Raw genomic sequence first — 118431 nt, 5'->3', positions numbered from 1 at the left:
CAGTACATACTAGCAGTTTACTTCTGATGCTCTTGCCACCTGGGCATGTGTCCCCAGTGGCCACTTTGAATATGTAAGTGTTTTAAGTGCCCTCCTAATGTATTTGTAATGATGTAATCTCAGACACAATATTACTATAATAATTCTCTCACCTCACATTTCTATTTTAGAAAATAGCATGAGAAATGCAACTTTTACTAGCTCAGTTTTAATAATGAGGTCCAGTACGCAGCCGTGGATCCCTCGTTGATAACTTTTATTCACTTTTCTTTAAAATACTTTTTTGCTTTTATGCTAAATAAGGACTGAAACAGCACCTCTTTTGCGCAAAAACAGTTTATTTTGGATCATGTACATGTAAGTTTGTAATTTCCATATATATATTTGATGTATCACTCGAGATCATGTCCAGATCTAACAGTGTGAGCCCACCCGGCGCTAGCGCTCCTGGACTTAGGGGAGGGACGGAACTCCGATCTGCTTGGGGTGAGTCTGAGCCCGTGGCAAACGGATGTCCATACTCGTCCAGATCCTCCAGCAAAAAGCTCATACGGTCCAACAGTCGCTGGATTGAGGAGGATGACTTCGAGCGACCACCGGGCCGAACCACGACAACCGTTAGCCGGGTTAGTTTCAGATCCAAGTCTGCGTGGCAAGAACATGGGAAGGAGAGTTGCAACAATAACCAATCGTCCCCGAGGTACCGAGATGGAGACGTGAGACCCAAGTCGGTGGAGTTAGGTTTGAAGGACAAGAGAAGCAACTTTAAGCCCGAGGAGGAGCTCATGCCTGAAGTGGTGAACTTTTCAATGGTCGCGTGCTGCCACGGCGTGATGCAGATCTTCAAATCCAAGAAATTCCAGTCGGAGAAGTTGGAGAGGCTTTACCAGCGATACTTCTTCCGGCTCAATCAGAGCAGCCTGACGATGCTCATGGCCGTTCTAGTGCTGGTGTGCGCCGTGATGCTGGGCTTTCACCTCGCCGGAGGAGAGTATCAGCTCACTTACGTGGTTGTTTTCTCCACGGCGATATTGCTCATCCTCACGCTTATTCTCGTGTGCAACAGGAACGGCTTCCATCAGGATCACATGTGGATAATTTGCTATGTGGTTATTTTGGTGGTGCTGCTCGTGCAGGTGATCGGCGTGCGGTTCGTGAAGCCGCGGAGCGCGTCTGAAGGTATCTGGTGGACCGTGTTCTTCATCCATGTGATTTACACTCTTCTACCGGTGCGGATGAGAGCAGCGGTCATCTCTGGAATTATACTGTCTGCTGTACACGTGCTGATCTCATGGAAGTTAAACGAAACGGACGTCTTTTTATGGAAACAGGTGAGTCTTCTTTAAAAAAAAAAAAAAAAAAAATTTTGTAACGTTCTAAAATTATAATAATTTTTAATCTATAAACGGCAGTGGGAAAGATGCCAATAAGATGCGATTGATCACAATTTTACCTACAAAAGGAAAGTTTACCCTTAAAAAAAAAAAATACTAACATTGTTGTTCGGAGAAGTTTTGGAGAGTTTTTAGGGGCTGTTCACTCCGAATGTGTACTTGCGCGAACAGGCCGAATCATGGGGTACAACGGGGCTAAAGGCCCCGTGTGGTGAAAGGATCCGTTGATTTTATTTTCTCCCAAAAGACTAAATACTACTACACTTTCCTAAACACCTGATTATCACTATGCACTGCAAAAGTTTCCTGATCCAGGAGATCTTTGCATGTTGTGTCAAAGTCGATTTTGAGGCGATTTTAACTAATTTGTAATATATATTTTTATGTTTTCAAATTTATGTAGCTAAATAAAGTCCTTGAAATTAACACATTTATTTTGAGACAGAATACTTATTTATCATTTTCAGTTTTGTTCAAGGTCATTAAATCAAAAGTTTTTAAAAATTGTCCAATAAGTGAAATTATAGTATTTGGGGTAAAAATTCCCCCTGTTGCTGGGGCTTAAGGCCCCTATAAAAACATTTTTGTTTTTTTAAGTGGGGTGAAAAAGATTTGTTCTGAAATTTTTCAAAGGGGCTCACTTTAACTCGTAGTAATTTGTTTATAGAAAACTTGAGATGTTATAAAATGCCAAATGTGATTGAAATTAACAGGTAATTGTGCACCCTTTTCTGAAGTAGTTTTGAGTAAGCATTATCAATACTTGCTGTCTCAAAATGATTTGCATTAGTTGACAAATTTCGCACTATAACTATTGCCCCTATATAAACGATATCCCATTAAACACCCTAGTGCCCTTTTACTCTAAGTGTGGGGTATAAGGCTTCCTCACCACCTTTTTTAAAATTTTAATATTAATCAAAACAACCTTCTGTTATTCTTTCTTTTCTCACAAATGATATTGCTCCATCAATATTCAATAAAAAGAAATCAATCATTTAAATCTTGATTCGTTTTTGACGTTTTCCTTAATGGTGCACTTGGTAACGTTTTTGTAATGTTGGACTTACAGTGACACCTAGCGGTGTGGATGCAGCATCATTCAAAATCAAATGTAAAAATTCACTGTAAGCCATAATTCATTTAATCTATGAGTGAAAGCACAGGATGGTTACTGAAATTAAGCCTGTAGTATTTGACTGGTCTTGTGATTTTAAACCTTGCAGCCCCCATGAACGGGACTCTCTCAATATAGAATAAAACAGCTTTCATAAGGTTACTGATATGACTTGAGTCTTCATCTCAAGTGAGCTGTCATCATTTAATACATATGTTTCAAAATAACAATTCATTTCTTAGGGAGTAAAGTGATTTTAATTAGGAAACATTTCTGAGTGCACATTTAAGGTGTGCCTTTAGCCCCATTATACCCTACAATACCAAAGGATGTGAAAGCAGATGCGAGTGCTTGGCCACCACGTTGCTTACGCGCGGCCCTGTTGAACATGCTTAATTTGCATTCTTGCGTACCATGGTGGGAACAAATCTTAGTACTTAAGCGGGTGATAGAGTTTCCTTCAAATGTCTGTGCCATTTTACTGGATGTGTTGTTATTCAGGTAAGATGCTGTCAATATATTGACTAAATTACTTTCTAAACAATATTCTCTTCAAACTGCTGTTCCGCCATGACAGTAGTTGAGTTGAAAGAGAAAACTCACCGTAGAAGTGGACAGCTCACTCTAATCTCGCTATAGTGCCCTATTGAGAATGTAAAATTTAGTTGCGGAGTGCGGTCTGACACATTTCAAAATGTAACACCATGTGAAATCGAGCTTTCGTTGCAATATGTGTCTGTGTTCATGTAAATGTGCAAAGTATATTTTGCCCTTAAAGTCCGCAGCGCGAAGAACGCAGGTGTCTCACGACAAGTTTTTAACAGTTTTAAGTTCTTTTGAACTTGACACGCAGTGCTGGGTAGATTACTTCTGAATTGTAATCTGGTACTGATTACATTTTTTAAAGCAATATAATCTGATTACTTTTGGATTACTTGTGACATAATTCTTGTTTATTTTATGTTTCATGCATTTGAGTAGGAAAAGCTTATACAATTTTGACAAAGTTGCTTAAATGCATTAAAGAAAACTTAATAAACTGATAAAAATATGAGAATTTATATTATTTTATTTATCTGCTATTTGTTTGTTTATGAGTGAAATTAAAAAAGGCACTTAAAATGTTCTTAATCTAGCAATTTTGTCATTACAAACACCATCCATGTTTGGCAACTGATCAGACCAGTTCTTTTTTTTGAATCAATATAAAAGAAAAGTCTCAAAAGTTGTCTCCAAAGCAAAACTGCATACATGTAAATTTTGAAACCAAGTACAAAAGCAATTTGCAAAACTGAAACTAACTTCACAGCACTAATGCAATTGGTTTGGCTTTTATGTGTGGATTACTGCTTCATCTTCAGTGTTATTATGGCTGGTGTCTATAGTGTCAGGTCTTTGTATTCAGTTGCACCCCCCATTCGAAAACACTGAAAGATTTACCAAATTGATGTCAATTGTAGGCTGATGCCACAGAATAGCTTTAGATTACTTAAAATGGTCCCGGCTGTTTCTAATAAGATACAGAGTTTGTGTGTTTCATTGACATTTTTATTTCCCTGATGGATATAATGGTCTGTTTTGGCAAAAAAGGCATTTCTAAGGTTTCACAATTACTCTGTTTTTCATTTACATTTGTGTGCAAGCACATGTCTGAGGATGAATCGTTGGGCACTTATATTTTGTGTCAATTTATGACTCGCATTTGAAAGTGTTATTAAACTGCGCTGACAGCATATGGAAATGATTCACACTTTTGTTTCATCAGCAAAGCCTCTGGATTTAGTTGAGCACAATTTTAAACTCTGTTTTTCAAACATTTCTGTGTGTGGGTTTCGTATTGTGTTCTTTATTTTGTGTTCCTTTTTGAGTGTCTTAGTCTTTCCTTAAATATTGATGATGGAGATACTGAAACATGTGTTTCAGTGGGTGAATGGAATGGTGGAGTCATTTTATACTAGTGATGTGTGTTTGGATAAACCTCACATGTGGAAAACACTGGCCTTCTCAAATGTAGCAAATAAAATGCATGTTACAGTAGAAGTTATAATGGGTCTATACATTTTGAGAAACTTAGAACTGGAGACTAGTAACTTCTTCAGAGCTTTTACCAACAAATGAGCTCTATGTGCAAATATTGTGCAATCTTGAGTAATCAAAGTACTTCTAATGATGATTATTATGTATTATGAAACATTTAGGCTAAGCCAAATCTACGAGTGAAAAAAATGCGCTGAAAATTTGTGCGCAAAATCAACATGTTGACATGGGCCAGTGAAAGTCGGGACTTGACTCACCTGAGGTGGATATCCTGCGCTTTATAAAGCCTGCACAGTGTAAAAATAACGTACAAGCATGCACCGATAAAGAAGACTCAAATGCGAAAACATCTATAGGGGCTTTCAAATGTTTATAAATCTGATTGCCGCACCACCACCAAAGTGATTTCATAACTACTTTGCTGAGTTTGCCTGTCTAGCGAGAGGAAATTTTCCTGCACGTGCCGCAAGTGAGAGAGGGAAGCAGCATGCGCAGCCTGAGGCGAAATTAAGATTTGTATCTGCTCCAGATATACTGTTTTTAAAATAATATTTGTATTATTAATTCTATTTAAAATATGTAACATTAATATGACAGTAATTTAAGCATAGCCTCCGTAAAAATATAAAGCCAAACATATATGTGTACAAATGATGATCAGTTTAATGGGGGAAATATTTAGTAATTCCAGTGTTGACTAGTAGCATCAGAACCATTTAGTCCTAATATATGTGCTGATTGCTGCTACTGTAAGCCCCAAATAGCTTGAAACTTTTATCTGCTCTTACCTTAGGCAGTTTTTACTTGTCTGTGAGCTTACTTGTGTCAATAATCCAACGTTATATTTTAGATGTACAGAATATGTCCAGCAGGAAAAGCATGCTAAACAAATCATCAGAAATATGTTACCAACTATTGATGATATAATGTTTTACATCAACGCAAAGGGGATTTCAGCTTTCTAATGACACCTTTATTGAGCTTCTAGTCCACTCAGAGGCCGAGATATTCTATGAAACAATCGGGGTGGTGCATGAACTGAAAATTAGACTGAATGTCTATGGATGAGCACATCTGTGAGGGCTAAAATGTGTTAGAGTGCCACCTACATTTCAGATTGTCATTTTGTGATGGAAGGTGATAGTGATCTAGTACTTGCTCCCTACTGGAATAAAATAAGACTTTTTGGAGGGAGATAGAGTGAACAGAACAAGTATTACATGCTTACAAAGTTATATTGCACATCTCAAGATTGTAAACGAATACAATATTATTTATGAGTAATTGGAATCTTTTTAGATTTTATTTGGGGGTTTTCTGAAAAAAGAGATTGTTTTGGCAAATAGTCCACAGTATGTGTAAAAGGTGAGCTTTTAAATTTCAGTGTGAAAAGCTGCAGGCTGCAGCCCCAAGATGCCCCAGAAACCAAGAGGTTAATGAGTAAATGCAAATTAGGTAATCTTTAAACATAATTAGCCTAAATTTGAAATTTCATAGTCAACTGCTGTGCACCCACTGTAAATTTCTCAATAGGATATTGTAGACTTCACAGCTCTCAAAATAGATTATGCAAAATCACCTAGGTCATTTTCCTAATTTTGTATATTCAACCACTGTGGTCTGTTGAATTTCACAATTGTTCAACTCTTACATCTAGTAGAAAATGTGTTTTAAACTGTGGCTTGCCTTCAAATGTAATTATGTTGTCATTGCAAACACAGACATTTTGAATTATGTATATGGGAAAGGACTGCTGTGTTTGTTGCTCTTTCAACACAACGCTGTTGTCTTTAGCATATCAGATTTCTCTCTGTTTTCAAGAGACCAAGCAAGCCTCTCCGATAGTGCATTGTTGTTTTAACAAGATCCTATAAATGCATTAGGATTGCTCTCATATAATCCTCTTTCCCACCTTGAGTTTTGGTACTTCCCAACTGGAAGGATAACTTTTTAGAGGAACTACATTCTGGAAGAGGCTTTTCCCTCTTGCATGCACATCTACAAAATAAATGCGATGGAGAATGACAGGATCGGAGATAGGCTTTCGTTAGGGCTGTTTTACACACGACTGTGCGCGACTGCGCGTGAACCACTCGGTGCTGCATCACAGAAGTCGCAGTGATATGAGAGATGTTGCGTTTAGGCTATTTCAACCATGCAGCACCCGTTGAACACATGGAAAACCTTAATTAAATGCACTATAAACCTATTTATCAACACTATCTTTACAAATAAATGCATGTGACTTGATTCATGACTCCGCATTAAATACTGTACAGAACTAATCATGATTGACTGAAAAAAGTAAGTTAAGATTTTTTAGATTAGATTAGATTCAACTTTATTGTCATTGTGCAAAATACAAGTACAGAGCCAATGAAATGCAGTTAGCATCTAACCAGAAGTGCAAATAGCAATATGTGTATATATAGTGTGTGTGTGTATATGTGTGTGTATATATATATATATATATATATATATACATATATACACACACACACACACACACACACACACATACATACACACAATATATTGTTCTTTAACAATCAAATTTAACAGATAATTTTTTTTTTTACCAATTATCCAATAAATGTAACGTTATAGAAAAGGCTAATGATATGCAAAACAGCATTCAAGTAATGAAATTAGCAGCTCTAGGCTAGCATCTTGAAAATAAAAAAGTTTAAATATGCTACACAGGCATTTTAATGATAAAAAAAGGCAGAACACAGAATGGCAGAGGGCCTCGATTCTGTTTCTGTAAACTTATTTATACTTTTATATACTAAAATTATTGTGCAAAACAACAGTGTAAAACAGCAGTAATTGAACTAAAACCAAACTCAGCTGTAAGTGACAGATGTAGCCTCAAGTGAAGAACCAAGTTTTGCAGGGCTAAACAAATTTTAATGTAATTGCTATACACATAGCAAATTGGACCGCTTTCTATTCAAGTAAAAGTGGCAGGTTTCTCTTCAAGTACAAAAGTTGCTCAGCTTTCTGAAACTCAAGAACATGAGATGCTGCACTGAATAGTCTCTCTCTCTGTGCTGCTGCTTGGGCAGATAAATGCCTGCGTGCAATCAGTCCAAGCAATGGAAAGTTATCTTTGTTCATGCGCCAGTAGTCAAGATGATTGTCGCGTTCGCGATATGAGCGTGAAGCGATCGACTGTGTTCCGTAACTGCTTTCGGGTCCTTAAATAACGTATAACGTGTGAGGAAGGGCACCCGGTGGACTTTCTGGTGCCCTCCTAGGAGTTGGTGCCCTACGCAGAATGCTTAGTATTATATAGTATTTCCACACTGCTGACATCGGCCTTTGCTTGGCAGCACCGTGACTATTAGATCGATTGAGAGTGAAACCTGAGCACTGGGGGGTTGGTAGGCATATATTGTCTCATATTTTCTGCCTTTTTTCCCTCTTTCGGCAAAAACAAAAAAATGCCATTTTCGGCCGAACATTTTTGGTGGCTGAAATTTCAGTGCATCCCTACTCTAAACAGCAATGCTAAATCAAGTAGCCTGTAGTTCCTCAAAGATGACCCAAAACAGGCTTTAGTTCCTGCACTAGGAAAGGGCCTGTAGATGGAGATGGGTAGTATTCATCAGGCTGTGATGAAGTCAAGAGTTTAGGGGGCAGGAGTGACAGCTAAGGTGAAATGGGTCTTTTGTAGCATTTCCCAGATGCAGCTAACCGTAATGGATTTACAGTTTAATCCTGCATTTAAAAAAGATTGATGATGGTATAGTGAGATTTTAATGAAACTGAGAGAATCGAAAGATATATTGAATATATGAAGGTTGCTGTTATAGTCATCATGGGTCAACTTGTCACAAGTAAGTTATGAGTGCCCAGTTTTGCTTCACAGTTTTGTCATAGAGATAATCAACAAAGTTCACAAACCTCAGCTTCATTTCCTTTGTGTGCTTCATTAAAGCTGGAAGTTGGCTGTGGGACCCAGTTAGAGGAGCTAACATGGGTGCTTCCGCTAGGAGCATACAGAGGAGGTAGACTGAGGCCTGCCTGGCACATGTCCAACTGTAATGTGGTTTGTGTCTGCTTTAATTTGATTGCCCAGCTCTGTAACAAGGAGACCCTCTGGAATTCAAAACAGATGTCCTCCTTGCTCCTCTTGAAAGATCTTCTATTAATTTTCCTTTTGAGAGTCAACCCCAATGGAGTCATTAACTTTCTCCCAGGCCAGGCTGACTACGTGCTCTGCAGAGCAGCATGCTAAAGAAAGCACCACCTCTTGGGACTAATGCAGAAAATTAAACGCATGATCTTTTGATGTTCATTTGGCTTTTGCTGCTGCAGCTTCATGGCAATGCCAAGGTCATTGGTTCGATTCCCAGTGAATACTGATGTTCTGATAAAATGTATGCCTTTTTAAATCAAGTTGCTTTAGATAAAAATATCAGTTGGATAAGAGTTTCTTCAACATAGTACTTTTGACCAGTAACAATAATGATCCAGTAATGATACTGTCATTTATCAAATCTTAATGCAGGTATCTATTTGTATCGTATTGTAAGGTATTTAGTGACCAGCCCTTTTACCAACCTAGTCTCATAGAATGAACATTACTATAACAAATCTTTTGCAAACTGATATTTACATGCCACGTTCTACATTTTGCTGCAGTTTCCTGGCGAAATTAACACTATGGGTGCTACAACAACTGTGCGTTTTATTCACTTTCACACAAATCCCGGGTACTATGGCTGTTTAGGACTTTATAAACAGTTTCGCTCTATTACTTACACGATGCTATGTTATTACATCAAAACACTTTCACTCTAACGCATCATTTGAAAAACCATACATTTTAGTACTGGTACTACAGACCCACCTACATTTACACACTTATTCCAATATGATTCGCTTCTGCGGTAGCTCACCAGATAGTGTTGGTCTTTAGACTTGGCGACAGAGCCTCGAGCCCAGCCAATGATGCTCAGAGTAAAAGTGAAGCGAACGTTCCATAGAAGCGACACGAAATGATGAGGTTACTTCACAATGTATGCTTTTCATTTTAAATTTATCATTTAGGTTAGGCATTGGTTAAGGGTAGGATGTCGGTTTGGTTTACCTCTCATTTATCTTTTAGGACTCTAGTGGTTAGGTTTAGGTTGAAGTTTTAGGTTACGGTGGTACATCGTACTCAAAACATTTAATATTCACCATAACCTGATATTTACCTAATATTTCACTGGGAAACTACAGCCAAACGCACAGAAGCACGTAATTTTGTTTTGCAAAAATGTTGATATGTCACGTAAATTTCACAAGATCAAGTGCAAATCTAACTTGGTTACCTGCAGTCAGGACATCACAAGTTTAATAACCTGTTCAGGTTATTTAATAATCCACATGCGTGGATGCTCAGTAAGTTTGGAGTTCTTTTTTATTATTTAATTATACAGCTGTAGTGGGGTTGTTACCTCTCAAGATCCGACTCAAACATGTCCCTTATTATCGCAAACCCTCCGTCATGCTTCCTGTATCTTAGCAACCAAGACCTGTTCTCACAAACACCATCCAAAAGCACTCAGGGCCTCCATGTGAGAGGACCCCTGCTTTTCATCTCTTAACAATCTCTTAACCACCTTTTAGTGAATGTGCCATCTTACCATTAGAGGTTCAAATTGAGATGATTGAGGCACAACTGCCCCTGGTGCTGTGAGATTTCACTCTCTCCATCTCTTCCCCCATACATTGTTTTTTGTTGTTGTCATGGTAGACCTGTGGTAATCAAGCTCTGATGTGTGTGGGTGGCCGCCAGCTCCTCTTTTAAATGATTGCTGCAGTCTGTATCTTGTATTAGATGTTTTATTAGGAGTTGTGTCTTGTGACGGCACATAAAAAAGCAAATCTATCTTTATTCAATTTGACCTTCCCTTTGAAATTAGATGTGGCTGAATTTTGGTGATTGATATTTCTTTGTAAATACCTATTCCTGCTATCTCTGTAAGCAAGTGCTGACTTGCTTTACAGCAAGAAATTTTTTCAGATGACATGAAAGAAAGGTCAGCCTAATAATTTCAGATCTAAATTTGTGACAGTGCTGTTCCAAAGTGTGTAATTTCTTTGATGTAAATATAAAATGGGGACAGTAGTGAAAATGCATCTATTTCCATTTTTCTAATGTAATTAATTCTTTCATTACAAATAATATTATCAGCATAACAATTTGAGTGAAAATGTGAATTGAAAATATACATGAATTTCACAATTTCATAGTATTTGGAATGCCACAGATTTGGTTTAATGACAGCATGCACTCCGATGGCATGGACTCCAAGTTTGTGCAAAACCCGATGATCCATGTTATCTAATAATGATCTGGGAATGTTTCAAAGAGCATTTTGTGTGCTTCAATGGGAGCAAAAAAAACCATGACCTTTTGTTCCAAGGACTTAATGCAGTGTCACAAATTTGCCTATTATTGAGTCCCGATACAAATTTTTCTAATGTTGCAGTTTTCAAAAACAGTACTGTGAGACATATTTAAATGTATATTAAATATGTATTTAAAAATAGTAAGTAATTATAGCTTTAACATTGTCAAAAATGGTAAAAAAATTAAATCTAAAATTCCACAGAAAAAAGTATTGAAATAACCAATATGTAAAGGCTTTCTATCAAGAAAGGTTCTTATTCATGAACAGAAGCATCTCTGAATCTTAACATGTAAGGGCCTAACATTTTTCACAAATAATGTGAAATAATTAATTTGAATAATTTTTTTTCTGAATTCTAAATAAATAAATCATTAGAACTTTAATCAAATTAAAATATAACAATTCATAATTATTATATATATATTAATATAACATTATTTTTATTGATTTATTATCATATAAAATAGTATTAAACAGATCCCCACAACACAATCCAAAATACAACATTGGAGTTACTTTTGTCAAATAAAGTTCTGCACAACAGAGCATCACTGATGTGAGATATCACTTAAATATAATACAATTATTATTGATTTTATTATTATCGACAGCTTCACACCTCTAGAAAAGCAGTTTGCTGCATGACTTATGTGATTAATAAACTGCAAAAGGCTGTGATCTAATTAAATAAATATGTAGTCTGTATGTGCTGCACGCTTCAATGTGAACGCCTGATCTGCTCTTGGTCATCTACTACACAAAAATGATCCCTAATAGTGCAGATTTTTCAATATTTTTTTAACCTCTTAGAATATCCAGCATGACTGGATTTCAGTGGAACTTTGTGTAAACATTAGATAAATATAAAAAGTCTGGAGTGTGCCTTCAGGGAATAAGCCATCTCAGTCATCCCATGTACTTTCACATCTATTTTCCTTGTTGATCAATTTCTTGCCAATTTGACCAGACGATTGTAATGGCAGGGGTGTGTACTCCTCAACATTGACATTTCCAGTACTCAAAATTGTGTCCATTGATTTTATTAAGAGTGACATTCTGGGAAAGTTCTTTTTTTGGTTCTTAGAATGTTCCCAAAACAGAGCTTAAATGTTTTTATTTCAGTTAGCAAGGAAATTTTATGGAAATAGAATGTTCACAATGTTCGTTGCACAACAACGGTTCCCATAACATTCTCTTTACCTCTAAATTCTGAGACATTTCTGCCTCCATGCTGCAACGTCACATCAATAATTATTACTTTTAATATTGACACACCGAGCTGGTCGTTCTCATGCTTTCTATTCTTAATGTTTTGTCAATATTTAGCTACCACTTGTCTCTCTCTTCACCTCTGTAATGGGCTCAGTCTGTCTCTCACACGATATAAATGCATGATGTGTTGCTCATGGAGGCGATTATTTCTGTACAAACTCTGGAATGCGTCCTGAATCAAACCAAATACAGCTTGCTATTTTTATTGCAGAACCACCCTCTGTCTCTCCATATACCCATTTGTCATCCATCTTTTTCTGTATTGCACTTAGAAGTGGGCCTTGCAAACATTATATGTATTGTAGACCTGCATAGTGAATTTGTCAAATCATGTATCCATAAAAGTTCCCTCTTTAAATTTAAAAAAAAATAATAATTTAAGGAAGGTTACTGCGAGGAAATGTATAGCTTCTCATTTTTATCAGCTGTGCACAATGACAGCCAATACTTCACTGTGTTTTGCCAGATGTTGTAAGCTCTCAGTAAATGATACATTAATCATTTTTATTGTATATACATTAGGGATAAATAAATATAGTAAAGTGCTCTCCAAAAAGTACTTGAACTCTTTAAGATACACTTAATATATGAGTGTCATTGTATGCGATAACAAAACCAAGTGCCATTTATTTTATTTTAAGTTCATTTAGCACAAGCGCACTTTTCAATTGCTAAACTTAACCACTTTTCAAAAATATAAAAAAGTACCTGGCAGATTAATGTACAGTGAAAATAAGTTTTGTTAAAATATACTAATTGAAGCTGCGTTCACACTACCAGCAACACGCTGCAACAAAACGACCTCATCTCATTAATCTCATTCATTTTCAATGAAAGCTGGCGACTTCCGGCAACACGAGCGACGGCGACCGGAAGTGGGCGTGTCCAGCAATGCGACAAAGTTGTGAAATTTGTAACTTTATGCAAATGAAGAGCGACTTTCGGGAGCGACAGCCAATACGAGAGAAGATGGTAGAGCTCATGTGATCGTAATGTTTAAATAATAATATTAATTGTAAAGAAACATATATACTCACCTAAAGGATTATTAGGAACACCATACTAATACTGTGTTTGACCCCCTTTCGCCTTCAAAACTGCCTTAATTCTACGTGGCATTGATTCAACAAGGTGCTGAAAGCATTCTTTAGAAATGTTGGCCCATATTGATAGGATAACATCTTGCAGTTGATGGAGATTTGTGGGATGCACATCCAGGGCACGAAGCTCCCATTACACCACATCCCAAAGATGCTGTATTGGGTTGAGATCTGGTGACTGTGGGGGCCATTTTAGTACAGTGAACTCATTGTCATGTTCAAGAAACCAATTTGAAATGATTCGAGCTTTGTGACATGGTGCATTATCCTGCTGGAAGTAGCCATCAGAGGATGGGTACATGGTGGCCATAAAGGGATGGACATGGTCAGAAACAATGCTCAGGTAGGCCGTGGCATTTAAACGATGCCCAATTGGCACTAAGGGGCCTAAAGTGTGCCAAGAAAACATCCCCCACACCATTACACCACCACCACCAGCCTGCACAGTGGTAACAAGGCATGATGGATCCATGTTCTCATTCTGTTTACACCAAATTCTGACTCTACCATCTGAATGTCTCAACAGAAATCGAGACTCATCAGACCAGGCAACATTTTTTCAGTCATCAACTGTCCAATTTTGGTGAGCTCTTGCAAATTGTAGCCTCTTTTTCCTATTTGTAGTGGAGATGAGTGGTACCCGGTGGGGTCTTCTGCTGTTGTAGCCCATCCGCCTCAAGGTTGTGCGTGTTGTGGCTTCACAAATGCTTTGCTGCATACCTCGGTTGTAACGAGTGGTTATTTCAGGCAAAGTTGCTCTTTTATCAGCTTGAATCATTCGGCCCATTCTCCTCTGACCTCTAGCATCAACAAGGCATTTTCGCCCACAGGACTGCCGCATACTGGATGTTTTTCCCTTTTCACACCATTCTTTGTAAACCCTAAAAATGGTTGTGCGTGAAAATCCCAGTAACTGAGCAGATTGTGAAAAACTCAGACCGGCCCGTCTGGCACCAACAACCATGCCACGCTCAAAATTGCTTAAATCACCTTTCTTTCCCATTCTGACATTCAGTTTGGAGTTCAGGAGATTGTCTTGACCAGGACCACACCCCTAAATGCATTGAAGCAACTGCCATGTGATTTGGTTGATTAGATAATTGCATTAATGAGAAATTGAACAGGTGTTCCTAATAATCCTTTAGGTGAGTGTATTTTAGAGCCACTAATCTAATACCTACCCTAAAACCTTACCCTAACTAATTGTTTATCCTATACAAAATGTAACGAGCAAATCACAATAATTTATTCCGAAAATTTGCAAAAAGCAGTAGAAAACTCATTGGAACGACGATATGCTGCATTCAAAGTGATCTCTGACAGCATACAAAAGCTTTGTGTGCCATAGAGTGGAACTGAAGTTATTAATCACTGAACATTTTCTCCTGATCCACCTTCTGAATGCGCTGTCATATCTCATTCAAACTAATACATGATGGAATATGGCATGCCGCAATCGGCCATGAAACGCATGAGAGCCAATGAGAATTTGACATCACTGCCATAAATCCTGGGTCATAACAATTCATGAGACTGCAATTTTGTTAATTTTGACATCAGCGAGAGTTGACGGTTACAGCTGTTACAGGCATAGCCCCTGGTGGATGGAGATGAAGATTGATTAATAAATGCTTTTAAATGAATTTTAGCACACCAATAAAATGGATTACATTTATGATTGTTTTAAGGTGATTTGTGGCTAATTTTGGGGTATTTTTAAGAGGCGTAATATTGGAAACTTTTATACACAAGCAAAATAAAAATAAAATGCTAATGATTTTTTAAATGATTACAGAATTTGTATTCATTGATTCATTAGATCATCAAGTTTAGTGTTAGTTAAAGGGATATAATACTTTGAAACAAGTTGAAAACAGCAGCAGAAATGGTTAAAATGTCATTAAATGCAAAATCTTTGTTAAATAAATGCGATGACATTGAACATTTAATTATTTTCAATGATTATAAATATAACAAAATCGATTATTATTCAGTATTCATGGATTCAATTAGTATACGTAAACATTGTATACATCTCTAAAGTTGTTCATATGTAAAATTATTACATTTTAGTTGCAGTTACAATGTTTGTTTTTGTTCAAAAATCATCCTTCCGTTTGGTATTTTGTTTTCTAAAGCAGTGGAACATCTGTGCTTCTATGTTCCTAATCGTTCAGTTGAGGTGAGAACTATTCCGTGTTCGTACATGGAATAGTTCAACATTTTCCTTGAAGGCAAAAGTGGTTGGCGAACCTTAACTTTTTAGTATCATGTTAAGTCATTCTGTGTGATCAGAAACAGATGCCCTCTTCTCTCTGGGATGAACTTGTAGGCCTTAGGGCCTGTTCCAATGTTTGCCTTATTGCTCATTTTCACAGTCAAGTTGCTGAACACTCTTCACATGTTATTGAAGGGGTTTCCATAACGCTGTCATTATTGTAAAGTGATACTGGAGAGAAGCCAGTTGGCCATGTCTTAATTTGAATTTCTGGATGGTAATCAGAAATACATATCAGTCTCTCACAAAGTTTTAGGTAAACAGCTAGAGTGTGGAGAGCTTTCAAACTATTGTAGCTACAAAATGAGCAAAAATCCAAAGAAGAGACTGAGTGAGAAAACTATGACTAATCAGTTCAACACTCAAATGTACTGTAAAATTTAGAACTAAGGTTTTTGTTGCAAGACCTTATAAGCTGAATGATGTGACCTCTTTAAAGGGCTCTAATTTGGGAGTGTGATCCTCTTCTTCAGACTTGACAAAGTGCACCAATCATGGTGCTAAAGTAACAATTCATAGCTACTCTCTTCACTTTCCAGGAAGGGAAAGTACATTTTGGTGAAATGCAAATGACTTTTCTGACTTCTATGTGATATTCAAATAATTCCATATAAAATGCACTGTTATCTGTTTAACTTTGTTGTTGCTGCTATTTTTAGTTTCCATTTTATCTCAAAATGTTTTGTTTGTTTGCAAAACTCGCTATGTTGCTCTCCTAAAAGATCAAATCAGATTTGTTCTTGGTCCTTTTAGATTTATAAAAGAAAATAAATAGTTTAGAAGACAAGATGTAATCTAGTTTGCAGTTTAAACATTGAAATCATTACTTGTTTTAAATAAGAAGAATAAAATGGTGGTTGACAGTTGTTGTGTAGGCCTTGGTATTTATAGCAAGCCTTAAAAAATGTAAGTGTGAATAATAATAATAATAATAATAATAATAATAACAATAATACAATTCTAATTAAATCTTGTTGAGACATTTATTCCTGGATCCAAACCAATGAGGCATTATACAATAGTTTCTTATAGTGATTGAATAGTTATTCAATACGACTTTTTTCATCATCTTTAAATGTGAACACAATAATAGTTCATTATTTATGGTGTGCTATTGTATGACCTCAATTTTAGTATATTCAATAATATGTAGTATAAACAACATCATTTAAATGGGTTAAATGTTGAGTTAAGTCTACTTGCATCTAGTTACCTTAACTTAAGTACTGTAGGTTCATTATGATTACCAAGTTTAGTGAACTTAATTACACAAGTTTTGGAGATGCCATTACTTAAATGGGTCATGACATACTCTATTTTAATAATTTTATTAACTTCCCTGAGGTCCACTTATAATATAACTTACAAAAACAGTCATGATATAAGTGTGTATATAATATATATATATATATATATATATAATATAGTAATCTTCCACCCTGTCTCTGGCCCTCTGTCTGAAATGCTTGGTTTTAAGCTGTCTGGCCATTTAAGACTTCAATGTAAATGACCACCGTTGTAATTGGCTAATATCGCACAGCCCTTCCAATACAGGCATATTTGAAACACAACAAATAAACAAACTCCACAAGACCACAACATTTATAAAGAACATTTTAGGATTAACATATAACTCGCATCCAATATATTAAACTGTTCACTCAAGCAGCATCATAAAAATCAAACACTTATTAGATATGAAATATTCATGAATTAAATGGTTTACTTACGGATTTGTGGTCCAATAGTGTTTTAACTGCCCCATCCTTCAATAACAGTTCCTGTTTCTGTTTTATGAACCGAAAACATACAATCCACACTGAAATGTTCTGAAAATGCAAACGTAATACAATACAAAGTATTGTGTGCTTCAACTGGCTTTAGCAGGACAAAGCAGAGATGCTAGCCTTCAGATCTCACATCTTCAATGTCTGTTTACACACAGGACTGCATGTGTTTCTCCCAGTCAGTGGCAGCAGCCGAATGAGACACGTTTGTCAATGTAAAAGATGGCACACATTGCTGGTGTTGTGCGGAAATGCATCAGTATGATTAAAGACGTGCATGTTAATAAAAGACCAACAATAAAAATAGCAGAGATGGTTGCAAAAATGGTCCAGGACGCCTTAAAAACAGCACAACAGCAAGACCGTGCAGCTGAATTAAACGCAAGGGGGTCTCCATTTTAGAGTTATAACTTGACATGAAGTGCAAGATGTATGATAACTGTCAAAGCAGTTATTCTAGTGCACATTTTTGTAGAAAAACGTTTAAATCCAAATAGGCACATTTAGGTGTCCTCTGTAAAATCCACTTTGGATGAATCTCCCATGACAGGCCAGTCTCTCTCCCACCCCCAAAGTGGGTGGGGTCAAGGGTGCAATGATGGAAAAATAGGCATTGATGTCTTGCTGAAGAGGCAGTCATATGCAGATGTATTTGTCCTTGTGAAGTCACAAGTTCCACAAATCCCTATGAGTCATTTTTGCAGCTTGGTTTAAATAAATGTTATTTTTCTATTGAGGGGGAAGTTTTCAGATTTGAAACTTACAGTATGTTTTTATAGTAAAATTACATCTTATATGTCAACAGATCAAGGACCATTTTGTTCTTCATATCATGACCCTGTCAATTGAGGGAACAAGTTTACTCAATTGAGAAAGTTAACTTATTAGGGTTTTCAGGTCCTAGTCCACACTAAAACGTTTTTGTTTAAAAATGCATATTTGTTTCTACGTTTTGGCATTCTTTCCACACTGAGACAAGGCTTTTGTCCATAGAAAACAGAGTTTTTTTGAAAACTCTCTCTCCAATAGATACATTTGAAAACACCATCCCCGTGTTGTAGTCTGAACAGAGCAAACGGATATATCTGTAAACTATGATGCATTTGTTTTCATGTAACGCAGTCATATGATCCATTCAACCCAGAGCCATATAGAGAGAGAGTTGCGACAACGGAAGTTCTAAATGCTTGATCGTCACGTGATTCACGTAGACTTCAGATAGTTCCAGGAAGTGCTTTTGCGGTCATTCCAAACTGTTAGAGTAGAGTGACAGAACTGCGATTTCTGGTAATTAGTAGTCAATAAATGCATTTATTTTATATATCTATGTAACACACCGACATATGTATGTAGCATGAGTATGTTGTTACGGCGATGTTGTTTTTTAAAGATCAAATCAGCTAATATTTGAGGATTAGTGTTCACTTACCGTTATTTGCCTCAACTTATTTCAGGCTAGGGTTTCTGTTGCCTTTTTATGTTACCTCATGTTCATTGTTTTCACTAATCTCATGGTAACTAAAGTCATATTTATGACTTTTCAGATAGTACAGAGACAGGCTGGTGACAGGTGATTTCCAGCTCGCACCGCACAATGGGTCAATGAACTATTAACTATTAGCAGCAGTTACGTAAATGTAAAATTTAGTGAAATGAAGCTTATTGTTTACAATTACAATTCTATATATAGTAATATAATTATTTATGTATTATAAATATTATATATCTAATATATAATTCTTACGATACTTATTCATGTACACAATATATTCAGCTTTAAAACAACTTAAGCATATTCGTATATAAACTGCCGTTCAAAAGTAATGAGGCTGAAAATTCAGCTTGGCATCACAGGAGTAAATTACATTTTAAAATACATTAAAATAGAAAACAGTTATTTTAAATTGTAATAACATATTATGATATTACTTTTTTTTTGTATTTTTATTCAAATAAATGCAATAACTATTTACAGCAATTCATGAATACATTTCTAATAAATTAAATAGCATGCCAAGCATTTTGTATGTGTCCTTTCTTTCATGTTGTTGTTGCATAGTCTTCACCATGGTTTGCTGTGCTGCATGGGGATGCTCCAATCAGCTCAGAGAAAGGTGTGCTGAATGTATGGCTTCCCCACTGACATGGAGAGGAGAAAAAAATGGTTGGCTCAAGTCAGCAGGAGCAATCTAAATATAAATAAAAATTACAACAACAAAACAATGTGTGAGGTATTTGCAAAGATTTTACAATTAATAGGGAGTTTGTTGCTAACTTTATCCAGCTCCAATCCTTGCCTAATCTGTTAGTTATCCGATAACATCCCTTATCTCCTAATTTAATGAGTAATACTCAACTATAAGGTTTTAATTTACAAGTTATTTTTATTTAGATGTACTGATAATATACAGAATAAGATAATATTATTCTTTAAACGTCTCACCTTTTAAAAGTGCGTCGCAAACGATTTGTTCTGCTTCATCTCTACGGCGCGGCATGTGTTTGCTGCTACTTCCGGGAACTATTGAGAGGCTCCACGAGCCGCCATTGCTGTAAAAAAATGTTCCATTGGAGTCAATGGAGTTGTCGCAACTCTCTCTCTATGCAGCTCTGATTCAACCCAAAATAATGTTGTATTAGTGTTATTGTGCCTGCTATTCACTTTGATAACATTGTTAAAGATAAAAGTTACTTTGTGCAACCTTCATATTGCATTCCTTTAAAGGCAATGGGAAGTTTACTAAGCATTGCTGTTTGGAGACGGAACACGAGGACAGTTGCGTTTCAGACAGTTCATGGACACGGCAATTTTGGGCATGTACAGTAAGGGGATTTAAGCATTTTCATTAGATTCAATGTGGATGAGAAACTTTTGGAAAATGCTTGAAAACGGCAGTGTGGACTTTGAGCATTTCAAAAATGAAAACGTTGTTTTCAAACGTACCCGGATTAATGTGGATGTAGCCTCAGTGTGGGTAAAAAAATACAACAAAAATAACAAATTTCATTGCTTTGCAAAATAAAACTGGGTTTAGTGACTATGGAACAGATGCCACACACAATTAAAGTGATTTGCTTCCCAGTCCAACAGTAAAGGGTGACATGTTACTTGTATTGTTTGTACATTATTTGGACATTAAGGTTATTCAGGTGCATAATCCTGCTAAGTGATTATATGCTAACTGTTGCACACCAGCCAAACAAACAAATAAAACCTTTTTCACAGTACTAAATTTAACAGCGTTTCTTTATTATTCTTGTCATTTAAGAGCTTATTGTTTAAAAAAAAAAAAGTTAGAAGTTGTAGGATCACGCCTTTATTTTAAGAATGTGAAGATGCTGACTACCACTCCTGGAGTCGCAAGTTCAAATCCAGGGCGTGCTGAGTCACTCCAGTCAGGGTTCCTAAGCAAACAATTGGCACGGTTACTTGGGTGGGTAGAGTCAAGTTGGGTTAACCTCCTTGGGGTCGCCATAATGTGGTTCTCACTCTCGGTGGGGCACATGGTGAATTGAATGTGGATGCTGCGGAGAACTGTGTGAAGCCTCCATGCGTGCTCCGTCTCCGCGGTAACACGCTCAACAAGCCATGTGATAAAATGCGTGGATTGATGGTCTCACACGCAGGGTTCTACGCCACCACTAGGACCAAGAGTGCATTGGGAATTGGGCATTCCAAATTGGGGAGCAAAAGGAGAAAATGCACACAAAAAAAAGAATGTGAAATGTCAGATTAGTAGTAGAGAGAATGTATTAGTAGTATTTATTTCATCACATTCCCAGTGGGTCAGAAATTTACATACACTTTGTTAGTATTTGTTGGCATTGCCTTTTAAATTGTTTAACATTTTAAATAGTCCCATTAGTTCTGGGATCGATTTGCACTTTTCGCACCAAACTAAATTAATCTCTAGGAGATGCATCTCCTTTCTGAGCAATATGATGGCTGCATGGTCACATGGTGTTTATACTTGCGTACTATTGTTTGTACAGATGAATGTAGTACCTTCAGGCAATTGGTCCCAAGGATGAACCAGACTTGTGGAGGTCCACATGTTTTTCTTTTTCTGATGGCTGATTTCTTTACATTTTTCCATATGCTATTCCCACATTATTGCACTTGTACCATGTGGCAAGAGTTTTGACATGCAATAAAATCCATGTGGAAGAAATACTGTTGGTCAGATGTATAACACTATTCGCAAAATCCCATTCTAGATTTCTAACTGTCCGAAATATATTTATAAGAACAGCATCTGTTCAAGTTTTGTTTGTATTGTCGATTGAAAATAAATGGAAATATTTCTTAAAATAAAATAATTGAAAAATAAAACATTTAGAACAAAATAGTATGAACCTGAAACTCACAAAAACGACTGAATTTGAAAAATAAAAAGTGCATTATCCACTGACTAGGCTGTTGGGGAAGTCTGGAACTGACACAAGATTAAGACCAAATACTTTTTTGCATGAAAAATTTAGACCCAGTGCAAAAAATAGCACAGAAAGCGTGTGTCTCGAGGCGTGTTTTTTTTTATTTTCTTTTTAATTTGACATGCAAGACTCCTGCATAAGACGGCAAAAAAAAAAAAAAAAGAGAGACCGCGCAATGGTCAGAGGGATCCGTTTAGCTAGTATTTAGTAGAAAAACAATTATAAAACGGCACAGTCAGACATAAAAACACATTTGTATGAACGGCCTCTTATACTTGTATTAGTTGGCAAAGCGGTCTGGTTATTGGATAATGCTAATAATAATCTCAAAATAGCAACATATTATCTCTTTCATTATTAATGTTTACTATAGAAGAAATTTCCATGACATTTATTAAAGTACAATCCTTGTTCCTTGCTGTGCTTTTGCTGAATCCTTATTGGATCTGACTCATGTTTTCAGTTGGATATTGGTTTGATGTGAAGAGGTGTGAATGTGAGCTGAAGGGAGTTTTAAGATAATGACAGTGATGTGCAGGGTCGTGTCAGCCACAGGGCAGCAGGTTTTGAGTCTACTTATTTTACTGGGAAATAACAGTAGTAAGCTTTAGTCGCCTTGATTCTCTCTCCCAAAAAGTCCACCGGCTACCCTTCCTCAAATGCTATATGTTATTGAAGGATCCAATAGTAGTTGTGGAACACAATCCCTGTCAGACGATTAGCTTGTGCCTTGCAGTGTTCACATACTTTTTTACTTCATACTTAAGGCATGTTTGGCTATTTTGATAAGGCTTTCAGTAGTAATAAAAGTGTAAATACTTTCAGCTCCATTTAACGTGTTGCTATATTTAAACCCATTGTGCAGAATCCCACAGATCTTCCCACATTTAGAAATCAGCGTAGAAAATGTGAAAAGTGTTTAGATGCCGTGTCGGGCTATGATGACTCACACATACACTACTGTAGTGTTCTGGTAGTTCCCATGGGTTTATTAACACAGCATTTAAAGTCATGGAAAAAAAAGATGGATTAAAACAAAGTGGAAAATTGATGACCTCACCATGTCAGTCCTGGGGATGTGTTTTAGAAGAGAGTTAGCCTGTGACGTATGTGCCCTCACTCCGAGAGGCCTGTCCTTGTATCTGATGGACATCACCATTCATGTTAGGCTGCATTCAGGTCTTTTTTCCAGTTTACCATAAGTAATTGGACTTGACAAAACATAGCAAGGTTCACAGGTCCCTCATATGTATCAGTTACAGCCGTTATTTGGATAAGAGCTCTGAGCTTTATGAATTTCATGACTACAACAGCGAGCATTTGTGGCACATGGAAAAGACCAGAGCAGTTCCATCCAGGAAAACAAAATCCCAGCTGCCAACTGTGGCTTCCCCCCTGTGAGCCCATATGCTTGTTAATATAACTGGATATTTGTGCTAATCATAGGGTGTTCGTAGCAAATCCACCTGGAAACAAGGCCAGGGGTGCTCAGGGAAGCTTAAGCGCAAGCGGCTGGTATCAAGCCTTAATATACAATAGGCTAGAGAATTCAATTTCAGATTGCAGCATGAGTTGGTTTAGTAGCGAGATGGTGCCTGGGAACAGTGTTGAATTCATTTTACAGTAAGATACACAGAGTATGGTTAGATTTTAGAATATGGAAAATCACCACTCCATGTTTGGAGTAGTACTATAGTATATCTATACTGATATATCGGTATTACCGATAGTTGCATTTTGGAACTATCTGTTATGAGCAAAAATCTATGGCGATAGTTACTGATATTTTAATTTAATTTTTTTGTGATTATTTTTATTTCTCTTAAATATGCAAATTCCTTAATCTGTTGAAATAGACTATAAAAAGCTTCATTTGGTTAGTACTTGAAGATCATTGTAACAGAGCAAAGTCTTAGTAATTAAAAAAAAAAGTTTCAGACTTGTTTATGTTTAAAAGTCCCACATTATACACCAAATGTTCATTTTTGTTTTCTTCATTATTATTGGGATTTTGGTGAACAGAATTTAAAAAATGTCATCAAACTATTTTCTTTTTTTTTTTTTTTTTTAAACGTTTTTAGCCTCTGTGTCAGTGCCCATCATAGTAAGGAAAGTCTAAGAAATTTTAACATTCTTTAAATCTATTTTGGAACCTATCGGCAAAATAATCGATAATAGTCCTTTTCCACCATATAAGTTATCAGCAGTGTTGTGCTGATAAATTAAGTAGCTAGCTAAAATTAGCTAGCTACTTAACAGAAATATTTGTTAAGCTAAGCTAAAAGCTACACTTCAGAGAAAGTATCAAGTTGCACTACAAGCTACACACCAAAAGTAGCTTGCTACATTTAAGCTACTTCATTTTTTTTTCAACTAGATGCTTTCAGATGCAGAGTATACTTTCAAAGACAAAGCAACTAAAATACATATTCACATGATGTTTATCAAAGCCATGGTATTGTACCATGTATGGCATAATACATTATTCAAGTAAAGGGTATGGTGCAATATAAAATGTATGTGCATGTAAAAATCATGTTAATTCATATTTATACCTGCAACCTATACAAACCCATGTTTTCAATATGAAAAATAACTTTTTTTAAATTTAGTTTTTCATATTTATACTACTACCTCTACAAGCCATACCTATTCCTTGTGTGTGTGTGTGTGTGTGTGTGTGTGTGTGTGTGTGTGTGTGTGTGTGTGTGTGTGTGTGTGTGTGTGTGTGTGTGCAATAACAATGTGATATCTGAAGGTATCAGATGGTAATACCATGGTACTTTGTTATGCAATTAGGCTATATTTACTATTCTGTATTTACATGGTGCTTCAAATTACTTCAAAGAATACCATAGTACTATCATGGTACTTTGATTTACGGCATGATGTTACATTGTAGCTTTTGTAAAAGCTATGCTACTACCTTACCAACAATATAGCTTTGCTACTGAAAAGCTCTTTGATTTAAAAAAAACTAGCAAATCTACCTCCTCGGTACTGAGAAATGTAGTTAAGCTAATAGCTTTGCAATTGTAGCGACGCTACTGCCCATCACTGGTTATCAGTATCAGCAAAATCCACTATCAGTCGATCTTTAATTTGGAGTACAGGAGAAACCAGCTTCAAGTAGCTTTGAAGCATTTACTAATCAATAATTGCAAAATGTAAGTTTTGGGGGGAATCTGTTTGATGCCTCTAGTGCAGAAATTACATAACACCTATAAATAAAATCCAAATTGACCCAATTTACATTCTTAATGACCATTTTTAGTCTTACTGGACACAATTCAGGATGTTATTCCAAATCAAAACAATTGTTTGTCTTTGTAATAATTTATCCCTCTTACATTCGACCCTTCTCTTCAACCACCTGGCTCAATTCGGATATTTAATGGCCACATTTCACTATCCAATCAATTGTCGATATAAAAAAATCTATCATATATAACATCCTGTTTCACTCGGAATACGACAGTTTTCGAAAGTTAAATGCATCGCAAATAGGGGTGTAAATTGTACGTTTCATCATGATACAATCGATTCTCTTGGCCTGCGATCTGGTATTTGCGAAGTGTGCCGTGATACGATTTTGATTCGATTCAGGGCCTTGTGATCGATATTCCAATATTATGTTCCTATTTTACACAATCAATACACTTTTTTTAATTTTTTTTTATTTATTTTTACCCTCAAATGCAACCAAAATATAATTTGAATATTTTATTGAACTCTGAAAAGTGCAAATTTAGTATCCACATTGGGAGAGCCACAACAAAATGAGGTACTTGAGAGGTTGAAAAATAATTTACAGATAATAATATAAAAAAAAACGTCACACACAAGTGATCATCAATCATTAGTTTACAGATAATTTTTCACTTTAATCCAATTAAAAGTTCTCAGGGGCGTCGGACTGGGGGGGTAAAGGGTACCGAGTACCCAGGGCCCGAGGCAGGGGGGGGCCCCCTTAGAAGTCAGTTTTCTATACATACATATTTGGTACGGGGGCCCAGCAAGATGGTTTGTACCCAGGGCCCAAAATTTGGTGCTACGCCCCTGAAAGTTCTTACATACCCATGACTTGTTTCCAACTATCCATGCTATCTACGGTTTTCTTGGCTACAACTTCCACAGTTGTAATGAAAAATTCTGTTACAGTTAACTGGGATAAATATTATTAAGGGTGTAGATGTGTAAAGTCTTATAACTGATGCTACTGCTGGGCCGCAGGTGATTTCTCTTTCCCTCGGTAGTGCCGTTCAGAATGTCGGTGTTGTCAAGACACGTGTTGTCACGTTTCACATGATTGATGAACTGCTCCATGATGGTTACACTGCCTCATGATACTTTTAAATAGCAATTTCTCATGTAAATTTATAACAGCCCAAATTAATCGTGCACGTGACCCTCTCTGCGTTTGTCATGAGAGCTAGTATTTTAAGGACTGCCCAGTTGACGTGCTCTCACTGGTCTGGAGCTTGTGTTTCGCGGGAAGCTCGGTTGACGTGCGCGCATGGATAGAAGAGCGCAAGTTGGCTCTACAGACCCTTCTCACATACTTGTCCCTCATGAAAAGCGTTTTTAGTGCTCATAAAGTGAAATTAATGTAGTAATGTTGCTACATCACCTGACGGAAATGCGTACAGACGTTGCTGACATGAGCATTAAAATAAAGTTGCATCTTAAAAAAAAGGTCTATATCGATATTTACGCATTGTATCGATAATATTGGATTGTTGGTTACTGCATCGATGGATCGTTACACCCCTAGTTGCAAATGCCATTTCATGTTGCTTTTAAGCATATTCTAGTATGAAATTCATCCAATGGGAACCAGGAAGTGTTTGTTTCCGTAGACATGATTGGCAGCAATCAAGAGTAGCTGGAAGAGTAGCACGTGCACAGATTTCTGACACTTATGGGAGGAGTGAGCAGCAGAAGAGTTGATCTGACATCGTTTAACACCAAAGCTTAGTCACACACACACATACACAAAAGGTAATGTCTTAATGCCATACCTTTTCAGAAAATGTTCTTTATTAATTATGGATGCTTCCTGAAATTCGGTCTAGTGTATTCATCTATTTAAGAAACAGGAAAGAATTAAATTGCTTATTCACGATGTGTGTAATTTTAGATCACAGTTAGGGTAAAATCACTGTAACCTTTTTGTTAGGATATTGGTGGATGCAAACCATTAAAAATGAATAAGTCTCACATTCTAAATGTTTTCATTAGAAAATGGATTTTTCACATTTTAAATTGATTGGTTGAGCCACATTCAAAGCTATTGAGAAATAGCTAATAAACACACACCTGTGACTGCTTATAAGTTTAATTATATATTAATGCAACAAGTTGCAGTATTGCTTGGCATCGGCAAACAACATACTGTAATCTCCGCTTCAGGTTATGCCTAACAATGCTGCTTTGGTGGGTCCTGTAAATGTTATACATAAAACCTTTGGCTAATCAGTATATCAATTAGTGCCTCTAAGGGCCAAAACATTCTCTACTCAAGTACATGAATGCAGTCACATGTTGCAATGCAAGCTGAACTACACATTGCGTTCTAAAATGTGTCAGACAACAATTCATAACAACGCAACTATGTACTATAGCGAGATTAGTGTGAACTGTCCACTTCTATGGGGAGTTTTCTCTATGGAGAGTTCTCGCATAGCAACAGTTTGAATGGAATATTGCTGAGCAAGTTAGTGTTTTCTTACCTGAATAGTAATCCAGTTTAATAGCACAGACGATTGAATGGAACTCTATCGAGTATTGAGATTTGTTACCTCCACGGTAAAGCAAGAAATCACATTAAGCATGTTCAACAAGACTGCGCGTTGGCAATGCAGTGGCTGGGTGCTTGCATCATGCTCGTGTACTTTTGTAAAGTATGTTTCAGCCTCAAATGCATTTGTATTTGTAAAGTGTGTTCAAGTGTTTATACATTGCTGCTTAAAGCTTCTATGCAAGGAAGTTGAACCTGAGTGTCTTCAAGGAGAGATTGCCATGGCAGCTAAATGAAACATTGGTAGCAAGAGCTTCTGCAAATAGTCAATTTCCCCATTGGAGGAAATGGTTGGTTTCACCGACGGTAAGAAACCAAATCTGAGAATTATTTTATGAAGCGTAACCTGAACTCCCATTCCTTTTAACAATCTCAAAAATGGAATAATTTTTTTTTTTTCAACATTCAAATACAGCGTGTAATTGTTTAGGCATTTTGGACTGCTCAAGGACAGCTTAGATTATTCCAGAGACTGCATAATCAACAAAGTGAGTTCTTTGGAAAAATATTTTGCTACTTAACATGCATGTGTTTTAGTTTGTTTTGCTCTGATTCTTTTCTTGGAATAAGTCTAGATTTGGTTTCAAATTGGCACAGAACTTACAGATTGTGCTTTGGCAAGAGAAATATTTTAATATACAATATTCTGTGGTTATCATTATGGTGTGCCAGGATCGTCTCTCTCTGATGCTTCTCCAGCTCACACTCCTAAAGATATACAACAAGATGAAGCCTTATTAAATCATGCCTTTATAATGAGAGCAGCTCTCAGCCACACCATGTATGGACAATTGTGTGGCAATTGAATTTGGAAGTAAACTTTAGAGCAGGGGTAGTCTATTAAAATTCCAAGAGGTTTAGTCTTTAAAATGTCTTTCCAAGCAAGGGTCCGAACAATAATCACTTAAAATTTTTAAGCCAATATGTTGTATGGCTATGGAATTATGTATGAAATGTGCATTTAGGAAGTATTTATTGTAAATTTAGCAGCAATATTTAATGTAAATTAAAGTTAAGTTGGCAACCGCAATAGCCTAATAAAGAAATACTACTTTGTTAATGGATGCTCTATGCAAGACTGCTGCTTTGTCAAGTAGGACTATAATAGCGTGTTATCTATGCAGCATTAATAAAATGTTTTATGGTACATATAATACAAGTCAAATATTTGGACACCAGTTTTTCCCCACAGGATTTTGTGAAACTCTGTACTTTTTATTGGATGGATCTCGGACCCTCATGGGGGGTCTGGGGGCATGCCCCCCTAGAAGAAAATGTTGTACATTGTACAGTTAAATGGATCAATCTGGTGCATTTTTAGAGCAAAATTAAGAGTCTAGATCTATGAAGAACTTTGTGCTCTTGTAAACAATTTTGTGCTGTAGTAGTAATTTAATCATAAACACACTTTATAGGTATGGCAAAAGTCACACCCACAAAGCTTAAACGAGACTGAGTTTAATGCAGTTCACAGATGGTCAAAACACAAAATCGACTAGAGTATACATTTGAGCCAGGGCTCGACATTAAGGATTGTCATGTGCTTGTCCTCCAGACAAATAAATTGGTTACTTGTCCGAGTTAAAAATGTACTTGTCAAACATATCAAAAACATGTTGTATATTTTTCTAAAATTATGACCGATGCTCAATAGTGTACTTATGCAATCAACTTAATCCTCTGCGACAGAAATGTAAACTGCACTGGGTAGGGGAGAAGACTATTGTCATATGAAAATTATCACACTTCTAAGGAATGAGATCTACTTTTTCATTGTTATTGAGATCTACCATGTACAATATAAGCTATAAATTATCACAATACCAAAATTTCAGTAGTCTGTAGTGAAATTTTAGGATTCTCAATACCAGCTTCAAACACACAACAAATAGTAACACTAATATGTTAATAATGGAAGAATCGTTTCAAGTTCTTAAGCACTTATTCAAGACTAGTTAATAGTCAGTAATAACAATAAAAAACAGCAATGAATAGAAAGAGATTAAAAGTAATAGAACAAAAAATACAAATGAAGAAAATTTAAATTATTTAAAAGTTTTTAACAGCATTAGACTATCACTATATGTATTCAAGGAAACATTCAGAATAAATGTAACAAAATTACTACTGGCATTCACTGTAGGATTATAATATATTAATACTTTTTAATGCTACTAAAGTTACCCAGTCAAGGGCAGTGAGTGTTTTCTCATTTTCTCTTTCTGGCTGTTTGATTAATATAATGACACATTAGACAGCAGCAGGTCTATTAGCTTACATTTTAAAGTCCGACATTTTAAAACAAACACATTTTTTACACGAATTAGCGCGAGCATTTTCGTAACACGCGCATGTTCAGCAAACACACATATGTCGCCTGTCAATCAAACAGGTTGCAGCTGTTACTAGATCGCTTGTGAATTATAAAGTTACATGCTCCTCATTACTTTCAACAGAAGAATAAGAATATGAATTATCTAATAAGTGACACGGGCCTAGGCTATCAGCTGATATAGATGGTTATTTTTATGTTATTAACGTTTTAATTAGTCTGATTGTCCGGTCGGGAAAGTAAAATTCTCTTTTGCTTGCCCCTTAAAAAATCCACTTGTCAAGAGGACAAGCGTTAATGTTTAGCCCTGAGCCATCAAAGAAATTAAGCAAAAGTGGTTACCTGTGTTGAACTTGCTCCTCAGATGCTGAAAATAGTTACGTTACCAGAGCCGCCGGTAATAACCTTAACGTTAGATAATTGGTTCCAGTGCGTGTGTGCGTACAGGAGGGACTGACAGAGTGAGAGATGATTTGCCGAAGCAATGGCACAAAACGCAATGTTAGATATCTTTTATGTTATTATGAGAAGTTTAAAAATATGTTTTGGTTTATTATGAAACTGTGGCGGGACAACACAATCTAGGTAATTAATGGGAAACACTGGACACAATTGACTGAATTTGTCTCTCAATAACTTCAAAACCGTTCTATAGACTAAAATATACGTACACAATTTTTATGTGTTCAACATTTTTGGTCACTACTGTACATTATTCCATCCTTCCATTTCTGTTTTATAGTTTTGATGACGTTACTATTCTGAACTTTGGAAAGTACTACTGAATAAATAATGAGTAGGCATGTTCAAAAGTTTGACTGGTAGTGTATGCCATTTCAGATGCAGTATTTATTTTGCGTTTGCAGTAAAAAAAAACAGGTTAAAACCCCACTGTATTTATGAATGTATTGATTTAGGAGAAATTATCGTAACACTTTACAATGAGGTTCCATTTGTTAACGCATTTGTTAATGTTAATGCATTAGGGATGATTAACTAACAATTAACAATATTATCTGCAGCATTTATTAATCTCTGTTAATGTTGGTTAATAAAAATACATTTGTTCATTGTTAGTTCATAGTGCATTAACTAATGTTATCATTTCCAACTTTTGATTTGAAAAATGTACTATACATGTGGAAATTAACATAAAAAATTGTTAGTTCATGTTAACTAATGTTGTTAACTAATGCTATCAAATGGAACCTTTTTGTAAAGTGTTACCTAAATTATTTGTGGTTCAGATGGAACCAATTCTGGGTCTGGATCTGGACCAGGGTCTGTTGCAGTGTTGAGTTTGACTTGGATTGCTTTAAATCCAGTGAATCCTGCTTCTTGATTAGTGTCTGCCTGTATTCTTAGTGTTTTCATGTAGTGTCTCTTCCAATCACTCCTTGCAATGGGCAGATCTGTCAGCAAACAAAGTAGGCATGATGATTATTTGATCACTTTTTATATAAAGTATTAAGTACTTACTTGAATGAAAATTCCTTCTCCGTTAAATGTGAGCGCTTGTACTCTTTCAGTCAGGCATTGCGTCCAGCTGACTGTACAGTTGTCAGGATATATGTGAACTGACATGGAGAATGGTGCCAGGACTTGAACATATGAAGGAAATATTGGCTCAGTTGGACCTATCTGGCAGTGAGTCCCCTTCTGCCCTTTGCTCCCCTATTTGCCGCCAGGCCCTCTGGTCTGCTCTTTCCATTTGTCTTGAAGCTTATAATTAGCATTTTTGAAGAAATCCTAAAATTAAGAAAGCAAGGGGTGCAAAAGATTTTTAATATACATTTATTGTATATATAAGTTGTGTTAGGACAATATTAGAAACTTAAAGATGTTGGCCAACTGGTAAATGTGTTTTTTTGTGTGATTCATATAATGACACATTAGACAGCTGCAGGTCTATTAGCTTACATTTTAAAGTCTGACATTTTAAAACAAAAAATACAATTTCTCCGCTGTTTTCGTTCATATTAGACATCACTTTCTGTGTTTACATGAACACCTCACCAAGACGGGCATTTTGGTGGAATTTGTAAATGTATTTGACCTTTCAGGTGTGCATTTCCGTAACGCGCATGTTCAGCACACACACATACGTTACATGTGGAAATTAACATAAAAAATTGTTAGTTTATGTTAACTAATGTTGTTAACTAATGGTATCAATGGAACCTTTTTGTAAAGTGTTACCTAAATTATTTGTGGTTCAGATGGAACCAATTCTGGGTCTGGATCTGTACCAGGGTCTGTTGCAATGTTGAGTTTGACTTGGATTGCTTTAAATCCAGTGAATCATGCTTCTTGATTAGTGTCTTCCTGTATTCTTAGTGTCTTCCTGTAGTGTCTCTTCAAATCACTCCTTGCAATGGGCAGATCTGTCAGCAAACAAAGTATGCATGATGATTATTTGATCACTTTATATAAAGTATTAAGTCACCTTACTTTCTTGAATGTATCTTTTATCTTTATTGGACTTTTTGCTTTCCACAGCAAGGGCTGAACTTCCCGCTTTACTTCAATGTAGAGCCAATAAAGTAGCATCGAGCCAACATAGTCTAATAAAATTACGTTACCATCCCCACCTTTTTGAAAAATGTTATATATCACAGCACTTTCCTGGTGAAATGAGTCGTACAACAACTTTTTTAGCCCTTCACACAATAACGAGTAAAAGGGCAGATTGTCTTTATATAAACACTAACTTATCTTAAGACATAAACACTTTTACTATAGTGCACAATTTATTCATATTTTAATGTTTGCATTGCATAACCAACTGCATTTATATGCTTGTTCGAGGGTCGTTTTTCACATTTTGAAAGTGGAGATTTATGGTAAAAAAAAAAAAGGACTTAAATATTGATCTTTTTCTCACCCAGACCTATAATAACACTTCTAAAGGTATAGATTAAACCTCTAATGGATTACATTTATGCTGCCTTTATGTGCTTTTTGGAACTTCAAATTGTGGCCACCATTAACTTGCATTGTGAGGGCCTGCAGAGCTGAGATATTCTTATAAAAATCTTTGTTTGTGTTCTGCAGAACAAGAAAGTCGTGTAAATACAAATTATTATTATTTGTTTATTTTATTGTTAATAGTAAAAAAATCCCTCTGCTAATAAGCAACAGAAATCACTGAAGTTCTGATGAGGGTTTCAAAATAGAATTTTGATTTCCAATTATGTGATAATTTGATGATGCATCTCTTCCCTTTAATGTTTCCCAAACAGTTTGTACTCTTAAAAGCACAGAGACTTAAATTCCACAGTTGTGGAATGCCATTAGTGTGTCATCAGTGCAGTTCATCGACTGACTATGTACTCTGTAAGACCCTGGTTATGTAAGGTTGAAATTCTCATGGCAAGGCTTAGCAGTGTGTCTGGTTTGCCGGGCTCCACGTTAGCAGCTTTGCCTGAGCTCAGTAAAGGGGGCTCAAAGGACCTGAACAATACTACCCAGTGTCCAAATACTTGTCCCGCTGCATGTGTAATCCATAGGGGATCAGAAGGTGAAGCACATGAATTAGGACATTAAGCAAATTCATTAAGCATTGAATAAGTCTAAAAATAGTGTATGTATTTTCCACCATCAGCAGCGGTTGCCATGAATACAGCAAATCAAGATTTGTCCTTCGGCTCTCTAATTTGTTTGTTGAATTTATTCTTGTAGTGGGAAATATAGGCTAGCTAATGACATTAACCAGATGATATGGCATATGTAAATTATATGGAAACACTGCTGTAGTAGATAATAGGCAAAATGTCTTAATCTCTTTATTTTCCTTGTATGGGGAAAAAAAAGATGCAACTAAAGTGAATTGTGAATATACGCTTTTGGCTAAGCTATCCCTTTAAAGCTGAAGTATGTATATTTTTCTGTAGTAAAATACTTTCTCCTATCCCATCTTTACATGCAGAGACAGCTATTAGTATGCCATTCATAGGTAAATTGTCTCGAAATCTGTAATTACATTCTTCAGCTTTTAATAATCTAAGTTAGGTTATAATTTTGTCTCTTTTCACATGTAATTTGTCTGTTGTGTGTCCGAGTCTATTTAAGCAATGACATGGGCAGAGAATCTATCTGGTTATGTGTCCAATGGAAAATAAGTGGCTTGCTATGTTTCATGACATTCAAGATTGATTGTGCTCCAAAGCCGTGTTCTTTCACTTCCTGCGTAGTTGGTTGCTGTATTTCACATTATCCAGTTGTATATGTGTGAGAGTGTATCATGGAAGAACTGCATTTGTTTGTTTTCCATATGGCTATTTTCAGCAGCTTCAATTCAAGTGTCTCCTCTTGACCCAGAATTCTGAGATGCTGCAGACTTCACAAACTTGTGTAATATTACATATTAAATATGAGAACATTTTGAGAAGTAGAAGTAGAAACGGCTGTTGAGTGACATGCAATGTTTGACAAATTGTTGCTGGATCAGTTGGAAACGTATTCACTGGGAGATTCACAGAATGCTATATCGATGTATGCTAGCGAATGGCAGCACTGGAATTTATTGCTTCTCGTTCACAGATTTTCTCTCTTGGAGATTCCCACACTCCAGAATGGATGCCATATGCACTTGTGGCCCAAGAAAAAATATCCATCTGTTGTATTTTAGTTTACACATTTAAATACACAGCTGTCTTTTTCTTCCCCCTCCAGAGCAACAATGTCAATTTGGCTACACTTTTGTTACAGCTTATTGTAACAATTAATTCTAAGAATGATCCAAAACAACAGAGAGTGAGAGAGAGCCAAGAAAGAAAGATGGAGAGAGAGTAGGTTGAACAGAGTCTCCACTAGAGGTGTAATGGTTAAAATTTCTCACGGTTCAGTATATATCACTGTTTTAGGGTCAAGTTCCAGTATGGTTCGGTATTTGCTATGTTCAGTAAAAAGATATGTTACTTCCAAATCCAAAGTAAGAATACTGTATAAGGTAACAAACACTTCAACTTGTTTGCCCTTAATAACAGTCATGGTTTTAAAACAGTAACCATATTTTAATAATGTTATTTGTAGTAAAATCATAGTAACCACAAAATAAACATGGTTACTGTCATGGCTACAATACTATATTAAAATCAAGGTTACTATATAGAAACTAGGGTTGCGGTGGTATACCGGTTTCATGGAAATTGACGGTTATCATACCATGTACATTTGCTTATCTACGGTATTGAAAAGCAAAACACAACCGGACAGAGAATCTCACCTGCGTGTGCACATCTCTTTTCCTCATCGTCTGCCTGTCAGACTTGTCAACTGGCACCCCACACACATACACGCAGTGGAGAAAATGTCAGAGAGAAGCGAGGCGAGGGTGTCTGACATAAGTGTGTGTGTGTGTGTGTGTGTGTGTGTGTGTGTGTGTGTGTGTGTGTGTGTGTGTGTGTGTGAGTTAAAGTAGTGTTTCTCAACTGGTGGGTTGCAGGTCCATTCGGATTATGTCGTGGACAGCAGGGAAAGAACAATGCCATGGTTCTCCCATTGAAGATATTTCGGCGGCTACACAAGTGATAGCCTATGTAGTTCTGCCGAGACTGATTTAATGATAATCTCGCAAACAGCTAAAGGCTTCTCATCTGCACTTTCGCACGATGTAACGGAACCAGCTCGCGATCATGATCTGCTCTGGTCTCTCGAGCGCAGACCTCAAATCTGATGTGACCAATTTCAATTCTAGTGAGACTTTTCTAGTTTAAAGTGTTAAGGGGAAGTCAAGTCAAACCAATCAAACAGTAGGCTTCCCTGACATGCCAAACAGCACTGAGGAGGAAAACTGTGCTATGCCCTCATTTATTTTTCATTATGCATCATCACCTTTACAAAATTGTTTCACAATTTTACATGAGTAAAAGTAACCGTTATATTTTGACAATGTTATAGTGTCATATGAATCAATCTAAAGGTAGAATCTATTAGACCTAATTTTATATCAACAGTGGCAGTAAAGTTTCAAGATGTGTTTCAGCTACTATTTATTTTTTCATAAATACTATAATTTGTTATTATTATTACTATATTTAAGACTAGCTACCAGAGGCGGCGGCAGCCGATTTTGCCGGGGCTTCAGCCCCGAATGTTTTGAGTGTAGCCCCGAATGTATTTTGAAAAGTTGACTGACAAATATGAAACCGGACAATAGCCTATGTAAACCCCCAAAATCATAAGTTGCCTTATTTCATTGTGTTTTAGCTTTGCACATACTGCATACAGCCTGTAAAAATAGACATAGGCATAATCTAGCTTATAGAATAAGTTTCTTTGCTGTCTGTAGCCTATGGGCGACTCCGTTTCTTCCTCTCTGTTGAATATGCAGCAGGTAGGGGAGGAGCTGACATCAACTTACGTTACTTAGTGGCGAGTTAACAGCAGTTAACAGGAAAGACAGCAAAAATGAAGCGGCATATGTAACCTTGTGGTTAACGCATTGGCCTCTCACGCTGGAGACCGTGGTTCGAGTCCCGTTCAAAGCATAATTTTCTTTTTTATCAGGTGTTGTTTTCTCTAAGGATAACCAATAAGCATTAGCATAAAATGTATGTGTGACTTGTTTTGTGATATTAGTTTGTAGTAAATATACACTTTGAGGGTAGCAAAGATGTGCCAGAATCAGGCATGGAAACTGGTAACAATTAATCAGTCACTTTACTTTAGAGAAAGTTAAAAGTGAAACATTGTTTATCCCAATGCTCCTAATGAAAGGATTTTGACAGATGAACATGGAGAATTATATACAGTTTGATGCCATGGTGTGTCAATGAACTTAGACTAAAGTCATTCATGTATTGCTTTAACTTAGGATCTTATACATAATTTTGACTATTTATGTCAAAAAATATAAATTATTTATTTTAAAAAAAATTTTTACTTCACTTTACTCACTATAATATAACTCTTTTGTAATGACTTTATGTTAATGTACATGAAAATTCAAGAATCATGATAGATATTCAATTCCAGGGCAATTCCACTGATCTGCTCTTCCCAATACATTTTCTTCAATGGTATTGTCTACAATTTGACATATGTAGCACTTGATGAATTAGTTGTTTGAAGCTGATTTGCATTAAGTTATGTGCTGTATCTGTTCTTTTGCATCACAGATGATTCAGGGAGGACAGAGGATGAGTTAATTGAGGATAGTACTAGAGTGGAAGATTTAGGAACTGTAGAAACAGGCCCAGCCAGAGCAAAACTCAAAGAATACCCCCTCACCAGCTTTGGACTACAGGGAAGTGGTTGCTAGTGTGAAAATAAAATGGTTTGGGCTAAGCCCCGGATGTCCTTCAATGCTGGAAACGCCTCTGCTAGCTACACTGACCTAACCATGGTAATGAGGAGCCTTTAATCCTGTGTAATATGTAGGTTCTGTTTGAAATTAGGAAACAACTGGGATAATAATGGGGGGATAGAAAATCTACTGTCGCTTTTGTTGTTGACATCAACAAAAAAATTTATGTAACTTGATGCATGTCCTTGTACTTGAAAACCATGAACAAAACAATGAAACATAAAAGGAAATGTGACCCAGGATACATTAAATACAGGTTACGTTTTTACTATGGTATGTCGCCACTTGATTTGACAATGTAAAATCTGTCCTGAAGCAAAACCAGTTGAGAACCACTGAGTTAAAGGTACAGACAGAAGCAGTCTACAGTATATGTTAATCGTTAATAATCATAGGATATTAATTTAAAAGCTCACACAGCTGATGTTATTTTTCATTTAGTACTTAATTTAACATGCTTTAGTTATATAACATGTTATAGTTGCATACTATTTTTGTCAGGTTTATAATTCGGTTTTTTAATATAATTTTGTTAGCTTTCTTATTTTTTCTATTTTATTTATTTTCAAAAGGGAGACATTTTTTTTTACACATACTTCAATAAATAAATGGTTTTAAGTTTCAGTTATAATAAAGTGTTTGCTAAAAAATATATAAAACAAAATGTTCACTGATAATAATAATTGTGTGATACTGTGAAACCGTGATATTTTCTGAGATAGTTATCATACCGTGAAAATCTCATAGCCTACCGTTGCAACCCTAGTTGTAATTGATTGCAAAAAGAAAATGTTCCCAGGCAGGAAACTTGAATAACGCAGGGGGCTTCTCTATCAGCATAATCTCCGCTTGGCGCTTGCCATTTTCAACTACACACAATGCGTGCAGAACAGTGATGTCATAAAGTTAACCCACGTGAAACACAGACAGAGTGTATCCATATACAGATCCATTCAGGTGCATTAGCAGTGGTTTGTGCATGTCTATTTGACGCTTTGTTTTCTTCACCAAACCTTGTGCTCCAGGTGCGTTATTAAACTTGATGAGAACCCCGGTGCCAATGCTTAGCGAACCGTGGCTGGTGAACCGTACGTAATTTTTTTTTTTTTTAAACAGAGGACCGTTACAACCCTAGTCTCCACTTGAGAGAGATATACAGTTTAATTGGGTTCATTCCATTTTTCATGAGGGATATCCTCTTGTCAATGTAGGGAACATGAACAATCAAAACCTTATGTCCCACAAGCCTCCCTGATCATATTGCGCCAAACGCATGTGTGACCAACTGACTGATCAGATCACAGACACTGAACAACAATATCCGGACTAAGGTATTATTATTCTTGAGGATTTTAACAAAGCAAATCTCACAATTGAACTGCCCAAATACAAACAGCACATTACATGCCCCACCAGAGACAGGAACATACTGGATCACTGCTACAAAACAATAAAGGATGCTTATCGCTCTGTCACTAGAGCACCTTTGGGACTCACTGATCACTGTCTGGTTCATCTTCTTCCAACCTACTGGCAAAAATGTTAATTAACCAAGCCAGTAGTAAGGACTGTAAAGAGATGGACAAATGAAGCAGAGCGGGAACTACAAGCCTGCTTCAATTGCATGGATTGGAGTGTTTTTGAGGCTGCAGCCACAGACCTGGACGAGCTCACAGATACTGTTACATCATATATCAGTTTCTGTGAGGATATGTGCATTCCTTCTAGGACTTATTTAAAGTTCAACAACAACAAACCGTGGTTCACAGCAGAGCTCAGTCAGCTTTGTCATAGAGCCCTGCATTTCAGCCCGAGCCCAACGGGCCCCGACTTATTTATGCCCATAGGGCCGGGCTTCGGGCCAATTTTCACGTCATAGTTCTCACGCGGGCCGGGCATCGGGCCTGTTTTATGATCCTCAATTTTTATATTTTAGACATTTATTTATTAAAAGAAACTATGAGAAGTTGATGGTAAAACAAACACAGAAAGACGTTTTATAACCTATCACAATGACACAGTCTGCACACACACACACACACACACACACACGTACACAGGTTTCCCACAGACCCACGATTCACCTCACGTGCAATGGAGAACATAAAGAGAAAAATCGCCAATGGCGAACTTAAAACTGCTGTGCCTGCACCTGTTGCTGCGGGCCATGCAGCAAAGAGAGCGCTGGCCGAATTTGAGGAAGAGTGGGAAAACATTGTGGAGCACGAAGAGGATAACGATGAAGTACAACATTACCTGCACCTCAATCCCAACATGGAAGGTGATGGAAGAGATGTGCTGCGCTGGTGGAAACAACACGAGACCATGCTACTGCGACTGTCAAGACTGGCTCGCACTGTGTTTAGTGTCCCCGCCAGCAGCAGTAGCAGCGAGCGTGCCTTCAGCGCAGCTGGAATAGTTGTAGATGAAAGGAGGACTGGATTGAAATGTTCCACTGTGGATGCTGTGCTTTATCTCCACGATGCTCTGTAAGAGACTGTTCTTCTGGCTGTAGCCATGTTAAGACTTGTTTTCCGTTTGATTGGACTTCATTTTCAGTAGTCTAACTACTGGAAATAAGAATGACCATGTTCTGTGGTGAAGCCTTGATTTTTGAGGTACGGTAAAATAACCTGCATATTTTTTATTTGTTTATATTGTATAGCCCGTTTTTTTGTTTTTCCGCACACCGTTGCGAGCAGCAGAGCAGCCTGCCTCAGCTTGTCAAAATGCCTTTTAACAGTGGTGGTGATGATAAACATTTAAAATACATGTGTGATATACTTGTGTGAAGTGTTTTATATCTATGGATTTTATTGTTGTTTGCAAGTCAAGTATTGATTTGAGAGGCTAAATTGATCAAACGTGATCAACTCACTGTCGGCAGCTGGTCGTTACTTAAAAAACAAAAACTTTAATTTAACAAACAAAAAAATACTCCATTTTTTTTTTCTAAATTAACTTAGTAAAGAAATGAAAAGAAATATAACTACTTTGCCATTAAAAACAAAACTGAACAATTTTAATGGCTGCAACAGTAGTATAGGTTGTGTAATGAGAAAAAAAAAACGGGCTCCAGACGGACTCGGGCCGAGAATTCTGATAAGCTGCCGGACAAGGGTCGGGCTAGGGCCTGAGCATCTCGGGCCAGGGCTGGGCTAGGGCCAAGATTTGAGGCCCGTGCAGGGCTCTACTTTGTCAGGCCAAAGAGGCGCTTACAGGGGTGGGGATAAAGTCTTGTACAATCAGGCCTGGAACACACTGAATGGGGAAATCAGAGTGGCTAAAAGAAGATACTCTGAGAAACTGAAAAACAAGCTAGCAACCCTGCATCAGTGTGGAGTGGCATGAAACAACTCACAAATTACAGGACTCCTACCCCCAACCCTGTGGTGGACCAACAACTGGCTGACGATCTGAATGTGTTCTACTGCAGATTTGAAAGGCCAAATCTCACACCCCACACCCACTCTGACCTTCACTTCACACAAACACCAACACCTCCTGCAACCCCCCTCCCCCCCCCTCCTGCCTACCTGCACTTAAGACCTGTGAAGATGATGTGAGCCGGGTCTTTCGGAAACAAAAGACGAGGAAAGCTTCAGGCCCAGATGGCGTCTCACCAGTGTGTCTTTGATCCTGTGTTAATCAGCAGGCCCCCACCTTCACACAGATCTTTAATAGATCACTGGTGCAGTGTGAAGTCCCATGCTGCTTCAAACCCTCAATAATTATTCCTGTCCCAAAGAAACCAAAAATCACAGGACTTAATGACTCTAGACCTGTCGTCCAAAATGGTAGCATTGGAGTCATTCAGGTTACTGGGCACTACAATCTCACAGGACCCGAAGTGGGTGACACACATTGACTCCATTGTGAAAAAGGCCCAGCAGAGGTTGTACTTCCTTTGCCAGCTGAGGAAGTTCAACCTGCCGCAGGCGCTGCTGATTCAGTTCTACTCAGCAGTCATTGAGTCTGTCCTCTGCACTACGAAATCGGATATCAGAAGACTACAAAGGACAGTTCGGACTGCTGAGAGGATTATTGGTTGCCCCCTGCCCCCCCCCCCCTTCAAGAACTATACACTTCCAAAATGAGGAAAAACGCTGGAAAAATTACTCACCCTGCCCATTACCTTTTTGAACTGTTGCCTTCTGGCAGACGCTTCCGAGTTCTGAGCACCAGAACCGTCAAGCACAGGAACAGTTTTTTCCCTCAGGCTATCCATCTCATGAAGAGTTAGAAACTGGCCCATTGATCAATAACTATGTGCAATACACAGTTCAGTCTTTTTTTATATTTATCCAACACATCCAACCTCTTCTGCCATTTAATTCCGTTGGGGGCGGGGTGTAACATAACAGATTTGCACTGTACATAACAGATTAGTATTTTTCACTGTAAATAACAGCTAACAGATTTGTATTGTATGTGTGTATGAATGTATGTTTGTGTCTGTGTGTGTATGAATGTATGTTTGTGTCTGTGTGTGTATGAATGTATGTGTATAAATATAATCTTTTTTATTATTACTATCTATGGCTTGCTGCTGTTTTTGTATTGTTTTTGTATTGTTGTGCACTGGAAGCTCCTGTTACCAAGACATATTCCTTGTATGTGTAAGGATACTTGGCAATAAACTGATTCTGATCTAAGGTCAGTCACCTTCATCAGTTCCCAGCAGTTTAGTGAGCAACTAACTTAAAGTAGCGACAGTATACTTTTACTAACATAACTGCAATTTGCAGTAGTGTGACCAATGTAATCTATTTACAAAGTTATTAATTACTGTAATCTAATTACTTTTTGTACAAAAAGTAGGGTAGCATTTTACATTTTAAAATGATTGTAATCAGTTTACAGTTGCTTACTTTCAATAAAGTTAATTACTTTTACTTTACTGGGTTACACATATTTCTAAAATAATATTATTTATGTAGAGTACATATAAAACTTGAATGCTAGTATGTACATCTGTTTGCGTTTCTGTGACGGCTGAAGGGTGTGTACCCCCTGACAAATCCATGAACAAGGAGGAAAATAGAAAATAGTTAAGCAGAAAAGCTTATGTGTAACCCAGTAAAGCAAAAGCTTTTCTAAGAAAGATTTGTAGAAAGTAAAGTATTTAGTAATTTGATTACTTTTAAGATGAAATCAGTAAAGTCAGTAATCTGATTTAAATTTTAGAATTGTAATTTGTTTTGAACTGCTTTGTTTGGTAATTTACTCATCACTGGAACTGATCGTAGTTTTTTTTTTTTTTTTTTTTAGCAAAAGTGTAACTTTTTTCAAACAGTGTAGTTTTTCCAGTAACAAGCTACATTTTTCCAACGAGTAACAGTGTAGTGTTACTAGGGACCTATGAATTCCGCAATGCAGAATACACAGACGCAATATGCAATACAATATTGCAATATGCAATAGAAATATATTTATTCTGTATAGTAAAATGTAATATTCAACAAATAATTAATAATTACAGTAGTAATAATAATATTAATATATTTATTTTATATTTATGCATTTGGCAGACGCTTTTATCCAAAGCGACTTACAGTGCAATTATTACAGGGACAATCCCCCCGGAGCAACCTGGAGTTAAGTGCCTTGCTCAAGGACACAATGGTGGTGGCCATGGGGGTAGAACCTGTGACCTTCTGATTAACAGCCCTGTGCTTTAGCCACTACACCACCACCATGGGCGTTAATAATAATTTAATTTTCTAAGCAAGAGTTTCATCACTGCTTTCATTGATACTGTGATGCTCTATTTAATTTTGGGTTTTGGATTTTGCTGTGAGAATCAGTATAGAAGCTCTTCATTAAATAAAAATAATGCAATGGTATGTTGAAAAGTAATTGTTCTGTTTTCGTTTGATTAAAATTCCTTGAAATCATTGGATTACAAAGTTACATTTATAACAAATATTGTCCCCTTAAATTGCTTCAATGTAGTTAGGGACTTTTTGTTAGTAGCTTTCTGTGTAGTTAACTACTGGTTGTATAGGTTATCTGTAGTTTAACTGCTTTGTAGTTTAATTATAGTATTTAAATTATGAGTAGCTTGGCAACCTACAGTTTCACTGTTATTGTCAGCCTTTATATCCAGGTCTGTCCTAACATTAGCAGACTGTGAGCGTAATAGATCTCATCATTGTTCCTGCAACCATTGTTTTGTGCTAACAATTCAAATCTAGTTTTGTTGATGAACGTGGGCTGGATTGGACTCTGTTCCGAGTGTTGCCAGGCCTTTGATGTCAAGGAAACAGACAAAGCCTGTTCCGGCTCACTGTGGCAGACTTCTCTCCGGATCCTGCAAGACCAAGTTCATCTACCTGACCTGTCATACAGGGAAAGATGTGAATACGCTCCAATGGGGTTGTCAAAAAAGTCATGATGTGATTTAGAACTGGCCAGCTCACGACCAGGAAACGGTTCATGCCAATATACTTGAAATTTGCAATGATTGTGATCTTGAAAGAAACTTTCCTGGATTATCAACAGACCCAGGCCGAATCTGCAGACGTTTTATGCATTTTCTGTATGGAGTTTTAGAAAAAAAGCTGTGGAATTCTGTGGAAAGATTTAAAAAATGGTAAAATGTGATACTGGAGCTGAGCTTACATTATTACCTAGATCCAAAACAGGCATGACATGAGTTTACAACTTTTACTGGATATTTTTTACTGGATACAACTTTTACTGGATATTGGATATTTTTATGCTGCATGGCTAACAAACACCACTGGAATACACTATCTGGGCCATGTTCAGTTTTAAAATATACTCTTCTTTTTTGAGCATTGCTTATGTCTTCGGTACCATGGCGTCCATATAGTGCGACTATTTACAGTAGCAGTCTAAAAAACACCAGTCTTTTATCCTGCCTGTTGCAGTAGAGCCATTACGGGTATGACTTTATCTACATAAAAGCCTAAATTGCTTTGTAAGCACAAAAACATTGCATTAACATGACCTAAAATAATCTGGCAAATATAGTGTTTTTATGCAGCACTGTTTCTTTTGTTAATAAAGGCATCTTTTTATATGCACCACTCAGCTGTGTATATTTTTTGTGAAGCTCTTTTTAACTCCACTGATGAACGGTACCATTGGAAATACATATGCGGTGCCATGGTGTGCTTGAAGCCTTTGTGTTATTTTCAGTCAACTTGACTGTTGTTTTAGCATTCATTTAATAACGTTTCTGTCTAGAACAAAGTCAGAGTAAAGTGTAAATGTACAGTCAGAAGTTCATTAACTCAAGGACTGTGGAATATATATTGATACAAGGTCTTTTTAAAAACGGTTTTAAAAAAAATCCTCTTGGATATAATTGATGTTGGTGAAGTTTGATGTATGGCATGTTTACTGGACATTAATCATGCAGCCTCACAAGAGGAGACTTTGTGAAAAGTAACAGTAAATCGCTAATGTGCATTGAAGAAAATGATTGCTTGATTTATGTAAAGATAGACAGGCAGACTTGTGTTTATAGTAAACAAAGTTGCACCTATTCAATTAAAAGAGCCAATCGTTTTTGGTATCTTCTGACAGTTTTATTCAAAAACTAAGGAGTCCAGATTGTTTTAAGTCTCAAACCAGGACATACAGTGGGTGGAGGGTGTCTTTGTGAATTATTTGTGTGGGAGGTGCCCAGCCCACCTACCCTTGAAATAGTGATAGAAATAACAGTAGCTCCAAAAGGATGTGGTCTTCTATGTAAATTTTCATTAATTTCTTTGACAGTGTTATTTTTCATAGCATTCCCGTACTATTGTCCTATTTTCAGTTGAATTCGAATGCGTTTCAAGCCTTTTCCTGGGCACCTCCCTACGCACTTTTAGTTTCTCCAAATTTTGAATTATGTGATTTAGTTACTAAGGTTACTAATTTGTTTGTGCAATCTATCAATTGCGTGTGCACATCGTGGCATTTTGCGGGTTATCAGGCTACTTGGAAAAATTGTGGTAATAACTACACAAATTAGAGGCTTTCCTCTTTTATTAAATTTTTGTTGTTTATCATATAAAGCCAGTTTTTACCAGTTGAGAAGTGAATCATGATGACGAACATCTCAGATACGGCCAGATTCACACTAATCCGTTTTCAGTTTCCTAACATCATCATTTTCCAAAGTATGCATTAATGGAGAGTGTATTTGAAACACTTGTTTTCAGTGGTGGAAAACCATTCATGCATTTTTAAATGAAAACTTATTTGTGTGGACGTCGTCTAACTCTGTCACACTTCTCAACCACTGTAGTTGATTTTCATGGTAATGCCAAGACCCAGACTGAATCTATCACATTGTCTGTGCTGATTTTAGCAGAAAATCTGTGGAATTCTGTGGAATCTAGATATATTTGGAGCTAAAAGCATGATCAAATTATCACAAATATTTAAAAAAAGGACCTCACAAGTGGTTTATGAAGGTAAATCAGTAGCAAAACTCGAGAGCTTGCATATTTGGATTTGAGAACTTGTACAATAAATATTTGTACTTGTAAGTTGAAACGTACACGTACGGCACTGATGTGATAACTTGTAAAATAACAATTTGAAGTGGAATGTTGCAGTCTGGACTCACAGACAATAATTCAAAGCTTGTGTTCTGAATCCACAATTGCAGACATGTAGTCACAAATGTGTAAAATGACATTCACATAAATACAACTACAGACATAAATGGTTTTGTGTCGTTTCAGATGCAGAAAACTGTAACTATTACATAACTAAAATAATCCAACTTAATTAAAATGCTGCATTCTTGAATGGTGAACTATAGCCCAAGATTTACATCATTATAGCGGTTTAGCTTACCATTGATTAGTATCCCCAACAGGCCTGCTGATACAGTATGTGTAAATTGACCCTCCAACCATTTAATACATCCACGAGTGAAAAAAACATTATTTCTATTCTTTAGGCAAGGTTTGAAGTGATAAGCTGATAAGTTAGTATGCTTTATCAAGTTTTTACTGTATTTGAGCAAACATTTATGCGCATATTCTGCAATGCATATCTCCTTTAACCTGACTCTTTTGTAATGTAATCTGTTGTTGTGTAAGCTTTGTTGTAATCTGACACCCACTGTCAAAAGATTTGCAGTTGGTCTATTTTTATCTACAGTTGTATTCCAAATTTGTTTGATGTGTCACATCTACTCTTTATGGTATTTATTGGATGGCAAGTCTCCTTTACTGTATTTAAGTGTTTGTCTCTCACTTATGTGCTTGCCCTTGTAGCTTCCTGAATGCTGTGGAGGGAAACTGGATTTAAGTGCTTACTAGTGACTTCAAAGGGCAACCAAAGCCCAGAGCCACATGTGGCTGGTGTTTGCAGTGGCTATATTTGGACTAAATGTATGCTTTATTTGTTTTGATGTGGAGGATGAAGTATTGAAAATGTGTTTATTTATTTTTTTTGGTCAGTGGGCATAGTTGTCTTCAAAGGTGTCACTCAGAATGTGACATTTAGGACCCTTTAGAGTCAAAGCCAACATGGATCACACCAGTGTCACAGTGTCCATGAGAGCACTTTGTAAGTCCAAGTGCTGAGTTCTGAGCAAGAGGTGTTCCTCAAAAAGACATCACAAAGAAGACATGGACATTTCTTAAGTGTATTGTTGTCTTAATCAATTATTCAAATAAACTTCCTGTGCAATCAATATAAGGCCATGTAAGCAGATAATTGCTTTTCAATGCTGACTCTTGGGAGTTCAAAAGTTTGCTTCGTGTAGGCCTATGTTTATTGGAAGTTGAGTTGTGTCAAAATGCTGAGAAACACTGGTTTTGATTAAAAGAGTATTACATTCAGGCATATGTTTACAGTACACTAATATTTACATCATATCAAAATAAATGATTTTATCATATGCTTTTCCAAACATTCTAATGCCGTAAAAACAACCTAAATGCCAAAGTTTTTTTGTTTTGCCTGGTCCCAGGAGGATATTGGGGGTTGGGGGGGCTTTTGTGCAAATATTGTCTTTTGGCACATTTTACTCAGATTTCTATGGTACCTCCAGCAATCATCAATCTCTCTGATATAATGTTTTGCCGTGCGTTGCCTGTTCCCTAGTTCATGTTGTCTGAGACACAGTCAGACAGCTCCTACAGCCATGCATCTCCATGGCTGTGCTGCGGAACTGGGAGGATCGCATTATCCATTCCATTGCTCCCACATGATTGACAAATATATTGCATAGAAAATTAGTTGTTGGCTTTGGTTAATTGTGCAGGTTGTGCTCTTGTCAAATGCAGCTGGTTTATAAGCATACTGCACCCGTTGTTTTTATTATGTCCATATTCATTAAATATGCATGATGACCTTCTCCTGGCACAGCAGTGTATTCACTGTAATATTTGGGCTTTAGAAAACCTGCTGTATTTGGAGCTAGAATCCTCATATTTCTTTCATCTCTAATGCCAGAAACAAACACAGATGTGAGTGCTTGGATGCTGTATTGCAAGTGTGCTGTTCTGTTGCACAGTTAATGTGGGTTCTTGCATTACTGTGGCGGTACTCAAACTTTAGTACTCAAGGGAGTTACCTTCAGATATCTGTCTTTAAAAAGGATGTGTTATTAATCGGGTAGCAAAACATTGACAGTGCATTTGTAGTTTCTAAACTGTTGCTCTACCATGACAGTTAATGACCTGAAGGAAAAAACACAGTTTAAGCTAATGTCTGAAATATCACCCCTTGTGGCATCCCTGAGAATGCAACAAATACTAGCGTTGCATCAAGTATTGCATTCTGCCTCTTTTCAGAACGTGTGAAATAGATTTTTTTGTAGCTAGAGATGATTGTGGTCATTGCATAAGGCATGTTGTAGGCCATAAAGCATTAATGGAATGGTTCATCCAAAAATGAAAATTATGTAACTGTTTACTCACCCTCATGTTGTTACAAACTTCTATGGCACCGGTTTGTTATTGCAACTTTTGGGAACAAGACACTCAAGAACTTGGAGGGTATTTACACTTGGTCACTTCATGCGTTTTTACTGATCGATTGCTATCTGGCCACATCAATGTGTCTCTGCCAAACGGATATAAATCCAGTCTTCATTTCCCACATTGTATGCAAATGAATCGCTGTTTGCTTCTGTGATTATGATCATTTTGGGCAGTGAGTAATAATATGTGATTTATTATTGGATTCCAAGTGACTTTTTCCAGTGCGTGCTGTGTATTTTTCCCCTTGGGGCTTGTCATGTTTGTCAGCTGCACAAATGGTCAGTGTTTAGTTTCAGTTTTTTAAGCAATCTGCATCAAATAAATGATGAAAATGTTCAGTCTCTCCAACAACGTGCATCCGTTTCTTACTTTGTTATTATTTATTGCGCAACGTGAGCCCTGTGCAAATACTCTGTAACAGATGTTATGTTTTGCATTGTCCCTATGCTGACGTAGCACTGTTTGGGCGGAATAAAGTTTACATAAGTGGCTTGAACAGCCAGATGCATTTACACTTGACCAAGTTTTGTCTGGAATGCATCTCAAACCACTTCCAAAGGAATCCATTTTCGAGGGCATTTACACTTGGTCTTTTCATGATCAGATAGCAATCCGATCAGCAAAAACGCTTCAAGTGACCAAGTGTAAATGCCCCCTAATGATGCACTATATTAGCAAAATCCAACCTTCAACATCATATGATTTGGAAAGACCTGAGGGTGCGTAAATAATGACAGAATATACATTTTTGGGTGAACATTTTCTTTAAAGGTTTGTAGGCAAGTGATACCACTAGCTGTCTCTAGATTATTATCTCTTGTTTTTCTTCCGTAATAGAAGCGAGTTTGTCTGTAGCTCAGAACTGTTAGACCTTAAGGTTCAGCTTGAACCTCATACTTTACCATTACTGTTCACCTTAGTGGAGTAATGAATACCAGGAACATCCATTGCAAACACTGTGTTCTTTGAAGGATATGTTTCACTTAACCTTCAGCTGCCCTAATTTGCATAACATACTGATGCTATTTCGATGAGTAATTTGAATACTTAACGTGAGTTTTGTGGTCCAACTGGTGGTAAAGATTCCATATTCGCCTAATCTTGCATGCTATCCTCCATTTGCTTTTAATTGTTTGCTGCTAGTAAAACAGCTGGTATACAGGTGGATTGCTTACAAAGAGGTGGGGAGGTAGGGAAAAATTATGCATTATCACACAAATGTTTTAGATGGCACAATTAGCTTCTCTTTTTATTTGAGAAAGGAGGTGTGAATCTTAATGGCCTAGTAGGCCTAGCTAAAACAACTTTTCTTTCCATTTTCCAGCTCTTGATTTTTTTTAAATACATTTTTTTAATCAATTGGACTAAACCACCATTGTTCTTAAGTACATTAAAATGTTTAATTCAATAACTTCAATACAGTAGAAATCTAGGCACGTTCTCCACTCACTATTTTCACAAAAATGATATTATCTGTTCATACCAATACATAGTTTAAACGGCAATATATACCTGCATTTAGTGGCTACCATTATGCTAGGCTGGTTGCAAGGGCAATGCTGTGCAGTTCTTTTGTATGTGTTATTTTGACGTGAAATTATTTTATTATTATTTTTCTGAAATCGATCTGATACAATACCACAATAATAAACCAGCATGCAACAAAGTGGAAGCCTGTTCAAATAATTGCCTCCGCAATAATCGGCTTCATTATGAGCTGACTGATAAAAATCTGTGCAATCCTGACCCCCAGAAGGTGGTCACTTGACTCATTCGCAGCTGGTTGGCACAAAAACACGTTTGCTGTAAATGTACAGTAGGCGATAGCTTTTATGGACCCGATGTAAGAATCCAGTGTTGTTAGCCATCAGCCTGGCTAAGACACAGGATGGTTAGGAAAGAAAATCTCTCTGTAATTCCATAAACCCGATGCCAGCTGTTGCAACTCGCAGGGTTTACATCTGGCTTCGACGGTTTGCTGCACTGTCTGCCCTTGACAGATAATGAGTGATTGGCTTCACAGAGACCATCCCCCAAACTCAACTCTGCTCATTATGCATATGTCCAACAAATGTGGAAAGTTGATACATCACGACACTCAAGGTGACAGGTTGTATTATTACTCATCTGGAATGAGATGAAAAACAAAAGGCTCATTTGAGAAGCATGATGCATACATTAAACCATTAAAAATAAAAGTGTTCCTAACCTTGTTTTCCCCTCTGATGGCTGTTGGATCACCCCCCAATTCCTGCATCTTAGAAAAGGCACTATTACGTGACCTCTCCCAATCGGTTATGGAAGGATTCCGCAAATGTACTAACAAGGCCATTGCAGAATGAGTAAAGGGACTGTATTAATAGAGGATTATTGCTTGGAAATAATTGCATTGCTGACTGGAAGCTTTATCTGACGCATGTGCGTTTCCATGGCAGTGGTGGGACATGAGTTAATGCACAACTGGGCCAGATATCCTGCACTCAATGCAGCAGACACCCAGCTCTACACTGCAGCTGTTGCCTTAAGATAATGTTATAGTCATATACTGTATCACATATATTTAATCTGCAGAAGTTTATTGAGCTATAATGAAATGGCTTTCAGTGTCAGTCTCTGCATTATATGATACTTTAATGGAGCTGAGGAAAATGGACTTCTAGGTATGTTTATTTCGAAGTGTGTACACAAAGGCTGTCTTTTCTTACTCTGCGTGTAGTTTACACTTTCTCAGCTGACGTCTTTCCTTCAAATAACTGACATCAGGGACAGGAAGGACAGGTAGATGAAGACAGTATCTTGACTATGCAAAAACCCGCTGTAGCTCAATTATAACAGAACATACCCCTAGAGTTGCGAGTTCAAATCCATGGTGTGCTAAGTGACTCCAGCCAGGTCTCCTAAGCAACCAAATTGGCCCAGTTGCTAGGGAGGGTAGAGTCACATGGGGTAACCTCCTCATGGTTGCTAAAATGTGGTTCTCACTCTCGGTGGGGCATGTGGTGAGTTGTGCGTGGATGCCGTGGAGAATAGCTATGCATGCTATGTCTCCGCGGTAACGCACTCAACAAGCCACGTGATAAAATGTGTGGATTGACAGTCACAGACGTGAATGCAACTGAGATTCACCCTCCGCTGCCCAGATTGAGGCGAGCTACAACGCCACCATGATGACTTAGACCGCATTGGGAATTGGGCATTCCAAATTGGGGAGAAAAGAGGAGATTTTTATTTATTTATTTTTTTTTTATTTTTTTTTATATAATATGTAAACATTCAGATTGTGAAAATGTAATCCATTAGGCTAAAGGAACTGAGGTGTTCTGGGCCCTGAGGTTATAGCTGAGGTACAGTACTGTGCAAAAGTCTTAGGAATATAAGATGTTTCTCAAAAGCTTTTGTCTTAAGATGGTTATTTATATCTTCAGCTTAAGTGTGTCACTGGGAAAGATAAATGTTATACTCCCAAACATTACTTTTGCAAATAGAAATTATTAGAATAGAAGATCAGGGAACCCTACAACAGATGTCATGGCCCCCACAGAGCCCCCCACTGAATATTGAGTCAGTCTGAGATTACATAAAGAGACAACAGCCTAAATAGCAGAACTTTGGCAAATTCCCCAAGATGCTTGAAACAGCCTATCTGCCAACAACCAAGAAAAACTGTTCATGTGTTCCTAGAAGAACTGGTGCTGTTTTAAAGAAAAAGGTTGTCACACAAAATATAGATTTTTTTTATGCTTACTGGACTTTGTATGACATTAAGTGATAAATGAAAACTATTTATGGTATTATTTTTGAAGACATCCTCACTATGCAACATTTTTCACAAGTGCCCAAAACATTTGCACAGTACTTTATATCGACTGAATTTCAGTTCAGCTCAGGCAGAGATATGATTGGAAGCGTGCCCACTGCCCATGATATCAGTGATTGGAAGGAGCCAAGATGCCTGTTCCTTACCCCGCTTGTGGAAGAGAGGGAGGAGGATCTTTTTAGCCCAGATAAATTGAAACATGTTTACACTGAACAGCTTCAGGTTGTCTGGCGAGTCTTTATCATACACTCTGTTTTAGGTTTGCAGGCCTTCTAGATTTACTTTTTCTGTTTGAAGCCAAAAACGCTTTGACATAAAAAATTAAAGGTGCAGTTTATATATATATTTTTTTTTATTTATTTGGTTATTGCTAAACTTTTTGTGTTGCATGAATTTGTATATATGGGAGAGTTTCTAGAATTGTTGACCTTTTGGACTAAAGGATGATCAAAACATGGCAAGCCACTGATACACTGAAAGTCTCATAATCACAAACTACATCCATCCTTACAGTGAGAGTTTTAACAGATGACCCTGTAATATTCACAAAGTTTAAAGTTATTACAAATGCAAAACCGCTTTCACATTTATTGTCTATGCAGAGCACAAATGCAAAAGGCTAGGCATTTATTTTTGCATTAAATAACAGATGCTGTAAAGTACATATGAACTGCATGGATTTGTGGATTAAATTGTGATCTTACAAAACAGTACTTCTGGATTGTTTTGAGTGCCATGTGCATTGTGAGAGGATTCGATAATTATAGAAAAAAACTGAAAAAATAGAATTATGGCAAAATAGAAGTCACTGAAGCACCATCCCCATCAGCCCCCAATAAGATTTCCATACCTACTTTTCATCTATTTTTTTAAATAGAGGTGAAATTGGTTGAATTTGGGGTTCCATGACACTTTAAAGACCTTAAAAAATTGGCATAAAAAAACATGCGCACACACACACACACACACACACACACACACACACACACACACACACACACACACACACACACAAAAACATTGTTGTATACCCTTAGCACTACTTTGATTTCTTTAAAATAGATGTTGAGTTGGACACTGATGTTTTTATTTATAGAAGGCTGAAGGCAGTTTGCAGTCAACTACAATATCTTGACCACTTTCCAACAAGCAAAATGCTGCTTTTACCTCCAACCCCTAGATGTGACATTGTAGCTACCAAGCAGTGTGTTTGTAAATGTTCAGAATAGCATTTTAAAAACACTTAACTATTTTTTTTAATCATCTTCATAACACATTATTTGATTGGCATGACAAAGATTAATACATTTTGGATACAAAATGCAAATTACCCATATTTTCGAGATAACTGGATGCCATTTGCAGAAATTAAACATGAAACAGTGAGGTCCTGTGACAACAATGTAAAATATGAATGACTTTAACTAGGCTTGCTTCCATATTTAGGCCTCTTTATTAATTTTATTTTCTAATCTTATTACTGACATCATTTAGGTTCTATTAATTCTTTTACTTCTATTGAAATTAATTGTCAATTTTAGATTTTTTTTTGTGATTCAATTTGTTTGATATGTTAAATAAATGCATTAACACAGCAATTACAATAGCAGGAAACAATGTATCATACGGTCAAATGTAATATTTGTGTAAAAATGTGGTTGTATTGATTCTGGTGCACAGCTGATGGTGCGCTTAAGTCAACAACATTCCGATGCGGTTGCCAGAAATTGAATCCCGGAATCCTTGTACATGACTAAGATGTTGTATTTTAATTATCTAGTGTCTACCATCAAACATTTTGGTGACTGCGGCCCATATTTAAAGTATCCCAAATGCTACAATACCCATGATTCTATCATTAGTGGTGCTTGCAAAGCATCACTATTGTAATCTCACATACTTATTAGTGGTGCTTGCAAAGCATCACTATTGTAATCTCACATACTTATTTTTTATATCTCCATACAAAACTTCGGCACCTAACTCGTCCCGCACGTAGACCCACGAATGAGGTGTCAAATCGAACGACCTATTGAGGACACGTGTGCTATGACTTTTATAAGCGATCAGGTAGACTTAACATTGCATCAAACTTTGACGCGTCACAGCTCCGAGCGAGGATTTCGCAGAAACGTGCGATTAGCCACATTTGAAGAGGCTGGCAGGCTCTGTAAGAGCATACCTCAATATGGGGTAAATGTTGCACCCCTGGGGGGCAGGAGCCGCCCAAAGTAGCCCCCATTGACTTACAATGGTGTAGGACAGCCCATGAAATGAAATGGCATAGGGATTTTGTATTGAACATAGCTCTGGATCACAGTGTCATAGAGACAAGGGGGCAGGCTCATTTTACTCAGACGACCAATCAGTCTCTCAGGATCATTTTTAATCTATCAAGCCATGCCCTAGCAACGATTTAGAGCACCTTAGCAACAAGTCCCATAGACTTCTAATGAAAGACATCAAAGGGATATCTACGGATAGAAGTGTCATAGAAACACAAGGGTGGTCTCGTTTGACTCTGGGCGGCAAACAGCCAATCATGAATCACCTCAACACTTCCTAGCCCCTCCCTAGCAACCATTGTCGAGCACCATAGCAACCAAAATCCATACAGGGATATCTTCCATTCTGAATGTCACAGAGGCATGGGAGTTGGTTTATATCATTCATACTGACAAGCAGCCTTTGCAGTTTCATGATTGGCAGCTGCTAAGCCACTCCCTAGCAACTAAACAGAGTACCCTAGCAACCGAGTAACAAATCACATATTTCTGCACCAGAAAATCGTACAGACTTGTGGGTTGATTTATTTCAACCAGGATGGCAAGAAGACTTCATTAGTATCACTATGGTAACTGCCTAGCAACCAGATAGGGTTACCCTAGCAACCGAGTAACAAATCACATATCTCTGCACCAGAAAACACTACAGACTTCCGGGTTGACTTATTTCACTCAGGATGGAAAGGAGCCATGTATTGTATTACCTTGGTAACTGCATAGCAACCACATGTGCTTACCCTAGCAACCGAGTAACAAATCACATATTTCTGCACCAGAAAATCGTACAGACTTCTGGGTTGATTTATTTATGACCATAATTTTTGTTCTTTTCAAGTTATAACATGCTGTTTGACGAGTTTTGCCACGGCAAGCACCACTCACATTTTCTTCAGGAAATGTACCCATCTAGTTTTAACCCACAATTGTGTTTTTAAATGAGCTCTATTTGGCATGAAACCCATCGCAACACTGCTTATGCGCTGCAGCTGCTCTGGGGAAGAGAGAGCAAGAGAACAGTGCGCATCTGTGCTGTTCAGAAAAAAAAATCTGAAAAACGGTTCAAGTTTCTCACTTGATTGACACGGATTTTGTTCTTTCTGCCTTATTTTGTGGTCATTATGAGAGAAGTATTCGAAAAGTTTTCAAACTTATTTTTACAAAAATTTTAGAAGGTAACTGTATTCTATATACATGTGCTTGAAAGCAGGGGCTGAATACAATGACTTAATTTTTGTATTCTGAATACATAACGCCATTACATTTATTCCCTTACAGTCCAACCCTGCATATACCATGTTGTTTGATGTTGTATTGTGCTATCTTTCACAGCTTGTATCCAACGTCCTGATCTTCTCCTGCACTAATATAGTTGGCGTGTGCACACACTATCCAGCGGAAGGCTCGCAGAGACAAGCTTTTCAGGAGACCAGAGAATGTATTCAAGCTCGACTGCACTCTCAGAGAGAAAACCAGCAACAGGTGAGAGCCCACAGAAGTGGAGAGCCCTGTTTTCTGCGAAATGTGCCATCCTGTCTAAGAGATTTGATGCTCAGAATGAACATTTTGCAAATGCAGATTCAGTGTACCCAAAAAGTATTTTCACACTTTTGCACACTTAAGTCACCCTTAAAATGTCTTAATATTATTGCATCAAACCAAGCGGCATTTGCAAACAAAAGAGTCTTTGCCTTTTCTCACAACTAATTTGACTTTTTTAACCACCAGTAACTCTCAGCAGGGTTGAGTGGATTGAGTAGATAAACAGAGGCATAGAACATTGAACTATCCTTTAAGAAAAACCACTGTCCATAATGGGATGGCATTTATTCTCTTTCTTTTAACCTGTCTGTCCTCTTTCCCCCTTCATTTCATTGTCATCTTTTGCAGGAACGCCTTCTACTCTCTGTGCTTCCTCGACATGTCGCCATGGAGATGAAAGCTGACATAAATGTCAAACAGGAGGATATGATGTTCCACAAGATTTACATTCAGAAGCATGACAATGTGAGGTAAGAGTAATTCCACAAATATCTACAAGGACAGGAATCGGTGTTTGCATCTAAAAGCACTTTTGAAGCACTTTTTTTTTATAGTTTCTTTATGTAAACATGTACTAGACCATCATCTTTGACCATTCTGCCACGTCCTGTTTTTTTCAGCATCTCGAGCAGGAGCACCGCATTTTAAAGACACCATGCCAAGTTAAAAGAACTTAAACTTTTCAGAATAAACACTCAACATTCATTGCATAGCATCCAGCTTTTTTAATGCAAGAACAGGTTCTGTGTGAATGACCTAGCATCCTAACAAATTAAACCACACAAGTGACTGATTTGGAACCCTGAACATGGGTTGCAACTCCACTTACAAAGAGTTTGGCATTAGCATTGTTGCTAAGCTAACAACGCAATATTTTAATGAGCATTTAAATGCATAGCACACAAAACATTTATTAAGTAGTCAATTTCTTATTAGATAAGAAATGAAACCACACAAGTGACTGATTTGGAACCCTCTACATAGGTTGCTACTCAATATACAAAGAGTTTGATGTAAACATGTTGCTAAGCTATCAGCGTAATACTCTAATATGCTCTGAAAGCAGCATAATTATGCATTATAAATACCTACCTTTTAGAACAGGCTTTGCGTCAGGGGCACACCTACTGTCTGATACCTTTTATAATGCTAGGTAGGTAGCTCACTAGGTTTTGAAACGGTTCATATTTGCTCCCAGATCTCAAGCCAAACAAGCATTACATATTACTCCCTCTTGTGGCTTTGAAAGGAAAGCAATTGTCCATCTCTTTCTCCAACTTGACCATCCTGGTGCCAGACATCATTTCTAAGCATTTACAGACTGAATATGTGTTGATTTCCACTGCACCAAACCTGTTCACAATCACAAGAGGCCCCATTGTAGCCTGCTATACATCTCATTAGGCTCAAAAACTGAACAGAAGTTGTAGGCAATTTGTCTTTGATCTGTAATTCAGCTTTTAAAAATACAGCAGAAATAATCTTATAAACTCTTTTAAGAGTTCATTTCTAATGCCTCAATGCTGTCAGAGTTGAAATGGGCATGTGGGTCTCAGGCCGATGGCAAAGAGCAGGACTTGATTGTCCATGTGATGAAGGCTGATTATCCACGGTGAATAGTTCTAAATCTGGAGTAGTAAAGGTTAACCTGAGAAGGAAAAAAAAAAACTGTTTGACAGGGCAGAAGTTGGATTAAGCCCTAGAGCGCAATGGCACAGTTAAAGTGTCCCCCTTGCTTTTCAAAGTTCCCATTGATTGATTGCGTGATGAGCATATTTAGATTTTTTGTGTTGACATATTTCCTACTGAAACGGTAATGTAACAAACAATGCTGTGCCAAACACCAGTCCAAGTTCCAAAAATATTATAATCCATTTTACCGGGTGCGTAGACACAAAAACATTTAGTGAAAAAAATTAGTCCGTGCTCAAAATAGGAAAAAACTTGCATCAATTTATTACTATAAATTGATGCAAGCATCAATTTATAGTAATAAATTGATGCAACCATCAATTTATAGTAATAAATTGATGCAAGCAAATACATTTAAAAAAGCATATACATTTAAAAAAGTGCCAAGTCAGCAGCAAAACATTTTCAGAATCACCCATTACTCTAATAAAGTGCTAAATAAATGGTAAGAAAGACCAATAGGCTTTTGTTTACATCACAGCCAAGAACATGATTTACTACATGATATTGCTAGTCAGAAGCAGGTGGATTTATTTAGCAGGTGGGGTAATTCTCACCTTAGACCGCATTTGATTGGGGAAAAGTTTGTAAAAGGCTCAGAGTGCAAAAGAAGAGTGTACATTTTAGATGTGCATATACACTGATGAGACAACATATAATGATCTCTCACAGGTGACGTGAATAACGTTGATCATCTCCAAACAAGGCCACATGTCAAGGTCTGGGTAGATTACATGGTAAGCGAACAATCAGTTCTCGTATTCAACATGTTGAATGCAAGAGGAATGGGCTTGAGTAAAGACCTGAGCGACATTGATAGGGCCACATTTTTATGGATAGATGACTGGGTCAGAGCATTTCTGAAATGGCAAGGCTTGTGGGGTGCTCCTGGTCAGCAGTGTTGAGTACTTAACGACAATGGTCTGAGGAGGGACAGACCACAAACTGGCGACAGGGTGATGGGCAACCAAGGCTCATTGATTTGCGAGGGCAATGAAAGCTATCCTGTCTGGTCCGAACTGACAGAAGATCTACTGTGGAACAAGTCACAGAAAAGTTTAAGGATGTTACAGGAGGAATGTGTCACGACACATTCCTCCCCTTATGGGGCTGTGTAGCTGCAGATTGGTCAGAGTGCCCTTGATGACCCCTGTACACCATCAAATGCGTCTACAATGGGCACACGAGCGTCAGAACTGGACCTTGGAGCAGTGGAAGAAGGTTGCCTGGTCCGATGAGTCCAGTTTTCTTTTACATCATGTGGATGGCCGAGCACGTGTGCACCATTTACCAGGGGAAGTGATTGCACCAGAATGAACTGTGGGAAGACGACAAGACTGTGGAGGGAGTGTGATGCCCAGTGCAGAGTTCTGCTGGGAAACCGTAGTTCGGCCATTCATGTTTCAATCCGGTTGAGCATCTGTAGGATGTGCTGGACGAACAAGTATGATACACGGTGGCTCCAACTAACAGGACTTGAAGGATCTGCTGCTAATATCTTGATGCCAGACACCACTGGACGTCAGTGGAATTATCTGTGAATTGAAGTGTGCATCCAAGTGATTTGCTTTGCTTTCCATCTTGCTAAGTGGAATATTGATACTGTAGGTCATATACTAGAGGACCCAGTGTTTTAATTGCTGAGGACAGTTATGTAACAGTGTCTGTGTTTAACTCTTTGCTCTTGAAGGAAACCTACCAGTTGTAGGAAGATGAGCAAATCTGGTTTATTCATCTTATACAGTACCTTAAAACATTATTGGCCATTAATTCTATAATAATGTATTTGTACATGCATGCATATTGTTTATAAGAATCATAAGTGTTGGTGGGCCTGGGTATTTCAGCGAGTATTGATGCTAACTACCACCCCTGGAGTTGTAAGTTCGAATCCAGGGCGTGCTGAGTGACTCCAGCCAGGTGTCCTAAGCAACTGAGATTCGTCCTCCGCCACCCGGATTGAGGCGAGTCACTATGCCACCACGAGGACTTAGAGTGCATTGGGAATTGGGCATTCCAAATTGGGGAGAAAAGGGGGAGTAAAAAACAGCTGGAACATATTGCTTTCTGCTCACTGCATACAAATTAAATCAAAATATGCGTGTAAATATGAATTACACAGAATTATAATGCATCTGTGGACATTTAGGTTATTATTAATGTATTAAAGTTAATATTCTCATTATTAGCTCACCCAGATGTGTATGATTTCTTTTCTTCAGCTGAACACAAATGAAGATTTTTAGAAGCTTTGTAGGTCCTCACAATGCAAGGGAATGGTGGCCAGGTATTCTTCTAAAAATCTTCGTTTGTGTTCAGTAGAAGAAAAAGTCATACACATCTCAGATGGCACAAGGGTGAGTAAACGATGAGGACAATTTTTATTTGTGGGTGAACTATACCTTTATACTTAAATAGACCTTAGCTTAGGTAGATGCCATATTGAATTTTGTGTGGATGTAAATTAGGCTGTGAGGGATGTGCTTACAGTCTGTACAAAGGCATGAACTGTATAAAAGTCCTAGATCACATCTAATTTTAGCTAGTTGTGTTCTGACAGGGGAGATTTGTGTGATTTTTCCATTTGGAAAATGATTATGTACTTCCAAACTGTTGCATGCCTTTGTTTTGATTGCAACCATTTTTCTGAAAACCTATAATTTAGTCAGAGAAGCAGAATTTTCTTATTTAAAGGTGTAAAGTCAAATAATTTTTTTTTCACACAGATAGGAAATATTTTGATAGAGACTACGAGTGAAATCAAAGTAATTTCTCCTAAAATAAAATATGCTTAAAGGAATATGAATACATTTATTTAGACTTTCCCCTTCTTTTCTTAAAAAAAGCAGATATCTTGGTTACACATATCTTTCATTATGAGTGCCTCACTGTTACCTTGATTTTTATAGATTAAAAAAAATATATATATATTTTCTACCCAATCTGGAATGCCCAGTTCCCAGTGCGCTCTAAGTCCTCATGGTGGTGTAGTGACTCGCCTCAATCCAGGTGGTGGAGGATGAATCTCACGTCTGAGACCGTCAATCTGCACATCTTATCACGTGGCTTGTTGAGCGCATTACCATGGAGACGTAGCGTGTGTGGAGGCCCACACTATTCTCTGCAGGATCCACGCACATCTCGCCACGCGCCCCACCGAAAGCAAAAACCACATTATAGCCACCACGAGGAGGTTACCCCATGTGACTATACCCTCCCTAGCAACCGGGCCAATTTGACTGCTTAGGAGACCTGGCTGGAGTCACTCAGCACACCCTGGATTCAAACTCACGACTCCAGGGGTGTTAGTCAGTGTCAATATTCGCTGAGCTACCCAGGCCCTATTTTTTCTATTTTTAAGAGAAGAACAATCCATTCACTTCCAGGAAAGAATATTTTCAAATGATGAATATAAAAATATTTGTTACTTGTGATTTATTTTGTATTAAGCTAGAAGCCCTCTAGCGTGATGTGATATATCCTGTCTGTTGCGATGTACGAGTTCATTTTACATGCTCAAAGCCTACTTTGAACATGGTGGGGGTCTTTAAGAAATTTCTAAATGAGCTCTGGGGTACCGTGGTGGGGTTGTGATGCCCAGGTTAGGAGTGAGGAGGTTAGACCACTAAGCAGCTACTTTGATAATGGCTGAGTAGTGACCTGTGATTGATTTAGAGGGTCATATTATATAAGCAGGATGTGTGACTTTTTGGAACATTCCTGGAGCTTTTTGTATTTGGCTGGAACTGTTGTCCTGCTGATGTCCCTCAGCAGACTATTGCTGACCCAGTACACTCTCCGCTTATTGAAATGTTATTCACATCCTGTGATATTTTTTTTATATAATTTTCCTGTCAACACAATGTGATTTATGATACATTGGATTAGGGTGCTACATTTGACCTTAGGGTTGCTGTCACCACAAAGCCATTAACATTGGCTAAGAACTATTGTTTTGTTCCCAGTGAAACAATAAAAAAAACATTTTAACTCAACCATTCGTATCTCACCAGCTTCTATGAGAATAATGCATATACAATATTTAACAATGCATCATAAAATCCTAATTATGACGCACCACAATTTTTAGACGCAAACAAATTTAAAGTCAACTTGAGAAATCAAAATGAAACCTACATTATTTAAACATTTTAAGCAATAATTTGCCCAAAAATGAAAATGATGTCATCCTGTCATTACAATTCTGGACTCTGAACACAAAAGGTGAAATGTTGAACAATGTACTGGTCACTTTCTTCCAGTATAATGAAAATTAATCTGGGCTGTTGAGCTCCAAAAAACAAAATGACAACAACAATAATAATAAAGATAAAACACCATAAAAGTTTCATAGAAGTAACCCATATACATTTTGCACTGTATTCCAAGTAAGTGTTGGAATTCAAAAAGAGAAGGCATACAATTGCTTTGTGTGATGATTAGATTGAAATGTAATGTTACTATGTAATGTTGTTACTGTATATACTGAAAACCTTATCTGCTGCAGAAGTGCAAGTTTTTCAGCAAATAACGACTACAATTTTGGCCTGTCACACAAAGGAATTGTATAGTTTTCATAATCTTTTATAAAAATTAAATAACTTGCTCTGTCTTTGAAGCAGCATTCCTTTTCCACTGATGCCACATAGACTGTGCGGACTATTGGATAATGTTAACCAACGGCCAAAGAGCTATTTATTGTTGTAGCAAACTGCCATTAGAATGGACTTTCTTCACACCCCCATCCATTCCTTATGGATAAAATCAAGTCCTGTACTATTAGTATCTCCTGTTTCATTGTAGAGTTAAAATGGGTTGTAAATGCAGTTTCATGCTGACTTTAAACATTGTAACGTGACACATTTTAATCAGAGCTTTGTTTTTTAAGACTGGTATTACTGGTCTCCAAAGTGCTGACAATGTTGATAGTCTTTCCTTTAGGGCCAAACTGGGTTTCATTTCATACTTTGCCTCATGTTTACATGCTTAAAAGCCCAAGATTACTAGCACCTAATGAAGGACCTAGAGTGTGTTTGTAATTGCCTACGGATAAATCCTACGGAGCTCGTAATGTGTTTGGATACTCTTTAGAGAGCAGCCCTGCCATTGCGCCACACTGCAGTGACATTTTCTGTCTAGGCGGCAGGGAGCCTATGAGTCACCCCATAGCTAACGATTAAATGAGTTTAAAGATCCGCCTGAGATGCCTCCAGCAGCACAACCAGCTTCAGGCCTGCCTGCCTTCAGAGAGCACTGCACTCTCTTGCTCTTTCACAATCAACTAACCTTAATCCACCCACCCAGGGGAGGCCTTTTATTTGAGCTTTTATATAAAGCATCTCTATTAGAATCGTCAGCTATATATAAACCTCTGATCTATGACTGTTATATGGGGTTTTAGTTTAAGGGAGGGTTAGAATTCAGCCTTAGTGGCATTTGTAAAGAGTGAGTTCGCCAATAAATGAAAATTGTAAATCATGTGTATGTATAATGTACATGTATAATGTTTACATATAATTGCTATACCTTTGAGACGGTGTGCATTTTTAATGATGATCTGGCCCCATTAAATTCCATTGTAAGTTGAAATAATTTTTTATGGGAATAAACATTATGCCACGTGCTGTCTATTGAGCTTAACTTGTATTGAACATGGAACATTTATTTAATAATGGATATAATTTTGATCAGTTCCTCACACAAAGCCTATCATATGACTTCAGAAGACTTGGAATAAAGTACAAAGAAGTCATAAGGACTAATTTTGGGGTTTTGTTGTCCTTTTTGGAGCTTGACTGGCCACAATAATTTGTCGCTGTGTGAAGGGTAAAAAAAAATTCTTGTTCCACAGAAATAATAACAGAAAACATATTTAGAATGACATGAGGGTAAATTAATTATAAACTGGTGAACTTTTTATATAATATATATATATTAGGGCTGTCGATTTAACGCGTTAATTCAGTGTGATTAATTGTATAAAACATATTGGATTAAAAAAATGTACGCAATTAATCGCAATGCCCCCGGATTGTAATAAGATTCCTGAGAAATGCATGCTTGTATTACCACCTGTTTACTCCAGAGGGCAGTAATTGAAATTTCAGCTGTATAGGCAACATGCAGTTTATACAGTGAAGAAAACAATCAGACAGCACAAAACAGATATTCATACGTTCTTGCAGTCAAAACATTTGATGGAGTGTAAATTCGAACTAAGGGATCTCAAGATGTGTTCTAATTATTAAACTATATTTAACTTGACACAGTGACTTAACATTTTATGTTTATGACACAACACACCTGAGACACTACACAAGCATGTATGACGTAGTGAAATTGACGGGTCCTTAAACAAGCCTTCATAATAAATCTCGAACTGATTGACAAATTCACTTTTGAACCTTCACCTTTTGAAAATTACAGTGAACCTTTATAGTGTCCAGCTATAGATCTAGATTCACCACAATGTGAATGTAAGGGTTGGGAACATTTCTGCATGTAAGAAATGGCTCGCTTTCAGTTTATAAACTCCGTTAAAAAAAATACAAATTATATATATATATATATATATGGAAGGATTATTGATCTAGCATTATGGTCTAATGTATTAATTTCAGTTATCATGCTTTTTGTCTCTCAAAAAATATTCTGTACACTCTGCTGATAATCTGCATATGTCAAGGTGACCGAGATATGGAGCTTTTTCCAATGATGATGTCCAATAATGCCAAGCCTCCCTACCAAAGACACATATGGTTCTTCATCTAATGACCAATCTGTCCTCATGGCATGTTATCTGAAACGTCTAGGAAATGGATTTCATATGGGAGAATTGATTTTATAGCTAGCTCGTGTCCTAGTCCACAATAAAAAAACGGGTGCATCAATTAGTGTGTTTACATGCACACCAAAAAGCTGATCACAGTCAAAAAATCTGCTTATTTAAAAACGCCAGTGTAAGAAACACACCTTTTATATGAGATTTGAAATCAATGGATTGTTCTCTGCTCTTTATATTAAAATGTAAATGGGCATGCACAAGACTTGCACATATTTGATAAGCCGGTAAAAGTATTTACGTGCAATGCAAAAAACCTCTATGTTTGGAACAGCATGTGTATGAATAAATAATGACAGAATTTTCATTTTTAGGTGAACTAGTTCTTAAAGCAGTGGGATCAAGAACATACGCTTTTCTCCGGCATCAAAGCAGCATCTTAAAAGGGAGTGGCAAACATCACATGAGCTGACTCTTTAGCAGTGCCATTGTGTGAGAAGAGCCTGCCTTCTGGGCCCCTTTTATAAGTTTCTGGAAATCATCTTCTAGACTGAGACATTGAGTCTGAACAGAGAGGTCACGTTGTCCCCAGTTTTCAGTTTCAATCAAACCTTGCCGTCTCCCTGCTGTTGTCATGCTTACTTGAGTGTTAGACCAGCCCTGAGCTGTTTGTAATAAAGCTTGATCAATGGCAACATTTGGTGAATGCTCCACAAATTAACATTGAATAGGAAAAGTCATTACAGATAATGAGGCTTTGTTTTTAATCCGAGGTGCACAACAAAGGAGAGCCATATTTATTACTGTGCTCCGATAGGAGAATATCATGCTTTATTCACTTTATTGTCTCTATAGGCTCAATGTTCTCTTAATATGAATGTCTTCTCTTGCTATAGAAAACAAACACACTCCTGTTTACACTGGATTACTGTGTCATAGGCATGGTAATGGAGCTGTGAAGCTGGTATCACATTAGTTAGCTGATATTGTGTCTATGTAAAGTCTGCCTTTCAAATGGTCAATTGAAATGAATAGCTGTGGGCGATGGTTTCAATCATCAGTCAGGTAACCGTGGTAACCCTGTAATATACAGTACTGTTTGTGAATGTGCACCACACTGATCAGTGGGTATGAGTGCCTGAGCTATGAACCAAACCAACCAGCACTGTGGTGAATCACAAAATTGCAAATTTATTTTGAAACAAATAAGGTTAAAGACTTTTAACAATCTCAGTATGCTTTGTGAATGATGTTATGGAATTAATAACTGTTGAAATATGTAAAAATATTGATTTTAAATATTTGAATCGGGAACAATTTACAATATGGTTCCATTTGTTAACATTAACAACATTAGTTAACGTGAACTTGGTTCATTTCAACATTTAGTTATACATTTTTTAAATCAAATGTTATATGTTTTAATATTAGTTCATGCTCTATGAACTAACATGAACTAACAATGAACACTTGTATTTTTATAAACTAACATTAACTAAGATGGATAAATGCTGTAAATATATATTGTTCATTGTTAGTTCATGATACCTAATGCATTGTGAATGTTATGAATTGAACCTTATTGTAAGTGTAACCATTGTATTTAATTATAGAAATAATATATTTAAAGTTTATTGCAAAATAATTAGATATATACAAATATATAAGTGATTTGAGAGTAACGCAATTGCGTAATTTATAGTGTGTCATGAACTGCAGGACTCTATTGTCACGATTCTCTGATTAGTGGATCTTTTTCTTCTATATTCACTGGTAGTGTAGTTATTCACCAGGAGTTCCTCCATTTAAATTACTTTTTTTATTTTTTATAATGCAGTCTAATGGCTTTAACAGGAGCATATACCATGGATTAATGCTACGATTGATGATGCATAATACACAAACCACATGCATCACTAACTCTTCCTTTGTTTCTGCCTCTCTCCCACAGTATTCTCTTTGCCGACATTGAGGGTTTCACCAGTCTTGCTTCCCAGTGCACTGCCCAGGAGTTAGTGATGACGCTTAACGAACTCTTCGCACGATTCGACAAACTGGCCGCTGTAAGTGTGCACAAAATGGCTTGCATCCTCTGCCAAATGGCTGTTTTTTGGGTGAAATACGGTGTACGACTGAGATGGAATCATATTAATTCTGTATTGCATACCACTCACCGCACAGCTGACAGGAATAGACAAACCCCCCTTCCTGTCGAATGAGTGTTCGCGATCACGCTTTGCACACTGATCTGTTATTCCAGCCCATCTCCTCTTTATCTCCACCAGGAGTGGTGACTCATCGCAAACAAAATCACCATGTGAGTGTGCATATCCTCTGCTATTGCAGAGAGATGCCACTCAAAGAGAAAACCATCTGGTGTCTGTTCAGATGTTTGCACACTTCCCAAAACCTTCGGGCGGGAAGACAAAACATTTTGCATGCGCACTTCCACAGAGTTGATCAACAATAGAGGTTGTTGTATGGGCTGCGAGATAAATCGAGGCATGTGCTTGGGTGACATTCAGGTGGCTGTCATAAGACAGTGAGTCCTGTGCCCAGCCTGAGGGCGGGGTATATTCTTCTGCTCTCCACTGGTTTCTCCTCTATCATTTTCATGATGACTTACTATCTGAGTCACCTATAATACTCTAATAACAACACTTGATATTAAAAGGCTAAAATACTGTCATTATTTAATCACTCATGTTTTTTCCAAACCTGTATACCTTTTTCTTTTGTGAAACTGAGATGTTAGGCAGAATGTTACGGAATGACTATTCACTTAATTTTCATTGTACAGAAAAAAGATGCAATGAAAGTTTATGGTGACTGAGGCTGTCAGTCCATAATGGAAGAAAGAATGTCAAACAGGTTTGGAACAATCTCATGGGGGTGAGTAAATGATGACAGATTTTTTTATTTTGTGAACTGTCCCTTTAAACTGATCCATTAGCCCTGATACAGATCACATCTGATGGACTTTCTGCTTATACAGTGTTACGCATTCTTTAAATCAAAGAGTGATAGCTATCCTTGAGATTAAGTTATCCAAGCAAAATGTTATGACTAATTGGGTTGCATTTTTGATTTCATGAAAATGGGATGCCAAGCGTATTGCATAAATAAATGCAGTGCAGACAGAGATTAAACCTTGACCTTTCTAAACCAGTTGGGAACAATTAGGTTTGGAGTTTTTGTTTTCATAAATAATATAAGTCCCTTTGAAAATCCACACCCTTAAAAGGAAAAAAAAAACTTTTGCGGTATGTTATGTTGATGTAAGGGTTTTTTATTGGATAAAAAGCTAAACTGTATGTGTAAAACTCTCTTCTTATGTGATATCATAATGTTTTGTGCAGTATATAATGTTTTAGGATGACAGGATATATTTATAGGTTATAAATACAAAGAAATTGAAATAAAATATATAATATATACTACAAAATAAATAATTGATTGTTTTGCAAGGTGTTAGGCCCAATTTTGGACTCCTTGCCTGTTTACCTAGTGCCTGACATTATCATCCATTTCTGGTGATCCCTAGAGCAGGTCACTCTTACACTCTCTGGTCTCTCTCTCTGCGCTGTGTGTCTGCAGGAGAATCACTGTCTGCGCATAAAGATCCTGGGTGACTGTTACTACTGTGTGTCTGGCCTGCCAGAGGCCCGAGCTGACCATGCACACTGCTGTGTCGAGATGGGAGTGGACATGATTGAAGCCATCTCGTGAGTATTACAGTACTTCTGATTATCAGAAAGGAAGATTATGGCTTTTGTGCCTTGTTTGAAAAAAAAATATATATATATATATATATATATTTTTTTTTTTTACTGAGTTTATGAACTGAAAGGGAGCCATTTCTTACATGCAGAAATGTTCCCAACCCTTACATTCACATTGTGGTGAATCTAGATCTATAGCTGGACAGTATGAAGGTTCACTGTAAGGCTATTCAGATTTACATGTACTAATATTGACTAGGTTGTGTATCAGCATGGACTTCTAGGGTGAAATGCCCTCTGTGGGTTAATTGGTCAGGTCAGAGAATCATTTATTTGTCTTTCATGTGTGTATCTGCCTGTGGACGTGTCCACAGGACTGACTTCCATAATGTTGAACATCTGTGAGCAGTTGTTTAAGGCAGGAGTGTTGGTTGCTGGTGTTCTTCTCCAGTTAGCATGTGTCTGTTTCTCTGGGCCACAGCCAACCACTCCAGTGTCCCATCAAACAGGAAGAGAGCACTTGCCTGTCACACTTCAGTGTTCAAAGGGATTTTATGGCTTGTTTGCTGTGTATCATCAGGTTCGCAGTGTGCTGACATGTTGAATCTTAACAAAATGGCACAATTGGAGGAATTGGAAATACTATATATAGTCACCGAAAATGTTAACAAATTAAAACTTATATGTAAGCTTCTTCAAAGTAGCCAAACAGCTCTGCACACTCTAAGCATTCTCTCAACCAACTTCATGAGGTATCCACCTGGGATTATTTTCATTCATTTTCTGGTCCAACTAAAGATGTTTGTATAAAGATTAGCCATGAATTACTAAAAGTGTACAGAAGAAGGTAGAGTACCTCAAACTTACAAAGTTTGCATGGGGAAATGGCAAAGAGGGAGCAACATTTCATATTCCCCTGCAACCTTGTCAGTGAAATAATTCATTATAGTTCATTACTAATTTTAATTTTTTTTGTTTACCCATTCTTGTTTATATAATTCATTTAGAAATTTTAACCATTCCCATATTCCCCAATAATTCAGCTTACCCCTAACCTTCAGCTTACCTTATAGACATGTCTTCTAAATTTCATTTGTAAGCAGATTTCATTCAATATAATTAGACATATTGGTTTTACCACTGCTACTGGACTAGACGACCGCTTAAGTAACTCCTCTACATGCTCCCCTATAGTTTGTGTGTTAACATCTTTCAAAGTAATTATGACTAGTAATGCTGTTAAGGGAAATATAATATCATCAATCATGTTGGGAATTTAGCAATTCTTTATTGTTTATGCTTAATATCAAAAAATATTCCCAGAATTAACACTTTGTCTTTGTGTCTGTGCTCCAGGTTGGTGAGGGAAGTCACCGGAGTCAACGTCAACATGCGTGTGGGCATACACAGCGGGCGAGTCCACTGTGGGGTGCTGGGATTAAGGAAGTGGCAGTTTGATGTCTGGTCCAACGATGTCACCTTAGCTAATCATATGGAAGCTGGGGGCAAAGCTGGGTGGGTTCTTGAACTTTGGATTTTTTTTCAATGTTTTATCACGAAGCAAACCCCAGCAAAATATGTCCTGTGTCTCTTCACATTTAAGATCTGAAAATGTGTTCTTTTATAATTAACAAGACATGTTTCGACAATTCCCTAAACAATTCCCAGTGGGTTTCACACCACCAACTTAAGCCAAGCTGTTAACTCTATTTCCAAACTACTCCTAATATTTCTGCACTATGTAGTTTCTGCATGCTTGGTATACCCTAATTACCCTACTGCATGTAACCAACAAGACACTTCTCTTGATCATCCATTTCCAATGTATGTATGTATGTCTAAGATGATAACTGAACACCACTCGTGAAATTTAAACATGCAGCATGATGAGTTCCTGTTCGAAACATTTATCGTTGCGTAATGTGTTCTGTGTCACATACTATTTTGTTGTCAGCATATACTGCACACAGTATTTAGTATGCTAGTATTCCATTCCCATCTGAACAGTTTTTTTTTATTGAGTCCAGGCCAACATCCTGTCTATATCATGCCATATTTAAATGTTTTCATTCAGTAGATGCTTTTATCCAAATGAGCTCACATATTCATATTATAGTTGTTTTTATCATCTCAGGCGTATCCATATCACTAAGGCCACCCTGAACTACCTAAATGGGGATTATGATGTGGAACCTGGATTTGGTGGAGAGAGAAACGTCTATCTCAAGAAGCACAACATTGAAACCTACCTTATAGTTGGCTGCAGCCAGAAACGGGTGAGGACCTCTTTTGTCCTTGCCAGCGAATCATATCAGTTCATTTTTAAAGGGATAGTTCACCCAAAATGGAAAATGATGTATGCTGTTACATTGTTTCCTGGAATTTTTTGAAGAATCTTTAGCTCTTTTCCACAACCATGTCTATTAAGCTTCAACAATGCACACTCCAGAATAATAAAAAAAATACTATGAAGCCATTGGCTCCTCAACTTAAAAATTTAAGAGCCAAATGGCTGTTTTTAGTTGCCAAATTACAGAATTGCTTGATTAAGATGGATGTTCAGAAGCAAGATCGAAAGACAGCTGATAACTGATTAAATGAATATTCCAGGTTAAATACAATTTAGCTCAATAGACAGCATGTGTGGCATAATGTTAAGTACCACAAAAAATTATTTAGACTCATACCTCCTTTTCTAGAAAAAAAAAAAAGAAGCAAAAATCGAGGTAACAGTGAGGCACTTACAATGAAGTGAATGGGGACAATTTTTTGAGGGTTTGAAATCAGAAATGTGAAGCTTATAATTTTATAAAAGCAATTACATTAATTCTTCTGTTAAAACACATGTATTATTTGAGCTGTAAAATGTTTTAACTCATCATTTAAGAGTTTTGGGGTTTGTTGACATTACATTGTCATGGCAACGAAGTTATAAAATTGGCTATTCACAAACTTCACAAAGAAAAGGCATATTGTATATGTCGTGTGGCTATACTTTTGAAACAGTAAGTATTTTAACTAGAGATTGGCTGATAATTGGATTTTCCGATATTTTTTGTGATATTAAAGCATTTTTCTATTATCGGATATAGTTTTTGCGATATCGGATCCACCGATAACTGGCACCATCTAGTGTGAGTTTATGAAATTGTGCACAAGACTACTGTTAAAATAACTTGCTTTTACAATGTACTGCTTGAATTAATGTATTTTATTAAATGTAACAGCCATTCATGCTCTAGTGAGTAGTGTTACATAAATGCTTGATGTGTGTAGTTTAAGCGCTAAGTAACGGAGACGAACTCGCCTAAACACAAATCCTGCGAAGTCCCATAGACATAACATTACTACTTCACATTAATCAACTTGAAGAGCCTTGGATCATGAGTGCATGTTGTAAATATGACAGTTTAATTTAATTTTCTGTTGGCTGTGTTTATTAGTCTTGTGAAGTTGCCGTTCAGGTAGATGCACATGTTCCATATGCCAGAATGGCCACCGTATGCCAGCACAGCTTTTAAAATCGGCATGAAACGGAAGCTGCGACCGAATTTACTTCCATATTGTGACGTGTTTATGAGTGAAACGGCTTATCGAACAAGAGAAAAATGTGGGGCAGGGTTTGAGTTTATCCATTGGTTGTTGATTGGATTGTTAAAATATGGGCATTATGGAGCGGAAAATATAGCGGAATGGAGGCAGATCTGAATGCGAGTTTGCAGTGGACACACACCCCTACAACCGTGCTGCTAGAGTCAAAGCCAGTTATCGGTGAAATTGAGCAGCGATCTCAACACATTTATGTCATTTATGACTGACAACATAAACGCATGGGCACATCACGGTCTTTGCTTAGAAAGAGGCTGTAGAAGTAAAAGAATTAGTGCGTAAAAGAGAACCATATTTTAATGTCTTGAATCACAATACACTAAATATAAAGGAAAAAACACATCCTCGTGCTGTGCATCCCAAGATAACTGCATTAAAAATATAAATAAACTCCAGAGGCACCCGAAGCGTTGTATTCATTAGTGATCACCTCAGCAATTCAGGCATGAAAGGTTTCTAACACATCCGCCAATTTGCCTTTATTCTACTCATTCGATTTGTAAATTCAAGCCAACTGACCTGTAACCAAGGAAGTTTGGATTAAGGAATGATAGTTTTGAAGGAAAACAGACGAAAATACACATTGCCATATTCACCAACATGCGATTGAAGCTTCGTTCAACCAGAGATTATTTAGCAGAGATGGGTCACTTCTATTAAAATGAATGGGAGAAATTGGAACGCCCAATGGCAGCCAACGGTCAGCATATGTAGAAAGGAAGTCACACCTGACAGGTAAAAAAGCCAATCACCTTTTAATTTCAAACATAGTCAATCAACTCGACAATGCGCATGTGCAGAAAGACTTTGTTACAGCTCTCTGAAAATTAATAATCTCTCGACACTGATCGAGTAAAAGTTTTGCGTAAATGCATAGATTTTCACGGGGCAAAATACTCGTGTCAAAATAGCTTTGCCATTCGGGATGAATTCTGTAATAGCAGTGACTTTCCTGTGATTGTATACTTATTCCAGTGAACTATTTGCCTTTAGCCTATCAAACAACACCTAAACCTTTAACTGTAGGTCTAGATTAAAATAGATTTACATTTATGCAATGACTACCTTGTTGGTTATTTATGTTCTCCATTTTAAATCAGAGGTTGTCAAATTATTTTGCCTTGTTGTTGTAATTATTCTATTAAAAAACATGGTATGTGATTATTATTGTAATATACAATTTTTTGTTTAATATTTTCTCTGTAAAATAAAGATGAATTAAAAAAACATTTAATGAATAAATCGGTTCTGCATATCGTTTAATGCATATGTAAACATAAAAATAATCGTTATCAACATCGATCGATCTCTATTTTTAACGTTTATTTCGAGTCTGTCATGCAACTTTGCTCTCTGTTACCTGAGACATGTAGGGTCAGCATGCTATTTATCTCTGTTAATATGCATGTCCTTTTAAAGTGAAAACACTTAGCACTCAGAGATGGCATGACTCACATGGTGCTGGGCAATAGATTGATTAAGATAGATTCGGGGAAACATGACGTCAAAAGACAAGCTAGTTAATGACTGTGACATTAAAACACACAGACCGTAAAACTACCTGTTTTTTTTGTTTCCCTCTACAGAAAGAAGAAAAGGCCATGATTGCTAAGATGAACCGGCAGCGAACCAACTCAGTCACCCATAATAGCACTCACTGGACTGATCGGCCCTTCTACAATCACCTGGGTGCCAATCAGGTTTCTAAGGGGATGAAGAGGATGGTGAGGAATCTGCCCTTTTGAAAAGGCTGCATTAACTACTCTCTAGGATGAGAACATTATCTGAATGCAGAAAAACAGTTGGATGCATTTACTGTAATTGCCATTACTAAAGCCCATTACCTCTTCTGTTGGAGAATAAGGCGCAGGGCAGGGAAGGTTCTTTATACAATGTGTTAATTAACCCAAAGCAATCCCAAGGACATTGCTTTAGGGCCACATGTAAAGGGGCTCCTGATCTTTGTTAAGTTCCTGCTTTTTCAGTCAGTTCACAGCTCATCCCGGGCTCCAGGGCCTGTAGGGAATAGCACTCTAATTAAATAAAACTGGATTGCCTCAAGGCCCTGAGAGATTTAATCAGGCAAAGTGGAACCAGCAATTAGTTCTTGTGCATGTTCTTTGGGAATATCCTTTATCTCTTTGTGTCTAAATCACCTGTTCATTCTCAGCTTGGGTAATGTGAAAAGAAGAAACTCTGAAATCCAGGCTAACTGACACACTTCAGAGTTATCAGCTAGCATTACAAGAACATTGATGTTGAGTAAGCAAAATTCCACCAAATTTCCCCTGTCTTGCTTTGGTTTTTTAAACAGATTGTTCTGCCCCAAATTCTCACCATTCGTAGAGCCAATGTTGCTGTGTGGATGGACCTCTCAAAGAAACAGAGAAATGTTTTGATAGCACCACAGTGTTGGTGAAACCACACTTGGGTGAAATCAATCTACAATGTTTACTAATAGTTGACTCTGTAGCTGCGTCCAAAATCGCATACAGTCACAGTAAAGCATATTAAAGATTGCACGTTCTTTAGGTATGCAGGTGAGTAGTATGAATACATTCTCTGTCATATTTCTTAGGGGAATGCAGGCATTGTCTTTTGAACCACAAGTATGATGTATTAACAAAAACTGGGAAAATAATTAACTCATATAATTATAATATAATATATTTCAGCTTTTATTTCTTTCATCACATTCCCAGTAGGTAAGAAGTTTACTTACACTTTGTCAGTATTTTGTAGCATTGCTTTTAAATGGTTTAACTTTGGTCAAACATTTTGGGTAGCCTTCCACAAGCTTTTCTCTATAAATTGCTGGAATTTTGGCCCATTCCTCCAGACAGAACTGGTGTAACTGAGTCAGGTTTGTAGGCCTCCTTGCTCGCAAATGCTTTTTCAGTTTGGATTGAGGTCCAGGCTTGGTGATAGCCACTCCAATACCTTGACTTTGTTGTCCTTAAGCCATTTTGCCACAACTTTGGAGGCATGCTTGGGGTCATTGTCCATTTGGAAGACCCATTTGTGATGAGCTTTAACATCCTGGGTGATGTCTTGAGGTTTTGCTTCATCTACATAATTTTCCCTCATGATGCCATCTATTTTGTGAAGATCACCAGTCCATCCTGCTGCAAAGCACCCCCACAACATGATGCTGCAATTTCCATGCTTCACAGTTGGGATGGTGTTCTTCGGCTTCCAAGCCTCACATGATGATGGTTATTATGGCCAAACAGTTAAATTTTTTTCACTAGACCAGAGGACATTTCTCCAGAAAGTAAGATCTTTGTCCCCATGTGCACTTGCAAACTGTAGTCTGGCTTTTTTATGATGTTTTGGAGAAGTGGCTTCTTCCTTGCTGTGTAGCCTTTCAAGTTACCTTGATATAGGACTCGTTTTACTGTGGATATAGATACTTGTCTACCTGTTTCCTCCCGCATCTTCACAAGGTCTTTTGCTGTTGTTCTGGGATTGATTTGCACTTTTCGCCCCAAACTATGCTCATCTCTAGGAGACAAAATATGTCTACTTCCTGAGCGGTATAATGGCTGCATGGTCCCATGGTGTTTATACTTGCATACCATTGTCTGTACAGATGAACGTAGTATCTTCAGGCGTTTGGAAATTGCTCCCAATGATGATCCAGACTTGTGGAGGTCCACAATTCTTTTTTTTTCTTTATGAGGTCTTGGCTGATTTCTTTTGATTTTCCCACGATGTCAAGCAAAGAGGCACTGATTTTAAGGTAGGCCTTAAAATACATCCACAGGTACACCTCCAATTGATTCCAGTTAGATAATTGGGCTATCAGAAGCTAATTGGCTAATTGCCTAAAAGCTTGACATAATTGTCTGGAATCAAGCTTGTTAAAGGCACAGTTAACTTGGTGTATGTAAAGTTCTGGCCCACTAGAATTGTGATATAGTCAATTAAAAGTGCACAATCTGTCTGTAAACAGTTGTTGGAAAAATGACTCATGTCATACATAAAGTAGATGTCCTAAATGACTTGCCAAAGTTATAGTTTGCTAACATGAAATCTGTTGAGTTGTTATCTTCAACCTAAGTGTATGTAAACTTCTGGACGTACACGGATGTAGTAGGACAGGGCGCTTCAAGTAGTGTCCTATGGGGGCCAGATTATCCAGATGAAAACTTGATGAGGGCCAGACATTTGTCCAGATTTATCTTAGCTAGCATTTTCATTGTAAGTAACATGTAAATATGGAAAACAAAGTTAAACACAATTAATACTGTAAGGTTATTACATTAAAATGGTCTGAGGTATATTGATTTATTAAAGGTCTATTTTTAAAGAAATTCCTTTCAAAGATTTATCTGAAGAACAAACATGACTTCACACCCTCAACTAAAAAATAGCCTAGGTTTTGATCAACATTACTTTGAAAAAACAAGAAAAAACATTTAGATCTGTTGAAGCTCATATCTTTGACAATATCAACCCACATAAGAAAACAATGGTCATCTAGTATAGAACTGTCATTTTACATAAAACATTTTATTTTATAAATGTATTTTTTTTTTAAAAGGGAAAATGTCTATTCTTCCTTTTTTATTATATCCTTCCATTCAGTAAAGAAAATACATTAGTTCTGAAAATATTGCGCATTTACACACAGAAGCGCGTGCAGGAGCCAGATATTAGGGCAGATGATCATAGGACAATTTAGAACACTGATTTGATGATTTTCAGGTTCAAGTTTTAGGATAGGGAGGTATGTTTTACTCAATAAAACATCCATATAATATTCACCTTAAAAATCTTGTCTGATTACAACATAATTTCTCTCGCTTTTGGTGTATTGTTAAACTCATGGATGAGTTCATGTTTCAGACTTTGAGGCGATTTAATAAAAATTTTAATTTTAATAAAAATTTTAATAAAAATTCATCCTTATCTGGAGGGCCAGATAAGGATGAATGGCAGCCAGATTTGTCCTGAAGCAGGGTATTTCTCGCCTGCTTAATTCTGAGAATTTGGACACCCTACTCCATTGACGTGCTGCTTTTGGCATACTATATAGTATGGAAGGATGCATATTTGGATGTGGAGTGTAAATTACACAGTGATATGAGAGAATTTAACATCAAAGAAATTACACACATCAGCTTAATAAATTCAGTTGGAGCCCATTATGGCAAATTATTGCCTGAGTTCTGTCTGCTCCTACGCAAACACTAAGCTTTAATGGAGGGAGATAAACATGTGGGGTATTCTGACGAATGGAATATCGGTATCATAATAACAACAGCACCTGTTTTTGTCTGTTGTATTGTCTAGAGGCTTGTGTTGGCCCAGAAGGTGTTGCTCAGTCAAAGGAGAGAATAAAATGTTATAACGCATCAACATACTGGCTACAGTCTTTGTACAGTGCATTCATAAAGGCATTAGTGTGTGGGAGTGAGTCTGACTCCTTTGAGAGTATAAATTTAGCGACTATTATTTTGCCCCTAGCAACCCATCCTTGGACACTTTTCACTCCCAAGTTTGAATGTTTATTGCTTAGAAATCCCTGTTAACAGTCACTTGATGTCTAATGAGAACATTCAGACTTTTACTTGAGCCACATATTTGCTATTTCTGATATATATATATATATATATATATATATGTATTATAAACACACTTTTAAAGAAAGAAGTAAGGTTTCAAATGATAAAACAATTGATATATTGTTCAAAGGAAAGATGCCAAAAATAACTACTATACCATGCCAGGTTGGGTAAATGATGACAGAACACATGTGCAACATGAGCCTGTTGGGTTTCCAGTCCATGTTTCTCATGTCCAACATGATAAAACAATGACTCACCGGCCTCTGTTTTCTTAGTTCACATTGGGCTCTGAATTTTACTCCCAAACACAGAAGGCTGGTTGTCACAAATCAGGCCTCTTTATTTGAATTTGCTGCTGCTAATGCAGTCTGCTCAAAGGAAACGGCACATGCTTGATATAGACGAGTTGTTTATACTTAATGAGTCAGCTCTCAGCTTGTTTGCACACAATGTCAGTCATGTTTGGTTGGTTGAATCAGTTCTTTTCAGTGCAGTAAATATTGTCCTTGATGTACAGTATGAAAGCCTCCATGTAGTTTGTTATTTTGATGCTGAAGCCTTTGCTGAAAAAGACTAGCATGAATTTTCATGCTTGTCCAAGTTAGTTTATGGTGTTTAGTACTGGTTCTAGCTAGTGGTCATGCATGGCATGTCTAAAAAAGCTGGTTGACCATGGTAGCATAACTGGTTAAGCTCATTAAGAAGCCTGCCAATTAGGATCCCATGTTTGTGACCATCAGTGCAGGTCTTTTCATCAAGGACTGTTATGTATAAACGACTGCATTCATTCCAATTAATAGATTTTTTGATTGAATTGCTAAAAGTCAAATCCATTTACCTATGGGCATTAAATACCAAAATGGAGCCAGTGGTTGGAGGGGTTAATAACTAAGTGAGATTTGTGATGTCAGCAGAAAAAAGGAAAGTGGTTTGAGGCAGAACGTGTTGTGATAAAAGATTATGATAACAATATTAATCTTGGTTTTTGTTAGAAAAAAATGCAATGGTTAATTTTTAGATCATGTTAGTTCATTGTGTATTATCTAATGTTAACATATAGAACTTTTGATGAATCATGATGAATGATGTATATTCTGCGAAAATCTACTGAGCTGTGGGTGCAATTTCCATGCAGGCTTTCAACTTAGCATGTTTGCTTAGCATATAAACTAGCCAATAAACATCTAAACATCTAAAACTTTTTTTATTGAGAATCTGGTTGACTAATTAAACATAACAATAAGACCAGAAACGTGCATACAGGGTCAATTTTTATTTCATGTCAACTTTAAAGTATACTACATTGTTCTTTCTGATGGAATGTCTTTGTTTTCTTTGTCTCACTCTTTCTCATTGGCCTCGTCTCAGTCACACTCTTTTTTTGTTTTTGTTTGTGTGAATCCATAAATGCTTTCCGACGATTCATGGATATTTCTGTTATTTCTCAACCCCTCCCATCTCTTGACACTAGTCGCTGCTCTGTCATGGGAAATGTGATGATAATAAGGAATGAATAGACATTTATGGATGCCATTTAGAATGGAGTGTTGTGAAAATGTTTTAGTTTTTTTAACTCCAACATAAAGAATATATATATGCATGCCTGAAATTTGCACAAATCATTTAAATTTTTTAATTAAAAGAATATTTCAGGTTCAATACAAGTCGACAGCATTTGTGGAGTAATGTTGACAACAAAAAATTATTTTGACTCATCCCTTCTTTAAAACAAAAGAAGAAACAATTGAGGATACAGAGAGACCAAAACAGTGAGTATTTTAACATTTATGGATTTGCCCTATTCACTTCCATTTGTAAGTGCCTCCTATAACACAGATTTAATAAAACAAATTAAGAGGGAACTAGTCGACATGTATTTGAGTGGTTATCAACATTATTCCACATGCTGTCAATTGAGCTAAATTTGTAATTAACCTGGAATATTACCATTTCAATGTTTTTTTTAATTCACTCAAGTCCATTGACCATGAAGTTTTCTTGCCCTATCTTTGTTGAGTTACTCCAGAAGAGGTCACTGTTGTGTTAATATTCTAATCCTGATCCATTCTGCATTGATGAATAATGTGTTTTCTTTGTGTCAATTTTGTTGCAGGGCTTTGAAGATCCGAAAGACAAGTAAGTATGCACAGCTCCCAACCTCCTCCCTCCATGCCAATACTTTAATTCATATTTGATAACTACAGTGAAAAGACACAACTGTGGAAAGGTATTGAGAAATATTCAGTTGCATTAAAAGTAGGCCCACAAATAATCGGAATACTTTTTTTCTTACATTTTCTGTATTGAAATGTCTATAGAACGGACACTTTTCACAGATTTTGCCATATTGTGCCCTAAGTTAGGTTGAATTTTATTTATTATTTGAAATAAATGTCATTTTTATTTATAGCACTATACTTTGTGTTACCCTGCCATTTATTTTAAAACAATTTAAATTATTTTCACATTTCTGTTTAAAATACAGCTGCTGAGGGTAATTTGACATCTCACTTCTGAATGCAGTAATCCATATCTTTTTATTTACTTTTCCTCTTTTAGATACCTACATTTTAAAGTGGATTTTTATTTTTAGCAAAAGGAAACAAAAATAATGTGTTACACTGTAAAATAAGGTTCCATTAGTTAATGCATTCAATATCATGAACTAACCATGAATAATATATTTTTACATAACATTTATTAACCTTGTTTTTTGTTTGAAAAAAAAATGCAATTGTTAATTGTTAGATCATGTTAGTTCATAGTGCATTATCTAATGTTAACATATAGAACTTTTGATGAATCATGATGAATGATGTATATTCTGCGGAAATCTACTGAGCTGTGGGTGCAATTTCCATGCAGGCCTACTTATAAAGATACTAAAATCTTCAATTGTGAATAAACTATCAACTACCATTAATTAACTAATAAACTTAGCATGTTTGCTTAGCATATAAACTAGCCAGTAAACATCTAAAGGTTAGAGTGAAAATGCAAATATTTTAGTTACTGCAGGTAATGCATGTTGCGATATAATCACACCCTATAACTAAGAATCTAAAAACCATTTCATTAACTTGTCTCTTTCAAAATATGCACTTTGAGTATTTGAAAACAATGCTAAATTTTGCCTGACTCTTGCTAATGTAGCATACTCATAGTACAACTGCTCAATGTTAACCTATCAGTTTAAAAATGTATACGTAATATGTTTTATAATATTCTGTATGTTTCAAATAATCAAAGTATAGGACCCGGTTGTGCTCTTTAGCAAATTATTTGTTCTTTCTCAATGTAATCAACGAAATCGGTAGTTTGCAGGTAATCATACCACGTCTGGTAACCATGGTGATTGCGAACTCGGTCACCACTTTTGTGTGGGTTTTCGGGAGGGGGTGCTGCTGCTTTTTGTATGCGGTCTGGCTATATAGAATTTCAGGTGAAGGTTAACTGAGAGGAGAGGCAGAAAGTAAAAAATGCTGTCTTGTCTTGTGTTATCTAGACATTTCATTTTCAGAAACACGCAAGAAAGCCTGAACCCTGAAGATGAGGTAGATGAGTTCCTGGGTCGCGCCATTGACGCCCGGAGCATCGACCGGTTACGGTCTGAACATGTCAAGAAGTTTCTGCTGACTTTCCGAGAACCTGACCTGGAGAAGAAGGTACAACATTCATATCCCAGACAAGCTTGTATGGCAAGATAAGAGATCTGAAGATCTGCTTAGTGTTGACACTTATTATAAAATGGGGAGTTCACCCAAGAAATGAGTATTATCATCATTTAGTCACCCTCCTGTCATTCCAAACGCAACTTTCTTTCGTGGAACACAAAAGGAGAGCTTTAGCAGAATGTTCACATTGCTCTTTTTCATGCAGTGGAAGTAATAGAGATTACAGCTGTCAAGCTCCAAAAATAACACAAAAGTACTATAAATGCACCAAAAAAGTAGTCCTTCTGAAGTCATACAATAGCTTACTGTGAGGAATAGACTGAAATTGTAGTCAAAAATATTAACTTTTCTTTAAATATTTCTCTTTGTATTCCAAAAACAGCTTACAGTACACGTTTTGAACGTTGATGATGACAAAGTTTTAATTTTTCTGGTGAATTATCCTTTTTATAGCTCATAAGTTAATGTAAAGAGCATAGTGTTCCTTGGACAGCACGGTAAAACTAGATCAGCGCACCAATCAGAAGTCCATTATGTTTGTACCATGGTGCAGGCAGTGTAAAATTAGGCAGGAGCACAGCTCTAAGATGTGGCATGCTGCTAAGATGAATAGAGGCGATAAAACTCAAGGTTCAGAATGAGTCAAAGACTGACGTCTTTCCGCTGCACTGTGATTTTATTCATTTTATAGTGTTGCCTTTAAAGCATTTATTACTTGTGACCTGCAAAAAGCTGAACAAAGATACATAGAAGATATTTTAGGCTCATGAACCAAGCAATTATCTCCATCTAAACTCACTCCTTCATTTTTGTTCTGTCAGCCAGCTTTTGTTTTCAGACAAAAATTTTTTAGAAGCAACATACACTCACTGATCACTTTATTAGGAACACTATGGTCCTAATAAAGTGCCCGACATGGTCTTCTGCTTTTGTTGCCCATCCGTCTCATTGGTCGACATGTTGTGCATTCTGAGATGCTATTCTGCTCACTAAAATTGTACAGAGTGGTTATCTGAGTTACCGTAGCTTTTCTGTTAGTTCGAACCACTCTGGCCATTCTCTGTTGACCTCTCTCATCAACAAGGCGTTTCCGTCTGCAGAACTGCCGCTAAATTGATGTTGTTTGTTTTTGGCACCATTCTGAGTAAACTCTGGTGACTGTTGTGCGTGAAAATCCCAGGAGATTATCGGTTACAAAAATACTCAAACCAGCCCATCTGGCACCATCAATCATGCCATGGTCCAAATTACTGAGATCACATTTTTTCCCCATTCTGATGGTTGATGTTCATATTAACTGAAGCTCCTGATCCGTATTTGCATGATTGTATGCATTGCACTACTGCCACACGATTGGTTGATTAGATATTTACATGAATAAGTAGGTGTACAGGTGTTCCTAATGTATATAGTGTATAGTGGCCAGGCTGATAAATCAAATTTGGGGGGGCATTTTGAGATTTTTTTTTAGCAATGACCAATTACTGTGCCCACTTGTTATGCTAATAGAAGTCTGAACTTTTGAGTGCACATTTTCAAATGTTTTTGAATGGATTTTAAGTAAATTCCATTAAACACTGAATACATACACAGTTTTTCACAGCTTGCTTTCACATGCCAATTAAAACTGTATTGTAACCCCACCATCTTCTGTCAGTACTCCTTACAGGTAGACTCCAGGTTCGGAGCATACGTTGCCTGCGCTTCCCTCGTCTTTTTATTCATCTGCTTCATTCAGATCATCATTGTACCACAGTAAGTACAGTACACTTTTAATCTTATATAATACCTTCCATTTTTTTGGTCCATTCAAACAGGATGCAGGCTTAGACAAGTTTTTGTTTGAATCGGAATGAGAATGGCTTTCACATATACACAGAAGCCGAGACTGTCATTCATTTTGACTTTACAGGCAGCTCATACACACTCCAGGGTATTTCTACAATGGCATTGCTAACCAAAAATCTTTGCATGTGCCTTATGCTGCATTGACTTCAATAGGTTTCGGTATAAAGTCCAAGACCACTGTCGGTCTTTATTGGTCAGCGTAGCATGAACAAAAAATTGCATAGTGCAACTTTTAGTGGACGTTTCTCAATTGTACTCTCTCAGGTTCTAATTTTCATTCACCTGGTTATCTGTCCACACCTTTGTGTTGTTCCACAGCTCAAAGCTGATGGTGGTCTTCTTTATACTGTGTCTGGTCCTCCTGATGGTTGTCATGTTCATCTCGGCCATTTACTCCTGTTTTGGGGTAAGTGACACTTCTTTTACAAGATAAACTCTTAGTTCTGGTATTTATAAACCTTTATTCGTTTTCAAAACTAGTGCAACATGACATAAACACTCCCAACAACAACACAGCATCGCACAAAAACCATCGTTCACATACACTCACACACCAAGTTTTATCAGCATTCAAATTCCATGTTGAAGGAACAATTTAAATTGTTATTGTACACTATGGGATGATATTTAATAAAAAGTATGTTGATATTTGTCTCTTTTGACAGTTTTTTCCTGTGGCTCTACAAACTATGTCCAAAAGGATCGTCCAGTCCAAACTCAACAGCACCCTGGTGGGAGTTTTTACAATCATCCTGGTCTTTCTATCTGCTTTCATTAACATTGTGAGTCCCCTTTAAGCCTTTTATAGAAGTCTTAACTTTAAGATTGATGGTATCATTTACTCTGATATTTTTATTTGATAGGTTTTAATTGTCATTAGTGATATACACTCACCTAAAGGATTATTAGGAACACCTGTTCAATTTCTCATTCATTTAATTATCTAATCAACCAATCACATGGCAGTTGCTTCAATGCATTTAGGGGTGTGGTCCTGGTCAAGACAATCTCCTGAACTCCAAACTGAATGTCAGAATGGGAAAGAAAGGTGATTTAAGCAATTTTGAGCGTGGCATGGTTGTTGGTGCCAGACGGGCCGGTCTGAGTATTTCACAATCTTCTCAGTGACTGGGATTTTCACGCACAACCATTTCTAGGGTTTACAAAGAATGGTGTGAAAAGGGAAAAACATCCAGTATGCGGCAGTCCTGTGGGCGAAAATGCCTTGTTGATGCTAGAGGTCAGAGTAGAATGGGCCGACTGATTCAAGCTGATAGAAGAGCAACATTGCCTGAAATAACCACTCGTTACAACCGAGGTATGCAGCAAAGCATTTGTGAAGCCACAACACGCACAACCTTGAGGCGGATGGGCTACAACAACAGGAGACCCCACCGGGTACCACTCATCTCCACTACAAATAGGAAAAAGAGGCTACAATTTGCAAGAGCTCACCAAAATTGGACAGTTGAAAAAAATGTTGCCTGGTCTGATGAGTCTCGATTTCTGTTGAGACATTCAGATGGTAGAGTCAGAATTTGGCGTAAACAGAATGAGAACATGGATCCATCATGCCTTGTTACCACTGTGCAGGCTGGTGGTGGTGGTGTAATGGTGTGGGGGATGTTTTCTTGGCACACTTTAGGCCCCTTAGTGCCAATTGGGCATCGTTTAAATGCCACGGCCTACCTGAGCATTGTTTCTGACCATGTCCATCCCTTTATGGCCACCATGTACCCATCCTCTGATGGCTACTTCCAGCAGGATAATGCACCATGTCACAAAGCTCGAATCATTTCAAATTGGTTTCTTGAACATGACAATGAGTTCACTTTACTAAAATGGCCCCCACAGTCACCAGATCTCAACCCAATAGAGCATCTTTGGGATGTGGTGGAACGGGAGCTTCGTGCCCTGGATGTGCATCCCACAAATCTCCATCCTATCCTATCAATATGGGCCAACATTTCTAAAGAATGCTTTCAGCACCTTGTTGAATCAATGCCACATAGAATTAAGGCAGTTCTGAAGGCGAAAGGGGGTCAAACACAGTATTAGTATGGTGTTCCTAATAATCCTTTAGGTGAGTGTATATATAGAGAGAGAGAGACAATAAAACAGAACATTTCTTTAGCACTAGTGCCACCAAATGGAATAGCAAATACATACACATAAGCCTCCAAGGCCAAATTTAATTGTGATCTTAAGAAAAGAAGACAAAATTATAAAGCATAAACTCTGTATGTAATTTTGTATGTTTGAAAACAATCATTATTACACTGCTATCTGGAATCCTTTATTCTGATTGGTCAATCTCTTTATTTTGCAGTCAAATATTTTTGTATAATGACCATTAAACTGTATAATTTACCATTTGTCCCACGTCTCTTGTATCACTCTGTGGCCTCTTTCTAATCACATAGTAAAATAAGTTAAACTCAAATCGATATATCCATTTATTTATTACTGAGTAATAATATACAGTAAGTTGGTCATTATTGTAAAATAAACACTTCTCAGGGGCAAACAAGAGCATCCTGCTCACCCTGTCAGGGTTTATTTTGCCATAATGACCAGCTGGCTTTACATTATTTCTTACTTATTTTTTCAATTCCGTAAATACACACTTCATTTTAAAGTTATTTACTTTTGATATTGAAGTCTTTCAGAGTTTGTTAATAATGTGATCTGTATTTATGCTTTGTAAAGTTTAAGTAAATGTGATGTGAATTAATCTGATAATATGTCCTTTTGTCTGTTAGTTCACATGCAGTACAGATGACCTGAAGACGTGTTTAAGGCAGGAGTTTAATATCAGCCCCAGTAAAGTGAACGCTTGCCACGTCCTCAGTTCTTCCTTTAACTACTCTCTCTGGTCTCAGGAAAGTCTGTGCAACGGCTTGTCACCCACCTGCAATTTCCCAGAGGTGAGGCACTGTTCTCAGATCAGTTTAGTTATTATAAAGTAGATATGTAAATATATCACAGGTGTATATGTACACACAATAGTTAGTTCCGGTCCTTGAATCTAATTGGACGAGAGACGTTCCATGAATGTTGGAAATGTCTCATAAAGCAAATATAATCAGAACAGATGCACTGAATTATGTCTCGGTTAACATTGAACTAAATCTGACAGGATTCAAAAACACTGTAAAGTGTAATTCTACCTTGTATTGCAGTTAGTGTGTATAAGTAATTGTAATTTGCACTATTCATTAACTTCAGACTGTATTAAAAATGTAAATCACAAATTATCATCATCGTTGTTATTATTGTCATAATTAATGCTGGAGAGTGTCTTTCCTCTGCTTTCTCATGATCCAAAGTCAAACATAACCAGCTAACAGTTTATGGCTGTATAAGAGTCTATCTATGATTAGGTTTCTGTTTAAGGAGGTTTCTTTTGATTCCAAAAAGAAAACAATCTAATAATAAAAAACAGATTTAAACTTTTAGTGTCTCTTTTTACATGATACATTTGCCCGAATGTCTTCCTCACCCAGACATTTGAACTGTTTTCAACAATAATTTATCAAAATCAGATAAATTCTTCTGTTAACTTTCTTTTCTAAGAACTTAATTTTCAATAAAATTAATTTTCTATTTATGTGTACAGTTTGGAATGGTTTCTAATGATCAGGAATGCAAAATCTTGAGAGTTGAAAAAGGAGAGAAAGTCATAGCAGGTTATAAATATTTTCAGTTGATTTGTGTATTGTTGTTGTATTCAAAACTTCAGTACATTCACCTGGGGAGGGGTAATTTTTTCAGGAATATAACATCATACAGGATGTCCTGGCTAATATAGTACAGTTCATATTTGCAACCATGCAAACCAGGGGATTTCTATGTCGTACCAGCAATGATGCGCAAATCGTTTAAGTATTGGCAGCTATGTCCGCTTCCGCCAAATGATGAGGGCCAAGGATTTCTTTGAGCACTAAGGCTAACTCATTTTAACCCATTTTAATATTAACACATTTTAGCTAACCTTGCTAATGTGATTTCTGTGTGGCTCTTAATACCTTCAAATTCTCAGGTCCTTGGATGATGAGAGCATCTTCACAGCTGGAATGCATAAATTCCACTGAACTTTAATGTTGTTTCGCTTATCTCTTTTAAAGCTAATAATGTCGAAATTTCCAAGAAAATAATGCATGAAGCAGCTGTTTGCCTCGAGAGCAGAGTGCTGATGTGAGACAGGTGTTATTTGCGCATGCGACAGTACAGTATGAGGCGCTCCTGACTCAAGTGAGTCATGAGAGAGACCCCGAAGAGAACGCGCATCTAAACATCTATCACTCTAAACAAACAGCTGTTTGTATCACTTTATGTAAGGAAAATTCTCTATTTCTTTTGTCATAAATTAAAACTTAAATAAACCAAGTTTTTTTTAAATGTAACTGTAATCTGATTATAATGGACTTTTATGTAACTGTAACAGATTATGTTTACCTAATTTTTGTATCCTGATTACTTGTAACCTGATTACCCACATTACAAGTAATTCGTTACTTCCCAAGCCTGGGTATTAGCAACATATTTTATATGTGTAAAAAAATGATGGCATTCAGTGCAATTCAGTCACATTGTTGTGCTGTTAAATTAATCATTGTCAATCCATTCTAACAGATGCTTTCAAGACTAAAACAAGTAATTCTTACGTTTCACTACAACTATGTCAGCTAGCTGGATAATGTTGCCATGGTACTGTGATTTAAATAAGCAGAATTTGTTTGAAACAACAATGTTCCATTTTCACAGGAAACCAAATGTTCAAATTGGCAAGGCATTTAAGCACATGCACATGATCAACGAAATTAAGGTGTAGTGACAACACAGCACAGGCCTGATAGGGCAAATAACAACTGGTTCTGTCAACTGGCCTGGGCTATTGGGCCATCCTTATTGCTTGTCCTTTTAAGAATCATACATGGAATAAGTTGAAATTAAAGACTGTGTTTCTTTCCTGTGTCTGCAGTACTTCTCCTCATGTGTGCTGCTGAGCTTGCTGGCATGCTCAGTGTTCCTGCAGGTCAGCAGTATTGGGAAACTTTTTCTCATGGTCTTCATTGAGGTCCTGTACGTGCTCATCATTGAAGTACCCGAGGTCAGCCTGTTTGACAATGTGGATCTGCTGGTCATGGCCAATGCCATGTGAGTATCTGTCTGCCCATCTGTTATTGAGTCAGGCAGGCCACACTCCAGGATAAAAAATGTTTTGTCCTTCCTGGAAGAACATTTCTGTCAAGCAATCACATTTACAAACCAAAACCATTACTAGGGCTGGGAGATGTAGTTATAACAATTATATCTGAATATTTGTAAGCCTTTTGATGATATTTGATTTATATTTTGAAATGTATGTATTTGCCCTTAAATTACAAAAATGTGGATCAGAGGAACCATCAATTCAACCAAACAGCCATTTTAGGGGAGTAGGTTGTAAATGTTTAATGTACAAACTAAAACAGTAAAAATCTAATTAAAATATTCATGGCGTGTTTTCACATTTTCCACGAAATAAACTGAAGGAAGCTTGATATTCAATAATTTTCATTTATTTGCGCCAGTATACCATAAACAACAATATTATTTTTACATGTATTTTTACTAAAGCATTTTAATATATGTAAAAGACATCCATTCATCCATTACTTTCTATCTATCTGTCTGTCTATCTGTCTGCCTCCATCCATTTCTGTCCATCCATCCAACCATACATCCATTTTCCATACATCACTGTCTATCCATCCATTGCTTTCTATCCATCCATCCATACATCCATTTTTCATACATCAATCTCTATCCATCCATTTCTTTCTTTCTATCTTATCTGTCTGTCTGTCTATCTCTCTGCCTCCATCCATTTCTGTCCACCCATCCATCCATACATCAATTATTCATACATCAATCTCTATCCATCCATTTCTTTCCAACCATCCATTCATCCATGTCTATCTATCCATTTACCCATTCACCCATCAGTTTCTATCTATCCATCCAACCATCCATTTTTATATATATAAATGTCTGTCTGTCTGTCTCTATTCATCAGTTTCTATCTGTCCACACATCCATCCATTTCTATCTATTTATCCATCCATCCATCTCTCTTATTCATTTCTGTCCATATCCATCCATCCATCCATCCATCCATCCATCCATCCATCTCTTATCCTTTTCTGTCCATTTCCATCCATCCATCCATCTCTTATCCTTTTCTGTCCATTTCCATCCATGTCTAATGAATTTCCTGTTGAGTTGGTACTTGGGTATTTAATTTAGGCCAGTTTTGTAGAATTCAGGATAAAGCAAAGGCTGTTCTGTTCTGTTCTCTCCCTTTGATACATCTGCTTTTGTCTTTGTATTTACAGTGAATTAATCAATGGAACAAGGTAAGATACATCATCAAAATGGAAACCGTGAGCTGTTATTGTTGTTTTGATTGCATAATTATAATGATCGCTGTCACCAAAAAAGTAAATTAGAAGTGTACAAACACGTAGCCAGAATTTGTTGTGCTATGGTACTAATCATGTTCTTTGGTAGTAAATAGCATACATTTGATTTTAATTTTAACACCTTAAATCTTCATGGCATATAATTTAATGTTAAATTGTTGACAGTGTCTCTGTTTTGTTTTTAGTAGCTGTGAGAAAGAAATGAGGGTTCCTCTGAAGATCATGACTCCAGTTGTCATTACGGTCTTTGTGCTGGCACTGTACCTTCATGCACAGCAGGTGGAGTCCACTGCCAGACTGGACTTTCTCTGGAAGTTACAGGTATGTTTTTACAGTGGCCCTTAAAACGTTTTTGGACAGTAAAGCCAGTGTTTGGGAGTAGCTTAACTACATGTAGCGTCACTACTAACTTAACTACATTTTTCAGTAGCTTGAGAGTAGCTCAACTGCTTTGCTTTCCAGTAGCAAACTACTTTTTCCAGCAAGTAGCGGTGTAGCGGGACCAAACGCTACATCATGTTGGTCAGATTATAACTAATAGCCTTCCTTATTGCGTAGAAGCCAAACTTTTACCAGCAAAACGTCCGACGATCTGGCAGCATATTTCTGTCTGCTGATCAGAATCAGGCAGCGTTGTCTTCTTCTTTTGTAATGGCAGATCACAAACAAAAATTGTGAATTACCGCCATCTACTGAGAGCTTATTACAGCTCACTTAGATAAGAAGAGATTGTCTGATGGTTATGTAAAGCGAGCAACCACAGTTTGTTTACCTTTACAAGACGTACAGGGGCAGGTAAATCTGAAAATGATAAAAGAACACCATTTTATTCTTCTATGTAACAAAGATTGTTTCAGACACTTTGTTCTTAATAGATCACACAACAGCATATTTACCTTTACTATTTAAAATAATTCAAAAAGTTATTATTACCTTTTGAGGGAATTTGTCTCTGTTCTAAATATGTTTATTTCACTTCTCATCATCTGTGCGTTATTGGGAGCAGTGAGTGAATTATTATTATTATTATTATTATTATATTTATAAATACATTTTTTAGCATTTAATTAACTATTATTTTCATGTAAAATAAATAAAATGATTGGTAAAATAAATCATGTATGGCATGTATATACAACAATCTAGGATGTTCATCCGTTCTCTTTTTTGTAGTCTTTATTCCCATATTATCCACACTAAATATTAATTTACATTAATATGTTTAAACACATTAAATGTATTTTATTAATACATTAATGAATAAATGTCATTAGTGTAAATTTTGTTATTAATATTATTGGTTTGATAGTAACATTAAAAAAAATATTGCCTCATTAAGTAGCTTCAATGTAGCTAGCTACTTTTTGATAGTAACTTATAGTGTAGCTAACTACTTTTTCAAAAGAGTAGCTTGACTGTAGCTTAACTATTTAAAATTGTGTGTCGCTTGTCAAACTACAGTTTCAAAGTAGCATCCCCAACACTGACTAAAGCCACATCTAAAAATATATGAATGACATAAATTAAATAATAATAATAAAAATAAAACGTCAAACTAAGTGGAATTTATTATAAGGAAAGATAGCACTTTAGAAACAAAACACTAGGTTTTAAGAAATAAAACAATAGATACAATCTGAAAAATGAAGACACAAAGTATTTGGATGCTTTCTGGTTGAACATATCCATGGGAATGATATTCAAACATTTTAAACTGTGGCTTAAGTGTCCAAGTACATTTTTGGGCCACTGTGCATGTATGACGCTTTAGCTGTAAAGAGCCAAAATTGTTGTTTTTACATCTTCCTGTTCTAATAAAGGGATAGTTCAACCCAAAAATGTAAATTCTATCATAATTTACTCACTCACATGCAATCCCAGATGTGAATGACTTTCCTGCTTCTGCTGAACACAAACAAAGGTTTTTAGAAGAATATCTCAGCTCTCTAGGTCCTTACAATGCAAGTGAATGGTGGCCAGATATTTGAGGTTTTGAAAAGCATATAAAGGCAGCATAAAAGCACTCCATACGGCTCCAGTGTTTAAATTCATATCAGAAGCTATATGATAGGTGTGGGTGAGAAACAATAAATCTCAACTTTCACATATTTTTGGTGATTCACATTCTTTGTGCATATCGCCACCTACTGGGCAGGGAGGAGAATTTATTGTAAAAAAGGACTTAAATATTGATCTTTACCTTGTTTCTCACCCGCACCTCATATCGCTTCTGAAGATGTGGATTTAACCACTAGAGTCATATGGATTACTATTATAATGCCTTTTATGCTTGCCTTATGGCAAGATGTACATTTTGGTCTGTTCTCACCCAAAACCAATTGGATCTTTTCAGAAGACATGGATTATACTACTCAAGTCTTATGCATTACATTTATGTTGCCTTTATTTGCTTTTTGGAGCTTCAAATTTCTGGTCACCATTCACTTGCACTGTATGGACCTACTGAGCTGAGATATTCTTCTAAAGAACAGCATACACATCTGGAACTTTTTTACCATTCTAGCCTCTGTTTTCTCAATTATGGACTCTACCTACCCTATCTAAATGTCTTACTCTGTGTACAACAAACCATTAGCCCTGACAAAATCATTTTTTTGTCATAGGCTACAGAGGAGAAGGAGGAGATGGAGGAACTTCAGGCCTACAACCGTCGGCTACTCCACAACATCTTGCCCAAAGATGTGGCGGCTCACTTTTTGGCGCGCGAGCGGCGGAACGATGAACTGTATTATCAGTCATGTGAATGTGTGGCTGTGATGTTTGCCTCCATCAGCAACTTCTCTGAGTTCTATGTGGAACTGGAGGCCAATAATGAAGGTGTGGAGTGCTTGAGACTACTCAATGAGATCATCGCTGACTTTGATGAGGTAAAGTAGATCTCTAACAAACTTCAGGAACCTTGAGATGCTTTCTAAAAATATACAAGCAGTATTGAGTGTAATCAGGGCTTAAATCATCATGGAACGGTCTGGAACGGTGTTCCGGCACCTCCAATTCAAAAAAGGAAAACAGTATTGGTAGTTTGTTTGTCACTCCATTCTATTTCCTGCATGCAGGCACCAGTTCAGGCTCAGCTGCCCACTTCTGCTCCCTGTAGATCACAAATTAATAAGAAAGTGGGTGTGGGGTGGGTGGGAGAGTTGTGGAGAGGGGTTTATTGTCAAAAAGTAGTTGAACTCATTGCATTTTAATTTCTTATTGGATGACATTTACTGACTTTCAATCAAGTTAATTACTTTTAAGTACATTACTTGTGTTACACATTTCTAAAATTATAAAATGTATGTAGAATACATTTAAACCATGAATTATGTTCACTTGTTTGTGCGTTTGTGTCTCTGTGACTGCTGAAGGGACAGGGGTAATGAGCGAGGAAATCTTGAAAAACAAAAAAAAAAATTTCATTAAGTAATCTTAAAAGTAATATTATTTAAATTATAGAGAACAAATTAATAGTTTGGAGTGAATTACTTTTCTTTGTTTTTTACTTGATTTTAACCATGGGAAATCTAAGATTGTAGAAAATAGGTGTTGCATAGAAAAATGTTGTTGGAGTAGAAAGGTTATACAAATTTTAGGTATCTGTGATGTCAGCCAAAAAGCAAAGCCATTTCAGAAGCGGAGCAATTTACACTGATAAAGGATTTTACGTGCAGTGATTTAACAGTGCACAGTAAGACTAGAATATTTTCTATTTTGATGTCATGTTGACTTAAATATGTTTTCTCTTTTGTATGGAAGTCATCACCTTGAACATCCATTTCACTTGCTTTGCAGATCATTAGTGAGGATCAGTTTCGTCAGCTAGAAAAGATCAAGACCATTGGCAGCACATATATGGCTGCATCTGGCCTTAACGACTCCACTTATGATAAGGCAGGAAGGTCGCACATTCGTGCTTTGGCAGACTACGCCATGCGCCTCATGGACCAGATGAAGTACATCAATGAGCACTCTTTCAATAACTTCAAAATGAAGATTGGTAAGGATTTGGCAGCAAACCAAAATATCTAATCAGTTAAATTTGTTCTCCTCATTTTTTTTTCTTCATATGGGGTATTCAATATAACCATATGAATGAATATGGAATGAATTTTAAAGTTAATTTCTGTAAGATTTTACACATTCTATCAGACCATTGTGGTCAGCTATTCATCATAATTATTCATATTAATTATGTACACATTTGAATGAGGGACATAATGGTCACCCATTTCATATAATAACCCATACAGTATATTTGACTGTTATCAAATGTTGTCAGTAGACTTCATAAATTGCTCTATACTGTAGGTCTCAACATGGGTCCCGTCGTGGCTGGTGTCATAGGAGCCCGTAAACCGCAATATGACATATGGGGGAATACTGTGAATGTTGCCAGCCGGATGGACAGCACTGGGGTACCTGAAAGAATACAGGTGAGATGTTGGCAGGTTTTTTGCATATTTATTTGTACATTATGAAAATCATTACAAATCAAGGTCATGGTATCGGTGAAATAGATGATTGGTTTTCTAACCAGTACTGGTTATTTTGACCTTTTAAGTGTCCAATAACAGATGTGCAGATGTTTTATTGTTGTTGTTGTTTTTTTGTGTTTTTTTTACGCAATAGCTAAATCATTAGACTACAGTAAAACATATGCATTATGGAAAATGTAATATTAATAATGTTAATATTAATAAATAATGTATAACTTGGTATGTGTACAGTGCCTTGAAAAAGTCTTCTGCCCCAGTGCGGTTTTCACAATTTTTTTAGTCAAATATTAAAATGTGACTTTTTCCCCAGCCGGTACACAGTATTGTATATAATGACAAAACGGGTCCAAAATCTCTTAAAATAAAAAACCTAAAACTAAAATTCTGAGAATAAAAAAAGGTTTCATACCCTTTGTAATTACTAGGTTAACCTTGCTCAAGTGCAAGATATAGTCCTCTAAACATATCTAATTTGTTCTAGTCTCCACTAGTGCTTTCAATAAATTTATGAGCATAAACAAGTTCCCTGTCTATAGGATCAAACTGTATGGTTCCTTGAACAAACAAAAACGAGCACAAAATAGCATTTAAAATAAGTGAAGGATATAATTGTAGATGAGCACAAATCCGGGGAAGGATATCAGACCATTTCAAAGGCACAGAACATACCTCAGAGCTCAGTGCAGTTTATCATACAGAAGTGGAATTAAATGGAACCTAGGGCAGGCCACCACCAAACTTAGTCAGTGAACAAGAATGACACTTGTCAGAGAGGCTACTGCAAAACCATAAGCCACTCTGAAAAAGAAAACTACTGAAGTCAGTGGGTGCAACTGAAAATATTGTACATGGCTCAACAATCTCTAAACTATTGCTTAAAAAGATGTATGGTAGTGTCTAGGAAGAAGCCTTTGCTGGAAAAATGCACATGCTTACATGTAAAGACATTGCAGTACGTCACTTGGAAGATTTGGCAGAAGGTCTTGTGGTCTGATGAGACTAAAGTGGAACTTTCTGGCTTAAAATCTAAACTGTGTGTGGCGCAAAGCCAACACTGCACATCAGCCAGTGTAAAACTGGCTTATATTGGTTGATTATATTGGTTATATTGGTCTACCTCTAGTTGAGAGACCTCAAAATTGCTCTCCATCACCGATCCCCATCACATTGTGCAAAGTTGCTAGAGACTTATCAAAAAAGACTGATGGCTGTAATAGCTGCAAAAGGTGGTTTAACCAAGTATTAAATTGGATGAATACTTTTTTTATTCTCAGAATTTATGTTTTTGGATTTAAAAAAAAAAAAAAGTAAATTTAGAATCTGACACAAAACATTTTGAAAACTGCACTGGGGGCTGAATACTTTTTCAAGGTACTGTGGACCATCTTACTATTTTCTATTCTTGAACAAATTACAACTATGGAATGGAAGCTTTAAAAATCTTCCATTCTTCACACATGCTTATATTCTCTCTATATCAGGTCACAACAGACCTCTACCAGGTTCTCAGCTCGTATAACTACACACTGGAGTGCAGAGGGGTTGTTAAAGTGAAGGGCAAAGGAGAAATGACAACCTACTTCCTGAACGGAGGACCCAACAGCAGTTAACACTCAGCGTCTGATATTTAGAACAGTTGAGATGAAATGGGGAGCAGATGTCAGGAGTGTGGCCAGGCTGTTGACGGGCATCCTCATGGAGCAATCAGAAAATAATTTGTTCAGAAAACAGCCCTAATGAAATCAGCAAATGGCCTCTTTGCACACGGAGACTTCCTATAGGATTAATGGAGGCTACACCCCCTTTATTTAAGGTATGGAACAGTTTAGAACAATAGTCCATCCACCGAAACAAGGTCAATTGAAGAGACCAAAGAAACAAAAGGAATCTCAAGGCATACAAAGCAGTTTTCCCAGTCTTATATTTCTTATATTACCAAGAGAGGACAGATGACTTTGGCTCTCTCAGGTAATAAGTGCGGCAGGACTGCGTTCCTCTTCGACCAACTGATTCCGGCGCTCCAAAACAAAACCGCATGAAAACACTGAAGCCTATATACCTGTAGAATACAGCTGTTTTATGTGTATATAATTCAACGGTGGGTGTGAAGAGTGCTGTTTATACAGTCTTATTGCGTTCAAAACTGTCTAGGTGATATCACAATACATAGAGATATCACAATGAGCTATTACATGGTTAGAGGTCCATAATGGGCACAGCAGCACTATAAACCCTTTATGGTTTCCGAACTCTTCTGCAGCGACTGTGGTTGTTACTGGTAAAGGAGCTAGAGTCGACAGTATTACCTCTTTGAGTGCTAAAGAGTCGTAATGCTTTGTTATTGTGTGTTCCGAACACACACAATTACATTCACACCCAGTCACACTCACACTCGTGTCTACACTGAAGACACTTTTAAAGACAGAGGAATATGTGGCTGTTTTTGTATTTTGAACATTTTATATTTTGATTCCAAAAGCCAAACTGTGTCACAGCTATTTTAGATTATATATTTTGTACAATAATATATTAGAATGATGTCTATAAACAATATATATATAGATAGACCTTATGGAATGCTACGTATGTTTGGCCTTCCTTCAAAAAGGGTTTCGGTATCCTATGTCAAACACTTCTGCAAACATTTATTTTAACCTTGTGTTTAGGGTGTACTGATGAGTTTGGACCCTCTAGTGCAGGTTTATTTAACTTCAGTCCTGGTGGACCACTGTCCTGCATAGTTTAGTTCCAACCCTAATCATATACACCTGCCTCTAATATTTAAGTAACCATTAAGACCTTTATTCCATGGTTGAGGTGTGTTTGTTAAGGATTGGAGCTAAATTCGTTAGGGTGATGGCCCTCTAGGACCAGAGTTAAAATGCCCTGCTCCAGGGAAATGTTTTCTGTTATAACACATATCTTTGCCATTTTTGCACCGCAGCTCATCAAGCCTTTCCCTTCCCTCACTGTTCAGTCCGATGGTACGACCCAATGAATGTCCATTTTCTCCAATGAGGCCTTTGTATGTGAAGAAGTGGAGCTTGTGCACCTGTGGCTTTTCCAGAAACATGGCTCTGGGTGTGCCATGGGAAAACAGGGTGTGCAAGAAACTGAAGCACTATAATGTCATGTAACGTTAACAACCATTGCTTAAATGTCCTTTTAGCTATCAATAATTTTTCAGGCCTGTGTTACATTATGGCGACTTAAAGCTAAACTATGTAACCTGTTCAGTGTTAAAATACTTTCTCCTATCCAATCTTAAAATGCAGATATAACGATAAGTAAGCTATTCATATGTTAAAGGTGCACTCAGTAAGTTTTTGTTCATGTCGTCTTGGACTTACACTGCCACCTAGGGGCATGGATGCAGTATCATTTAAACACAATCGTTTTCGGTTATAGATGTCATCGTAAATAATCAGTACTCACAGTAGTAAGCCATGATTTAATTTAATCCACAGGTGAACGTGTCCAATAACAGGATGGTTACTGAGATTAAGCGAGTAGTGTTTGGCTGGTCATGTGATCTTAACATGGCAGCCCCCATGAGGGGAGCCTCTCCATGTAGAATAAAACAGCTTTCATTAGGTTGCTGCTATTACTAGAGTCTTCATCTCTAGTGAGTCATGACTTTATACAATTGTTCAAAATTACTATGACTTTATTTAGGACTAAAACTTTTTTAATGAGGAAAAGAATTGCATTTGTTGGGGGTGGAGCTATCAACGGTTTAAGAATGGCGTGTTCAGAAAGCTGTTTTAAATCAAAGTGCAAATCCACTCAGTGTCATTCTTCATACTTCCGCTTTAATGTAGGCCTATTTTAATAATTATAATACTTTTATCAATGGAGTTGGCAGGCCTGTTAATGTATCCATTTATTAGGCTTATATTTTCCATTTTAGTCTTGACAACTGAAATCTGTCACAAATTGACTGATTGTTTTGGAACGATTTCTAATTATTTTCCAAAATATGCTGAAGACAAAAAATGTACATGGAGTAGCAATTTGCGCTGTACTGGAATATTATAAATACACAAGGCTTTACATTGACTGGATCAAAAATATAATTTTGGATAAGAAATTGATGTGTGATACATTGTGGAACCGAAGAACAGCAGTCAGAAGATTCAAAATCTTTATTGAAGATTCTTTACATTTAGGAAGCACCGGGATGTTTGGTTTATGCATGACTGCAAATATAAACAGAAAAAATTATATTAATGTTACATTAAACATTGAGCTTCTTTGATTAAAGAATAACAATGGATGCAAAATTCAATAGGTCCACTCAGTATTTCTGTGTTGCGCTGACACCTACAATAGCGGTGAAGATGCAGCATCATGCAAAAGTCAAAGGGCCTATTTAGTCACTTCATGCGTTTTACTGATCGGATTGCTATCTGATTGAAAAAGTTAATTCCATTTACACTCGGCCACATGTGTGTCTCTGCCAAACAGATATAAATCCGGTCTTCAATTCCCGCACTAAATGCAAATAAAACAGTTCACTTCCGTGATTATGCTAATTGAATTGCAGTGAATTTAATAGATTTGCTTTTATACTTGATTCCATGTAAATTTTCACAGCACGCGTGTGTCTGTGTAAGGGCGCACTGTGTTTTATCCCTCTGAGCTTCTCGTAAGATGCGTCAGCTGTGCTCATGTTTGTGTTTAGTTTCAGTTTCATCAGTGATCTGCATCAAATAATTGAGGAAAAAACATCTCTATCTCCTACAACCTGCATTCATTTCTTCCTTTGTTATTATTTACTGTGCGACATGAGCCTATGCAAATATCTGGTGACAGCTGTTAAGTTTCGCATTTTTCCTATCATGACCTAGCACTGTTCAGGCATGGTAAAGTTTACATATGTGAACAGCCAGATGCATTTAGACTTGACCAGTTTTGCCTAGAATGCATCTCAGACCACCTCCTGAAGTGCTCTGAGCGATCCTATTGCAATCTGTCTCAAATGCGTTTTGGAGGGCATATAAACCTGGACTTTTTATGATCAAATGTCTATCTGATCAGTGAAAACACATGGAGTGGCTAAGTGTAAACAGGCCCAAATAGTGCCATTGTTGCAAGCGCGCATGTAATCTGCAACGTCTCAGAAAAAACAACACTTTGGGTGGGCAAGCTGACATTTTGTGTGGCATTTGCACACCCTGGCACACCCATGGCTACGCCACTGTTGTGCACACATGCATACTCCATAAAGTGACATATGTTTGTTTGTTTTTACATTATTGCTTTACCTGTTTCAGATCTTCAGTGTAAGAATTGTGCAAAGTACATTCAGATAGGATTACAATATAATATGTTGGAACTGTATGTAATAATCTGCATTTCCTAAGCCTGTCTCAATCATGTGCTATCAAACATTCAACTAAACTATTTGGTCTTCTTATCACTTCCCAAAACTCACCCCAGTCTTTACTTTCCTCGAAATAATCAGTGCCATTTTCTTACCTGTAATTTTAAAATAAAACTTGGTTAAATGTTTTAGTATTTCATGCCATGATATATTTGTAGTGCTAGGTGATGTTGGTGCCATATTAATTCTTAAATTGAATGAATTTCCTGTCTCATCCGAACCAAGAGAAAACGGGTCAAAGATTTCCACTGCTGAGAGGGCTACTGGTGCTTACTATTCAAGTGGATTGTTCGATTCACTAGAGCTACTTTCTTGGGTTTTCTTTGCTTCTCTGCCATGTCAAAACTCAATTTCTTTTTACATCCAAATAAACCACTATAATGTTTAACTTTTTCTGAATTTGTGGTGTTATGAATACTTCAAAAGGTAATCGTTTGTGATGGCGTCGTTCTAATATTTACATATTGAGTTGCGATTCTCTTTTCTTTGTAGTTGACAATTTATAACAGGCTTTCCACTGTAAAGGAGTAACAGAAGGCCAATTTATGGCATCATTTTTATATCACCAGAACTTTAATTTGAAAAAGCCTCTGAATTCATGATCTTGAAATGCAATTTGATGTTATCGGAAGAAAATGGCTGTTTATTTGAAATATTTGAACATATTTTGTGTGAATTCAGGTTGTGAAATTCAAGTTTTTCTTATTCAAGTGGTGGATTTCAGGTCGTGAAATTCAGGTCACAATATTCAGGTTGGTGAATATGAGAAAAAATTCAGGTGGCAAAATCGAGGATGACATCCGGAAATGCAAGGAAGAGCAAACAAGTGTTGATGTAATCCATCTCTCTCTTGGACAATCGCAAAGCGATTAAAACAGCTCAAAAGTCATTTTAAATGTGTATATCGTCGTTGTCCGATGATGAACACGTATCTCAAAAACAATTATTTTTCAAGAGCATAGAAAAACTCTGTCTCAAACAATCTGACAAGATACTTGTTAAACAGGCAGCCTCTTTACAATTAAACATTGTTTCATTGGTCATTTCGGTGCACTATTCAAACAGTAGGAAGAGGTGCATTCAATCTATGGTAATAAGTCAAAATTGCCAAAAGAGATTTGTGTTTTTCATCGGCCAGTTAGGATATATATATATATATATATATATATATATATATATATATATATATATATATATATATATATAAAATATGATATTTCAACTCATATTCACCAACCTGAATATTGTGACCTGAATTTCACGACCTGAAATCCACCACTTGAATAAGAAAAACTTGAATTTTATATATATATATATATATATATATATATATATCTTGGTTGAGCTCTCTCATCAACAAGGCATTTCCATCCGCAGAATTAACCCTCACATGATGTTTTTTTTGGTTTTGTTTTTTTTTTTTGCACCATTCGGGGTAAATTCAGAGACTGTTGTGCATTAAAAATCCCAGGAGATCAGCAGTTACAGAAATACTAAACCAGCCCGTCTGGCACCAACAATCATGCCACGGTCCAAATCACTGAGATAAAAAAAATTCCCCATTATAATGGTTGATGTGAACATTAACTGAAGCTCCTGACCTGTATATGCATGATTTTGTTTGTATGTATGTGTGTGTATATATATATATGTGAATTCCACAGTTTTTTTCTTTTCTTTTTCTTTTTTTCTGCACAGCCGATAGAATACAAATGTCTCGACAACAAGCCAGAGAATGTTCACATATAAAAGTGTTGTTCCAACCACGTATTTTGACTTTCTTCCGTGCAACACAAAAGGGGATGTTATTCTTTTTCGCCGAAAAAAGTTACACAGGAAAGGAAGCACTGGTAATGGAATGGATTTAAAGAAATATACATAATTTTATGAATAGCATGTTATTATTCTATTGGCTGATTGTTTATGATGCGTTGCTTCAAATGTCCAGAGGGTGGCGGCAGTGCGCTTTCAATTTGCGCCTCAAGTCATTTGATTAATTCCGTCACTATCCATAATTACTTGCCTTCAAAGTTATTGTTTCTGTAACTTGTACGGCTCTTCGTTTTACTGGCAGGTCATTATTGTGGTTTAACAGTTTTCCAAAAAGTTTTTTTTGCCTTACATATTTTTCAGTTGTTTATTTGAACATAAAGACAGCTGTCCTCACAATCATTTGGACAAAAACATTTTGTATTCGTCATATTTTCGTTCAGTAAAAAACGATGTTGGAGGGGAATGGAATGAAACCCCAGAGAGAGCCTGACTGGGCCACCGAAGCATGTTATAATTTTCATAATTTCAGTATATTTTCCCCACTGCCAAATCTGATATTTATGTTATCTAAAAAAATGTGCACAAGAAAACCCACTTGTGGTAAGCGAACCCTTTGATTGTATAATGGTAGCCAGCTGGTAGGTAGCTGTGCAGTGTATAAACCTCACTCACCTCAAGAGGTGACGTTAGAGGCTGTGGCCTTTAGCCTCCTCGTTAGTGTGCCCACCTCCCATTATGGAGACCCCGGTTTGAATCCCACTCAGAGCAGGACCAGTTACAGTGGTGCCATGACCCAGATGGGAGTGAGGTTTAGGTGGTGACGGGGTGAGTGTAACAGGAGCCAGCTGGTAGGTAGATGTGCACTAAACCTCACTAGTGCTAGTGACTGATGCTAGAGGCTGTAGCCTTTAGCCTCCTTGTTAGCAAGTCCCATTCGGAGCAGGTTGATCAGGACCGGTTACAATTGCATTTGAATTTAGTCTCTGCCTGTGTACGATCCGGTCAGTTTGACTCAAGTTAAGAGGCTTTATGATGCATTAAAGAAAGGCCATTGTGCTGGGTGTAAGAATGGCATCTCATTGACATTAAAAACCGCTTTAATGCCCAAATGGTTTGGGTTTGATCCAGCAGTCAAAAGGTTGTAAAGACTGAGGAGTCTTAATATAATGCAAATCAAAGGAACAAAAATGGAACATAATTTTTCACCCTGACGTACAGCGCTCTGTGGTGTACTATAGTGATACAATTAGATCAGCAGTGAACATAATCGCAAGGAAACTTTGGAAATGTAGAGAGTTGGATGTTTTTTTCATTAAGTACAAAAAGGCCTAAATGGGCTGTAATTTTCACATCTACACACAAACGTTCATTGCCTCACCTGGAACATTAGTTTTATTAGTCAGGCATCTCTGAGTGCTACAAATGACTTTAATGACCACCATCATCATCATCATCATCATCATATAATGGACCAAAACTTCAGATTTTGTACATATTTAAAACATTTTGTACCCATCGGGGAGACTTGGGCTAGAAGCAACACTTTGTAGTCGACTGTACACCAGGGGTTTTCAAACTGGGGTCCGGGGATGCCCAGGGGGCAAGAAGGGGGTGGTAAAGGGTCCGTGGTGGTTTTCTTATTTATTTTAAAGTTTGACATTACATAATTAACTATTTCATTGAACTATTTAACTATTGCTATTTCATTCTGCTTTCTAAAGTCTGGTCAGAAAGTCCAAGAAATTATTGTAAGGCTGTATTCTCTCTGTAAATGCTTTGGAACAATAATACATCTAACATCACTCTTTGATTGTAAGGCAGTATAAAAGTAATCCATAAGACTCCAATGGTTTAATCCATGTCTTCAGAAGCTATATGATAAGTGTGGGTGAGAAAAAGATACATTTTTAAGTAATTTTTTTTTTACTCTCAATCTCCACTTTCACATTCTTCTTTTGTTTTTTGGCAATTCATGTTCTTTGTGCATATCGTTATCTGTTGGGCAGGCAGAGGAAATAATTGAAAAAAGGACTTAAATATTAATCTGTTTGTCACCCACACCTATCATATCACTTCTGAAGATATGGATTTAACTACTGGAGTCCCATGGATTACTTTATTCTGCCCTTATTTGCGTTTTGGAGCTTCAAAATTTGGGTACCCATACACTTGCATTCTATGGACCTACAGAACTGAGATATTCTTCTAAAAATGTGTGTTCATCAGAAGGGAGTCATACACATCTGTGATGCCATAAGGGTGAGTCAATTATGAGACTTCTAATTTTTGGGTAAACTATCCCTTTATAAATGAAATAAATAAATGACAATAACATTTATAAATAATATTTTACAGAAAATATGGTTTCTTTTGTGTTTAGAGCATATCACTTAGGCTACTATTTTGCTCACACATTAAAAGTGAGTCTTTATACATGAAAATATAAGGCTGCATTTGAATTTTACGAAGGGTGTCCCATGTGACGGATCATAGTTGGGGGTCCTTGGAATCAAAACATTTAAAAAAAACCTTGCTGTACACCACTGATTTATTTCTCAGGGTGGGTTTATTTTTGCAAGTAAAAAAAAAAGACCTTAAAAGTCTTGGCCACAAAATTGGCAAGTTATTGAAAATGAAATAAAAAAAACGGCAAGGGAAAACTTTTGACTAGCCCCAGCTTCCCCTATGTAGGCACAGATCATTTATTCCAAATCACCAAAAAGGTCTCGGTGCGGTTTAATCTGTAAAAATGAATATAAAGGTATGTTGTGCACATGAAGACATGAGACGCAGGTACATTCATACAAATTCAAGATTTTTACTGTCGGTTTTAGAACAGGGCCTCACTTTGAGAACACACACTACATATTGAGGGAAAGAAAGAGAGCGAGCAATTTTTGGAGAAAGATGTCCGGCATGCTCTCTTTGCAATGCAAAGATGCGTAATTCAACCTTTAATCATCACTGACACTTTTTGAAAAATAAAATGTGTGTACAGCTTGAGGAATTTTGAAACATTTGGCCCATAATCTATCAATCTGTACAACCTGTTATTTCCACTGTGAAAACAAAATGCAAAACCAACCAGGTGAATAGAAACAGAACTCATACATACATACAGTTGCAAGGTATAAAAATTCTGCTCTATAGTAAACAGACCCATTGACAATAGGCAGCAGACACTCATTGTGACTTTTGGGCAATAAAGGAGTCTGTATATTAGTGTGATTCCTTTCCCCTCAGAGCTGACAGCATTCATTTGCATGTACACACATGCAGGCAGCATTGACAAGACTGATAAATAACAGGTCTGATTATGATTTCAGGCAAAGACGTCGGACTAATGACCATGACAACACAGTGACTCTGTGTGAAAGCAAATGGCAAAATAAAGCAAAAAAACAAATCTTTCTCTGCATATGCATTGGCTTCAACAATTAAAATACAGAAACAATCGTACAATGTGTAAATACTTTAAAATGACATCTTAAGCCCAATTTAAAAGCAAATCTCTGATAATATCTGAATTATTTGCTAATAATTAACTTTGATATTTCAAGCATGAATCTAATCATGAGTGCCGATAAAGTCTCTGTTATGATCTTTTCTTTAGATTCTTTTCTTTTTCATCTCTCACCTCAAATCGCAGCAAAACAACTGATGAAAACATTAAAACACAAAACGTGTCACTTGAACAATATCATAACTCAGCAACCAATATGTGAAACCCTGCTCCACAATCCTTCAAACTTTGAGTTGTGGATAACAGTGTATAACTGTGTTGGGCTATGTTCTGAAGTCTTTAAACAGATTAAGGGAGGTCAAACATTATAGTCAGGTGCTTTGCCCTGCGGTTGTCTCAGGTGGATCTGCAGTGTGATGAACGCTCCCACCGTCATGTGGAAGAGGATCTGCCATATGTTACGTAGTTCATACAGATACATGTTACACAGGCAGATCATGGCAAAGGCCAGGAATGACTTGATGTTCCTCCATACTGAGAAGTAGGCAAACAGGTAACACTACACGCAGGAAGAGAAACAAGGGAAAGCGGTTACACATTTTTAGCAATATGAGAAACATTTCCATTCATTTTCCAGTCACTCGTGATTACTAAATTAGGGTTTTTAAAATCATTTTAAAGAGACTGCACAATTTCTGTTTGTATAATGATTTTAGAGCTGATCATAACTACAATAAGTTATATATAATATACCCTTCACCTGATGGCTACACAACTTGACATTTTTAAATTATTACTTTTAAGAAAATGCTATAAATGTTTTTCCTAAATGTATGAAACCAACATGGACACAAAGATCAAATGTCTGCAAACTTGACACACATGACAAAAGTTTTCTAGCAAGTCCCTTTAAGAAAAAGCATCAACAAATTTAACATAATTTGTTTGAGGCAAGTAAAAAGGCAATATTTTTCAAATCTTACAGATTTCACTTTTACAAGCATTGGTTGGTGAGACACAGAGCAGAGTAAATGAAGGCTGGCAGGCCGACAGTAACTCACAATCTGACTACTGCTTACCTGATACAAACAGGCCGCAGTCCCCAGGAAAAAAGCAATTACGTAATTAAAGTCTTCATCGTCATTCTGCAGACGAAGCAGAAAAGAGGAAAGACAGGGTGCTGTGTTAAGGACTGTACAAATTATAACAAGAAGTCCTGAGTTACAACGGACAATGTATTACAGAGAGAGACGGAGTGCGATGACTCACTTATCAGTTTAATATACAAAGCCATGCAAAACAACACATTACATCTAGAGTAAGTGCACAGTCTGACAAAATTATTGAGTTGTAGCTACTATCCATTAGTTCTAACTTAATACATTACAATGGCACTGTTACAATTAAAAGTAATGTACCGTCTGTTATGTTGATCAATAAAAGCTCAAAATAAATAGTGATGGCAATGCCAGCATTACTATTAGTGAATAATTGAGCTAACTTGTAATATGCTTTCTATTGCATGGACTCCCCGCAGCAAATTGAGAGCGCCGCACAGGACACTTAGAACGCAGGCAACGATACCAGGCAGTGTAACAGGCTCCAGCATTTGATTAGAAGCTGCAGGGAAAAAAGAAAGGTACAGTCAAACAGCAGTGAAATTTCTCTATAGTGGTGCTCACCCAAGCAAAATTCCCTGACACAATGCTAGGGTGGTGAGGATGGTTACCAAGGCATTTCTATTCGGTTGATAGGGTGTTCTGAGTGGTTTTTAGTGGGTTGCTATGCGGTTGCTTACTGGTCCAAGTCAAAATAGCCCATCCCCAAGTCTGATATTCTGTTCCAAATATATGGCTTGGGTCCATCCTTCAATTCAAGTCTATGGGATTTTCGTGCCTGCCATGAAATAGTAAGTCCAGTCAATTAGAAACGTAAATGGCACCGGTGTCAGAAATTAACTTTTTATTTACAGTCAATATTTGCTGTTGAAATTGATTTTGAAGGGCTTTTTTAACTTTATGAGCAGAAACGTCAGGGCTGCACTGTCTGGGCAGAAGTTGGGCTGGAGTCTTACGTCATCGCAGTAAGTTTCAAGAACTAGCAGCATTCGAGGACAGATGTTTATGATATTTAATTGGCAGAAGTTACAGTGGCAAGAAAAAGTATGTGAACCCTTTGGAATTACCTGCATTTATATATAAATTGTCTTACAATCTGGATTGAACTTCATCTAAGTTACAATAATGAACAAACACAATCTGTATTAACTATTAACCACAAATTGAATGTTTGAATAATGCATTCAGTGTGAACAAGAACAATGCAATACTGTGTAGGTTGGAAAAATATGGATCCCCTAGGCTAATGACATCAACAAAAGCTAATTAGAGTCAGGAGTTGGCAAACCTGGCATCCAATTAATGAAACGAGATTGGAGCAGTGGGTTAGAGATACTTTGATTTATTAAAAGCACACAAATATTTTGATTTTGCTATTCACAAGAAGCATCTGCTGATGACATGCCTCACAAAAAAAAGAGATCTCAGAAGACTTACGATCAATAATTGTTTGCATAAAGCTGGGAAGCGTTAACGTGGGCTATTGTAACGTTGCTTGGTTTTCCGGAATTTACAAAGTTGCCTCAAAGAGCTTAGATATTTATTAGGGATGCACCGAAATTTCGGCCGCTGAAAATTTTCGGCCGAAAATGGCACTTTCAGTTTTCGGCCGAAAGAGAAAAAAGGCCGAAAATATGAGCCGAAAATATATACCTCCTCGCTCCGCCCCTCAGTGCTCAGATTTCAATCTGGATCGATGTAGCCCTTATCACAGCTGTTAGATAATTCCACAACGGCGCTACCAAACAAAGGCCGATCATGTCAGCGGTGTGGAAATTCTTCAAAGTTTCTGATAAGGACATCAAATTTGCGATCTGCAGTGTTTGTCACAACAGAAAAATGTCACAACTAGCGCAGCTACACCACAACTTGAGACGTATTTATATCTGAACTATGCCAGAAGCGACAATCCCCTTGACTACGGTCGCATAAACAAACACCGCTTTCCTTTGCTTGCGCGGATTGCGCACAGGTATTTCTGCCCAAGCAGCAGCACAGAGAGTGAGAGACTGTTCAGTGCAGCATCTCATGTTCTTGATGAGCTTTCTGAAAGGAGAGACTGTCAGAAAGTTTAGCAACTTTTGTTCTTGAAGAGAAACCTGTCACTTGTACTTAAATAGAAAGCGGTCCAATATGATTTGTATAGCAATTACATTACACTTGTTCTTCACTTGAGGATACATCTGTCGTTTACAGCTGAGGTTGGATTTAGTTCAATTACTGCTGTTTTGCACAATCATTTTCACTTAAAGTGTACATACGTTTACATAAACAGAATATAGCACTGATCTATATATATAATTATATATTATAGTTATATATAGATCAGTGGAATAGAGGCCCTCTGCCATTCTGTGTTCTGCCTGTTGTTTTAATTAAAATTACTGTTGCATATTTAAACTTTTTGAAAGATGCTAGCTAAGTTCATTACTTGACTGTTGTTGTGCATATAATAGTTTTCTAAAACTTTACATTATTTGGATAATTGTTAATAAAATCTGTAAAATTAGATTTTTACAGAACTGAAAGAAGAATAATATTTAATATAGTTTTAATATATTTTTTGTCCAATTTTGTTGTGCTACTTTCAATAAAAGTGTGATTTATTTTATTGGTTTGTAGTTTTTCAATTCAGATTAATTAAATTCATGAAATTAATGAAAAAGTATCAAATTAATACAATTATACACAACATTTTTTTTTTTTAAATAGGTAAAAATTTCGGTTTCGGTTTTCGCCAAGTGCATCCTGGATTTTCGGTTTCGGTTTCGGCCCAGAATTTTCATTTCGGTGCATCCCTAATATTTATTTGTCGACAGTAAGACAAATTGTCTATAAATAGAGATGATTTAGTTCTGTGGCTACTCTCCCTATAAGTGGCCATCCAGCCAAGGTGACTCAAAGGGCACACTGCAGAATGCTCAATGAGGCAAAAAAAAAAAAAGAACCCTAGAGTGACAGCTAAAAACTTGAGGGATTCGTTGGAACTGGTTAACATCTCTGTTTGTGAGTCTATAATACAGAAAACATTAAACAGACATGGCATGTCATCATGAAGGAAGATGCTGCTTTCCAACAAAAACATAACTGCACCCCTGAAGTTTGCCAAAGACCACCTTGACACTCCAAAACGCTACTGGGAAAAAGTTTTGTGGGCTGATGAAACTAAGGTTGAAATGTTTGGGAAGAACATGCAACACTATGTATGGCATAAAAGGGACACCTCATCCCAAAATGAAAACATCATCCCAACAGTGAAGTACAGTGGAGGGAGCATTATGATTTGGGGCTACTTAAAAAATTAATTCCAAAGTGTATCAAGATATCCTACGAGATAAAGTCTATAACAACTCATATCAGCCATATCATGTTTCTCACCTCTTACATTTAGGCTATTTTTATGGGCACAACCTGCCCAGAGACTGCTTTTTAACAATAATATGTGGTGGATTAAACACTTGAATAATCATTTTACAAGATTCATAAAAGGGTTGATGATAAAAAAGAAGCAAATCCTAGAAAAAACTATTTTATATTACAAATGAATACAATTTAAAAATGAAGAGCGCATGTCATATCTCCGCCCTCACTCCCGCCATGGAGCTTCTGCCCTGAAACTGCTGGTGCTGCGGGGCTGCAGCTGGATATATATATATCGTAAGAAGGGGGAAACAATGAAAGCTACAAAGTCTTTTAAGCTCTGCTTACAAGAAAAACACAAACCCCTGATCAAAATCCAACTGAATGATGCAAGTTCCTTCAACAAACTGTAAAAGTGACATGTAAGTTCTATTTTGCTTTAATTTTGAAAATGCTGCAGGATAGACTCTAACCTGGGTCCCACAGCTCAATGTTTTAGAAGTATGGTCGCTAACTGCTGTGCCACAGATGAGCTCTCTAATAGAGAACAACTAGAAGAAATACCACTTTCAAGATGTTCTACCCATTTAATACAATGTGTATGTGTTGTGTTGTGTTGTGTATGTGTCATGGTCACAGTGTGTTTCTTACCTATGCCGTTATATTTAGACTGCTTTTGTTGTGAGAAGCCGTTGATTGATCCAATATCCTCCGGGGAGAGCTGATAAGGAGGCCGGAGCTTGATCTCAGTCTGCATGTCGGCCAGATTAATCTTGGTGGAGAGGGAACGTGGACTATTGTAACGTTGCTTGGTTTTCCGGATAAAGTTATCTGTCAAAACCACAGAAACGGCAGGTGCACTAAATTAATGCTTCAATTGCAATATGGTGTACATGTAAAAAATGACTTCAGAGCATTTCAAATTACTTTGATTGCAAGGTCTTCAGGCGGCATTAATAACCACTGAATTGGATAGAGAAAACGATTGTTGTCATGGTAAGTCTATAGTTTCTGGGCCTGTTTAGATTGAGGTTTTGAGTTAGCAAGCAAGATTCTAAACAAAACAAATTGAGCTTCTGTCTACTGTCTAAATAAGCTGCTACCTTCTAAGACTTCGTCTAAGCACTAGAAAAGTGCACAAAAGACTCGACTAATGCTTATGGTTGAATTAAAGGGATAGTTCACCCAAAAATTAAAATTCTCTCATCATTTACTCACCTTCATGCCATCCTAGATGTGTATGACTTTCTTTTTATTGCTGAACACAATTTTTTTTAGAAGCAAATCTCAGCTCTGCTGGTCCTTTCAATGTAATTGAATGGTGACTAGACCTTTCAAGCTCCAAAAATCACTAAAAAGGCAGCATACAATTAATACATATGACTCCAGTGGTTTAATATATGTCATCTGATTCGATGCAATCACTTTAGGTGAGAAACGGATCAGTATTTTAATCCTTTTTACTATAAATCTCCACTTTCACTTCACTTTCAGAAGTGAAGATTTATAGTAAAAGATTACGGTTTCTCACCACGTCTATGATATTGCTTCTGAGGATATTGATTTAACCACTGGACTCATATGGATTACTTCCATATGCTGCCTTCATATGATTTTTGGTGCTTGAAAGGTCTGGTCACCATTTACTTCCATTGTATGAACCTACATAACTGAGATTTTCTTCTAAAAATCTTTGTGTTCTGAAATAAAAAGATAGTCATACACATCAGGGATGGTAAATGAGGAGATCATTTTAAAAATCTTTTGGTGAACTATCCCTTTAAGGTTTGAAGCTAAGCTTGTTAATCACTCGATACACAAATAAGAACAAAAAATACACCACACACAAATATGGGAGAGAACAGCACTATATTCCTCAATTTTAACTAAGTTTGTCCCAATGCATCTTGGTAATATCTTTTTTCCAAAGGGCAAATGTGATGCTGCCTTAGAATTTGGCCAAAATTAGGTATCTTTTAATGAAGTACTGTGCTGCCCAATCTTTGGAACAGCCTTTGCATCGGGAGCGTGCCTATGATGCCTAAAACATAATTTACGCAAGCACGCATACACAGATGTGAGTGTTTGACCTATGCATTGCCAACGTGCAACCAAGTTAAAAATGCAGAATGTGCATTCTTGCATTACTGTGGCAGAAACAAACCTCAGTACTCGAGAGGCCAATAGAGTTATCTTTAAGGCTATGCCAAATAAATGTGTTATTATTCAGGAAAGTTGCAATAAATATATTGCCTTTAACTGACATGCTCAGCAATATTCTCTTCAAACTGTTGCTCTGCCATGACAGTAGTTGACTTAAGAGAAAACTCACCATTAGGTGGACAGTTCACACAAATGTCTGCTACAGTGCCCCATGCAGCAACGTTGAGAATTTAATGTGTACATGCATTGTGTTATGAATTGCATTCAGACACACTTTAAAATGCAACAATGCATGAAATTGAGCTTGAGCAGCTAGAAGCGTACTTATGTACAGTATGTTTCATCCTTTAGACTACATAATCCCACCCCGTGCCATTAAGCCTATGGGCAAAAGCTCACCAAACTCAATGAAGGAGAAAGGCCTCAAAGCGCTGTTGATCCGCTTGGTGTCATACGTGACAATGAATTCTCTCTGAAGTTCATCCAGAAAGCTGAAGGCCAGGACATTGGGATAGTTTTCCGTGCAAACCATCAAATAGCCAACTCCAAGAGAGCTTGTGAAACTGTGGAAAGCAATTTACATTATGACAATCATATCGAGCACTGTCAGTATATGTTTTAAGACAGCACTGAAAAGTAATAACGACATGAAAAACATCATAATTGTTTTAATCAGATCTACATTTTATTCATGTGAAACTCCCTACTAACGTACTGGAGGAGGGAGTTTCGCATGAATAAAATGTAGATCTGATTAAAAACATTATGATGTTTTTCATGTCATTATTACTTTTCAGTGATGTCTTAAACATATACTGACAGTGCTGGGAGGTGGCCACATATGAGAAAATGACATTATTCACTAAGGACAAAGAGGACGGGAAAGGTTGCAGCAATGAACCTGAAATTCCATTTGACTCCAAACGACCACACTGTTTAATATAACCCTTCACACTCTGTTTAACACCAACTCTCTGGATCTGTATGTTCACCAAGTTCTCTTTAAGAGACTTTATTTTCCTTTTGAGGACAGTTTAGTAACTTGCCTCTGGAAACTGGAAACTTTGTCATGTGTCTCTCCATGTTAATGTCTATCTGCAGAGATGAAACAATCAATAGAGTCACACTCCAGAGAGAGAGCTGACTCGTTTCTGCCAGCTTGTGAAGTTTGGGGTGATGAATGGCGGCCGTCTGGAAAGCCAGGCTATGAAATGGTCACCCCAGGGTCCCTCAATGCAATGCATCTGAATTAGACCTCGCTGAAGGGGAACTTTAAATTTGACATCAGACTAAGTTGCCAAACAGAGCACTTTATGCCTCAGTTTCGTTTCTTGTTGTTGGTTGTTTTGATTGAAGGGATAGTTCACCCAAAAATGAAAATTCTATCATCATTTATTCACCATAATTTAGTTACAAACCCAACTGACTTTCTCTTCAATGAAACACACATTTTTAGAGAATGCCATCAAGCTCCAAAAAACAAACAAAAAAACCCCCACCATAAAAGTAGTCAATCTAACTTGTGCACTATATTCCACAAAAAACTATTGTATGGCTTCAAAAGACTTATTTCAATCCTTTTTTACAAAAATAAAATTCCACAAGAAACTATTAAATGGAGTTGTAATATAGCACATAAGATACATGTGCTTTTTTGTCATTTTTGGAGCTTGACAGCCTGTGGTCAAAGTATGCATTAGTTGACTGGGAAAGAGCAGTGTAAAAATTCTGCCTGACATCTCCTTTTGTATACCACAGAAGAAGGAATGTCATACAGGTTTGGAACAACATGATAAATGAGTAAATGAGGACAGAATTTAACTTTTTCCTCTTAACTAATCCCTTAAAGGAATCATTCTCACAAAAATTTGAATTCTGTCATTATTTACTCACCTAGAAATATCTCAGCTCTGTAGGTCCATACAATGCAAGTGAATGGGTGCCAAAATTTTGATGCTCCAAAAAGCACATAGAGGGAGCATAAAAGTAATACATATGACTCTAGTTGTTAAATCAATATCTTCAGAAGTGGTATGAAATTCTTCTCCCTGCCCTGTAGGGGGCTGTAGAGGATTCAACAATAAGGAAGAGGGGTGGCAGTTCAGGTAAATCAAGCTTTAATTTTTCAGGATAATGGTATTAAGGGGATCTGTCAATATCCCTTAGTTAAATACAGTATCAAATAAAATTGAGCCGCACCAAACCAATCAAGTACTTTGTCAATGCAGGGCATTAGGTACGCATCAAATTTAGACACTGCATTGACTGTCCAGTAAACAACACATATCCGGACTGACCTGTCACTCTCAGGTACAAGAACAACCAGGCTCGCCCAACTGCTGTGCAATTCTTCTATTACCCTCATTTTAAGCATTGCCTCTAATTCGTCCAAATCACCTTTTTCTTGTGCTCGGGTACACGGTATGTCCGACTATGCACAACCACTCCCAGTGGGGTCTCGATATGGTGCTGTATGACGTCATACATATGGTGCTGTATGACAAACTCTTTTTGTAACCTGGCCACCTCCGTGAGTTGGGACGGTGAGAGGTGGTCTCCACAAGGGACCAGGGTGACTGGATCAACTATGAACTTCACCTCTGGCCCTAGCTCCGCCCTCTCTGGAACTACCATCACCCTGGACACGGGGACCACCTCTCTCCATAATTTAAGGAGGTTGAGGTGGTAAATTTGACATGCCCCGGCACTATCTGTTCATTTAACTTCATGACTTGCCGTGTAACCTCAAAGGGACCTTGCCACTTGGCGAGTAATTTCGAGCTCAATGTGGGGAGTAATACAAGTACTTTGTCTCCCGATGCAAATTTCTGTAGCTGGGCACCCATTATAGAGCTGGTTGTGTGTCTCTTGAGCTTGAAGCAAATTCTGTTGTGACAACTGACCCACTGTGTGTAGCTTTGCTCGAAGATCAAGGAAGTATTGAATTTCATTTTTGCTCTGGGAAGGTCCTTCCTCCCACACCTCCCGTATGACGTAAAGCACCCTGCGGGGCCAGCTTCCATACAGGAGCTTGAAGGGGGAAAACAAGAGAAGCAAGAGAAACAGAGAGATCTGGACTGTGGCTCACCGGCTTCTGGGTAGGCCACCACGTGGGCATCGGCCAGCTGAACGGTGTCATCCACCATCGTGTCATCCACAGATGGCACAGGATCCATTCTGCTGTTTCTCGGGGCAGGCGAATGGTTAGCTGCTCTAACAGTTTGACGAAGTCCAGGCGGTCCTCGGCTGGTAGTTGCTGCGCCACGAGATGGGACTACCCAGAAATCAGCGGCAGTAGGTGGAGGGACCATTGGGTTTGCGGCCATCCGGAGGCGGTGGCCAATTGCTCAAAGAAACTCAGGTATTCCTCCGGCTCGTCCTGGGGCCCATATTTTGGAGCAACAGCTGTGGCTTCATCAGTGCTTCCAGGGCCACGTTGGAGGAACCGCCTGGAGCTAACCAGCTCCGCAAGGCCTGCCAATCCTCAGCTTGGCTTGGAGGAGCTCCTGGAGACGTCGTTTTTGCATGAAGAGGGCTTGGTGGTGGGTCTCCTGGATGCTGGCCAGGGCGCGGATGACTTCGTCCAGCGGTGAGGTGTCCATGGCGACCAGTCTTCTTCCTTATCCCGGGTTTCGGCACCATTGTAGATGATTCAACAATAAGGAAGTGGGGTGGCAGTCCAAGTCTTTGGCTTTTCAGCTTCACAGCAGGGCATTTACTCTTCAGCTTCACAACAAGGCATCTACTTTAGCTATAGTTATAAGAGACAACATAAACTCAGGAATATTTAAGTTCAGCAGGTTTGCAGGTTTTAGCATCACAGAATGTCAGATCTGTGTGACTGGGACTTTCTCTCTCTCACTGGCATTCTCGGCAGCCAATTTAAGCCCATCTCTGTCTTCACTGTAATGAGACACAGGTGTTATGTATCATTAGTCACCAGGTGATGACCCTTACCGCTTCCTCTCTCCCCCATAGACACATGACCACGTCCTGCTCCACAGGGGAATATGCATGAATAATGTGAATCACCAAAAACACAAGAAGAATGTGAAATTGAAAGTTAAAGAGGAGATTGGCTGAAGGAAGGAGAATTTATAGTAAAAATGTATTTATTTGTCACCAACACCTATCATATCACTTCTGAAGACACTGATTTAAACACTGGAGTCATATGGATTACTTTTATGCAGACTTATGTGATTTGTGGAGCTTCACAATGTTGGCAACCATTCACTTGCATTGTATGGACCAAAAGATCTAAGATATTTTATAAATATCTTCATTTGTTTTCTGCAGAAGTTAGAAAGTCATACACATTCAGAATGGCATGCGGGTGAGTAAATTATGAGAGAATTGTCATTTTTGGATGAACTATTCCTTTAAGTACAAATGAACCAGTCTCTTTCAGACCAATGATTTTAATAAAGGCTAAAATAAAGGGATAATTCACCCAAAAAGGAAAATTAGCTCAAAATGTACTCACCTTCCTGCCATCCTAAATGTGTATGACTTTCTTCTGCTGAACACAAAAAGATTTTTAGAAGAATATTTCAGCTTTGTAGGTCTATACAATGCAAGTGAATGGTGTCCAGAACTCTGAATGTCCAAAAAATCACATAAAGGCAGCAAAAAATAAATCCATTCATCTCTTGGATATCTCAATAAATCCAAGTCTTTAGAAGCAATATGACAGGTATGGGTGAGAAACAGATAAATATTTGCAATTTTTTAAGATACATTTTCAGTTCTACATTCAGAAACTGAAAGTGAAGGTTTATTGCAAAAATTGATTTAAATAGTGATCTTTTTCTCATTCAAAGCAATTGCATCACTAGACATATTAAACATCTGGAGTAATGTGGATTCATTTTATTATTGACTTTATGTGATTTTTGAAGCTTCAAAGGTCTGTTAATGCCTGATCTTCTGTAAAGCTGTTTGAAACTATCTGTGTTGTGAAAGGCCCTATACCAAAAAATTGACTTGACTTGCATTGAAAGGACCTACAGAGCTGAAATATTCTTCTAAAAATCTTTGTTTGTGTTCAGCAGAAGAAAGGAAGTCATACAAATCTGCGATGGCATGGGAGCGAGTATATTACAGAATTGAAATTTTTGGGTGAACTGTCCTATTAAGACTTGAACTGGGAGTAAATAAAGGGAAACTGCAAAACACAAAACAAAAAACAGAGCAAAGCAAAAAGCAAAGTTCATGATATCTGATTTGGTTGCATAAGTTTTTAATAAATAGTAATTTTTTATTTTTTTAATAAAAATCCAGCCATTTCTCTGCTTTGCACCTGTATGCTGCAGAATGCTATCAGTAATTTAAAATATTTCAGATTAATCATTTAAATGTAACAAAATACTTTTAAGAGTGCAACTAATATAGTGTAGTGCACTACAAATACCAAATTTTGATTTCATATGGTGTAACATCCCACAGTTTCACCAACCACCCTCAAGTCCATTACAACAACAACTCACTTGATGCTGTATAGGCCGGATCTGAGTGAGCAGCGATCTGGAAACTGGCTGAGTTTTTTGGATAGACCCTTGAGATGTTTCTTAGCCTCCTGAAGTCCTTTATCCTGTTCATGGTCCGTGGAGGCAGATAAGGGCAGACCGTCCCTCACTCTCACCACAGAGGCAAACAGGACCATAGACATCTTAAAAGAAGCTCAATGGACACCTGGAGGGACAACAGAAAATCAACAGATCAGTGACTTATAATACTCCATTCTTACTATTCAATGTACTGTGCTGATAAATTGCTGTCAATCCTCAACATTCCTTAACTTTCAACCCCAACAGTTTCACATTTCCTTGCCACCATAGTGTTGAAAGTGACTGCAGAAAACCAAAACACACTGAAATAAAGCACATATTGCATAGCCTATAAATATGGACTGGGCAATGTTTAAATGATGAATAAATAAACGTATTATTCTGGAAACACAGCCAAATCAGTAACCTGACACTAATTTAAATACTGTATCTACACTCTTCTTATTCAATTATTTTATATTCAACTCTATACATACTCATATTCTCATGATATCTGCAGCACAGTGAGCTAAGCTAATAGTAATAACATTAGCAGATTTACTAACAGCAAGGTATCGCATCGGCGGATTCTCTTATTCATAGGCCAAAAACACAGAACTAATTATACCAGTTTGATTAAAAGAGTTATCACTGACACTAAACATTGCGATTATAAGCAATGATGTGGAGTAGATACCGCTTCCTTAGCAAGCCCTTTAGCTGGGCTTTTAATGACTGCATGCATCGCCACTGTTTGCTGTACATACCTACTGACATGAGACCGTTTAAAAGATATTAAGACATAATAACCCTTTCATGTTATTTTGCAAATATATCGTTATATTTTGCCAATGTCATCGCTGAGCTCTTCCTAAGGACCTCTTCGCTGATGTATTTGCTGACGTTCGACACAGCTTCGGCTTCATTCGACTTCATTTCGGAACAGTTCGGCTCGGGCTGTGTGACTCTGGGTGACGTAGCAAAAGGAAATGCCTGTGAGCATCAGCAACCAACTATTGAAAATGTACATACGAATGGCAATTCAATTTAATTTAAATACAATTTAAACTTTCTTACATATCAGTAAATAAGAAGTGAATTTTAAACCTGTTAATTAGTTTAACCAATTATTATATTTACAAAATGAAAATTGCATAATGTATTTTGCATTATTGACTATATAATGTGTATAGATACCATTATCACAAAAATCAAAAACTATAAACACTTACAGCTTTATGCTGTTTTTTTACAAATAGCTGCAGAAAGGTGTCAACATTTGTGAATTAGGTTCTTAAAGGGATAGTTCACCCAAAAAAATAAAATTCTCACCCTCATGCCATCCCAGAGGTGTATGACTTTCTTGCTTCTGCTGAAAACAAAAGAAGATTTTATAAGAATATCTCAGCTCTCTGTAGGTCCTCACAATCCAAGTGAATGGGTGCCAATTCACAAGACTCCAGTGGTTAAATCCATATCTGCAAAAGCAATATGATAGGTGTGGGTGAGAAACCGCACAATATCAAGTCCTTTTTTACTATCAATCTCCACTTTCACTTTTTTCTTTTGTTTTTGGTGATTCACATTCTTTGTGCACATTGCCAGGACTTAAGGACTTAAATAGCACTGTGTAACAAATGTAATGTTTTTTTTTTTTTGGGTTCCTGGGTAGTAAGTGTTATTTCCTAATCACTTATTCCTCAAAAGTATAGGAAATGGCTATTATTCCCCACAAACTTTGCTTTTGTGACTAGGGCAGTTATATTTTGAAATGTACCTATTTCCAACGAGAAAACGTGTGAATATTTGTCTTTTCGTTCATATAAAGTCTGAAAAAAACCCAACATATGAATCCAAATTATCAAGTATTTTTAAA

The 118431-nt window shown here is 37.1% G+C and overlaps 2 protein-coding genes across 6 annotated transcripts; one reads left to right on the top strand and one right to left on the bottom strand.

Annotated features, from left to right (window-relative positions):
* Positions 1-404: 404 nt before the first annotated feature.
* On the top strand, positions 405-99514 carry LOC127655217 (adenylate cyclase type 5-like). Of its 3 annotated transcripts, none has more exons than XM_052142893.1 (21): positions 405-1331; positions 55666-55815; positions 56224-56345; positions 66300-66411; positions 67946-68073; positions 69427-69585; positions 70205-70346; positions 73266-73403; positions 79366-79388; positions 80773-80917; positions 82584-82681; positions 83093-83180; positions 83440-83556; positions 85537-85701; positions 87759-87934; positions 89155-89175; positions 89427-89562; positions 91866-92129; positions 93040-93244; positions 93556-93680; positions 95225-99514. In XM_052142893.1, exons 1-21 carry the CDS (start codon positions 405-407, stop codon positions 95351-95353), a joined length of 3570 nt encoding a protein of 1189 aa, XP_051998853.1. In that variant the 3' UTR covers positions 95354-99514. The 3 variants fall into 3 exon arrangements, with proteins under 3 accessions (XP_051998853.1, XP_051998852.1, XP_051998851.1); XM_052142892.1 differs by having other exon boundaries at positions 80758-80917; positions 89430-89562; XM_052142891.1 differs by having other exon boundaries at positions 80758-80917.
* A 4186-nt stretch (positions 99515-103700) lies between these two features.
* Positions 103701-117485, bottom strand: LOC127654947 (vesicle-trafficking protein SEC22a-like). Of its 3 annotated transcripts, none has more exons than XM_052142524.1 (7): positions 117366-117485; positions 116496-116700; positions 111406-111569; positions 109495-109674; positions 105867-105985; positions 105445-105510; positions 103701-104924 (listed from the first exon to the last, which is right to left on the bottom strand). In XM_052142524.1, exons 2-7 carry the CDS (start codon positions 116675-116677, stop codon positions 104724-104726), a joined length of 912 nt encoding a protein of 303 aa, XP_051998484.1. In that variant the 5' UTR covers positions 116678-116700; positions 117366-117485; the 3' UTR covers positions 103701-104723. The 3 variants fall into 3 exon arrangements, with proteins under 3 accessions (XP_051998484.1, XP_051998485.1, XP_051998483.1); XM_052142525.1 differs by having other exon boundaries at positions 117323-117477; XM_052142523.1 differs by having other exon boundaries at positions 116496-117477.
* Between the last annotated feature and the right edge of the window lie 946 nt (positions 117486-118431).

The sequence above is a fragment of the Xyrauchen texanus genome, chromosome 14, assembly GCF_025860055.1.
Source record: "Xyrauchen texanus isolate HMW12.3.18 chromosome 14, RBS_HiC_50CHRs, whole genome shotgun sequence".
NCBI classification, from domain to species: domain Eukaryota; kingdom Metazoa; phylum Chordata; class Actinopteri; order Cypriniformes; family Catostomidae; genus Xyrauchen; species Xyrauchen texanus.
The sequence above is the reverse complement of the archived record's forward strand: the minus strand, read 5'-3'. Positions and strand labels throughout refer to the sequence as shown.

Coding starts and splice junctions, on each gene's coding strand:
- LOC127654947 (XM_052142524.1), bottom strand. CDS start 116,677: ATGTCTATGGTCCTGTTTGCCTCTGTGGTGAGAGTGAGGGACGGTCTG. Junction 111,570..116,495: donor TCCGGCCTATACAGCATCAA/GTGAGTTGTTGT, acceptor TGCTTTCCACAG/TTTCACAAGCTCTCTTGGAG. Junction 105,511..105,866: donor CAATAGAAAGCATATTACAA/GTTAGCTCAATT, acceptor CTTCGTCTGCAG/AATGACGATGAAGACTTTAA.
- LOC127655217 (XM_052142891.1), top strand. CDS start 405: ATGTCCAGATCTAACAGTGTGAGCCCACCCGGCGCTAGCGCTCCTGGA. Junction 92,130..93,039: donor TCATCGCTGACTTTGATGAG/GTAAAGTAGATC, acceptor CTTGCTTTGCAG/ATCATTAGTGAGGATCAGTT. Junction 93,245..93,555: donor TAACTTCAAAATGAAGATTG/GTAAGGATTTGG, acceptor TCTATACTGTAG/GTCTCAACATGGGTCCCGTC.